A 107858-nucleotide genomic window follows, 5' to 3' on the forward strand; every position below is an offset into this window, starting at 1 on the left:
GGGCGGGCAGCGGGGCCGGCTCCGGAGCCAGGCTGCCGGGGCTCGCAAAGGGCAGCTCTGCCACTCGCTGACCAAGTGGCTGTGGACGAGCCGCTCAGCCTCTTTGTACCTCAGTTTCCCCACCCGTGCCTGGGGACGACAGCAGGACTTGCTTTGAAGGTTAAATAAAACAATCCACAGGAAGAGGCTTGGCACAGAGTACGTGCTCAGAAGATGGTTGTGGTGGTTCTCACGAGTGTGTTCGCTATTTTTATTCTCAGTGGCGGCTGTCTCTGCGGCCAGCCTGTCGAAGCCCCAGCCCCAGCTCTGCTCGCCCTCCCAGCCCCGGCTGCTCCCTGGGTACCAGCCGCTGCCCCTCAGCCTGGCCACCCCCGCCCCCTCTGCACAGAGTGGCCTGTGCTCCAGTCTAGCTGGCCTCGTGTTGCTTTAGGAATGTTCCCCGCACAATGCCGACTCCGTGCCGTCACCCCACGCCCCCCATGCAGACCCTGTCTCCCAGCCCCCTGCCCCATGCGGACACCCGATGGCTCAGTGACCGCTTCTTCCTCGGAAGAGCCACAGAGGAAGTGTCTCTCCCACTCTGACCCCACGCAGAGTGCACCCTCACTTCTATTGGGGGGATGGGAGCCCCCATTTGAGTTCCCCAGTTTAGGTTTAGCCTAGCCTTGTGCAAGGCTCCCCAGACCTTGGGGTGGTCCCTATTCTAATTAGGGCGCTATGGGGTCATGGAAACTTCCAGCCCCTCTCCTGGGCGGTGCCGGGGAGCAGTGACCCAGGCCGTGGTGGGGGCGGGGTGGGCAGCCCAGTGCAGCAGGGCCTTGCCTGGGACCTCCCTTTTCACCCCCAGTCTGGGCCTGGCTTCTTAGACCCTGCCAAGGGCTACTCAGCAGAGGATGTGGCCAGCCATGGTGACAGGGGTCTGGTGGTTCCCGGAAACGGTCCCAGGCTTGTGGCCCTGAGCCCCATTGGGGTCCAGACTCTGGGATGCGACCACTTCCTGGAAATGCTCCACCGGATGTGGGGGCAGGGATGAGTGAATTTTACTGTGTGTAAATGTACTTCAATAAAACCAACTTAGAAATGATCGAATGCAGAGAAACCGAAAAATCCAGCATCAGCGAGGATTAATCCTTCAAGTGCTTCTCAACGACTGATGACAACGCTGGAGAAGTTGGGCCGCGGACAGAATTGCACAGCGTGAGCACAGAGCTCGATCTAATGGACATTAATTGAACCCTGCGTCCAGCCAAATTGTTCTCAAGCACTTACGGAGCATTTTTAAAAAATTAATTGCATGCTAGCTTTGAAAGCAAGCTCCCCAAAAGTGCAACAGTAGATACGGTACAGAGAGCACTTTTTTTTTAACCTCAGTGCAATGAAGTTAGGCAGCAATAACAAAAATACAATGAAAACCCCCCTGTATGCTTAGAAATTCGTCACGGGGATAAGCGGACCGACCAAAGGCACAGGAAAGAGAGTCTGGGAGCAGGCGGAGGCGTCTTTGCCCTGGGCAGCTTGCACACCAGCGGGCGGGCAGGAGGGACCCTGGGGGACGTGGAGCGGGTCAAGCTGCTCGTGGACGAGGCACAGCGGGTGCAGCTGAGCCGCTGCTTCCCCGTGTCTTCAGGGCCCAGGCCGTGAGAGCGCAGCGCGGTGGGTGTGAACAAACTTGGGTGCAAAACTGCCGCGCGTCACTGTTAATTTTTGTATCACATTAGGGCTCCAACACCCTCCACCCTCCGCACCAGCAGGACACACACTCGGCTTGTCGTCCGTGCAGGAGGCCCGTGCGTTAAATGACAATCTGAGAGGCTTATGTTTCTTCTGGAAGGAATCGGGGGGCAAGGCCTGTGGCTCAGCTGCGGCCCCTCCTGGTCAACTGCGGCCATCCTCGTGGTCAAGCCCATGGGGTCTCTCATGCTGGCTTCCGCCCTGTCCCTCCTCAGGCTTCCCGGTGTGGGGGGAAGCTTTGCCTGAGGCATCTCAGACCTTCCTTCCAGTAGTCCCCAACGGTGGGAACCTCCTGGCTTCATTTGCTCAGCCCAGATACCCGGGATGCAGAAACACAAACCTTCCCGGAGCCGGAGCCGGAGCCTGGAGCCTATGGGTTGGGTATTTCCTTATGGGGGGGGGTGTTGAATCAGGGTGAGGGGTGTTAGGTCAGGGTGGGGGGTGTTAGGTCAGGGTGGGGGGTGTAACCCCGCCCGACAGGAAGGTTTCTTATGAGAAGGGACTTCTAGCTGAGACCTCATGCTGAAGAGGGTGGGACGCGGGAATGGGGAAGGTGAGAAGTGTTTGGGGCAGAGGCTTGAGGTTGGGGTGTGAAGGAGACAGAGAGAGAGTGTGAGGGAGAGGGAGAGAGAGAGAGAGCGAGCAAGTTAGTGGGCTTGGTGGGCAGGATGGCGGTGGAAGGGGTAAGCAAGGGGCCAGCAGGGTGAGTAGGGATGGAGGGAGGGCCGCTGGGCTCTGAGAGGTGTTAGGAGGTGGGTCCTCCATGGGGTGGAATGCCTGGCTGGAGGTCAGGTGGAGGGGGGGGTCATCAAAGCTGACACTGGGGGTCCTGGGTAGTTGGGGTGGCCTGTCTCTAACTCGGGTGGGGAGCCCAAGAAGGAAGGACAAGTGGCGGGTGTGTCGGTTTTACGTAATTGTTTACTTTAAACATTAAAAAGAGTGTGAGCCATGGAGAACGCACACAGGATATACACACAGTTCGACGGCAATTATACAGCGAACCCCCACATCACCGCCACCCAGAAGCCCCCAGGTGCCCACCCTCCGTTCCCCGCCTCCCCGCACTGGAGAGGGAAACTCCCCGACATTTAGAGCAGCTGCTTCCTCACTTTTGACAGTTTTGCCACCCGAATCTGCACGGCTACACGACAGAGTTCTGGTTATGCCTGTCTGGGGAGACGGTACAATGTAACGACAGAACCCGCCTTCTTTCAACTCACCATTGTTTGCGGGAGCCACCTGGGTTGTCGCATGCAGACATGGTGATTCTGTGTCCACTGCTCTGTGCCGTTCCAGCAGGGGCCAGGCCGCAGGCTGTGAGCCCACTCTCCTGCGATGGCATCAGGGACATTCTGCAGGCTGGGCTGCCGCTGTAAGCAGGGCTGCAGGGGCACTCTCATGCGTAGGTTTTGGTGCGTATGCCCGTGGCTTTCTCTAAGCGCCATATCTGGGAGCAGAATTTCTGGGCTACAGGTTGTCGGCAGCTTCAGCTTTACTGGATGTTGCCAGTTTTCTGAGGCAGTTGGACAGAGCTGGAGTCCCACCCACCCTGGGTGACCGTTTGTTCCCGTGACTCCCCGGTTCCACACTGGGCACGGCTGACTCTTGGTCATCTGTGGAGTGTGCTGCGGTACCTCCTTGTCACGTTTGTAAGTCGTGTTTCCCAGGCAATTGGTGAGCTAGAGCCGCTCTTCGTGTATGTATATTGGCCAGCTGGATTTCCTCTTTTATCTATTTATTTTTTGAAAGTGCCTATTCACATCTTTTGCCTGTTTTCTATTGGGCTGTTTCTCTTTGTGACAGATGCCTCTGGTGCCAGTGTCACTCTGATTTCAGCCACCGTGTGGTGGAGAGCCAGGTTCCCAATGTCAAAGAGCCTGGCCTTCCACTTTCTCCCCCGGGTCTCCTCCAACACTGTGGAGGGTCGGCGGTGGAAAGGCAGGTTCTCCAGCTTTCTGACCTTCGTAGCAGCAACTCTGAAGCCCCTCAGAGGTGCTGGAGAAGACCCCCTGCCTTCCACAGCAACCTTGATGATGCCCTTCTATTGGGGTGTCTGCTTAAGTGTCCCATTGTCCCCACCACTCGCCACTGCCTCTGGCAGTTTCTTCTAGATACGCCGCCACTCCAGCGCTCATCCCAGGCTGCCTGCTCATCTTTTCCTTACTGGTTTGTAGCGGACACTCACACATTCTGGGTACTATGCTCTTGTCTATTGTATTGCTGTACATATATTCTCTCCCTCAGTGGTTTGGGGGTTTTTTTTCCTCCTCACTTTTTCCCCCGTCCACTTTTGATAAACAGAAATTCTTCCGTTTCATTTATTCACACTGATTTAACTTTTTCTTCACAGCTAGTGATTTTGTGTTTATGAAACCCTCCCCTGCTTCAAAGTCAGGAAGACATCTGTCTACATTGTTGTCCCAAAGTTTTACAGCTTCTCACGGTGAGACATTGTCATTCACCTGCAAGTGATTTTCATGAATAGCGTGTGCCAGGGTCAGATTCTGTTTTTCCGACACGGACACCCAGCCGTCCCAGCCCCGCCTACTGAGCAGGCAGCTCTTTCCGTAAGGCTCAGAAACGCCACCTTGGTCACCAGCCGGGAGGCCACATACGGGTGGGACCGTTGGTGGCTGCTGCAGTCTGCCTCTGCCCATCCCGATTGAGTTTTAGAATTTCCCCCTGAGTTTTGCACATTTCTGGTTGGATTTATTTCTAGTTACGTGACGTATTTTGAAGCAGTGTCAAGGGTGGTTGTAATAGTTATCCATTCGCATGTAACGAGTCCCGCTCCAAACTTAGTGTCGAGAACAACAAACATTTTCCCCTCTCCAGTTTCTGTGGGTTGGGCACCGAGCCGGGCAGCACCAGCCGAAGGTCTTTCGTGGGATTGCAGTCAAGTTCACGGCTAGAGCTGTGGTCTCACCTGGAGGTTTGACTTGTGGAGGAGACTCAGGGGGCTGCCTCATGACATGGCAGCCAGCTTCCCCAGGGGGGGAGGGTGCAGGGGAGCTGAGGGGGACAGAGCATGCAAGATGGAAGCCATAGTTGTTTAATAACCTGATATCGGAAATGACGCCATACGCTTTCTGCCATATCCTACTCATTAGAAATGAGGTACTAACTGCAGCCCACGCAAGGGGAGGGGACCACATAAGGTCGTGGCTACCAGGACGTGGGGGCATTTGGGACCAGCTTAGAGGACTTTTTCAATGATTTAAAAAATATTTTATTGTCTAATGGTGGCTACTGTATAGTATTGTATAATGATGTTTTAATATTGATCTTTGTATCCAACCTTAGTAAACTCGCATGAATTCTAATAGTTTATCTGTACATCTTTTTATGAACTCATATCATCTGAGACTGATGAAGTTTTGGTTTTTCTTTCCACTTCTTGTGTATGTTATTTCTCCTCCTTTCCTCACTGTGCAGGCTAGGTTTTACATGACAATATTGAACAGCTGTAGTCAAAGCCTACTTCCTTATCTCACTATCAGTTTCAAAGGGAAAGTTTTTTTTGACAGTTTTGCCTGAAAATACATTTGCTATACGTTTTTTTGTTTTTGTTTTCTCAAAACACACCCTTGGTGTGGCAACCCGGGCCTGGAGGGGGGGACTTTCAGGGCCCCCAGGGGACACCGCAGCAGCAGCTGGGAGGCAGGGTGTGAGAGGGTGGGCTCCGAGCAGGTGGGCTGTCGGCTGGACCAGCGCTGCGCCCCTCTCTCTGGGTTGCAGGAGGTCTCCGGGAGGCCCGCCCCAGCCAGCGCCTTGGCCAATGGGAATGCGGTCCTTCTAGGGAGCAGCCCGCGGAGAGCCTCTGGGTGCACCTGGAGCGAGCCCTCCGGGCCCACCGCCCCTTCCGGGCCACGCAGCACGCCGCTCCCACACAGCGTGAGCCCGGGGAGTCTGTGTTCACCTTCTATGGCTCGTCCAGCCTGAAACATCTTGCTGGGCAGGGGCTAGTTTTCCCTCCCCAGCATCTGGATGGACCACGGTGTATGTATCCGTTCATCTGTCGCTTCCAGGATTTGGTGACAATGAATGAAGTTGCTATAAACCCTCCCTGACTTTTGATAAGCTGCTGCCTCCCTTACAGCCGAAGTTCAACGAGGGGTTAAAACTTCATCCACCTGTTTCCTTTACTCCTGCAGAAAAGGACCGGATCCCGGGATTTTTCTCCAAAAGATAAAGAAAAGGGAGGAGGGAAAGTAAAAACAAAGGATGACATTAAGAGCCCGGCCAGAAAGACTGGGCAGGTGTCATTAAGGTCACAGACCTCTACACAGGAACAGCATCAGGGGTCACCTGCGTGTGCCCAGCCTACTCCCAGGAGCACTGTAACAAGCACCAGGTTTTCTCCAGCTGGACTCGGAGGTGCAGCGTGCGGGAGGGACTTGCCCCGCTGTTGCTGGAGGGAGCAGAAGGAAAGCAGGAGAAGGGAAACCGGCGGCTTCTAGGAGCACAGCTCAGCCCTGGCCGAGAGCCAAGCCCAGAAAGTGGAGCTTGGTCCTGCAGTGAACCTCGGGGAACTGAACTCAGCCCAGAGCTGGGACACGGACTCGCTGCTCCCAGAATCTCCAGAGAGGCACCAAGATTTCCACCGCGGCAGAGAGCCAGCTGCGCCGGCGTCCTGGGCCCGGCCGACCTACCGAACGGGGGAGGTGACAGATGGATGGGCTTCCTCTGATGGCGCTGCGTTGTGGTCATTCCCGGGGCCGCAGAAGAAAACGAAAGTGTGTGTGGGAAGCAAACAGAGTTGTACCCACTCAGAACACAAAACGAGGCAGGCCCTTTATCAGATGGAGGGAGTTCCTTCCTAGTTCTAGTTTGCCGAGTGTTTTCTTTCTTGAATCGTGGGTGAATATTGAATTTTGATGAGCATCTATTTTGTGTATATTTGGATGGTCATTAGGATCTTTGCCCTTGATCTATTAATGTTGTGAATTACATTGTTTTTTTTCTAATGTTACATCTACCTTACAAAAGACAATTTTGATTTCTGTTGCTTTTCTTAATTGTATGTCTGCTTTCTGTTTCATTAATTTATGCTATTATATTTACAATATTTTGCCTTATTTTTTTAAAGATTTTTTTTATTTATAGAGAGGGAAGGGAGGGGGAGAGAGAGAGAGAGAGAGAGAGAGAGAGAGAGAGAGAGAGAGAGAGAGAAACATCAATATGCGGTTGCTGGGGGTCATGGCCTGCAACCCATGCATGTACCCTGACTGGGAATTGAACCTGCAACACTTTGGTTTGCACCCGCGCTCAATCCACTGAGCTATGCCAGCCAGGGCCTTTGCCTTATTTTTTTAGGTTTAATTTACTCTTCTTTCTCTACCTTCTTGAGACGGATGTTTACCTAATGAAGGTTAAGTCCTTATTCGTTCCTAACATATGTTATATATTTCCTCACATGTATTACTTTAGAAAAATTGACTACTGGTTTTGAACGGTGCTATTTTCAGTATTGTTCTGTTAGAAATTTAAAATTTTTATTTTTTATTGACTTGGGAGAGAAAAAGAGAGAAAGGGAGATGCTGATTTGCTGTCCCACTTATTTTTGTACTCAGTGGTCGCTTCCTGTCTGTGCCCTGCTGGGAGGTCCATCATGCAGCCCTGGAGTATCGGGCACGACACCCCACCCGACTGAGCTACCCGGCCAGGGTGAAATATTTTTATTTTTTAGTTGCGATTTCTTCTTTGACCCACATTATTAAAAAAGAGTGTCTTTAAATTTTTCAAAATATATGGAGATTTCCTAATTATAAAATTATCTTAAGCCCTGGCTGGCATAGCTCAGTGGATTGAGCGCAGGCTGCGAACCAAAGCATCGCAGGTTCGATTCCCAGTCAGGGCACATGCCTGGGTTGCAGGCCACAGCCCCCAGCGACCACACATTGATGTTTCTCTCTCCCTCTTTCTCCCTTCCTTCCCTCTCTAAAAATAAATAAATAAAATCTAAAAAAAAGAATATGAAGGAACCACTGCATCAGTCCTGACACCCCCAATACTTTTTAAAAAATTATCTCAATGATTTAAATCCCTTGAAATGAGTTGAGATTTGTTTTACTGCTCAGAATATAGGCCGTATCAATGACTGTCTGGATATACTCGAAATGTGTATGTGCAGGGTTTTGTGTACGTTCATTAATGTGTCTAGTTCATTAACTGCGTCTTTCAAATCTGCTATGTCCTTGTGTCCATTCTCTGTGCAATTGAAAAAGGTATCTTAAAATCTCCTATTGTAACTCTTGACTTACCTATTTTTCCATGTACTCCTAGTAAATTTGTTTTGTATATTTTCATCTTATGTTATTAAGTACGTACAAATTTAATTTTATGTCATCCTAGTCCAATTAACTTTTATCCAGATCTTTACCTCTGGCAATGCCTCTTGCCTGAAATCGTACTTTGTCTTTTAGGAGTAGAGGTACATCGGTTTCTTTTTTTACAACGATTTAACGTTATTACTTGAAACTTTCCTCTATTCTTATGTTTTAGATGTGTCTGTTCATTTTCAAACGGCATACCCCCTCCCCTTCACACATCTGAAATCCTTTGCCTTTGAACTAGACAGAGCGTTTAGTCCAGTTACAGTTGATGTAAATGTACGTGTGGGTAAATTAAAGGTAACGTGTATCTACTGCCAACATTTAGAGTGAAATCTTACTTTATGCCACTTACCTTACTCATTTTCATCTTTTGCTCTTCTTCCCGAGCTTGAAAAAAAATTGGTTGCATGTATTTTATCATTTAATTTTATTCCCTTAACTAGTTTGAAGTGATAGACTTTGTCTCTCCTCACTGACTGCAGGAGCTGAGAAGCTTTTTCTGCAAAGGGCCAGATGGGAAATATTTTTAGCTTTTTTGCACCAGTCGGTCGCACATTCTTTGTTTGAAGTTTTATAAACTTTTTGGTATGTAGACACCATTCTTGGCTTGCAGGCCATGCAAAAGCAGACCACGAGCTGGATTCGGGTCACGGTCAAAGTGTCCTGACCCTTGTTTCATTGCTCACCGTGAACATTATAACACACACACTAAATTTACCAGAGTCTGAGATTAACCAAGACCCTCGCCCTTCCTCTGGATAACACTTTGCTATTAGAACATTTTGGTTCTACGGTATTTACTTCTACCTCCCAATTTATGTGTTATGTATGTTGTCTGGTATTTTCATTACATTTTAAAATCTGCTAGACTTTATTGTTGCTGTCTTATACAGTTCATGTTTTATACATTGTCCTATATACTTACCACTTTACCTACTCTCTGTTCTTTATTGTTGTTGTTGTTTTTTTTTGTATCTTTAGCCTTCCGCCTAGATAATTTTCCTACGGCCTCCAGTACATGTTTTAGAACTTTCTTCAGTGAGAGCCTGCTGGTGATGAGCTCTCTCGGTTTCTGTTTGCCAGCAAAAAAAAGTCTTTGTTTTGTCTTCCTTCTTGAAAGATATTTGAGCTGACTATAGATTAGAGGTTGGCAGTTGTTTCATTTCAGAAGATTAAATATTTTATTGGACTGTTCTCTGGTTTCCATTCTGGCTATTGAGAATGATCTGTAAGTCTAATTACCATTTCTTCCTTTCTTTTTCTTAATAAAAAATATTTATTTGTTTATTTTTATAGAGAGGGGAAGGGAAGGAGAAAGAGGGAGAAAAACATCAATGTGCTACTGCCTCTCACACGCCCCTGCTGGGGATCTGGCTGGAAACCCAGGCATGTGCTCTGACTGGGAATCGAACCTGTGACCCTTTGGTTTATAGGCTGGCACTTAGTTCACGGAGTCACACCAACAAGGCTAATTGCCATTCATTTCAAAGTGAATTTTCCCTCTGGTTGGTTTTAATATTTTCTCATTGTTTTTATCTTTCTGTTAAGGTTCAATTTCTTTGTATATTTTCTGGTTGGGCCACTTGAGTCAGAGGATGGGTATCTTGCATCAGTCCTGGAAAATACTCAAAGTACTCAGCCACTGTCTCTGGATATTTCCTCTGACCCATTCATTCTCTTTCCTTGGGATTCTGATCAAATAGACGTTAGATTTTTCTCTCACTAATCCTCCATGTTTCCTACACTCTTATCTTCATTTTCTGTCTTTCTGTCCTTATGCAGTACATTCTGGATAATTTATTCGGATCTATCTTCAAGTTTGCTAGTTTTCTCTTCTACTCTGTCTAGTCTGCTGGTAAATGTGTCCACTGCATTTCTATTTTCATTGACCTTTGTTTGAATTTCCAAAAGTCTTCTTTGGTTCTCTTTAACATATGCATGCTACTTTTTACAGTTTGCTGCTCCCTGCAGATATTTTCAGGTTGTTGCTCACTTTTTAAAAAAGATAGTTATTTTCATCTCTTTATCTGATCCTTATAATATTTACAACAACCATGGATCTGCCCTGCTGGTTCCGGCTTACATCCCCCCCTTGTCCTTGTGTACTTCGTCGTTGTCTTTGACCTTGTGATGGTCATTGACCTTGAAAAATTATCTGTGGGGCTTCCCCCAATGTCTGGAACGAACGTGGCTCCCTTCGGCCTTGCATTTGTTTCTGACAGGCAGTTGGGACACTTACAGGTGGAAACGTTTCAGGCTACTGTGCTAGCGGTGGCAGAGTGCATAAGTAATAGTCTGTGGCCACCAGTTCTCAGAACGGCTTTCTTCCACTTCCTCTTCCCCTTTGCTCCTGCTCTTCCCTGTCCCAAATCACCTTCCGGGGCCCCAGGGAGGGGCATGACTCAGTTCTGGTTTGAGGTGGGGGTCCCGGTCTACGTGGAGAGGTGTTGCTCCTCTCCTGCCTTGACTGGCGCTTGGCCTTCGCTTCCATCCTGCTCACCCTGAACGCCCCCTAACCGAAGGCCAAGTGCGTGGCATCTGCAAACACACTAATACAGAAGTGGCTTCGGTGGTTCTGTCATTTTGCTGACATCCCTGGTTCATGTTTTTTTCTTTGAACGTGGCCTGCTATTTCTCCATGATAACTTAAACTCTTCAGTCCCTTAAAACATTTCACTCAGTCCTGGCTGGCGTAGCTCAGTGGATTGAGCGTGGGCTGCAAACCAAAGTGTTGCAGGTTCAATTCCCAGTCAGGGCACATGCCTGGGTTGCAGGCCACAGCCCCCAGCAACTGCACATTGATGTTTCTCTCTCTCTTTTTCTCCCTCCCTTCCCTCTCTAAAAATAAATAAATACAATCTTTAAAAACCCCATTTCTCTCAGCATTCTAAGCTGTGTCCCATGGGAAAAGCAAGTCTGCCGTCACCGGCGATGAGTGTCTCGAGGTCAGTTTTAGATTCACGGAGTCTGAGGGCCCCTAAGGGGACGCATCCGTCAAGGGGCCACAGCATGTGGAGTTGCATAAAAGAAAAGTGTTTTTGTAATGCCCGTTTCTGTACGTGTCCAACCGGCAACTTGTCACCACTTGGGTGTCACCGTTTCTAGGAACCCGTGTTCTCTGAGGTGATGTGAGCAGAAGCAAATCAGATGTGACGGGCAGGGCCCAGAAGGATCAGAGGACTTCCTTCCCCTGGGGAGGCAGATAAGTGGACCCCAACTCCTCAACTACAGGCACGCCTCTCAGGGACTTCTCCTATGCTCGCCTGGCTCCACACAGCTACCCCAAGAGCCTCCTTCCTCTTCCTCCCTGGCTGGTTTATGGCATGGGGGCATGTGGGGGGCTGGTTAAGAGCAAAGACTCTGAAGCCGGCCTGGCTGGGTGGAAATCCTGGCTTCCTCATGCGGGAGTTATGCAACCCCAGGGAAGTGACCTCACCTCTCCCAGCCTCAGCTTCCAGATCTGCAGTAGTGAGGGGTGATCATAATTGTACATTGTACCTCACAGAGTTGGTAGGAAAATCGGGTTAATCATTGTCAGGCCCTTAAGAGAATGCCTGGTATATAAATAAAATCTGCTTTAAAAAAAATGGGATTGTAGTCCTGGCTGGTGTTGCTCAGTGGATTGAGTGCTGGCCTGTGAACCAAAGGGTCACGGGTTCGATGCCCAGTCAGGGCACATGCCTGGGTTGCAGGGCAGGTTCCCAGTAGGGGGCGCTCAAGAGGCAACCACACATGGATGTTTCTTTCCCTCTCTTTCTCCCTCCCTCCCTCTCTCTCTAAAAATAAATAAATGAAATCTTTTTTTAAAAAGGGATTGCAAAACTGCCTCAAGCTCCCCTCCAAGTCAACTGAATGAATGGACACAATATTACTGCCATGCTCAGTCCTCTCACCTAGGGCGCCCCCTTCATTTTATAGACAAGAAACAGATTCAGAGAGGGTGGAGAGTCAGCCAAGGCCGCCCAGCAGGCTGCTGGCTCCCTCGCCTGGAGAGCGGCACTCGGGGGTTCTAGTCCCAGCCCTGCCACCACCGAGCAGCAGTGTGACCGTGGCCTGGTCTGTTTCCTCTCAGGACCTTGGTTTCCCCATTGGTAAACCCAGAGGAAGGGCCCGTCATCCCTCTCTCTGCCTCCAGCTCCATCCGACCTTCGTGGGTGGGCGTGTTACAGCCAAATGCCAAGGTCTGTATTGGGAGGTTCAGGGGTTGTGGTTGCTGAGTTTTCCCCCAACTGGTTAGTTGGTTGAAGCTGCCTACAGAACCCACAAGCTTGAGAACTGCGGGGCCCCAGACCAATTGCCTTCACACCTATATCTCTAACAAGGGTGTCACCCAATAGTGGGCTCGGGTGAGCAACTTCTCACGGCAAGCGACAGCGCCGGGAGACAACTTCCTGCTGGCCTCTGTCCTGCCTTCCCTGAGCTGAGGCTGGTGCTGGCCTCCAAGTCTGTGCTTGAAGCCAGTCCCTGCCCTGTTCTGGGCCTCGATCCCCCATCAGTGAAAAGGGGTGGGGAACACCGTGCAGAAGTCTCAAAGGCCCCACCTGCCCTACCTACGCATCAGGCCAATCAGTGTGTGATGGTCCCTCCCAGTGTGTGGCCCGGACCGCCACCTCCCCCACTGCAGGGGACAGGCAGCACTGAGTGTTAGCACGGGAACCCCGGCCCCAACCTCATACGGTGTGTCCTCTCTGAGCCTCCGTCCTTCTTCCTTGAGTACACAGGGCTGGGGTTACGTGAGCTAACCCACCCACGGCCTGGCGCAGTGCAAGCTCTCAGTAATGCAAAAGGTAATCCCCGCCCGCCAAGGCCCCCTCCCTGCCCCCGTCAGGCCTGAGGGGCTGGAGTCAGCTGCCAGGCCCTTCCTGGTCCCTGGTATCCACGTCCAGGGGGGAAGCCTTGGGTGTGGCGGTTTCAGAACCGGTGCCACGGTTCCTCCTCTGTGGCCAGGGCTCCCACATGCCCAAATCCCACAGGGCCTGCCTCCAAGTCGAGCCCCAAATCCGTTATCATTCAGTCAGGGCCGCCAGCCTGCAGGCAGTGAATTGCTCCTATTAGCACGACAGGAAGGTTTTAATGAGCAATTAATTCACTGGTGACTGTAGAGCCACTTCCTTCAGCATGGACTGATTTTATTAACTGCTCTGTCACCCGGGCAAAGGCTGCCGTCTCCAAGATTGGCACCCTCCATGACCCCCCGGGGATTCAAAGGTGACCGGCCAGCTGTCACTTACAGAGAGCGAGACCGTGCCTAGCGCTGACGTTTGCAAACCGCACCTCGCTCAGGCCTTACAATAAGGGACTGTTATTCTGCCTGTTTTACAGGTGGCGAAGTTGAGGCTCAGAACGGTTGTTTTCTTCCCCCAGGACCCAGAACTAAGTACAGATGGGTCCCAGTCTGCCTGACTCCAAAGGCATGTTCCCCTGGGTGGCCCTCCCAGATACTCCTGTTTTCTTTCATGGATGGAAGGCCCCAGGACCTGTGAGCTGAGAGGCTGTTGCAGGAACAGGGAGTGTGGACCCAGGTCTGTTCCCAAAGCAACTCCAGCGCTTAGGTGATGAAGGAGGCCCCCAGCCCCTCAGACGGGAGGGGGCTGGCTTGTCTGCCCCGCTCCCCCAGCCCCCCCAGATGCTCTCCAGCCCCTGAAGGCACAAGCCTCCATCTTCAAGTTCTGGATCCTTCCTTGGCTGCTCACTTACCTCTTTTGCACCCGGGGTTCTCCCCATGAGGCAGTATCAGTGTGACCTTAGATGACCCAGGGGGAGTGATTTTTAATTTTTGTCTCGTGAATAGCCTTTCGTTAATGAGGGCATGTGACCCTGGCTGCTTAACACAGGGATATTACCTTTTCTTTGGAAAGCAATCACTTTGCATCCCACTTAAAAAGATCCATAGATCTGAAAAGAACCTACGAGGCAAATATTTGGCAGATTTGATTTGTAGACTTGGAGGAAAACGTGAGAACGAACTTGCCTGGCTGAAGGTGGGGAGACCTGGCCTGGGGTACCCGCTCTGTTTTCACCGAACAGGCCCAGGGAGGTGGCTGGGAGCCCCAAGAGAGAAGTCCTTCTCTGGAGGGGAAGTCGGCCTTCCTTCCCAGCCAGCGGGCTCACGCTGCAGCTGGGCGGCTTGCTCCTCGGAATGTGTTATCAGCGCTTTACACGCACACGGCTTAAAAAGAATTACGGTTGCCTGGGCCGGGAGTGGAGGGGAGGTTGACAGCAAAGGGGCCCCGAGGAACTTTCTGGGGAGATGGAAACGTTGTATATCTTGATTGGGGTGTCTGTTACACAAGGTACCCATTTGTCCAGTCATTGACCTGTGCATACTTAAACGATGGAAATTGTATTGTAAGTATAGAAAGTTAATTTGAAAGCCAAACCAGCCCTGGCTGGTGTGGCTCAGTGGACTGAGCACTGGCCTGCGAACCAAAGGGTCGGGGGTTCGAATCCTAGTTGGGGCACAGGCCTAGATTGCAGGCAGGGTCCTCACTAGGGGGCAAGAGGCAGGCACACATTGATGTTTGTTTCTCTCCCTCTCTCCCTTCCTTCCCTCTGTCTAAAAATAAATAAAATATTAAAAAATGAAAACAAAACCAAAGCCGAAGCCACAAATACTGTATTTATGTCAGGAGCCACTCCGATTCATCGTCAGTCCTGAGTTCTGAGACCTGCCCTTTGCTGCCCTATAGCACACGCTGCTTCCCGTCTAGAAGTCACTTCAGCTGTTCCCAGAGTCAACATTTACAGTTCTGCCGTGTGCCAGCCGCAGGAAGCCTGCTTACGGTGGCAGGGAGTTCCTTTTGGCAAAGGGACATCACGAGTCACCAAGGAAACGACCGGTTAATCAGCACCTGTGGTTGGGGCAATTGGCTCTCCCTTTAGGAGGAAGTACAATCGGACCCTCCCTCCCACCCTACACACACAGGTGAGCACTCCAGGGGGCTTCGAGGTGGGTGGGCTAAGTGTCAAACAGAACCATGAAAGTATCACAGGAAAATAACAGGGGGATTTTTTTTATAAATGCCAACTAGGGAAGTCTCCGTCTACGAAAGCCAAAATTCATAAAGGAATGCAACCTTTGACGATATAATAATGTAAAGCTTCCTATGACCAGACACACCAAGAATGTCTTCTAAAAAGCATGTCACAGACCACCAGAAAACACTGCCTCCTGTGTATTAAACAATTAAGGACATCCGTATGAAAAGAGGTCCTATAAATCAGTAAGAAAATGCAATGAATCAGTGACAAAAAGCCAAATTTAACACGGGCGAAGGACTTAAACACTTATTTCACACACGAAGAAACAAAAACGCACCAGGAAGTTAGGAGAAGGTGTCTGGTCTCCTCCCCCATCACAAACGGGCACGTGGCCACGGACACCGCCCCTCTGTGGGTTAGCAAGGGTTAGAACTCAGCAGTAGGGATACGAGAAGATGGGCACCTTCGAGCAGTCCTGGAGGGAAGCTGAACTGGTACCACTTTTTAAGGAGGGCCTTTCAGCAGCACCTATAAAAGCGTGAATTACATGAGCTCTGACCCAGCGACCCCCCTCTTAGGGATAGCCTTCAGAAATGGGCCACACGGGTGCCCCAGGGTTTACACGAATTGCTGAGAAGCGTGCTATACTAAAAAATGGAACCTGCCTGCATTCCCTTCCGCAGGAGGTTCTGGGTAAATAAATATTCCACTCGTGCAGTGGAGTTCTTGCATCGGTGGGAACGAGACGGAACTCTGTGTACGGATCTGGAACAATAGTCACGGCATCTCGGCAAGAAGAAAGAAAGCAAGTAGCACAAACTGTGTGTAGCCACATAACCCCGTTTCTGTAAAACAATTGCTTGCGTGAGTTACAGGCAAACATAAATAATTATGTCTCACACGAATACAAGCCAGCACCGTGGAGTGATGATTATTCCCATTCTGTAGACGAAGAAACTGAGGCCAGGGTGGTTAAGTAACCGGCCCCAGGCGGCACAGCTCGTCAGTTGCCGAGCGAGGGTTTGAACCCCAGCAGCCTGACTCGGCAGCGGGGACACTGGACCTTATTTTGGCTTCTTAGGCCCCAGAATACTTCTGTTAACAGTGGTGGCCTCTCCAAACAACACTGGAGAGGCCGGAGTCACTTTTTAATAAATAGATATTAATAAACCTGAACCGCTAAAGAGGACTTATCAAAAGGCCCAGCTTCCTGCCCACGGCCCCCCGGGAGGCCGGCCCTGTAACTGCTGCCGCTGGCGTCGGGCGTCCTCGGGGCGATAAATAACACCCTTCGCTGCTGTTTCCTGGTGTGCTAACCTCGGGCATTCTCTACTGCCTGCTGCAAGCTCTGGAAAAAGGAAAAATCGGCTTAGCTTTTTTTTTTTTCTTTTCCTGTTATGGTGCTTTCGCCGCTCTGCCTCTAGGCTGGGTGCTGGGCTGGGCACTTGACTGCTTTGTTGCTACATCAAGGCCCACTGAGGCGCAGGGTCCGAAGGAGACTTGCCCAAGGTCACTGCGGGGAGGAGGGAGGGGGATCGGACTCCTCTCTGTGTGTCTCCGGGGACGGGTTGTTTTCGTGACACCCTGTGGCCCACCTCTCTCACTCTGGTGAGGCTCAGCAGAGCCGGGTGGGGTGGCCCTGGCTGGCGGCCAGCAGGAGGCCGGCCCCGGGGCTCCTGCTGCTGGGAGGTGGTGGCTGTTTGTGGAGCTGCTGGGGCAGCAGCCCTCATGGTATTTGGCCATCGGAGGTCTTCATTCCCCACCACTGACCAGCCCGGATTTGACCCTTTGGGGTCTCTGCCTTCCATATCACTGCCCCCACATACCCGACTCCTCCAGGGGAGAGGCTGAGCCACTGACTGAGGCCGGGGGAGAGTTGGGTGCCTGACACCCAAACCCCCTGGGGAGAAAGCCCCACCCTCTGCGTTTCCTAACCCTGGAGTCACCTAGTGGGAGAAGCTTGGAAACAAATTGCCAACGGTGGGCGCCATCCCAGACCCATCGAACCAGAAACTGCGGGGGAGGCCACACGTCTCCATGGAGAGGAGCCCAGAGAGGACAGTGACTTGCTGGCGGTCACACAGCGCCGGTGGGAGGAGCACACGGGGGCCTGGGCCTGAAGGGGTGCTTGGTGTGCTGGGGGCAGGCTGAGGGGGGGCAGTGAGGAAACCTCGGGCTGGGCGGCTGTGGGGAGAGGGGGAGGGGCAGGCTTGCAGAGGGAATGGTGTGTGGGGGAGGCGGCAGAGCTGTGGCCCCGCGTGTGGGTTGTGGGGAGGGCCATCCTGGCAGGGCCTAGCATGATAAAGGCAGGAGGGGAGGGGCAGGGGCAGCCCTGCAGGGGTCCACATGGACGGGGCTCCAGCCCAGCCCCCTCCCCAGTCACTTACTCCTCAGCAAGAGCCGAGTGTGGGTGGGCGGACTGCACCCTTTCAGGGGTGTGGGTGGGTGAAGAGTGGGAGGGCAGAGCTCTGAGGGAAGGCATGGAGGAGGTGGCAGACATGTCAGGGGTGCCGGCGGGAGTGGGGGCAACATGGCAATATAGCCCCAAACCCAGGGCAGCCCCTGCCCTGAACCAGAGCTTAGCAGGCTCTGCACCCCCAGTCCTGACTGCAAGTGGCTTCGTGGACCCCTCCTTCTGACTCACAGCAGATGGGGGCATCACGTGAGCAAGCCTGGCAGCTGGGGTCCAGGACCCCAGGGAACAGGCAGATGGTGGGGTGGGGACAGGGGGCAGGCAGGGTTGGCACAGAGGGGCCTCTCCAAGAGGGTCCTGGACCCCTTGGGCATGGGGGTACCCATGTCTGGGCTCAGCCTCTCCAGGCTTGCCCTCTGCCTGTCTGGCCCTCACTGGGAGCTCCTGAGGTTCCTGGGGAGCCCTGCAGGTGTTGGGGTGCAGCCTGGGCTGCTGGGCAGAGGGGCCATGGGTCAGGGAGCAGCTTGGGACACACAGTTTCTGACCCCTGCTCCGTTCCAGCCTGCCCTGTCACAGGTGGGCTGAGGCTCGCCCCGGGGCCCTCAGACCCCAGACTCTCCCTGGTCCCCTGGGGGCTCGGCCTGGGCCAGAGCCCTGCTTGAGCCCTCAGAGCCTGGGGGGCCCCGGGCTCCATGCTTTGCAGGCTCTGAGGCTGGTGTGCGTGCTGAGCCGCCTTAGAGGCCAGGACCCTGAGGGGCAGGAGGCTCACCTGTGTGTGACCGTTCCTGTTAGTCCTCCCATGATCTCCCTTTCGGTGGATGGATGCCCTTGACCCCCTGACCACACAGCTGCAAAGGGAATTAGGGGGTGATGTCTCTAGTTGGGGGGCTGTGAGCCCAGCTAAAAACCCGAGGTTCTGGTCCTCTGGAAGGAGTGGGTATGGGGGCATACCCAGGGCGTTTGGCCTGAGTCTAGGGGTTGCCGGCTGGAGGCCCGGGGTGGGGTCTGACCCCACACAGGCTTCGACAGCTTCTTAAAGATCTTTAAGTCCACTTGAAAACGGAAGGTCAGGGCACTCTGGGCCCAGATCCCCTCAGGCGACAGTTCGCTGGAGCTGGGTGGTGGCCCCACGATGACCCGTACTCTCCAGTTCAGCCCCACCCTGCTGCCCCCTTTGCCTCCCACCCACCCCCGGCTTCCCCCTCATTCTCACTGGCGTGGCTGGCCTGGCCCCCGTGGGCACTGCGGTTGGTAACTTCTGCTCCCGAACAGCCGTCCGCTTCTGCAGACGAGAGACCGAGGCATGGAGAACAGAAGGGACTTGTCCAAGGTGGCCCAGTGAGCCTGGACCGGAGTTCGGATGCCGGCTCCCTCCTGCAAACTCAGCCTGTGCGCCCTCTGCCACGCCGGTCACCTGAGGGTCAGCCAGGCGCCCATGTTCACACTGCAGCCCCGCCACTTTCCGGGGCCCATGACACCTGCCCTCGGAGCCTCGTTGTTTCGGCCATGACCACGGGACACAGGGTCACAGGAAAACTGAAGTGAGGTGCCGGGTCCTCGACACCCAACAGCAAGCGCCTTGTTAAGTTTTGCACCCCTGGCACGTCCCTCCACCCCCCTGCACGAGATGCACTCATTGTTGGGACACAGCTCGGAGACAAGCTGAAAAGCAGATTGGAAGGGCGTGGCAGCCCCTTCCGTGTGACGGGGCCCACTCTCCTCCCCTGGGGCCGTGGCAGGGGAGCAGCTCTGTGTCAGCCACCGAGGCGGGCCTGCGTCCCACCGGGCTGAGCCGCCCGGGAAATGCAGACACCCTCTCTGAGTCAGGAGCCGTGCCCGCCGCCTCCTGTTTCCTGAGCTGGAGCCCTGGCTCAGGTTTTGGTTCTCAGATGACTGGGCCTGACCTCAGGGCACTGGCTCGGTCTCCTGCCAGCACTTGTGATGCTGCGGCTCCAAGAAATGTCACGCAGCAGGGCCGGCCACAGCGTCCGGGGGCAGCACCCACCTGCACGCCTCCCCGCCACAGCCCTGCACCGGGTTTCACACTCTGTTTATATACATCGCACATAGAGATGTATGGGTTCGGTTTTGTTTTGACTGCACCACTGACCTCAGAACAAACATGGTGGAAATCATTCTAAAGTGGAAAGAAATATCCACAATCCTGCCCACTGACCTTGCTTTCCAACGGTGCCGCTGAACAGCAGGTGGCAGATGGAGAAACAGAAGCAGGGAGCTGTCGGGTCACCTCCTCAAGGTCACACGGCTGGCGTGGGGGAGAGCTGGGACTCGAGCCCACTCCAGCGCCCCATGCGCACCCACGTGCTCCTCACGAGGGCCTCCCCTGTCTGCGCCCCCTGCATCCTTTAGTCTCGACCCAGGGGAACTGAGTCTTACAGCTCATTCGTGCTCTGCAGGGCATTTCCGAGTCACCACGGGGCACCAGCCCTGCCTCACGACAGGGAAACAGACCCTGGGGACATGCGGACACATCACCTCCCTTCCCTGCTTACTGTCACTGAATTCGGTATTTATAAACACTACTTTATTGTGACTGCATGCCCACGGGGGACAGGCGGCCCACTGTCCCACTCTGCCAGGGACTGAGGCACTTCTGGGACCCCGAACTTCCAGTGCTGACGCAGGGACAGCCCCAGGCAAACAGGGATGTTTGGTCGCCCCGGGGGACAGAGCTAGGCTGTGCTTTCTGAGCCCCGTGCTGGTGCCGGGCTCTCCGTCTGTCTGCAGCCCTCGGTCAGGCAGGCCGGCCGGTCTGCGACCAGAGCACCCTCTCCTCAGCAGCCGGGTAGAGGAGATCCGGCTTTGGGGGCTCCTCAGGGAAGGTGTGCAGGACGCCAACCCAACTTCCCTGGTCTGAGCTGGCGGGAAGGTCAGCCGGGGACGTGGGGTGTGGGGTGGAGAGGGGGACGAGGCCCATCGCGTGTTCAAGCCGCTCACACTGGCCCTGGGGAGCTGGCTGGGTTGTTCCGTACAGCCGCCGTGTGAAACAGTGCTTTCGGAATGGAATCACATGCACTTTAAATTATGTTAAACGTGGCGACTACTCGCACTATATTACTTTCTAATTATCACATCCCACTCGGCTTTCCTCTGTTGTTGTGGGTTGGATTATGCGACCTCCTCCCAATTCATACACTGAAGTCCTGACCTTCAGCGCCTTGGGACGTGACCTTCCCTGGGGACGGGGTCTTTGCAGAGGTAATCAAGTTAAGAGGAGCTCATTACGGTGCGCCCTAATCCAATATGACTGGTGTCCCTCTCCAAGGGGACATTTGGATGCAGGCGCGCACAGGGAGAATGGGATGGAAAGAGGACAGCAGACGTCCGGGTGTCACAGGTCGCCAGCAAACCACCGGAAGATTGAAAAGAGGTATGGAACAGATTCTCTCTCACAGCCCTCAGACAGAGTCAATCATGCTGAGACCTTGACCTTGGACGTCCAGCCTCCAGAACCATGAGAGTATAATACTCTGTGTGAAAGCCCCCAGCCCGAGGTCCTTCGCTGCAGCGGCCCCAGCAAACGCATCAGCTCTGACCTCGGGGTTGCTAAGGTCTGTCGTATATCGGCGCAGTGGGAGCGCCATCGGATGGCGAGCCGGGGCACATCTCTTCCCAACTCCCCGTTCAGCAGCTGCACCTTGAACCTGGCCATGGTGGGAGGAGGCACACCACGGAAATCTGCAAATGCTACCAATCAGGCATTGTTTTTATTGTTCTGTTGGTCGTCTAGATAGACGTAAGGAAGTGGTGGAAAAATACTAAGTAATCCCATTCAACCCAGTGGGTCATATCCGCGGTAGTTACATCATGAATAGCACACAAAAAAAAACCACACACACCAAAAAAACAACGGAAAACTATTGTCCCATTCAGGACTGTGTTCAAAAGCTCTCATCTGAGTCAGCGAGGATTCCAGTATTTGAGATCTGGCATCCAATTCAGCCAAAGATCACTCACGTCACTGAGAACCAGTGAAGTTCCAACGTGTGCCGTTGCCATTTTCCAGGCTCGTCTCACCCGTCCGTGTGAATGGGAGGAGCCGTCACTGTCCCTGTCCGCACGGTACTCACAGGGCCCACTGTTGGCATGTAGCAGCTCGCTGCTGGTGAGGGCTGGGGCGGCCAGCTCTGGCCTGTGCTGGACCGAGGAGCTCAAGCCTGCAGAGTGTTGACCGGTGGATGGACAGACAGACTGCCTGGTGGGTGGGTGGATGCCCACTTCCCAGCTCTGTGGGAACCAGCTCCTGTGGGTGGACCAGAGTGTCTCCCCACTGGAGGGGGTAGGAGGCTGGCCCGCTCTCTGCCGTGGGGGACTCCTGCAGGACTCCTGCCCGGCGACCTCTGTCGAGGGGACCCTGTGGTGGGAACCGCTGATTTCCTGCCCGGTCTGGCCTGTGCTGCAGGAGAGGCGGCCTCACGCGGCCTTGGCCAATAGCCATGCACCCCAGCCGCCTGTGTCTTCCACACCCCGAGCTCAGTCCCCTCTCTGAGCCTTTGTGCAATGCTGTTCCTTCTGCCTGCTGCACTGTGCCCCAGGCAAGCGTGTTCCAAGTCTGGCTGCTCCTCATCCATCAGGATCTTGTTGCAAACGCTGCCTCCTCCGAGAAGGCTTCCCTGATTATGTGGCTAAGTAAGGCAGGTTCTCTCTTGCGAGCCATTCTCACCCCTTCAGTTTTTGGTTTGCTGTCTTCGTGGCCCTTACGTTGTATGTAATGATTTGTCTTCATACTTATTGAATTACTTGATTAATTAATTATTGCATCGATGTCTGCTTTTGTCCCCCACCCTATCAAGCTATAAGCCCCCTGAAGGCAGGGGTGGTAACCGTGTCGCGGAGCCCAGTGTGAGGCCTGGCCCTTCTCGGGTTTGTTGAGTCAGTCAGTGAAGCACGTTTACTGAGAAGCTGCATAACCAAGACATAAAGCATGGTCCCCCGGAGGTGGGTTCAGGTCCTGCCTCCGGCACTCACTGGCCACGCGCTCTGGGACAGGCTACTAAGCCTCTTTGGGCCTCAGTGTCCTTGTCTGCAAGGATAGCACCGCTTCACGGGGTTGCCATGGGGATGAAATGAAATCTACAGAGTTTAAGGGGAGGGCTTCTGACGCAATGAGGCGCCCAGGAGACTTAACAATTGTACTAATTGTATTTGTGGGTGAAGAGCTGCAGGACCTTTGAGGTTCAGAGGTTCAGAGGCGGATGTCCAACAGGGGAGGATGGGGTAACTCCAGGAGGGCTTCTTGGAAGACAAGGCGTTCGAACTGGGCTACCAGTGGGGGTGGCTGGGTTCTCTAGGTAGAGACGGGGGTGGGGAGAGCAGGAGAGAGGGAGGCACTCCTGACCCCCGTATGCGACCCTGGGTGGGAGGCCCATCCGGCCCGTCCTGGGCTGTGACTGACGCTCTCAGTGCCTCTCCTTGTTCCAGGCCCGCTGTCTCCTGCCCCCGGTTTGCACCCCTTTTCTGTGCCCGCGTCTGGTTGCTGAACAGGCAGTGCCGACTCAGAGGAGGCGGGAGAATCGGCTGAACATGCCCCCAGAGGAGGTCAGTCGCCCCGATCCCAGCCCTGGAAGAACTCGATCCACTCGACCCGGGGCGAACCTGGAGGGCACCCCCGGGACGGTCCCAGGCCGGCTCCCACAGTGTCACGACATGCCGAGGATGTGGCCTGATGCCACTGACTCACATGGATGTGGGCAAGCCACACGGACTCCCTGGGTCGCCCTCCTCGTCTGTACATGGGGAGAGGCAGGCCTCCGGGTTGCTGGTACGTGAAACGAGGCCTTCGGTCGGCACGGCACCCTTCAGAGTGGTTCCCTGCCCCCCCACCCTGCGGTCCATTTGAAAACATGGCGGGATGGGCCCTCTTCTTATCCCCCTTGCACAGACGGGGACTCTGAGGCTCCGAGAAGGGCCCTGACCCGCTCTGTACCACTCGCCAGGGAGGGGCAGGCCCAGGACCGGAGCCGGGTCCCCCGACCCGCACGCAGGGTGCAGACAGAGGACCAGGGGCAGACGGAGCCTAGAAGGTGAGTACGACCGAGTGTGCAGAGGATGGAGAACGAGCTCACGCTGGAGAGCAGGGTGACAGCCTCAGCTGTCTCTCCTCCTCTTTTCTAAAGAGGGGAAGCCCGTCCCAGCACCTCGAGGATGGGGGGGCTGACCTTAGGGAGCTCCAGAGCTGTGGGTGTGGACACCACATCTGGCCAGGGAGATCACCTTCTTCCAGACGTGGCCCAGATGAAGGAAGGTTTGCTGATTGTTGCTTAGCATTCCCCACCCTTCCCAACACAGCACCCTCCCCGCCACACACACACACACACACACACACACACACACACATTACAGAGTGGCTCCCACCCTGGCCGGGTGGCTCAGTTGGTTGGAGCATTGTCTGTACACCAAAAGGTTATGGGTTCAATTCCCGGTCAGGGCACATACCTAGGTTGTGGGTTCAATTCCCAGTGGGGATGTGCTGGAGGCGGCCAGTCTCTCTCCCTCTCTCCCTCCCTCAAATCAATCATCAAGTTCTCCGGGGAGGACTAAAACCAGAAGTGCTCCTGCCTCACAGGGTGTACCGAGGAGTCCTGGATGAGGGGGCTTAGAGACCAAGCTCCCCGCCCCACAAATGCCCCTCAGACGCCTGCCCTAGCAGGGCACTTCCCTGCCCTGCCCCACACCTCCTTTTGCCTCTGAGAGGCACGCAGGGCAAAGGCATATGTGTCTTAATGTAACAGCTAGCCCGAGGCGCAGAGGCGCAGCAACCCTCCTGGTGCGCCCAGCAAGGGAGGGTTTGCAGCCCCACCCCTGCGCCTGGCTCCGCAGGGCTCCATGATCGCATCACATGCCGGGCGCCCTGAGGGAGGAAAGGGGCGGGGTGGAGGGATGGAGTGTGGGTGTCGGGAGCCGGGTAGTCACCAGTGGGTCACTGGGACTCCCCCGGTGTCCTTATCAGGGTGGGCAGCCTCTCTGGGTCATGAGCGCAGCTCTCAGGGCCCTGGGGAAACTCCGGGGCTTGGGGAGGAAGAGGCTGGCTTCTCAGACACCTCTCTCTGGGCACCCCCTCCCCTGTGCACAGCCTGTGGGGGCGGGGGACACAGCATCCTGCAGCCCAGGGCAGAGCGGAGGCAGTGTCAGCAGTCGGAAATTCGCTGGGAGGAAGGGGTACAGAGGTGGTGTGGGGATTAGGAACGCCAGGGGCTCTGGGCCGGCCTCCACGTGCGGGTCGGACCTGTGGCCAGCGGCAGGCCCACCCTCAGGACCGGAGCACTCCGATCCCTCCCCAGGGCTGTGTCCACCTTTGCTCCCACCTGCCCATCTGTCCATCTGTCCTTCCTTCACCTCCTTGGTCTCATCTCTACCGCAACTCCATTCGCCTAGACCCACCTCCTCCTCGCTCCTGAAACACACCGAGCACCCGCCCACCACAGGGCCTTTGCACGCGACACCCCCGCTACCTGGAATTGTCCTACTCCAGATACTGCAAGTCTACCTCCCTTGCCACGTTCAGTCTGTGCTCAGGGTCACTCCACCGTTCTTCCCCTCCCCCTGCTTTATGTCACTCCTAGTTCTTCCCACTGGGTATATTTAGCATTTATTTGCATATTAATGTATTAGCTATCTCCTCCCAGCTCTAAGAGGGCAGAGTTGCTTGTGCTTTGTCCTCTGCTGTGTTCCCAGTGTGTAGGACAGTACCTGGCATACAGCAGACCCTCGAGAAACACCTGCTACATGCATGGCTGAATTCATCCACTTGTCTGTCCGTCCGTCCATCCATCCTCCATTCCTTCCTCCTACATTTTCTCCTTAACCCACCAGTCACCTGGAATGTCCCCTCACCGGGCCCTGAGCTGGGCTTGGGTTCGGCGACCCGGCAGGGCACGCAGATAAGGAAGCCATGATGGGGACACTGGGGGACGGGTCCCAAGTGAGAGGAACCTGGGGGGCTTCCGGAGACACATGGGGGCGGGGGACATTTCCCAGAGCACCCAGAGACTCAGTGCCTCGCTGGGGCCCGCCCCTGCCCAATGGCTTCTAGCGAGAAGCAGTGGCTCAGCTCTCAGTGTGGGGGACACCGGGGGTGGGGGCAGGAAACAGAAGCCCCCTGGGGGCGTGGGAGCCTGGCTAGGTGAGAGCTTTGGAAAGCTCCCTCCGGAGAAGTGCTGGTTTGTCGGGGGCCTGAAGGGTGGAGCTGGGGATGGCCAGGCGGGGCTGGGGGCCGGTAGTCCAGGAGGAGGCTGGCCAGCATCTCCATGGAGCCTCTTGGGTGGGGCAGAGGCTGCCTCAACCTCTACCTTTTGTACCCCCCCCACCTCCAATACCCGAAGCAGCTGCCCCCATCCCTTTCCGTCCCTGCCCCCACCCTGTGTCTCAGTTCTTGCTTTGTGTCCTGCAGGAGGCTGGGTGTCCGGAGAGCAGCCTCCTCATTCCCGGCCCCGTTCCTCACTCCCCTGAGCCCCACACCTCCAGCCTCCAGCCATCTGCGGGCTGTTGCCTTGCTTTTCTTGCAGGCAGGTCAGCCTGGGCCCAGACTTCAGGTGGGGCCTGAGCTCAGGGAGCAGGCAGGAGGGAACTCGCAGAGTTGCTAATTACACATGAGGAGCGGCACCCCCCCCAATTGCCCTGGGGTGCTACCGAGGCTAAGAGACATCCAGTCTCTGGTGACCGCCCCCCACACGCAGGCTCATCCAGGATCCAGGGATGGGCCCATAGCCCATGTGTCCCTGAGTGGAGGTTCCAAAGCTCTTGGAGGGCTAAGGTGGGGGGTGAGGGGTGCTCAGCACCCAAAGGGCCAGAGCAGCCAGCTCCTGCATGGAAACCCAGGAATGAGAGAGGGAGGTGGCAGCCGTGGCTGTGGGGCCAGCCGGAAATGGTGCAAGACAAGCGGGCGGAGCCTCACCTGTAACCGCGTACCCAGACAAGTTCAGACTGGGAGCCGGGAGCCCAGGAGGAGGTGGGAGGGGAGGAGGCAGCGTCTGCCGTCAACACACAAAGGTAAGAAGGTGCTCTTCTGGGCGGGGACGGGGGGGAAGAAAGGTCAACGGGGTGTGACTTCCCAGTGTGCCCTGCTTGACCTCTGCTGGCCCCAGGTCTAGTTCAATGTCTTGAAGCCGCATGTGAGGCCTAGCCCTGAGCCTGCTCAGGGTTCTCGGCTCGTGTGGGGGCCCTGGCTGTCCTAGGCTTGCTCCCTGTTGCTCCGAGTGTGAGCTGGGCATGTCCACGTGGTGCCCAGGGAAGCTGGCGGGGTGCGGGGTATGCTCCCAGTGCCTGGATGAGGGGTTCCAGATGTCGAAGGCCAAGGGGAGGCTGTGCGCCCTGGTGCTTGGATGGGGAGGCAGAGCCTGTGCCTGCTGGGGCCCACGCTTTGCCTGACCCCCTGTACCCGGACCTGCTGGGATCCCACGGGAAACCGGTTTGGGAGCAGGTTGGCCTGGGTTGTTTAACTTTGGACAAGGAGGAGGAAGGCAGCCTTGCGGTCAGCTCAGTGGAGGGGCGGTGTCCAGGCCTGCGGGGGAGCCTGCCCCGTCTGGCCAGCCCAGGGCGCTTTGGCCTCGCCCCAGCCCCTCTCCCAATAGCACAGCCTTTCCTGTCCTGGCTGTGAGAGGCAGGAGGCGCAAGCCAGGCTGTGTCCCGATGCACCGCTCGTGCTCTCTGGGACAGGCCACTGCGACGAGACTCCTGAACAGTGGCTAAGGACACGTCAGGACGGGGCGGGGGGGCCTTGGTGGAGGAGAGGGCTCGGCCCCACTAGTGCCTCCCAGGGGCCCCAGGGCCAGGCCTTGCTTTCCGGGGCTGCCTCCTCACCAGGCACAGGGGAGGCGGGCAGGGGCAGGGGTCTGTGAAGCAGCAGTCCCCCAACCTCAGCCCCTGCCTTCCCCCGCTGCCCCCACCCCTGCAAACCCAGTTTCCTGGCCCCCCGTGTCAGCCAGACAGAGGTGGGTGGCTGGAGTCGGTGGGGCCCTGGCACCCGGCCAGCTCCGCCCCTACAACCTGGCTCCCTGGGGTGTATGGGCAGAACGCCCCCACCCACGTTCCCTCTGTTAATTAGGCCACCCCTGCTAATGAGCAGCTATCATTCTTTCTCCATTACGTCTCCTGAGCCATCTGCGCCCCAGCACTTAGCGGGAGACCCGGGGGCGCCCCGGCTGCCGGGCGAGAGGCACGGCAGAGGGAGGCACTCCTGGGTGGCATCCCGGGGTGTGGCTGGGTGCTCCACGGGCTCTCCGCAGAGCTCACCCAACTCCGACTCTTCATTTACTGAAAGGGGAGAGGTGGCCGGCCTGGTTTTCATGTAGGGACACGGAGGTGCCCTCTTCATGACTCCCTAGGGGGTCCCCTGCAGGCCACACCTTAGCACAGTTCGGTGCTGGGCACCCGTCAGCATGTGTGCAGGGGCAGGGATGGGGCACTTGGGGGGTCAAAGTCAAGATCCTGGGCCCCATGGACCCTGTGGCAGTGGAGTGAGATGGCACATTGTCACCCTCAAGACAAAGCGAGGGCTGCCCTCTCCGAATCCGCCGTGCTGCCTTGTGGGGACTCCCTGCACCTCTCTGGGCCTTGTGTGCCTCCCTTGGCGTGGGAGTGACCGTGCCTCGCTGCCCGACCACAGGCTCCTGGACCAAGCCTTGGGCTGCTCCCCAAACCTCCCGGGGCAGGGCCGACCGAGGGAGCCCCCGAGACAGGCACAACGGTGGGGACACCAGCAGCAGCAAGGATGGCCCGTCTGGGACCTCAGGCCTGGGTGGCGCCTCTGGAGGAGATAGAAGCCTGGTCCACTCTCTGTGTTGGGGGAATTCGCATTTAAAAGACACCCTGGGAAAGCAGCAGGGCCTTAATTGGCCCACCAGGCAGGCATGACACCGTTTTACACCTGTGTGGGGGTGGGGGGCGCTGAGGTGCAGGCAGCTCAGAGCTGGGAAATGGGATGCCAGGTCCCATGCTGTGTTGTTTTAGGGGCTTGGGGGAAATGCTGCGGAGAGTCCAGGTGGGGCAGGGAACAGTTAGGAGCCTCCCATCGCCGGGTCTCCTTTGGGCCTCAGCAAAGTGCCACTGCCACTGTCACACCCCGAGGAGGGACTGCACTTCTGGCTGCAGAGGCTGAGCCCACCCAGCTCCAAACCCCTGAGATGCAAGGGTGGGCTGACACGCATGGATGGCTAGGGCCTCACCTGAGCACCTGGGCCTCTGGCTGCATGGCCCCGCCCCAGCTGCCTGTGGCAAGGGCGGTCCAGGCTGACCGGCATGGGACAGGGAAAGAGCTTCTAGCCCACCTTTGGTGGGCCCGTCCTTGCCCTGGTCTCAGGAACTTCGGAAGGCTGGGAGGCAGGAATGTGGCCACAGCGACCTTCCAGGCCTGTTCTGGCTGGATCCAACCCTCCTGCCAAGTGCATGTGGGGGCCGGGCCCGGGGTCAGACATTCCGTCATGTGTAGGAAGAGAGGGCGGCTGCCCCGTTTACCCTCTATCTCGGGCAGCTGGGCACCCAGGCGTGCCCGCCTCCGGGGGAGGTCCGCAGGGCCGGCCCTGGGAGGCCCAGCCAGCCCGAACTCTATCTGAGGACCTGCGTTCCAAAGTACTCCCTCCCGCAGGACAGGAGCAGGGCGACTGTAGCAGGGGTGATGTCTGTCTGCCTTCCTGTCTGGGCTGGGCCCAAGGTCACTGCTTATTGGCAAGTGCTCAAGATGCCAAGTGGTCAAGGAACCAAGAAGGGGGAGGGAACCGGCCCCAAAGTCAGGTCCTGGCTCGCATCCTGTGTGACCTTGCACCGGCCCCCCTCCTTCTCTGAGCCTCAGTCTGCTTCTCCGGCACCTGACGGGGTGTGGGAGAAAGCACCAAGTCCTTTGCCTTCCACACCGTCCGTGCTCAACAGGGGCAGGTGGGCTCCGGGTCCGCCACCTGCTGGGGACAGAAGTTGACACGGGAGCCTGACTGGCATCAGGGAGTGACTGGCTCTTCCTCACAGGCTCTGGAAACCTGATCCAGGTAAATGTGGGCAGGGCCCCTGCCTGGGCTCCACCCCAGAGGCAGCCAATGAGGTTGAGTCTGTTCTGGGAGCTCCAAATAAGGTCTCAGAGAGCTGGCGTGGACCTGGGCCTTTCATGTGCCGTTGCTGTGGGAGGGGGAGCGGAGCGGCAGCAGCCTCCGGTCCCCCAAGCTTAGGCCTGAGCCGCCATTAGCCGAGTGCTATTCTAATGGCCGACGATCCCTCCTGCTCTCCTCGCTTCTTGGATTTGTCAGGCGCCCTGCCTCGTCTCCAGCTGGGGGACGAGCAGGGAGTAGGGGAGGCAGGCCTAGGGCACAGGGCACACAGCTTCCTTTGTGACTGTGGCTGAGTCACATGGGCAATGCCAGCCCCTGGGCCCTGGGGCGGGTGTGATGGGAGATGGCGTTATCGTGGGGCTGCGGCTGCCCCCACGCCTGCGGCCAGGAAGCTTTCCCACGGGAATGCATGGGGAGGCGGCTGGGAGCACTGGCTGAAAAGCATGTTGTCTGGATCCCAGGACCTGGGTTCAAGTGCGGGCTCTGCTGAAGATGTGTTGTGAAGCTCTGGGAAGGGTCTCTCCGAGCCTCAGTTTCCACCTCTGCGAAATGGGAACAACCCTCACTGTTCTGCAGAAGGGATACTGGACACGAAAGGGCTGTGTGCACTGTGGCTGTTCGGCAGTTGTATTGACTTTAGTTCTTTTTTAAAAGACTTTATTTATTTATTCTTAGACAGAGGGGAAGGGAGGGAGAAAGAGAAGGAGAGAAACATCAATGTGTGGTTGCCCCTCGTGCGCCCCCTACTGGGAACCTGGCCCCGTAACCCAGGCATGTGCCTCGACTGGGAATCGAACCGGTGACCCTTTTGTTGGCAGGCCAGCATCCAATCCACTGAGCCACACCAGCCAGGGCTGTGCTGACTTTATTATAATCATAATTGTAACCAAACAAGAACAGAGATTTGGCTGCGTGTTGCCACAAAAGCCACACGTGCGAGACAGGTGCTAGTGCCAAAGGAAGCAGGTTTTATTCAGGTGCTATGCAGCCTGGGAGGATGGGGGAGTCCTGTCTCAGAGCCAGTCTCCTCTTTCTGCCCTGGAAAAAGCCCAGCCGTCCTCAGAAAGACCAAGACCAAAGCCAGTGTCCAGAGGTCCTGCTCCGTTTTGGAGTACAGTCCTCGGGAGCCTGAAGACAGCTGTGGTGGTCTTAGGCCCCGTCCAGGCAGCTGCGCTTGCCCCCCAGCGGCCACCCTCTCAGGCTCCCTCCCGGATCCTGCGTGTGGAGCCCACACGGCCATGGGCCACGCGGCTGCTGGAGCCTCACGGTCACACGCTCATCACCAGGCGGGCAAGAGAAAGTGAGAGAAGCTGCCCCCTGGAGACCAAGGGTCACATGGGTGCTGAGGCCATGGGCCGCGGCGCTAAGGCACCATGCAAATCCTGAGCCAGAGAGCTTCTCTGTTCCCCTGGGACTATCTTAGCTTGGGTGTGGGACGGACTAGGTGCTTTCTCAAGATGACGAATCAACTCCCCAAACTTCCGTGCGTGTTGAGTGGGTCCACCTCCCAACCAGTCCCCTCCTTCCCCACGCTAGACTGACTGACAGGTCTCTGTGGACCAGCTCCTTCCCCTGTGCCATTTTGACTTCTGTGGCCCATGTGCCTGCCTTCCCCTGGAACCACCCCCAACCTGGTACTGGAGTGGGGTAGAGTTTTTTCCTCTGTCCAATGGTCTCACTAGCTGTTCGTTCGCTCCGTGTGAGAACCTGCCACCATCTCGGCCACTGGGAGAGACTCCCTGGCACTCCGAAAGGCTGCTTTACGGTCACATGATCACGTCCGCTCAACGTTAGTGGCGCATCACCGCTGTGTGCCAGGTGTGGTGCTCAGTGACGCACCAGGCCACTCAGCTTGCAAGCCTGGACTTGAACGTTCTTGTCCAATAAAAACTCACCTCCAGACAGGCAGGGGTGGCCCATGACCCTTCCCACAGGTGGCACAGCTCTGCGCTGTTTACAAGGCTGGCTCACCCTCCCGCTGGAGCCTTAGAGACAGGGAAAGGTGAGGCCTCCGGCAACAAAGCCGTGTCCTCCCACTGGCCGGGGCCTCTGTCCCAGTGGGCACCACGGATGTCCCTTTCTCTTACCCATTTCTCTGGCCCTGGGGTCCTGGCATGCTCCCAGACCTCCCACCTCCCCGGTGGTTCCATTTCTATCACATTTGCAGGCCGCTCTGAACCGTCAAACCCTCACAGACACATCGGGGGTGCTCATCTGGGCCTGGGCCAGGAGCTTTACATGCGTGTCCTCCTTTATCATTACTGGTGGCGCTGTTACGGTCCCCACTTGAGTCACCCAGCTGGCAGAGCCAGGAGTCGGAGCCACTTGACCCGAGTCCAGAGTAAGCGCGGCCCCCTCTCTTCCACCCTCAAAAAGAGAAGTCCTTCTGGACTCCCCACCTTGTCTCTGGCCACTGTTACCTCCAGCAACGCACATCAATGTTTCTCGCCCTCTCTTTCTCCCTCCCTTTCCCGCTCTCTAAAAATAAATAAATAAAATCTGTAAAAAAAAAAAAAAAAAGAAAGAAAGAAAAGGCCCAGCCAGGGCTGGGGTCAAACCCTGGCCCTGTCCCTGCAGGGCACGGCGAGCCCCTCCCCCCTCTGTGCCTCTGTCCCCGTCCCCTGAAGCGGGGTAGTGACTGTCCTGAGAACCGGAGGAGGCGATGACTATGAAGAGCCCAGAAGGACCTAGGAGGTTCGAGCCCACGCATCAGGAGGCCGGGCCACATACCAGCTGTGTGACCTTGGCTGCTCGACCTTGGCTGCGTTACTTTGTTTCTGCCGTACCAGTGGGACCCCCGCCACAGCACGGGGAGGGTGAGATCAGAGTGACCCACGTGAAACAGACGGTCGTTCTCGGTGTCCCTGTGGACTCGGCGGCTGCCCTCGGGCCCGTCAGGAGGACTAATGGTAGGCAGTGTTGTGATTAATAATAATTTATTTGGATCCTCTCCTTTGACTCCCGAAGCCTTCTGGGAGCTCCGTGGTGCCAGTAACTGGCTCGCTGCTGTCACCCTGATGTGAGTCAGGCTTGGAGCTGAGGCCCTTTCCCCACCCTCACCCGGAGTCTGGCACAGCACCCAGCACATAGTAGGTCTCTGAGAAGCCTGATGGTGAAAGGGCAGCCAGAGCTGGGCCAGCCAACCACTGCCCTGGCCAGGCGGCCTCAGAGGCCTGGCCAGGCCTCTCCTGTGTGGCCAGGGTGGCAGCTGACTCCAGGTCTCCGTGTCCCTTGCTTGGGCAGCCAGCCCGGCAGGACCCTGCCGTGTGCAGAGAGTGGCGCCTCCAACTCTGCATCTGTGCCCTGCTGGCCAGCACGCTCTGGTCGGGGGCGGGGGCGGGGGGTGTGGCTGGGGGTAGCTGCCCTGCACGCCTGGGGCCCAGGGAACAGCTGAGGCCGCCCCACCCAGCAGGTGGCCGAGCCCTGAAGGGCAGACCTTGGGGAAACTGAGGCTTGGAGGTGGTGACTTGCCCCCTGATATGTGAGGGACTCCCCATCCTTTCCTGGAGAACTCCCTTTTGCCCCCTTGTTTCTGGGCCCCCCACGGTGGGCCGGCCCCTCCGGCCCTGATAACGGTGTGTCCGCTGTGGCCTTAGGAGGGAGCGGCAGACCAAGGGCCCTCCCCTCAGTGGGCATGAGCCGCAGTCTGGACAGCCCGCTGGGCAGCTTTATGGCAGTTCTTCCTCCTTGCCACCTGGTTTATGCAGGCAGGTGAGGGGTATCCCCACCTGCAACAACCCTGCCCCCCCCCAGGCTGCCTACGAAGTTCCATGCAGGCTGCCTCAGGCGGCTTCCCTCTTTCAGGGAAGGGACCCGCAGTGCCCCGAGCCCCAGCCCGCATTGTGTGCGGGCCCCACCCTGGAGGCTGGAGGCCGGGGCAGGCTGCGTTTGTGAGTGACCGGGACAGCCAGCGAGCAGCCCATCCCAACTTCCCCACTTCTAGCTGTGTGACCTCAGGCCAGTGAACCCCCTTCTCTGAGCTTCCTTTCTCTGTCTTGTGCTCCGCCTCCCTCATTACCACATTCACAGCAAATATTTTTTGAGGGCTCATCCAGCAGCTGGCGCTGGTCTGAGCGACACGTCAACCCCCGCCCCCCGCCCCGCCCCCCACACACACACTGTCTTGGGCATGACGTAGTCTGAAATGTAGTGAATGGTCAGTCGGAGTAATCACCATGGTCGTTGTTGTTGTTCCCATCGCTCACCCTCGTGATGGTGTGAAATCCTTGTGGCACCTGCCACTTGGCAACCATTGGTCCCTGTTGTAAAGATGGGGGGGAGGGCAGGGCCGCTGGGAGCCATGAAAAGCTTCCCGCCTCCCGGGACCTCAGCGGTGGGAGTGAGCTGCCGACAGGGGCGGGGGACCAGAAAGGGGATGGGGGCGTCAGCCCATGTCCAAACTTCTCTCTGAGCTTTTGTAGGCACCAGGGATGGTTCTTCACCTGGGCCTCAGTTTCCTCTTTGGCCTAGCAGATGGACTAAAGGATGCCTTTTCAAGAAGCGCTTGTGGTCTCAGAACCCAGAACCTGAGTCTCGGGATGTTGGAACTGTGTGTGCTTGGGGAGCACTGCGCTGGGCCCCGTTGCTGGGAGGCCTGGGGCTCAGGGGTGGGGGGGCTCATGGTCAGGTAGCCAGTTGTGTAGGACTGGCTGGCTGCATGCCAGGCGCGTGGTTCCCCTCCCCCCGTGCCTTCCGCTCCGCTGGGCAGGTCAGCCCCGGCTCCCGTCTGCTGCCAAGGAGGTTGGACTCTTTCAGGAAAGGGCAGTTGTGTCCTGGGCTTGGGGGTGGGGGCAGCATCAAAGTGGCCTGTTGCCGTAGCAACCCTGCGGGAACTTTGGGGAGAACAGCCCTGGGGCAGGGGCAGACGGAGAATGAGGAGGCAGCCCCAGTCTGTCCGGGAAGCCTGGCACCTGCCCGCCTGAGGGACGGGTAAGGCTGAGGTGCCCCCTTGTTCACTGCTGAGTCACAGGCATCCCTCAGGGTCGCCGCATCAGCCCTCAGCCCTGCCCCCTCTCAGCCTCCCTCTGAGAGTCTGTGACTCACTCACGGTCCGTCATCCCTAGCAGGGCTGAGGAGGAGGGAGGAGCCCATCTGGGACAGGAGGAGGCATCCCCCCCCCCCCAAGCCCCAGCGCTTCCCTGGGCTCCTCCTCCTCAGCACTGGCTGCCCGCCTGCCCAGCCCGCCCTGCCCCGTGCAGGAGAGAGGCTGGGCAACCGCCACACGCACGCGAAGGAAGGAACGGGAATGAAGGAACGGCTCCCAGCAGGACCGCGGCAGGCAGGTTAAGCCTCAGAGGTGGACCTTGAAAGGCAGTTCAGCTGCCTGACCCTACTTGGGACCCTCTGCCTGGCACCAGGTACCAGATCAAGGAGGGAGGAGGGATGGTGGGTGTGTGGCAGACAGAGGGGTGGTGGCACGGTGCGGAATTGGGAGGTCTTGGTACCCAGCTGGGAGCCAGCTCGGGGGAGGGTTGTCGCGCTCCCTGGAGCTGGGGGTAGACGAAGAGGGAGACAGAGCGGTGGAAAGGCAGGCGGAGCTCTCAGAAGCGCTGGTCCGTGGTGAGCTGGGGCATCTGAGGCTTACTGGGCACAGCCAGCGGGGACTGCTCCCTGGGGCTGAGACTGCCGTTCACGCCGCTCATGGACGGGAGGACCAAGGCTCTGAGAGGGCAGGTGCTCTCCTGCGGTCACACTGGCAAGTCCGGGGACGGAGCTGGGGTCCAGCCTCAGGGAGGAGAGGCTGCCGCAGGGGGCAGGGCACCCAGCGCTGGAGGGCTGGGGCTGGGGCTGGGTCCTCAAGGGAGCCGAGGGCAGTCTGGCTCTTCCTCACATGGGCGTCCTTGGGGAGGAGGTGGCCCTGGCTGTGTGGTTTGAATTCCGGGGACCAGGGGAAGACGGATGGGGAAGCCGAGGCTGAGGGCTGGAGAGTGCGACTCCCACTAACCACCGGGCCCCAGGGCTCCCGCCTGCTGGGCACTGATAGGGCCTCCCCCCACTCCACCCCCGCCCCGGGGGGCTCCCCTGTCCCACAGCGGGGAAACTGCTGGTTCCTGTCCTTCCCGCCTCCCCCACCAACCTCCTTCCTGTGGCACTGAGCTGGGGTCTCCCAGTGCCCCACAGGGGAGGGCTGGTGCCCATTTTCCTGAGGGGGGTTGCAGGGCCCCTCTCACTGCTTCCCACCCCCCCTACTCCCACCCCGCCTGGAGCAGCCCTGGACTGGGTGGTGTGGGGGGGGGGCAGGTGTGTGGAAATAGCCTTTGTGGCTCCAGAGGGCCAAGGAAGTTATACATGTAAACGTTTATTGAATACCTACTGTGTGTCAGCTACTGTCCTAGGGGTGAGGGACAGGGTAGTGAATGAGATAAACAATGTGTCTTAGAACTCGTGGTCCAGACGCACAGCCAAGCCCTCAACACGCCCCTCGCCACCCTGCGGGTACCCTGAGGGCAGAGGCGGGCTCCTTGGGCTGGAGACTGAGTGAGAAGGAGTGTCTTCAGTGCGTGAGAGCCACCAGCTGCTGAGTTGGTTCCCAGAGCCGAGGCCGGGGTCTCCGCCAGTGAGGGGGTGAGGGTCTAGGGCTGGGATCCGCTCCTGGGGCCGGATCTGCCCCCCACCCCCCATCCCTTTGCTGCAGGGACTCAGGTACAGACCCACGCTGGTCTCGGCAGCACCTCGGCCACCTTACCTCCCCCCCCCCTCCACCACCGGGCTGCAGCTGAGAGCGTCAGGTCATGCAGGACACCTTTGCAGCTGAGGTCCATGAGGGAGGCCACACCTGCAGCTGGACGGCCTTTCGAGGTCCATCTGCAAGGCCGACCTGCCTGCCGGGGGCCTGCAGGGTGGGTGTGCAGGGAGGGAGCTGCGTGCAGGCTGGGCTCCGCGGGCAAGCAGGCAGGTGGGTGTGGTCTCCCAGGCAGCCTTCGCTGTTGTTGCCCGGGGCCACTGGGCAGGGGCCAGGACTGTGTTGGGGACACAGACAAACAAGACAGTTAGGATCCGAGGCTGAGGAGTGAGATGAGCTCCTTGGTGGAGGAGGACTGGGGCGCACCTGCCTGCGGCATTCCCCAGGCAGAGAACATCTAGGCTGGGCGACAGGGGGGAGGGTTGAAGTTTGTGTGCGAGGGTGGGGGTGGGCGTTCCTGGCAGGGGAAGCTGTGGGAAAAGGTTTGGGAATGGTGAGAGCCCCGGGGCATGGGGTGGGGATGGCAAGGAGAGCGGGCAGGCAGGCATGGGTCATTTCATGGGGCCAGAGTTCCAGTTTGGCAGGTTCCAGTCTGCTCCTGCGGGGAGGGGGGGGGGAGTAGGGGGAAGGGACGGTAGGACACCTTGGGCAGGATGGGGAGGGCAGCGCTGGTGGTGTGGGGCCCCGGCTGGTGCTGGAGGGACCTCGTGTGGGTGGTGGGAGCTGTGCCCATTTCAGGGATGTGGGTGGGCTTCTACTTGGCAGGGGCAAAGAGCCAAGGGCAGAGGTGGTGGGGGCACGAGAGCAATGTGGCAACAAAGCCCCAGACCCTGGGGCTACCCCACCCCAGACCTTCAGCAGGCTCTGCACCCTCAACCCCAACCAAGGGTGGCTCCGTGGACCCCTCCTTCTGACTCACAGCAGATGGGGGCATCACGTGAGCAAGCCTGGCAGCTGGGGGACCAGGACCTCAGGGAACAGGCAGATGGCGGGGCCGGGGGTGTGTAGGCAGGGTTGGCACAGAAGGGCCTCTCAGAGGGGGTGGGGCAGGGGCCTGGCTGGGCTCAGCCTATCCAGGCTTGTGTTTTGCCTGTCTGGTCCTCAAGCCCCACAGGGAGCTCCTGAGGTTCCTGGAGAGCCCTGCAGGTGTTGGGGTGCAGCCTGGGCTGCTGGGCAGAGGGGCCATGGGTCAGGGAGCAGCTTGGGACACACAGTTTCTGACCCCTGCTCCGTTCCAGCCTGCCCTGTCACAGGTGGGCTGAGGCTCGCCCCGGGGCCCTCAAACCTCAGACTCTCCCTGGTCCCCTGGGGGCTCGGCCTGGGCCAGAGCCCTGCTTGAGCCCTCAGAGCCTGGGGGGCCCCGGGCTCCGTGCTTTGCAGGCTCTGAGGCTGGTGTGCGTGCTGAGCCCCCTTAGAGGCCAGGACCCTGAGGGGCAGGAGGCTCACCTGTGTGTGACCGTTCGTGTTTAGGGCTCTCGTCCACCCAGCTCTCCTGCCCCTCGGTGGGGAGGTGCTCCTCAGCTGGCCCGGCCATGTGCTGGGTGCCCCTGTCTCAAACCCCGTCCCCACTGATGCCCAAATCCTGCGGGACCCACAGAGAGAGAGCAGGGCCACTTGCCCGGACAGAACCCTGCCTCTGCTCCTCTCTGGCCGTGGGAGCTGGGGTGTCTGCCTCAGCTTCCTCGTCTGGAAAAAGGGGGTAACGATAGTGTCTCTCTGGGGGTCGTGGTGGGCAGGGAAGCGCCTGGAGCAGCCCCTGCCTCGTGCAAATGTCAGTCTCACCATGATCTCCCCATTGGGCAGATGGGAGCACCGAGGCCCAGGAACATCTTGTAATGGCCTGGGGGTCGTAGTCCCGCCTCCCCCAGGAGAGCTGCGGCCACCTGGGCTCCGGGAAGAGCCCTGCCCCCTACCCCCAGCCTCACTTGTGCCTTGGCGGGGAGGCCTGCGGAGGGTGGCGCATCTGCTCCTGGGCCGACACCAGCAGCTCAGGCCGGCGGTGGGGAGCTTGGCAGCTCCAGGCTGGCAGAGACCAAAGCCGAAGCCTGGAGGAGCTGGCAGCGCTTCTGGGAACCGGGGGACAGGCCCCTGCGTTGGGACAGCCCCTCTGCGCTGTGTCCTGAAGCCGGCCCGGCTCCTGTCCCTAGATGGCTGGAGGTTCTAATGGCTAATGGCTCCAGTGTGGCTGCCCAGGCTCAGGGCCACCTAACCGAACCCCAAACGAGCCACAGTGAGACTAGAGCTGCCTCTGCTGTCTCTCTGTCCCTTCCCTCCCTTACCGCTCTAGGCTCTCGGGGTAAGCGGGGGCTCGTAGCCTGCTGCCCAAGGCCCCAGCCTCCTGGACCTCGATGTCCCCACCCACACACAGGGGTGGACTTGGCCCACTGTGCACCTCCGAGAGGCCTTCCCAGACTGCAGCCGCAGGCTTTGTCTTCGGGGCCGTGGGCCGGATGAGTTAGAACAAGCTCAAACCCTTGAAAAGTGACCTTGAGTAAGCAAGCAGCTTGAGACCTGGAAGCGTTACTATGCAGGCGGTAACACTGCAGGGACCTGAATCTCCACTATCCAAACGAGCCCCTTGCAGGGATTAGCTGTGACAGCCGCACGCGGGGCAGGGGGGCCTTCTCCAGCTGTCCCAGACCTCGGCTCCCTCACCGCCCGGCTCAGCTGTTTCCCTGGGAGAGGCAGCGCAAGGTGCGGCAGCCCTGGGGCCGCGAGGTACCGTCCCAGCCCCGTCAGCCATGCCAGTACGGACGGCGGTATCTCGTGAGGCACCTCTCGGTGCCTCGTTTTCCCCAGGGATCTCCAGTGCTCAGCACGGTGCCTGGCACACTGTGGTGACGCTGTCATGGCCACCGTCCTGGGCCCGCCCCAAGCCCTTCTGCTGGAGAGCAGCAGGGAGTCTGTCCTGGAGCCGTGACCCTGACCTCCCGTGGTGTCGCCGGGAAAGGCATCAGAGAACCTGCTGCCACGGGCTCCCTCTCCCATCGGGGTTCTGATCTGCTGGCCCGAGCTGCTGTCCGAGGCCGGGACTCCCTTCTCTTCCCTGGGACCCAAGGCCAGACCGGCCTGGCCACCGGCCTGGGCCTGCAGGGGAGGCCTGAGTTCAAGTTGGCCTGGTTTCCCAGGACGGCCCTCTGCGGTCACCTCTCCGCTGGGCTCCGTTCCCTTGGCCCCTGGGGCTCCTTCTTTGGTGTCTGGCCAAGTCTGGCCCTCAGGGTGCGGCTCTGTGGCTGGCACCCTGTGTCCCTGACCCTAGGGCAGGGGAGACAACTGCCCAGACCCACCTGCCTTGTGGGTGACAAATGCAAGGGGGTGAACCCCAGGGGCTGGCCGTGCTTGGGGCTGCTGAGTCATGCTGGGCCTGGTGCCCTCTGGCCCCTGCTTCCCCAGCTGTGTCACCATCTGGGCATGCGTCAAACCCTCGGGCAGCTCAGAACCCAGCGCCCTACCCCTGCTGTGTGCGGCTCCACTGCCAACAAAGCCCCTCACTCAGGCCCCCGGCTGTTAGTCCCCAGAGACTTACATTTTTATCCTTATTTCACAGAGGAGGAAGCAGGTGCCAGGTCCTCAAGCCAGTCAGAGGTGCCGGGGGCCCGAATCCAGGTCCCCTGCTTTCGAGCCTGGATTTTTCCCCATGACACCACGGACGGCGCTCCTGGTTGGGGCAGAGCAGGTAGACACCTGCAGGATCTGAGTTTGACAGGGAAGTTAGGGAGCTTGGGCATCGTGTGGGTTCTTCACAGCCCTTTCCAGCCCTGAGCTTCTCTGGTCCTGGGGGTGAGCGGCACCCAATGCCCGCCTTCCCGGGGATTGAGTCCCTGGTGGCACACCGGTCCCTCCAGCAGCACCAGGCGGAATTTGTGGGCAGGCGGAGCTTGCATCTCGAAACCCTCTCAGAGCCTCGCCGGCCACCGTGCCGGACTTCCACCACGAGCGCCGCCCGGCTGCATCTCCGGGGGCTCCGACAAGCCGGCTAATGGCTCAGAGAGCTGGATGAGAAGCACAGAGGGAGAGGGGCTCAGGGGAATGGGACCGGAGTGAGGGAGGGGTGGAGAACGGGAGACACCCTAAATCAATGGGGAGCTGGTGCTGCCCCTTACTTTCTGTGACCCAGTAGGCCTGCACCTGGGTAGGGGTGCCCCTAACCTTGAGGCCCTTACCCCTCCCGCCCACAGTGCACATGATATTGCCTTGAGAGAGCCCTGGCAGTGGGCAGGGCCGGAAGGAATCCTCCTGTGGTTTTCTCAAAGCTGTACTTATCCTGTGTCCGTGACCATGCCTGCCGCACCCGCCTGGGCTCTGCCACCCAGGCACACGCCCCAAACCAGCTGGGCAGCGTCTGCTCTCAGGCTCCCTGGTGAGAGTCGAGCAAGCCCCGGCCTCGGTGCCTGAACTGGGTAGAGGGAGCCCGGGTGCAGCACGCATCACTGGCCGTGATGGTAGGGGGAGGGGACAGCAGTGCCTCCCCACAGAGGCACTGCCACAGGTGCCAGCACCCCCCGGAGTCCTGCCTCTGCCCTGCCTGGCAGTGGGCTTGGGGAACCAGAGTGAGCAGCTGCAGTAACTACCGTCCAGGCAGAATGGGAACGTAGGGGTGAGGGGACCTGGCCCCTGGTCCTGGGCCTCTTGGACCTGCGTTGTCCACCGCCCTGAGGACAGAGAGAAGTTGGCGAGCAGTCGTGCGGCCCCCAGCCTGTCACCGGACATGAAAGGAGCCTCATCCTTTGCCCCCCACCACCACTCTGGTCAGCGGTCTCGTGGGTGCGAAGTGAGTGCCGTCAGCCTCTTTGGCAGAGACGTGGCTCCAGGCAGCAGAGAGCCGCGAGCTCTTGTGGGCATTGCTGCTGTCACAAGAGCCGAGCAGCTGTGGGTGGGACCCAGGATGCTGCGCCTCTCTCTGTGTGTGCAGGGCTGCAGTTTGCAAGCACCAAGTGTGTGCGAAAGGCTGGGGGGCCCCATCTGCGCCCCCTCCCCGGCTCCCCTGAACCGCGGCCCCCCTGCCGGCTCCCTTGAAGCACAGGATCTTTTGATCCCACTGCGATGGCGACGGCCTTCTCTGGCCCGGCAGGCCCTGGAGTCTCTTCCAGGACAAGGTTCTACCGAGAACAGCAACTCCTTTCTTTGCTTTCTCTTCCGCTTCCCCCGGGGGCCAAAAATAGTGCCTGAATGGGACACAGCTCTGGGCCAGCAGCGAGACAATAGCCGCCTCCTGACCGACAGAGGCAGGCCTCCTGGCTCCGGTCCATCGTCCATCGGTGGAGGCGGAGGTGTGGGGGTGCGGGGGAGGGGGTGTGTGGGCACTCTGACCCTTGCTGTCTTTCCCATGACCTCTGCCAGAAATCACCCCAGATCCCCGCCATTCCCTTGGAGTGTGATGGCCAAGGCATTTCCCCACTTGTTCCGGGAAGTGCTCGTAGCTGCGTGGCTGAGACCCTGGGCTCTGAGCCCCCCTGAGCAGCCCACCCCGTCTCCCCACCGGCTGCTGGTCTGGAGCTGGAGGCCTCGGTGAAGGTGCCCACCCCTGTCCCCTTCGGTGCCCTGTCTGACCCCCGGAAGCCACCCCACGGCTCTGATGTCCTTTTCCCTTTGACTCAGTGGGATTTTCTAGAGGCCCCTGGGGAGGAAGTGAGCTCCCTGTCACGGAGGTGATCAAACAGTCTACATGCGCACCGGATAGGGGCCAGGATTAGTCAAGCATCAGACCAGCCTTGGTCTCGACATCTTCAAATCTCGGAGGGGACATTGGTTTGGATTCCAGGCCCCTCTCTTCCCAGCGAGGTGGCCTTGAGGAAATCGCATTACCTGCCCAACCCTCTATTTCCTCATCTGGACGGTGGGTTCAACGGAGCTGGCTTCTCGGAGTGCTGGGAATGAACCCCCAAAGTGCTCACTGGAGTGGCTGGCACACAGATGGGGTTTCAGAGGCTCGGCCCCTGTCCTCCTGTGGTATTGACTCTGGGACACATAGAGGAGGGTCTGATGCACTCTTGGACCCTGGGGAGCTCTGCAAAAAACCAGAGGGATTCCCCAGAGCCAGGGTTCACTCAGAAGGAAGATGCCAGGTGGGCTGTGGCAATCTGGGAAGGCTTCCTGGAGGAAGGGGCTCCTTAAGACGCTTCCAGGGTAGTATGGCACATTCTGCATGCATGGCAGCCCATGATGGGAGTTAAAGAAGTGTCCATCCTGGGCTGAGGTCAGGGCCGCAGGCTGGCAGCCTCTAGAGGAAAATGCAGCTGACAATAACCACTTTTGGTCACAGGGTTAGCCCCCTCCCCCGCCCCCCCCTGCTGGGTTCTGAAAAGGTTTGGGTTTAAAGTCAATGCCGACAAACTTAGATGGGCAAGTGCTCTCCAAAAACTACTGTCCTGAACACTGCCCTTCCTCCTGACAGCTCCCAGCCTGGCCCGGCCAGCATCCGAGTCACGGGCACTTGGGTAGGAGACAAGTTAGGGGGCCTCAGCTGTGTTGGGTCGGAGCCTGGCAGTGACGTAGTTCCTGAAGCTGCCAATGGTTGCCAGGGGAACGGTTGCCAGGGGCTGCTGTCACCTGCGCCCCTTCTCCCGCGCGCTGGCGCTGGCTGGCGGGCTGGCGGCTTGTAGCCTATCTTCCCTGGCTACCCCCTTTGTTTGAAGCTCTGTGAGAGTAAGGGGGCAGGGGCTGAGGTGGCTGGGCTTCCAAGTCCCCCTCTGGCCTCCTGAACTGGGAGAAACTCACCCAGCGCCCCAGCAGCCTCGGCCTGCGCGCAAGGTGCATTGAAGCTCTTTCTGCATTTTCAGTCCCCTTGATTCCACAGAGGAGGAGCCCAGGTATACCTCCCCGGCAACCCTCCTCCCCTCCTGCCTCCTGGGCCTGCTTCTCCCTCCTCCCCCTCTTTCCTCTTCCTTCTTCACCCCTGCCCTCCTTCTTTCCCCCTCTGTCTTTCTCCTCTCCCCTCTCTTCCCCACATCCCTCCATTCCCCCCCATTCCGTCCCCTTCCCTCCTCCTCCGCCTTTGTCCTCTTCCCTCTATTCCCCCTGCATCCCCATCCCCCCCCCTTCTCCCCAACACTGACAGTGTGGCCGATGGATGGGGGTGGGGTGGGGGAGAGGCTGGGATGGCTGAAGGACCCCCGGGGGGGTTATAAACCCTACTTTTAGGGGAATTGGTTTATTAGACAGCTTTAAGAAGAGCAAGGAAGTGGTTTGGGGTAAGGAAGGTCCTCACACCTTTCCCCGCGGTCACACCCCAGCTACAGATGATTTCCGTCCTTGAGGCACACCCCCATGGTCAGAGACAAGGGTCCAGGACCTGCAGGGGACAGGACGGAGGAGTGGAGCGGGGATGGGGTCACCTGGGGGTCCTGGCCGTCCCTAGGACCGGGGCCCTGGGGGGTATTCAGCGAACCCCAAGGAAACACATTTTTTGGAGCATTTTTTACCCTGGGTTGTGAAGCGACGCTCTTCACAGTCAGGTCGGGTCCAGGGGAACAGGCAGCAAAACCAAGGGCGTGAGTTCGGGAGCCCGGGTCTGGGGTCACATCTCATCGCCGCCTCCCACTAGCTGTGGGACCTCCAGCAGGTAACTTGACCTTCTGGGGCCCTACTGGGGCCTCAGTTTTCCGTATTTACTAAATGGGTACAATGGTACTTGTCTCATAAGGTTTGGGGAGAATTAAGTGTGTTAGCTTGCGTACAATGCTTAGAATCTAGTGTTGCCTTTTTGAAGAGCTTAGTTCACGTCATCTATGTTCCTGGAGGTAGTGAGCACCCCGCCCATGGGGTGTGCAAACAGCAGCGGACCTGCAGAGGCTGTGCCGTGCACTCACTGAGCTCGGATGGGATCTTGACCTGCCCGTCCCTGGTGGGGACAGTGTACTAGGACTTGGGTCTTGAGCCGCAGCCCAGTCCATGCCTCCTGCCAGGGACCAGCGACCTAGAAGAAAAGAAAAAAATGGAGGGGTGCTGGCCGACCTTGGGAACACCAAGGGTCCGGGACTCCAAGGGCAGGTGCTCGGCCGGGGCCAGGGCAGCCGAACGAATGGCAGCCTCCAGAAAGCCAGCAGGGAGGCCGTGGCCGGCCCTGTGGGCCTGGCGGGGGCACAATGGGGAAGGGGAAACTCAGCCAGACGGCTGAGGTCCGACTGTGGTTTGCCTGAAAGGGGAGTCTGGCCGGGAGGGGGCGGGGAGACGACCGGCCCCGCCAGCCCTGGCTGCCAGCTGGGAGGTAAGCCGGGCCCTTCGCTGTGAGCCTGTGGCTTACAGCGGGGCAGGCCGAGCACGGGGGTCAGAGTCCCTGACTCAGCAGAGGCCCAGGCAGGGACACTCGGCTGCACAGCCAGTTCTGGACTTTGTGTGTCTCACTCCCGCGCCACCCGAGCTGGGGGCTGGGCCTTCCCCTGGCAGGTGCCAACAGGACAGGTGTGTGCCGTGGGGTCTTGGGGTATAGCCTCGGCGGCTCCTCAGGGGCAGGGCTGGGACAGACTGGGCTGTGGGCTGCAGGCTGGCCAGGAGCACGGCGCCGACAGGGGCCGGCACCGAGTCCCTGGGCTTCATGTGAAAAACCCCAGTGCCTGAGCCCCACCCCAGGCTGGGCCGGATCTGGGACCCCTCCTAACCCCACCTCCTCCTCCTCCTTTAGGGTCTAAGTCTCCTCAACCCACATAAAATGCTAAGAGGCTTCGATTCTCAGCTCCTGAAAGCTCTTGCAATCCTCACTCTCTCTCTCTCTCTCTCTTTTCTTTCTCTCTCTCTCTGCCCCACATTCTAAGTGTCTCGGCGTCTTGAGGCAGGGCCGAGGGCCCAGCTGGCTGTGGTCAGCTTTAATGGAACAGCCAACCTGGGGACAGGCTGGCAGTGCCCTTTCCTCAAGAGCGGGTGGTGCCGGCTGCAGGGAGGCGGCATGGGGGCCGAGAGTACCCCGGGCTCCCTCCTGGGACCTCCTGCCTGGAAGTGTCAGGGATGCCCTGGGGACTATCGCAGCCTAAATGGCTCCTGCAGCCCATCTCTAATGGCCTCTGGGACAGCTCAGAGGGGAGGGAGGGGCTGGAGACCGGGAGCAGGGATGCCGACAGGCTTTAAGTCTGAGCAGTGTCAAGCTTTCTAAGAGCTTACTTTCGTGCTGGTAACTGTTGCTCGTGCAAAAAAAAGAGGATGCGCTACAACATTGGACCAGGATGCTAAGGGCAGCCACGCTCTGCGGATCTTGGTCCTGCAGGACTTATCAGAGCCTTTGATGTGCTAACATAATGCAAAGCCAAGCTGGGCCTCCAGCCCTCGTCTAACTCGTCTAATTCGAGGGAAGCGGTCCTCCTTAGAAAGTGCCCGGGCAAGGTCCCTCATGGTCAAGTCCCAGAGGAGGGAAGGAACTCCGGAGACCAGAGTGGCTAAAACCATGGGCTTTAAGGTTGGACGGATTTGGGCTTGAGTCCTGGCTTGGTGCTTATTGGCTGGGAGATCTTGGGCATCGCTCCGCCTCTTCGGACTTCAGTTTCCTTATCTTTCCACTAGGGATGGAATAGCTTTTGCTTCACGGAGCGATGGTGAAGACTGCATGACAATTCGTGCAAGTGCTTCGCACGACACCCAGCACGAACTGGGCACTCGCCCGGTGGGAGCTGTCCCCCCCTTCTCTCTGGGATCCCTGGCTCCTTCTCACGGGTGGATTTCAGATGAGGATGTGGAAGGCGCAGGCTCAGGGCACCCGGACCTGCACGGACCTGTCGCAGGGCTGGCATCCCCGTGTGTGCAGAGGCTTGGAGGCAGGAACGCCGAAGCCCAGGCTCGTGTCTGGTTGGCCGCCCATATGTTTGCCTCTCTGCAGTCCCTTAAGCAAACGCTCCGGTCCCGAGAGAGCAGACCACAGGGTGGGCGGCTCTGGGTGACTGGGTCCTTCCACGCAGGCTGGGAGCCTCCCCCTTCTCCCCTTCCTGGGCCCCCACAGGGCCAGGGCCCCGGCCCATCTGGGCACCCAGAGGGAGGCAGGGCCGCGGCAGGACAGCCCACCAGCAGATCTGGGGCAAGAATGTGGGACTCGCCCTGGGCAGTGAGTGAGCAAGGCTTTGGCATCTCCAGTCTCTGGGGGGAAGCCGCTTGCTTCATTTTATTTTCCTGTATTGTAGGAAAATTCCTGAAACCTGAAGTCACCCCGCCTCCCCCGGCAGTGCCAGCTCCCTCTTCCTGGGGGGTGCTCTGTGCAGTCACCTAGCTTGGGCCTCAGTCACCGCACTTTTGAGCAGGAAGAGGGGCAGGAGAGAGGCTCGGTGTTGGCGAGCTGTGGCCCCCGGAGCCCTGCGCTGGGGGGGTGGTAGCGGGGGGCTGTGCTGGGACGGAGGCGTGGCCCCCAGTCCCACAGAGGTTGCCTCCTGCGACTTGCTGGGCACAGGTGTTTCTAAGTAAGATTGACTTTTATAAAACAGTTTGGAAGCCGCGGGTGGAAGGTCCTCTTGGCGCCGCTCCCCACCCCTCAAGGAGGAAACACCTGTGAGGGTGGCCCACCCTGTCCCGATCTAACTGCCACCCCCAGCTGGCCCCGGAGGCTCATCCGAGCAGCCCCTCTGATCTCCTCCTCAGAGCCAGCCTGCCCGCCCCCCAGGCTTCTTTCTCTTTGTCCTCGGTGCTGCCCTGCATCCTCACATGCACATGGGCATGCACAGGCACGGGCACACACATGCACAGGCATGCACGGGCACATACATATTTGGGCACACATGTATGGTTATACACACGGGCACACACATGGGTGTACACACACGGGCACATACATGCACGGGCACATTCACACTCACATACATACTTGCATACTTACACTCTCAAGGTTTCCTCCTCGCCCTCCCCCACCCCTCTCCCTGTTCCTCTCCTGGGACAAGCCCTTGCTTCCTAAGGCCCTCTGCCCAGGGTTCAAGGGGGATGGCCAGCTGCTTGATACTCCCCCCGCCCGCCCCCGCCCCAGGAGCAGCTGAGGACCAGGCCTGGGGCAGGAAAGCTCAGCTGGGTCTTGTCCCTCTGTCCCTCCCCACAGAGGAGTAAGACCAGGCTCATACCCAAAGACCCACTGGGGGTCCTCTCCCCGGGGCCCCTTCTCACCACCCACACCCTCCTTCTGCCAGCTGTCTTTGGGAGGGAGGCCTCTTCTAGGTTCCAGAAAGCACGACACATCGTCCCCAGGTTGAGAAGAGGTTCTGCCTGGATGCAGGCTGCCTCCCCCCCGCCCCCCCCACCCCCCCGTCCCAGCCCCGCCGTGTCTCCGCTGAGCCATCGGGGGTGAGGCCCACCCCTCTCTGACTCTCTCTGTCAAAGAGGCTGCTGGTTTTCCCCAGGCTTGTCACCCAGTGGTCCCCAAGCCTGTGGAGTGTCGGTCCAGGGGACGCTTGTTAAAGCCAGCGCCGCATGCCCACCCCAGACGTGCTGTGGCCTGCCCTCAGTGTGCGGGGCTGTGAAAGTGCACTCCAATAATTCAGAAGTTAACTCTGGTGGGGGCTGGGGGGTCAGGTAGGGCTTCAAGGCGGGGGGTGTATCTTAAGTGACTTGTCCCAGGGATTGGGAAGGCATTCCAGGCAAAGGGACATGAGGCAGTGGGGCGTGGCCCACCATGAGAATGGGGGACCAGGCCCTGGGGCATCTTCCTGCCCAGGAAGGGTTAACCCCAGAGCCACCCAGGTCCTGTCCACTCAACTTCCACCTCCGTCCTCTACGGAAATGGGTTTTCCAGGAGCCTGGACCGGGCTAGCGGTGACACGTGGCTGGACACGGTTGACAGAGGAAGTGACTCAGGCCCCCGGGGGAGAAAGTGAGGTGCGGGTCTCCTGCCCGTTGCCCCCTCTGCCACCGGCAGGATGGTAGGGCTGGGCCTGAGCTGAAGCCAGAGCCCCTTCCCCTGGGCCCAGTCGAGTCTGGATCCTTGGGGACCCTGTGAGTGGCCCCCATTGTGTGGAGTTGGGTCGGACTGTTCTGTTCTCGCCGTGTGTTTACGGAAAGCCTGATGTCAAGGGCAGCTGCCCTGGAAGGGGAGTGGGGGGGCCCCCCTGGGCGCTCGGCCCCCAAACCCTCTCTCCCAGGCTGGAACTGTCTGCACAGCCTGTGCTGTCCCCCCCTGATTTTCTCTCCTTTTTGGGGGGGTCTCCCAAGCCAGGGGAGCGTGCCCCTCGGGGAGCTTTGGGAGCACCAGGTCTGCAAGGCGCTCTCCAGAGTGAGACCCAGTCTGCGCCTTGACCCCACAGCAGCAGGGGTCACGGAACAATAGCCCTTCCCTCGCCTCGGGGTCCTCATCTGTGAGTCGGCAGAGCGGCAGGACCGGCCGCGGGGCGGCAGTGTGGAGGGCACTGCTGCTGTGGCTGTCGTGGCGAGAATCCCCCTCGCAGCCCCTCCCGGCTCTGGCCGGTGCTGTGCGAGGGTCCACGGGCACTGGCCTGGGGCCCGTGGTTGTCTCTAAGGGTGTCTGGTGGCTGAGGTCTGTCCTGCTCTGTGGGTCCACGGTTCCAGAGACCAGGGACAAGGTTCTGGCCACACGGTCTGTGTGGAGGTTCACGCATGGGGTTCAGTCTTCAGAGCACAGCGCTGCTCATTCCTGGCCGAGCCAGGTGGGGGCACCTGGGGTGGAGAGCAGGGCATTCTTCGGCCCTGCTGGAGGTGCTGGGGGTGCTGGCGGGGGTGTCACCTCCATCACGGAGACTGACTGTGCCCTCGGGGGAGGGGTGCCACGTGGGGTGGGGCCGGGCAAAGTGCCGAGTGCCCAAGCAGGACAGTACCCTCCCCCCGCCCCGCCTGGGTTGGAATCTCCTCCCAGTCCCCAGTCTGCTCCCTGGTCCCTCGGAGGGTTCCGCGGACAGCCCCAGGTCCGGATGGACGGCGAGGAGAGGGAACTTTTCTGGGTGGGGTGTCCGTCTTCCCATCGCACTCCCGGAAAGGAAGTTTCATGCTGTAAGAATTTCCCGGCAAGGTGCTAGGGAGGCTGAGCTGGCGTGGAGGCCACAAGGGCAGGGCATGGAGGGGGGTGGGGTGGGGGAAGCAGGGAGGACCTGCAAGGGGTCTGGGGGTTGAATCAGGGGCAGGCGTGGGCTGGTCAGAAAGTGTACAGAGATATTTAACTGTCAGAGGGGGCACCTGCTGCATACATGGCCCTGTTCTCAGTCCTGTGTGGGTATCAGTTCATTTAATTCTCCGAACGACCCTTGACGTGGGCTTGACTGTTAGTCCTATTTACAGATGAGGAAAGTGAGACCCAGAGAAGGTGAGGAACTGGCCCGAGGACACACAGCAGTGACTAGGGGACCTGGGATTTGAACCCATGTACTCTGACTCTAGAGTCTACTCTACTAAAGGTAGACTAAAGGAAGCCAGGCAGTCCCTCCCCGTCAAAGCCCAAGAATGTCCATGGGGACAGAGTCGACCACCTTGGAGCCGCTGCTCGAACAGCCAGGATAGGGTGGGGATGAGCCAGGAAGTGTCAGGGCCGTGCAGTTAGTCCCTCCCTTGTCTGTGTTTGAGTTCCTTTCACAGCGCCCCGTAGTGGTGTAGCCTCTCTTGTGCTCCTCCAGTGACGGGGAGCTCACTCTCTGTCTCTGTCTTTTGCTCTCAAAGGCCAACCCAGGAGGGCGGCTGCGAAGGAGAATCCTACCCTTTCCTGAGATCTCATCTACTGACAGTGGCAACTCACTTGGGAGGTCACTGTGCCCCAGAGATACGTACCTCCCAGCCAGCTCCATCCTCGCTTCCTGTGTGATGTCAGGGCGTTATTGGCCCTCTCTAGCCTCAGATGTAAAAGCCAGATTTTCAGAGTGGTCCGTGAACTACAAGTTCACAAGCGTAGAGCAGTGGTCACCGCAAGGCGGGGCAGGATGCCTGGAAGAGGTGACATTTGGACTGGAAGTCAGAGGCAGACAGCACCAAATAGGCAGAAAGGAGAAGGAAGGATGGGGTGTAGGGAGACATATTTTTGTCCTGGATGCTGAGCTTCCTTCTTCTGGTCTGGGGCGGCAGAGGCAGTTTTAAAAGGAGCCAAACATGCTCAGAGGCCATGGTGTAAAACTTTAAAAATTGCCACCTCGGAAGCAGTGGCCGTTCCCTAAAACACTTTCATATCCTCCTTCTAAGATGTCCTGTGAGCAGATGCCATCAGGGCAGGCCAGGGAAACCCACTGACCAGTGATTGGACTTACGAGGCCTAAGAAATTAGGGTTCCATTGCATGTGGTGGGACACCCAAAACTGGCTCCAGGGCAGCTCAACGAAGGCCCAGCCGGGGCGGGAAACAATGACCTCCTGCTTGGGCCACCCCTACCTTTAACACTATCCTCAAATAGCCTGCTCCAAAGCCACCTCTTCCTGGAAGCCCTCCTTGGTTTCTCCCAAACTCAGACTCCTTGTGTGCCTCTAGGCTGCCAAGCTTCCCTTCGTCTGGCTTGTGGCAGATGACTGTATCTGTCACCACAACCATATGCAGCTCCCCACAGAATGAGCGTAACTGTCTGTGTCTGTCGCCACCCAGCTTGGTCACAGGGCCAGGTGGCAGTGGGGAAGACCAGGCCACCCTGGCATCTTTCTATGAGTGCCAGGCACACAGGTTCCCTGCCAGGCACTGCAGCTCTGACCAGGCAGGAAAGGTTCCTGGCCTCCATAGTGATCTTGGGCAAGTCATTGACCTTGGGAACCTCAGCACAGTGCACTTCACAGGGTTGGAGCCAGGGTGACTATTGGCTGGAAGGTGGCCCAAGCACTGGCTGGGAGGCAGTCGGTGCTCTACTAATAGAGGCCATAGTAGGTCAGAAGTTCCCCGTCTACACCCGGGTGGAGGTGGAGGTGGGGGTAGCTGGGACCCCTGCTACTTAGGCGGTAAGGTGAGTGTCTCCTGGCCAGATCGGGACATCCCACCGCAGTTCCAGCTGCCCTAAGCCCCAGGCAACTGGCTCCCCTTAGTGGTCATCATGGGAAGCGCCCTTTGTCTCCAACCCCTATAGAGGGCGCTATGGGCAAGCTGATCGTTAACTCTTCTTCCTCCACACGTTCACCCACCCGGCCTTGGTCCAGCAATCTCCCTGCACCAGGCCCTGCCCACAGAGATGGATAAGGAGGGCGCCCCCTGGCTGGCTGAGGGGGGAACGCACCACCGTGCCCTTCCCTGGGAGGCTAACAGAGGGGGCCCTGGCCAGTAGTGGGAACTAAAGGAGGCCAGGACTCCCTGCAGAGGGACCTGCGGAAGGCTTCCTGGAGGAGGTGTCCTCTGAGCTACGTCTCAGGGATGGTGATGGTGAGGTTCCGAGGGAGAGCTCTGAGAGCCCCCTTTCCCCTGTGGCTCCTCCAGGCCTGGAGCAGGCACAGTGGCTCCAGGTGGCACTGTGGAGCCTTCCCCACCCGATTCTACCTAAGATTAACCTGTCACTGCGGGTCCCGAGGGAGGTACAATGATCGACCCCATTTTCCGTGACTTATACAGGGACATGTGGCAAGCCAGAGGTGGAGCCAGGAATTGAACGTGGCCAGAAGCTGCAGTCTCCGAAACCACACAGAGCGGACCCCAATATCCAGAGACTGTTCTCACACTTGCCTCCCCCTCTGCAGGGCTGACCCCGCTGACCCGCACTCCTGGCGTCTTTCAGGCAGTGACTTCACAGAGTGACCGCTAAGGAGGAAGATGGCTGCCCCGGAGCTGGTGCAGATGGCACTGCTCCTGCTGGCTATGCTCCTCAGGCTTCAAGGTAGGCTTCCCTGGCGCTGTTGGGACTCACGTTCCCGTGCCTCGTCTCTGGGACAACTGTGGGACACCCACTCGCCCCTTTGGGCAGGCACAGGCCTGCAGACGCAGTGTGGCAGGTGGATGTGGGACCCTGGAGAAAAGAGAAAGGCGCCTTCTTTTTCCCCGGCGGACGTAGTCCCCCGGCGCTCGGGGTGGGGTGGGGCACACGGGCAGGGTTTCGGCCCCGCTCACCTCTGAAGCCAGAGCACCGCGCGCAGTGCGCAGCCTGCGGAACGGTCTGCGGTGGGCGTGGCCTCATTAAACACTGTTGCTATCGGGGAATGTTTTGCCTTTGACGTTATTATTAATTGTGAGTTTGTTCTTCTTCATAATTTGAACCCAGGAATTTTTGACCGGGGCAGGCTCAGGGTTTTGTAGACCCTCTGAGAACAGGCCTTTGAAATGTGTGCGGGTCCCAGGCACTGGGCATTTGTGTTCTGGGCCCAGGGCCTGCCCCCTCCCGTGGCTTCTCCCCCAGAGTGCCACCTGCGGGTCTCTGCCTCCGCAGGTGTCCTTGGTGCAGGCTTCCGGGAAGACTTCCGTTTCTGCGGCCAGCGGAACCAGACGCATCGGAGCAGCCTCCACTATTATCGGTCGACAGAGCTGCGCATCTCCATCGAGAACTCCGAGGCGGCCCTCACAGTCCACGCCCCCTTCCCTGCAGCCTCCCCGGCTTCCAGAGCCTTCCCGGGCCCCAGGGGCCTCTACCATTTCTGCCTCTACTGGAACCGCCACGCTGGGAAATTGCACCTTCGCTACGGCAAGAATGACTTCTTGCTGAGTGACCGAGCCTCTGACCTCCTGTGCTTCGGGAACCAGCAAGAGAGCCTGGCCCCGGGCCCCCCGATGCTTGCCACCTCGGTCAGGTCCTGGTGGAGCCCCCAGAACACCAGCCTGCCCAGCGCTGCCGGCTTCACCTTCTCCTTCCACAGTAAGCCAGGCAGGAGGAAGGGCTTGGGCAAAGGCCCTGAGGCAGGGAAGGCACGGGTCTGAAGGTCTGCTCGCTCTCGGAGCTTGGGCTCTGGTCACAGGCAGTGGGGAGCCATTGAAGGTGTCTGAGGGAGGGGAGCGTGTGATCCAAGGCATGCTTCAGCAGGCAAGTTGGGAGGGTTGGGGGGGAGGGTGGAAGGGGCAAAGTCCTCTCCAGAGGCTGCAGGAAAGTCCGGGTGCAGGGAGATAGGGTCTGAGCAGGGTGGGAACGGAGAGAATGGGAAGAAGGGACTGGCTGCCAGGAGCCTGAGGAAAAACTCTGCTTTATCAGCAGCAGCAGCAGCATCATCATCATCATCATCATCGTAGCTGGTTGGTCCCATTTCACAGAAGGGCAAACTGAGGCACAGAGAGGCACAGAGTTGCACAGTTAGTAAGCGAGGGAGCCGAGATGGGAACCCAGCAGCTGATTGGCAGGGGGTGGGGTGGGGAAGAGCCAGAGAGGTCAAAGTTCAGGAACGCAGTGAGGCTGACTCTGAGGGACCGCGTGTTCTGCCCGGGACTTGACAGGTGTGATCAGGGGCAGGGAGGGGAGGGTGGCAAGCAGGAGCTGGAGGTGGTATTGGAGAGGGGTGTGGTCTAGGATTTCCCTGGTTCTGTTGCTTCCAGGCAGCTCCAGTTTGGGGCGGGAGATCCCCCGAGGGGGTAGGGGGTGGGGGCCCAGCACTTCAAATATGTCAGCAGCCCCAGGGCCACGAAAGTGCTGGGGGTGGCAGGAGCGGGCCGGCTCCTGGCCCAGGTGCTGTCCGGGGCAGCAGACAGGGCCGGGCAGTCAGTGAGGTACCTCACCCCCAGCCTGGGATTCGGCCCCAGCCTTGGAGGGTCTGAGAACGAATTCAGGCCTGGCTGCCAATCAACATCCTGAAGAGCAGATCTAGCCTGGTCTTACTGGGCCTGTAGCGAGGTTTTTAAACAAAAACATGAGCCAAAGGTTTCAAAGCACCTAAAACTCAGGCTTTCGCCTTATAAATTCAGATGTGGCCACCCAGGGCCTGCCTTTCCTCGGGGCCCCCACTCCCCAACATGCACCCATCCCTGCCTGCCTGCCTCACGGAGTCCCATCGGACTGCTGCAGACACCCACGTTTGCAGCCCTGGGGTGCGGGAACCCAGGCAGAGGGCCTGGAACCTGGGGTCAGGGAGGCTGGGGAGCACATGAGCTGCCCCCAGGCCCTCTTGAAGGAAGTCTGGCTGGGCCAGGGCCCAGGATGGCACCCCCCAACCCCCACTTCAGAAGGGCACCTGGGAGGGTGTGTCCCGTGTCACCCTGCTGGGGCTGCAATTGCTGGAGGTTCCATGTGACAGAGTCCCTGGCTGGCTGGCCGCATCGCTGAGTGACTTTGGGGAGTGCACCCCACCTGGAGGAGCCTCAGTCTCCTCTTCTGTAAAATGGGAACCAGTATCACAGAGTCGGGGAAGGACTGAGAGGCTCGTGAGTGTGGCACGGACCTCAGCCAAGGGCCTCGGGTGGGTCTGCCTGTGCCCCCAGGTCCTCCCCAGACGGCCTCCCACAACGCCTCTTCAGTGGACATGTGCGAGCTGAAACAGGACCTCCAGCAGCTCAGCCAGCTTCTGAAGTCTCCCCGGAAGGGTTCCAGGATGCCCTCGGCCACCCAGGCTGGCCAGTGAGTGTGGCTGTCAGTGTGGGGGTGGGGGGGGCCGGGGAGAGGCATCCCCCAGGCTTGGATACGGCCTGGGGACCAGGAGCGGGGAGGGGCCGAGGTGGAGGCTGTCCCTGGGGCTGGCACCATCTTCTGGTCTTTCTGTCTCATCCCGGTGGGGTCAGGGTACAGCCTGCCGGCCAAGCCCCACAGCCGCCCGGGTCAGTACAGACCACTGTCTCTCCTGCGGGCCCCTGACAGCACGCCCCAGCCCTCTCCCCAGCAGTAAAGGAGAAAGGATGGGCCCATATTACAGCTCAGCAGACTGCGGCCCAGAGATGGTTAGGGCAGGCCCACGGACGCCACAGAGCGGGTGGGTCCGGGCAGAACTGGACCCAGCAGGGCCCCCGCCCCGCCCCCTCCCTTCCTGTTTGCTGGGGTGTTCCCGCTTCCTCCCTCCCTCCCGCCGGTGTTCTCTCTGTCCCACGTTGTTGTTCCCTCCTGCCCCCTCTCCTCTCTCCCCCGACCCTCTTTCCCGTCTCGTCTCTCCATCATCCTCTTTCCGGTGCATCTGCCCCAGTCCCCTCTTGCCCCTGGCTTCCCGCTCGCGGCCCGGATCCCCTTCCCAGCAGCCACCCACCCTCTCTTCCCCCCGCCAGGCGGCTGCAGAGCCTAGAGTCGAAGCTGACCTCCCTGAGGTTCACGGGGGACGCCATGTCCTTCAAGGAAGACCGGGTCAACGCCACCGTGTGGAAGCTCGAGCCCACAGCTGGCCTCCAGGACCTGCGCATCCACTCCGGGCAGGAGGTCGGGGCTCAGGATCGGGCCGGCTGGGGCAGGAAGCAGATGTGGAGGCTGGGAGCACCCCCTCCCTGGCCTCCCGGGGCCAGATGTGTGCTGACCAGGAAGGAGCCAGGCCCAAAGAGCAGCCTCAGTCTGTGGCACTGAGGATCCTTCCTGGCACAGTGACGGGGACAGAGGTGGGGGGACCTGCTCGCTGCACTAGGGGCTCATATGTGACACACCCATGTGAACAGGCGACCAACCCCCAAATGCCTGTGCATGCACCCCAGTCTTGAGACTGCCTCTTGCGTGGGCGTGGTGAGCTGGGGGCTGCCTGCGTCCCGCTGCACCAGGAGGCTGCAGGCAGAGTTGGCCCCGGAAGCCCAGACCACAGGGTACCACGTGGTTTTCCCAGGCCTGTTGGCCGCCGGGGCCCTGGGCTCTAACCACACAGCTCCCCAGCTAATGCTGGTGCCAATTGAAGGAGGGGGCGAGGAGGGCTTCCTGAAAGAGGTGTGCTTAGAGATGGCAGCATCCAGGAAGGTGTGGGGGGTGGGGGGCTGGGGGCGTCTCTGGCTGAGCCCTAATGGCACCCTGGTCTGCAGGAGGAACAGAGTGAGGTTCTGGAGTACTCGGTGCTGCTGCCCCGAGAGCTCTTCCAGAAGACCAAAGGCCGGAGGGAAGAGGCTGCAAAGAGACTCCTCCTGGTGGACTTCAGCAGTCAGGCCCTGTTCCAGGTATGGGGCCCTTGTCCTGGGGTCTCCCCCACCCCCGGGAAAGGCAGTGTCTGTCTGACGGAAAAACAGAAGGAAGGCATGGAGCCCAGCCCCCACCTCCAGGAGTCAGAGCCTTTCTGTGTAAAGTCAGAAAAGGGCTTAATGGTATTGTTCTCACTACAGTGTAAATGACTATATGTGCAATAACAGTTTCTAGAGGGAGACCCGGCATCTCAGCGACAGGAGCGTAGAGAGCCTGGGGGACTTCTGGGCTTTTCTTCTCAGCCCTGAGCCCCATCCCTCTTCTCTCCCCTCACCCCATATGTCTAGGACAAGAATTCTAGCCAAGTCTTGGGCGAGAAGGTCTTGGGTATTGTTGTGCCGAAGACCAAAGTAGCCAATCTCTCAGAGCCCGTGGTGCTCACCTTCCAGCACCAGCCACAGCCGGTGAGTGTGAGCAAACCAACCAAGGAGATGATGGTCCCCTTATGGCCAGGCTTCCCTTGCGCACCCCTGTCTTCTGAATCCCTGGACTTGAACAAAACGACAGAGTAGCCGAGGGCACCAGCCAGTCGGGTCCAAATGGGGTGGTGGCTGGACACCGACTCCCTCGGTCCAGCCCGTGAGGGGGTGGCCTGTAATGGGATCTCCTCTGCCTTCTCGTCCCTGCAGAAGAACATGACTCTGCAATGTGTATTCTGGGTTGAAGATCCGGCATGTGAGTGTGGAGGGATCCCTGCGTCGGGCAGGCACCTGGAGGAGAAAGGGGTCCTGGAGGGTGGGAGACATGGGGTTAATCAGGGAGGGCTTCCTGAAGAAAGGCAGGCTTTGAAGAGGGAGCGATGGCAGACGAGGGAGCTGCCAGATGGAGCAAAGGCTCAGTAGGGTGATACAGTCATGCATTTGGGGGTACAGCGGGGTCCCGGGGGCTGGGCTTGACAGAGCCCCATGCTGTCTCCTCCTCAGTGAGTAGCCCAGGAAGCTGGAGCAGTGCCGGGTGTGAGACTGTCAGGAGAGAGACGCAGACGTCCTGCCTCTGCAACCACCTGACCTACTTCGCAGTTCTGATGGTGAGTGGTCCCCCTGCCTGCGGCCACACCGCAGGCCGAGTCCTTGCTGTGTGCCGGCCACTTCTCAGACGGCATGTCCTCCCTTCTTCACAAGCCCCGCCCATGATGGCTCCTGCTGTTGTCCCAGCTCGCAGACAATGAAACTGAGGCTCAGAGAGGTTAAGCGATTTACCCAAAGTCACGCAGCTAATAAGTAAAAGCCCTTGCTGTGTGTTGCCAAGTTTTGGTGCGTGATAACAATGCAGATTCCTGGCCCTAACCTGGAATTCTGATTCCACAGGTGGGGGTGGGGCCAGGAGTGTGTTTCTAATGAGCCCTCGAGGGGGTCCCAGGGCCTTGAGGTGGGCGTCAGTGCCCCCGAGGCCTCAGAAGCTTTGTATCCCAGGCTCATGGTTCCAGAATCTTAGGCCCAGCACCTGAGGGGCCACAGTGGCCGTCAGCTCTCTCTGGGGGTGGGCACTTCCTCCCCCCACAGAAAACTCAGTCCCGTGTTGAATGTCGTGGAAAAATAGCCAGCGCCAGGACACGGGAGGGCTATCCGGTGAGGGTTCTCGGCCTGTGTGGGTCAGGCGCCCCCTCGAGGATGCGGTGAGAGCGACAGAGCCCTCCAGAGGAAGGCACTCGTGGGCTGCCTGGTTCTCAGAGGTGGTTCGCAGACCCCCGAGGCCCACCCAGGGACCACAGGTTCGCCCCGCATCTGGGGGACCCTGGGGCCAGCCCTGACCTGTCTCGTGGACCCAGGTGGCCTCCGTGGAGGTGGACGCCGTGCACAAGCACTACCTGACCCTCCTCTCTTACGTGGGCTGCGTCATCTCCGCCCTGGCCTGCGTCTTCGCCATCGCCACCTACCTCTGCTCCAGGTAGGACCCGGGAGGGAGGGGTGGGCGGGGGGGGGGGGCCCCACCATGGGGACCTGCTTGCCCTGGAGACTGGCCCTCGGACCGGGGTGGGTGTGTGGTTGTGGGAGCCGTGGGAACTGGTCCCTGGGGGCCGCATTTCCTCCTCAGGTCTGCGGTGTTGGGGCAACAGCATCTGCCAATTTTATTAACTGCCCACACTGCAAATGGGGAGAATTGACACGAGCATCTAGATTTCTGCCTTCCAGTAATCAGATGCGATACCACGAGGGGCACGTTTGATATGATGATAATAATGATACTAGTTAACGCATCAAGCTTCCCACGTGCCACGCACTGCTCTAGGTGCTTTCCATGCATGCACTCGGTTCATCCTCTCCAGGGCCCTATGCAAGAGGGCTCAGAGGGGGTGAGTGACTTGCCTGAGGTCACACAGCAGGAAAGTGGCAGAGGCAGCCTTGAGCCCGGGTGAGCAGCCTCCAGGTCCCCAAGGCCTCAGTCACTGGAGCTGAATGGCAGCCCTCCCCTTTTGGCAGAAGGGGAGACCCCCTTAGTTCTGTGGGATGCGGCCAGGACATTCACTGCCTCAACCGGGAGGTGGGGCGGGTGGAGCCGTGGGCATGTGCGTACATGAGCGGTGGGTCATGTGTGCCCACAGCTGTGCATGTGGTGGGGCCGGAGTCGCTGGTGGGGAGGGACAGCCAGCAAGCTCAGTGGAGGGCGGAGGGCAGGGCCACAAGCCCCCAACGCCTACCCATTGTCATCAAAGCACCCAAGGACACAGGGACAGGAACCCTTAGGGACTCAGCTCTCCCCTCTGACTTTGGGAGCCTCTGGTTGATTGTAGTGGCTGATTTGTCTGTTGTGCTCTGTCTGGCTAAAGCTGCTGTTAGATGCACATACAGTGCCCGAGCCTGTGGGTGCTGGGCACATAGTAGGTGCACAGGGACAAGTGGAGTGGGGAACAGCCTGGCTGCAGCCATAGGAATGTGTGTGTGTGTGTAGCCTGGGAAGGCTGCCTGGAGGAGGAGGAACAGTATCCCCCTACCTCCCCACACTGGTCACAGGATACCCCTTCCCCCTTGCCCCCGCACCCCCCTACAGGAGGAAGACTCGGGATTACACCATCAAGGTGCACATGAACCTGCTGCTGGCCGTCTTCCTGCTGGACGTGAGCTTCCTGCTCAGCGAGCCGGTGGCGCTGACGGGCTCCGAGGCTGGCTGCCGGGCCAGCGCCATCTTCCTGCACTTCTCCCTGCTCGCCTGCCTCTCCTGGATGGGCCTGGAGGGCTACAACCTGTACCGCCTGGTGGTTGAGGTCTTCGGCACCTATGTCCCCGGCTACCTGCTCAAGCTGAGCATCGTGGGCTGGGGTAAGTTGGTGGAGGCTGTGGGCAGGGCCCCCAGAGCTGTGCTTTTCCGCCTCCCTCTCTCACTGCTTCCTTCACCCCTCCCCTGGCCTCAGGGGGTCTTTACCGCAGCTGGGTCGAGGGCGGTGAGGCCGAGAGCCCTGCCCCCAGCAAACACTCACAGGTTCTGGGTATCACTCACCCGCTTTACCAGGGAAGTAAGTTTGCAGGCAGCGACCACGCACAGGTGCACAGGTTGTGTGCTGCTCGAAGGCACTCAGTCCCCGGATGAGGGGGCTGTCACACAGTCTTCCCCTCACTTAACGCCCCCGGGCTGGCAGTGGCCCTGCCTGTGGATCCCCCTGAACCTCGGGTGACAGAGTCGGTGTCTCCGGCATTTGCTCTCAGCCAGTGACGACCCAATTCACGTACAGCCCAGACCTGCCTTCCATCAGATTGGAGGACCCAGGGCACACACCACGAGCCCTGTGGACATTGCGTGGGCCCACCAACCTCCACGCGTCTCCGGCCCAGCGTGCTGCTTCTCCTGGGTTTCCCCTTCTCGTTTCCCTCCTGTGACTTACGTGAAAGTCCCCCAGAGGTGGCTCCCTGCCCAGACCCAGGTGTTTGGTGGTGGGACAACCCCTCGGGGAGCTCTCGTCTCCCTTCCATGGACAAGGTCAAGGCCCAGTGCAGACATCCCCTGGGGCCAGAACTCTGGATCTCCCCTTTGAACTGTCCCCCACCCCACCAACGTCCTGTTTGCTTCTCCCATTTTCCTTGTGACATCCAGCCCCTCAGCAGGGACCTGAGGGTCCTTTCTCCCAAAGGCCCCCTGGAGGGTGAGGGGGCAGGGATGAGGTCAGGAGAGATGGGCTTCCTCTGTGGAAAACCCAGACTGGAGTGGGGAAGAGGCGGACCCACCCCAGGTGGACTGGGTGGGCTCCAGAGCACAGGCTGAGAAAAGGTCCTGCCAGAGGGCAGGGGAGGGCCGGGGAGGGTGTGACCCTCGAAGGGCGGGAGGTGGAGCTCCACGCTTTGCTGTCCCCAGGCTTCCCGCTCTTCCTGGTGACGCTGGTGGCCCTGGTGGACATAAACAACTATGGCTCCATCATCCTGTCCGTGCACAAGACCCCGGAGAGTGTCATCTACCCTTCCATGTGAGTGGCTGGGCGGTGGGGGCAGGAACTTGGGCCTCGCTGGGCTTCGCCTTTGTACCATCGGTATTATTACTTGCTTAATAGTTTTCTTTAAATCGTCTAACGCGGTCATTTAAATATATGTGTAAAAACTATCGTATCAACTACAACTGGGAAACAAGTGTCATTGTCAGAAACAGCGAGTGATCATCAAAATAGACGCAGCGGCCAGGCCCCCCCTTTGACCACAGAGGAGGAGTGCAGGGGCACGGAGAAGAGGGGGACTTGGGGCGGAAAGCAGGGCCCCCCGAGCCTCCGTGCACCGGCCCGCATGCCCTGAGCCGCCCTTCTCTGAGCACCCGCCCCCCTGGTCTGCAGGTGCTGGATCCGCGACTCCCTGGTCAGCCACATCACCAACCTGGGCCTCTTCAGCCTGGTGTTCCTGTTCAACACGGCCATGCTGGCCACCATGGTGGTGCAGATCCTGCGGCTGCGGCCGCACACCCAAAAGTGGCCGCACGTGCTCACCCTGCTGGGCCTCAGCCTGGTCCTCGGCCTGCCCTGGGCCTTGATCTTCTTCTCCTTCGCTTCCGGCACCTTCCAGCTGGTTGTCCTCTACTTCTTCAGCATCGTCACCTCCTTCCAAGGTAGGCGTGGGGAAGACCCTAGCCCTGTCTGGCCAAGCTGCCCGTACCTGGAGCACAGGGCAGCAGAGTAGATGACCCGGGCCACCGGGAGGCACCCCTTTCCTGGGCCTCAGCTTTCCCACTCATAAGCGGGGGGCTTCCAGGCCATGGTGGACGGGTCTGTATGGAGTACCACTCTGGGCAGCCCTGTGCTCAGTCAGCCCTGGGGCTACCACCGTGAACTGGCTGGATGGCAGCCTCGTTCACCTCCAGCAGGGGAGGCTGTGTGACAAGCACCAGGCAGCCATCAAAGCGGGTCTTGCAGAGCAGGGAGCAGCGGTGATGGACAGGCTGGGCTGGGCGGGGGCGCTCTGGGGAGGGTGGCCACGGTGACTTCTGTGTTGGAGACATTTGAAGACAGCAGGAGGACCCGGCCAGGGAGAGATCAAGGGCTCCGTGACTCAGGCGTGTTCCTCAGACCAGCAGCATCAGCGCAGAGGTTGTTGGAAGTGCGGACTCTGCCCCTGCCCAGACCGCACTCAGAACCCACATCACAGCAGATGCCCAGGGCGCTGCCGGGCACGCTGCGGGCTGCAGGCTGGGGACACCCGCTCTGGGGCTGGGGGAGGAGCGCTCCAGGCAGCAGCAGACAGAGAGCAAAGGCCCCGAGGCCGGGACTGCGTGCAGCAGGGAGGCTGAGCAGGGCTACAGGGCAGTGAGCGGGGGGCAGAGCAGGCGAAGAATGTGAGCGGGCAGGAGCAGAGCGTCTAACTTGAGGACAGAAGAGTCTTCCTGCTGTGCCTGCAGCCCTGCACCACCGCCCCCCACGTTTCACACACACGTGTGCACGCGCATGCACACGCACACCTCTGTCCTCGGAAGGACTCGGGCAGGAAGATAGGGAAGGCGTGGCCAGGCCTAGGGCCACACAGGGGCTGTGAGGCTGGCCTTCTGCACAGGGTCCCCACGGATTGAGCGTTGGGGGTGGGGGGCCAGCCTCTCTTTCTCACCTGTGACGTAGAGGCGGCTCTGGCAGGATTATAAATGATGCCCACTGACCCCCCCACACACACACATTTGCTGGGACGTCACATCGTCGTGTGAGGACAGGAGAGGAGTGAGGCTGAGTGAGGAAGCAGACAGGCTCTGGGCCTGACCACTGCCCTTGGATTCCTGGCTCGGCCGAGTCCCTGACTCGGGAGGGCCCGCCCTGGGCCTCAGTTTCCTCGTTTGCAACACGAATGGTGTTGAGGAGGCCTGGCCTTACAGGAATGTAAGACGACAGATTAAGAGGGTGCACAGCCAATTGCACAGGGCCGGCATGTCGCAGGTGCCCCCAGGCACCGTGGGAACCTGTGCCCAAAGGAGCGCAGGGGGCCGATCTGAGTCCAGGTGACTCTGGGGGAGGAGTCTGGGGGCGGGGGCGGGGCCGGGGTGCTGCCGCCAGCCTGCTGAGCTCCGTGTCCCTCTCACCCACAGGCCTCCTCATCTTCCTCTGGTACTGGTCCATGCGGCTGCAGGCCCAGGGCGGGCCCTCCCCTCTGAGGAGCAGCTCAGACGGCACCAAGCTGCCCATCACCTCGGGCAGCACCTCGTCCAGCTGCATCTAGGCCAGCGGCCGTCCACCCAGTGTGAGGGAGCAGAGACTCGGGCTCTCCTCACCGCCGCCCTCGGCCCCTGCCACTGGGCCTGGCTGTTGGCCGCTCGGCCGGAGACTTGAGAAGGCAGGCCCCAGGGCCTCAGAGGGCTGGAGCTGTTGCTATGGCAGCCGGACTCCTAGGCTGGGCCTCATGCATTGATTGGGCTGTGGACCGCTCAGCTCTTAGGCTCAGCTCACAAGGGGCTCTGGAGTGGTGGGACCACGTTCCTGGCCATCCGAACCTGGGGCTGAAGGCCAGTCTTAACTCACCAGCACTGGGCTTAGCCCTGGTGGCTGGGGGCTGGGAGCCCGCAGTCCCCAGAGTCTGGTCACGGACCCTGGAGACCTGGTAGCACCCCTGGTCCTGCGCCCCCATCCGGGACAGAAATGTGCCACCGCTATTCTGATTCCGGCGACCACCACGAGCGTACTTTGCAGCCCCCGTCATTTTAACCAAGGGTGGCACCCAGGGCAAAAGGGGCTGGGGCCGAGCTTCAGACCCCTGGAGAAGGAGAGCCCACCCCCCATCCCCAGCACACAGCAGCAGCTGCCCTACCTCTGAGCCCAGCTCACCCCTTCCTCTCCCCTCCCCTTTCCCAGCCTGGGGTCGCCAATTCCAATGGTGTATTTTGGGTCATGGTCCCCAAGAGCCACCTGGTGCCTGCTGTAAACCTTTATCTACTGCAAGGGCCTCTGCTGGCCCCTGACTCAGGCTTAGTATGTGTATGCTCTGGGCTGGGCTCCTTTGTCCATCTGGGCCTCTCTATAAGCTGTACCACCCCTGCTCACCACTGCCAAGCCCACGCCTCGCAGGGGACCTCAGCCTCTCCCATAGGCCTCTGGCGGCAAGAACTGTGGAGCGTAGCAGACTGTGTTTTCCCACCGCCACGCTCTGAAGACTGAGACATTTCTCCCCTGGCCTGCAGCCCGTCACAGTGAGTTCTGCTGAACGCAGAGGGCCAGGCCTGCCACTCCCACTGAGAACTTTCAGTCTAGTGTATGAGGCATGTGCAAGACAGGACCTCCTGGAGCTGTGGCCATTGGGTTGGGGGAGCCAGCTTCCCAGCTGGAAATCCCGGAAGACTTCCTGCAGGAAGCCGCATTTGATCTAGACCTCAGCCTTAAACATGGGGAGGATTTTCTTTTTAATGATTAATTCTTTTGTCTTTGGTATTAAAAACAAGTGCGTGTTCCCTGTAGAGAATTTGGAAACTGTAGAAGAGTGTAAAGAAGAAAATAAAAATCAGCTGTTGTCATCACCAAACTAATGTAACTGTTTTGGAGCATTGCCTTCTGAGTTTTCTTCTCCGCGTCTGTGAAGGGTCACTAATTAGGAAACGTGAATGACAGAAGAGGACCATGTGTGGGGAAAAAAACCTACTGCTGGAAACTTTATCAGGACAAGGGGGAAAATTAAGGGCATCTTGGTGTCGGTGTTGGGGAGGCAGTGGGGAGCGGTGGGGTCTGCGGTCCACCGGAAACGGCGCACCCGCACTGCAGGAGCAGCTGTGACTCACCTGCAGCTGGTCACCACCTGCCTTGCAAGGGTGAGGGCCCGTGTGGCCAGACCGCCTGCCTTTGATGAGAAACGAGAAATGCAGATTGTGCTGGTGTCACATTCCTTGATTTTAACACTGGATCATCCCCCCAACTTCGCTGGCCCAAGAAATCCCACTCAATGGCCGAACTCAGCTCTTGGCTGGGCAGGTGACGCGTGTAACCAGCTTCTCGCCCGTGTGAGGTAGGTGGGCTGCGGGAAGGAAATGACCGAACTCTTCCCCCAACACAGCCTTCAGCCTTGTCGGGCCAAATCTCCCCTCCCTAACCGGTGACACGGGCGAGGCAGACCGCATACACTTCTGTCCGCCTTGAGCTGCATGAGCGGACATGTTTGGTCACTGCTGTTTGTGTCCGGGTCTACAGGGCCAGTGCAGGCCCCCACGGTGCACACTGGCGCTTTCACCCCCCAGGGTCTCCTTCCCCTGCTCCCGCTGCCCCAGGGAGCCTGGCCGGGGAGGGGGCATGGGTCTCTGGAACTGGGGCGATGGGTGCAAAGCCACCTTGGCAGCCAACAGCAGACTGGCAGTGCCCCCAGATGGGTGTGAATGTGGAGGCTTTGGGGACCTGTGCCCAGCCTTCCTCCCAACCCCTCTTCCACTCTGGCCTCTTCCGCTGGCCTCTGCCTCCACCTCCCTCCAGCTCCTGAGGGCCGAGGGCAGCTAGCCAGATGACAGCAGCTCCCCTCTCACAGACTCTTGGTCTCCCCAGAGGGCCTCCCGGGGCCCTGGCATTTGGCTGGAACTGAGAGGGGCACCTCCCCCCACCCCCAGAGGGAAGAGAGTGACCCAGCCCCCCACCCAGGGACATAGTGCCCTCTTCAAATCAATTCTCTTGAAGAACTCAAAGAACTCTCTGGAACATCTAGTTTCTGTTTCCAAGGCCAGCTCAGATAGTGGAGAGGAGGGTCCTGGGTTGCATTTCTCGTGACAGGCACTAGATGTGCCACCTGACAGCACTGTGGCTGTCCTTGACCTTGGTGGCTCTTTATCATGCGCTCCCCTGGGCTCTGGGGCTTCAGACAATGGGCCACTGTTCCCTCCAGGACATGACCAGCTTTGTGTCTAGAAGTACCCCTTTGGGGTGGGGACCAGGTCGGAGCAGCGGGAGGAGTGAATGAATGCTGGAGGGTGGGGTCCGTGCAGAGGACGGGAGGCCCTGCCCCTGGAGACAGGCCCCCCGGGAGTCCCTCAGGCAAGCCGGGTGGGAGGTGGCTGACGGGGAAGCTACAGTCTGTTTGTGATGGGATTCAAGGGTCTCAGGGCCCTGCAAATGGCTCCAGGTTAGCCCACAAAGCCTAGAAAAGGTGGCCCTCCCTGACCCTCCGTTGCCACATGTCCTGTCTTCCCAGGGATGCGGAACACTCTGGGACTCTGGCCTCCCTCTCGGGGCTGGGTGTCAGGTCAGGTCTGCAGTAGTGGGCTTAGCAGTTGACGATTCACGGAGCGCCTGTCCACCATCCAGGGTGTGGGGGTCGGGGAGGCCGGCGGGCTGCTGGGTGGGGAGGAGGGGCAGGCTCCATGGTTCCCGCCTGTCACTTTCAGCCTTCCCTGCAGAGGCCCGTGCTGGGTTCCTGCCTGCCACCCACACCCATGAGTGACCCCGACATTTCCTCCCCAGCCTTCCTGCGGCCCCGACCGACCCAGCAGGGGACTGAGCACTGTCCAGACGCTGTGTGGGAAGAAGTGCAAACAGAGGCCGGTCAGGGCTGGGTGGGTCCGCATTAGGCCCCCGAAGCAGAGCAGGTCTCGCTCCGGCTCTGCGAGCTGGAGGGGGTCACGGGTGACATACACCTTCTCGGCAAGGGGTGCCCTTTGCTCCTGACCAGAGCGGCGGTGGAACCCTGCCAAGGGCCCTGGCCCTGTCCACGGCTTCCTCGGGGCCGCGGGAGCCGGATTCTAAGCGGCCAGGCCCTCCCTCCGCTCACGCCGCACTCCATGAGTGTTTGCTGCCCCCACTTCCTGCCTGGGCCGCCGCGGCAACGATTTCACAAACGGTCACCCTGAAAGGATGGTGATGATAGTGGCCATGCAAACTGACGGGGCGGTTCCACAGGCGACCTCCCACGGGCTCCTCGCGTACTTCGTGAGAGGCTGGGAGCCACGGACGTCAGGGAAGTTCCTCCAGCCAGGACAGACGTCGGCCCGGGGCCTGCCCGACCCCCAGAGCTCATACTCTGGCCCCGTCCCCCTCCCATCCTGCCTCTTGCGTTCTCCAGCCTGGGAGGACAGGGACAGGGCCCCTGGATTCGAGCCTGGCCTTGTTCAAACCACAGGGGTGAGCAAGGGGCCGCGAACGTCATCCACGTCTTCACCACCGTCACCCCTCTAGCCGGGCGGCGTGCCCCCCGTGGAATGCGTCTGCTCACAGTCTGACCCGGCCCTGGGAGGTGGCCCAGGGCAGCCTGCTTTCCAGAGGAGGAAGCAGGTTCAGAGGGGCCCCCACTCATGGGAGGAAGGTCTGAGTGAGGCGTGCCTGACCCCAAAGCCTGTGCTCGTGGCCACTGCCCAGAGGTCCGCCCCCGCGCACTGTACAGAGGCCCCTGGGGCTGGAGAGCCCCAGCCCCACGGCACCCTTCCGGGTGGGGCCCTAGAGCGGCGTCCCCGGGTGGGTCCCCACCTCCCGCCAAGTCCCACTCCCTCTGCAGGGGCCACAAGATGGGGTGAGGCGGGAGAACAGCCCAGTCCCCGCACCTTTCACAACCCGCCCGATGGCGCCATGGAGCAGGAAGGGTTACAAAGAGGCCACAGGAAGCTCTGACGTGGCAGCAGAGGGTGGGTACAGGAGGGCCCTGCAGATCCTGGGACCAGAGGACGGCTGTGGTCCCCGGGCTCCCGCCAGTGTGGGCAAGGCTGGGCCAGGATGGGGACCCCCAGGGCCCCGGGGGTCCGGCTCCTCCTGCTCCTCCTGCTCCTCCTGCTCCTCCTGCTCCTGGCCTCAGGTGAGTAACGGTCCCTCATCCCCCACCCCCGGCCAAGCCGGGGAAGCCCAGTAACAGGGACAAGGATGGTGTGGAGCAGGGGTGTCAAACTCATATCCATCAGGGGCCCACTAGCCTCGCAGTTGCCTTCAAAGGGCCGAATGCAGTTTTAGGACTGTGTAAATGTAACTGCTCCTTAACTAGGGGCCAGGAGCCCAGCGCTGCCGCTGGGTAGAAACAAGGTGCCAGGCCGGATCAAACAAGGTGGAGGGCCAGATTCGGCCCACGGGCCTTGTGTTTGCTGCGTGGGCTGTAAAGAGTGGGGGTGTCTGCAGCCTACCCTCCCAGGAGCCCACCCCGAAGGTCTGGGCACCTTCTCTAAGCTTGTCCTTGAGTTTGATGTTAGACTCTGGCCCCTTTGCTTGCCCACACTGCCCTGGAGAGGGAGGGAGTGTGGAAAGCGCTCCCCACTCCCCCACCTGGGCTGTGTCTCCCTGGCAGGCCTGGCTCAGGGACCCAGGGGTGCTCTGGACAAGCTCTTCCCCCGCTGGCCTCTGAGCTGCTGGGGGAAGGGGCTGGGCCACGCCGGAGGCTGAGGCCAGGCAGGGTTTGCAGGGCCCTCCACCGCCCACACCACCCACCAGCTCCCTCTCCCTGTCCCCACAAGGGCCTCTCGGCCTTCAGTCACCCAGGCCGGGAACCAGACTCTCCCGCCTGCTTTGCTCTTGGCCTTACAGCCGTGTGGCTGTTCTCTGGGGGGCAGATGGAGGACCCTAGGCCTTGTCCTGGCTGTGCTCTAGCGCCCGCCCACCTGTCCAGCTCTCATTTACCCTCTTGCTGCTCCGTCATGTCTGCAGTGATCCCTTCGGGGGGGGGGGGGGCGTGCTCCCTGCTCACTGCTGTCGTCTCAGCGCCTCGCCAGCTCCTCAGTGAGCGGCCCGTGTGCCTGTCCCCCCTGTGTCTGTTCACACGGGGCCGTGTGGCTTTGGGAGCACGGACTCACCGGTCTGGGCGTCAAAGAAGTCTCTTCTTTTCAAATATTGGGAGACTCAGTGAAGTGCTAAATTTAGCTCCTGGCTTAAAAAAAAAAGGTGAAAAATGACAGCGCTGTCCTTCTGGTGGCTGGGGAGGTGCCAAGAAGGCCAGCAGGCAATACTTGATGGATTAATCACCTTGATAACCAAGGCTGGCTGTCCCATGGTCTCTCAGGGCATCCCAAGGACGCTGGGCCCTTCACAAAAGCTGGAATCCGCTGCCTGGGCCTCTGAGGCCGCCCCGAGTGGCCAGGTGTACCCTGCGGCGATGCGGGGGGTCTGTCTGGTTCAGGCAAAGCGCCAGCCTTGGAATAATGTGAGGAGCCTTGGGAGACTTATATCTAGGGTCAGACTCCTTCCTTCGTGGGTATTTATGGGTTAGTCACCCATTTGCCCATTCATTCATTCATTCATTCATTCAGCTCTGGTGGTGCCCTCTGCGGGGCCAGGCTCTGCGCTGGTGCAGCACGTGGTCCCTGCCCTCGATGGGCTCACAGTCTGGCAGTGACCCGGGGGCTCCGGAGGGGTCCAGGCCACGAGGGGGGCCCAGCAGGAAGCAGACGCTCTCTAATAAAGGGGCATTTTACAACGGTGTAGGAAGGGGTCGGGGGACCACGAAGGGGGACACAGGCCAGGGAGGAGGCTGTGCGGGCGGGAGACAGAAGCAGGCCGCTGGTAGAGAGCCATGGGGGGGCTGCAGGGGCAGGAGGAGGGGCAAGTAGCATCCTACCCTCTGACCTCCAGCCTGCCCCCCATCTGAATCTAGACTGAGGTGGCCCTCCGAGGCCAGCCTCTGGGGCACAGGGGACTGGGCAAGGGTGGGGATGGTCTGCAGGGGGGAAGCGGCACCCTCCGAGCACTGGCCTGCGTCAGGGGCTCCCTGTCCGGCCTCCGTGCTTCCCGCGTCTGCCAGAAACCATCACAAACACGGTATTTGGTAACCTTCTCAGCACTAGGTGCCTGTCAACAGCTTCCCAGACGTGACAGCACCAGCGCTGACCGCCGGCCGGGAGGGAAGCTGTGTCCACACCCCTTGGCCGGTCGCCCCTCCAGCTGCCCCCGCCTCCTCCCCTTCCTTTCCCTGCCTGCCCCCCGTCCCCTCTTCCTTCTTTCTCTTCTCCTCTCTTTCCCTTCCCTTTTCATTTAAAAGGCAAATGTGGATCAAATTATATGTACGCTCATCTACCACATGTTTTTCTCCGTTAAACGATGTACTGTGAGTATCTTCATAACCTAACAGAAATGTAAAGTTCCTTCATAAGCTACTTATGGTACATGGATCTCTAGCTGGTCATTATAAAACCCCACCCTAAAATGTTATTTTTCACTGCACATTTACTCTAACTTGGAGCTGCCATTCTCTTTACCATGTATTTTATTTTTGTCTTTAAAATGAACTATTTTTTGTTGTTGTTGTGAGAGGAATATCGTGTGGGATTCAAGAGAAATATCACACCCTGGAGAAGAGTATAGAAAATGAAAGGCCCGTGTCCCCCGGCTGCCTCAGCCTGGCCCTGCACCCCCCAAAGGTAGCCCCCAGTTGCTCCTGGCCTGCCAGAGGTGAAAGGGTGCAGACTGTTGAGACCCCCCTCACCACGGATAACGGATTCGACAAAGCCGTTCACGCAAACAGACATACCAATGGATGCTCAACCCCCCCCCTTAAATGAACACGAAATTCAGGTTCACCCCCAGACTGGCAAAGACTCGAATGTTTGGCAGCGTCTGGGGTTCTGAGCGCGTGGGTGACAGTCACGCCTGGCCACCGTGGGAGTCAGTGAGAGCCGCCCCCCTTTCAGAAGGACATTCAATGATAGCTAGCAATTCTTAAAAGCACATATTTTGACACAGAAATTCCGATGACAAGAATGTCTTCTGTGACCAGGGTGTAAGCAACGGTGTCCAACAGCCAGAAGGTTCAGCAACAACTCCAAATGTTCACCAGCAGAGGACCAGTTGAGCAAGCGTTTGAACACCCGTGCAAGGGAAGAGTGTGCAAATGTATAAGGAAGGCCGTGCGTCGGTCCGCGCTGGTGTCGGAAGCTCTTCAAGGGTTGTTGTGAAGGGATTCCCTCCGTGTACGTCTGTAAACGATTTCGTACAAACGTGTGCAAAGAAAACCTCGGGAAGGTGGTGCAATAAGCTGTCACCGTTGGTGAACTCCGAAGTGTAACTTGGGACCAGCAGGACTGTTACTTTTCCTTTTGTGTCTTTAGACAGAATTTAATTTTTTTAAATTCAGACTCTGTATGTACTACTCCTGCTCAGAAATAGATAAGTATGGAGACGCCTTCATTCACCCAACGTAAACACATAAAGACACAAATAGTTTTTTGCAAGGAAGTTCTCACCTCCTGGAATAAATACTGCCGGCTCTTTGAGCAGCCGCAGTGAGCTATGTCCTTTATGGCTATGACCTCTGATCGTCCCCCAGACTTGCAAGGAACGCATCATTAGCCCCATTGGGCTGGTGGGAAGACCGAGCCTCAGAGAGCTGCAGTAACTCGCCTGAAGTCACACAGCTCGTCAGCGACCCAAAGCTTCCTCGCCACCCCCCATCCCCGGTGAAAGGGAACTGACCTGGAAGTCACAAAAGCCGGTGTGTAGTCCTGGAGCCATCTCCAGCTAGCTGGTGACCTTGCTTATGTCACTGTGTTCCTGGGGCCTCAGACTACAGTGTTCCCCACCCACCCCAGGAGGTCATGCGAGGGCTGTCATGGGAACGTGGGAGAACGAGGCAAACCGAGACTGTACGTCCAAGAGTTATACCATGAGGCCCCGGTGCAAGGGCTTTGGAAAGTCTGATGTAAAACAACCGCAAAAAAGCCAGGCAGACTCCTTGGAGGAGGTGGTAAAGGGTGCTACCACTAACGTATCAAACCTTTCATCTGCAGAGCCCCATGCCCGAGCCCTTCATATACTCTTTCTCCAAAGCATCCCACTGGCCCTGCAAGATGGAGAGTAGTATCTCCTTTCACCTTGAACCCGAGGCCCAGGGAAGGCATGAGTCCAGCTCAAGTGTACACAGTTAGGGGGACCGGACCGGAGCTGGAATTCCAGCCCACACCACCGGACTCTGGAGCCCCGGCCGCCCCTCCCCACCCAGCCAGTTCACACTCTGCCTCCCTCCCTCAGGTGAGGAGAATTCCACGGGCGCGCCTGCATCCAGCCCCCGCCGCGAGGACTCAAGGAACACCTGCCTGGGGCTCATCAATAGGGGCCGTTACAGAAGCTTCTATCTTCAGGACACCGCCAAGTGCTTCACCAAGTGCGAGCCGTCGAGCAACGAATCCTGTGATCTGGGAAATCTGCAGAGGTAACCAGGCCCTCTGAGCTGGAGCAGGAATCTGGGGTTCCTGCCGGGGTGGGGAGGAGGGTGGGGGTGGACCTGTCAGCCCCCACACCCCCCGGAAACTACTGCTCCCATCTTGTCTTTGCACCACCTGGTTTGACACATTCTCCCCGACCCACCTGGTGAGACCCCTCTGAGCCAGTGGGTGCAGACACAAGCCAGTCCTGTGTCAGCTCGGCACTGGGGGTCGCAGAGGGACAGACACAGGCCCAGATGGTGAGAGCTGCAGTCGCACACATCCTGGTCCCACACATCCTTGCAGTGCTACCGGCCTTTGAGGTGACAGCCACCCAGCGCGTGTAAAGCGAGATCTCACTGTGACATTAACTTGCTTTTCACAATGAACTAATGATGCTGAGCATGCTTTCGTATGCTTCTTAGCCACTTGTGTCTTTTCTTTGGTAAAATAACCATTCGAATCTTTCCCTCCCTTTTTAAAAAAAAAAAAAATTGGCCTGTCTTCTTCTTATTGCGTTTGAAGAACTTGGTATATATGCAAGTTTTTAAAAGTCAGATGACATGATTTGTGACTATTTTCTCCCAGTGTATGTCTTATCTTTTTATTCTCCTAATGATATCTTTTGAAGATCAGCACGTTTAATTTCGATGAAGTTCAATTGAAATTTATATGGGTATTTGATAGCATATCAAATCAGAGAAATTTGATCTAGCCCAAGGTTACAAAGAGTTTCTCCCCATTTTTCTTCCACAAGTAAATGCTTTTAGCTCTTACAATTAGGTTATGCATTTGGAATTTGTTCTTTTGTGTGTGTGCACATAAATGTCTAACTTTATATTGTCATTACTACTATTTTTGCATCTGGATATCGAATTGTTTGGGCACTATTTGTTGAAAAGACTATGCGTTCTCCATTGAGTTGCTTTTGGAGAGGGCATCACACTGAAGAGCTAGGTGGGAGTTCCTGGGATGCCTCCTCCCGAGACAGTAAGCCAGACACAAAACCACACCCCTGCAGAGATTAACGCCACCAGGAGAGACTTGAAAGGCTCAGAGGTGGTGAGACCCACCCCAATCACGTGACTCACCAGAAGTCAGGTGAGCCTTGGAGAATGACCGTGGACCGTCCTGAACTTAATCACGTGGAAGGTCCAATTGCAGCCACAGTCCCAGGTGAATGTGTTTCCTTGAATAAATCAACATGGCCCCTGGCGGTTGGTACGCGGCTCTTACATGGCTGCTACTTTTTTCTCCACACCCATTGTCCAGGACTACCAGAGCTGTCTACTTTCACTTGGCACGGCCCACAGTATTCTGCCACAGTGTTTCCCTGAGACTGTGTCCACCCTCCCCATTGCTGTCATAATACACTTCGCAGAGACCTTACTGACCTTGACGTTCTACGAAGCATCACTAGTCCGCTACACTGACAGCAGCGGGCTGATGTGATGTAGTGAGCAGACAGGGGCAAGGACTCAAGGTGCCTGATGAGGACGTAGGTGAACGAGGGGATGGGAGATAACCCCCACGAGAATTCAGGGGCCCCTCACCTCGCTGAACTTCCTGGGCCTTCAGATGCCTTGAGAATGTCGAGGTACCCCCTCCAGGGTAAAAGACAAGTTGTGGAATGTCACGCCACTTGCCAAGAAGGAAAAAACAGGCACCGGGCGGAAAGACAGGTATGAACAAAAGAGATCGGAGCGGCGGTAGTAACGTCAGACAAGGATGCCGAAATGGGTGTCAGCATTGTAATGAAAAAGCCCTCGGTATACCTATGCTTCCGGCTTTTTAAATATGTTATATCTTGCAGCTAAAATAAGTTTTGAAAGTGCCTTGAAAACCAGATGACAATATCTTTCTCTGAGAAAGTAAATTGGGTTGTTTTATGAGGTCCCCCAAAAATTAAGTGCATGAAGATATATATAATATAATATATAGTATTTATTATATATTATATTATATAGTGAAATACAATTCACTATTTTACTTGGTAACAATGACCGTCACAATACTTGTTTGTTTAGATTTTTCAAAGGTACATAAAAGCTAGACACAATCGAAGGAGCTCAGGCAACGGATTTGGATGAACTGCCCCCACTGTTTCTGGCTTGATGGTGTTCTCATCGCCTGCTCTGCCCAAGCACGTTTGCACATATCTGCATGGCTTACTCTCTATATGGTGCAATATGTTTTTCCTGTGGTTTTTGGGGGGGTTTTCCCCCTTGATAACTGAGCGTTCAAGATGATATCAAAATAAAAGCCTCCCTTTGTCTCCCTGGCAAGCCCTCCACCGCTATTTCTTTCCCACAGCCTTGATCTGGCTGTCTCTGCTTCCCTCCCCGGATTCCCTCTCACTGCTATCTCAGTCCTCCCCCCAGGGCAGCAGATCTGAAGGACCCCAGGTTTAGGTCAAGAAACCTGGCCGGCAGTTAGGTTTCAGTACCACGGAGAGCGCTATGAGCGCGCCTCGCCCGACGCTGTAGCTGAGGCGAGGGAGCTGCGGTAAAATAAATGCCAATTAACTTTTGTGCGCCGTGTGGTTTCCACAACAGCTCCGTTCCCGTAAGCCAGTTTCCCTGCATGTCAGTCTCTCAAGACTGAATTCCCAGTATGCAGTTAGCACTCAAGCAATGTGATGGCACGCTCCCTCACCCGACACAATGATCATCCCACAGTTTAAAACACTCGGAAGGGTTTCTCCCCAAGACATACAAAGACCGACAAGCATATAAAAATCGGCTCGACCTCATTACACATTAGGGAAGCGCACATTAAAACCACAGTGAGATACCACTTTATACCCATTAGGATGGCACCAATTAAAAACATAATGAAAAACAATTGTTGGCAAGTATACAGAGAAACTGAAACAGACATCGCTGGCAGGAAAGTAAAATGGTGCAGCTGCTGTGGAGAACAGCTTGAGGATGCCTCAAGAAGTTAAACATAGAACTACCACATGGCCCAGCGATTTCCCTCCTAGGCATATACCCAGAAGACTGCGACACGAGGCTTCACGGCAAAGCTTGTATGTGCGTGATTGTTTATAGCAGCCCTGTTCACAGCAGCCCGAACCCAGCAATAACCCAAGTGTCCATGAGTGGATCAATGGGCAAACAAAATGTGTTACATCCATACAATGGAATATTATTCATCCATAAAAGGGAATGAAATACTTTTACATGCTACAACATAGATGAACTTTGAAAACATTATGCTAAGTAAAAGAAGCCAGGCAGGAAAAAAAACCCAGATACAATTTATAATTTCATATAATTCCATTGGTATGAAATATGCAGAACAGGCAAGCTTATAGAAACAGAAAGCAGATCAGTGGTTGCCAGAGGCTAGGGGCAGAGGGGAGGGAGTAACTGCTTAATGGGCACAAGGGTTTCCTTTGCGGGGGGGGGGGGGGGGTTGGATTGGGCACTTTAAAGTGGTTAAAATGATCCATTTTATGTTATATGGAGTTGACCACAAAAAGACAAGCGCATGAACTACTCAGAGGAAGTTCTGTCTGGAATCCCTTGGGACAAGCTTGGACTGGTCCCCTGCCACCCCTCTTCTCCTTGGTGACCTCAGGGTCCTTCCTGTGATATTCTGGGTCACCCCCTCCTATCCCAAGGGCCTGATGATCATCGCCCATGATCTCTTACCCCCCGTCACCCGGGCTGGGGCCCAGGTGACTGGGCGGCGCAGCCTGCAGAGCCCGACGTGGCTCCTGACCCCCCGCCTCTTGCAGATACTGGCTGGACTACGAGAACTACCTGGTGGAGGGGAGCCTGGAGAAGACAACGAACTTGTCTTTGCCTTTTCTGAAGGCTGTGGTCAAGAACGTCAGCACCAACATCTCAGGCGACCTGTACTTCTCTCTGACCCCCTCTCAGGTGAAGAGCTGCCCCCACCCCCACCCCCACCTCTGGCCTGCTTTCCCCGGGCACATTTTTCAGAATTCTCAGAGACAGAGGCGTGGTCTGTGCTCGGTGCTTATCAAAACGTGTCCCTTTCGGTAGGGCTCTGCCGCCTGGCTAGTAGCGGGTGCCAGAGAGTGCGTGGATGCGTGGGTCCTGGTAACTGATTATCCAGGTGTCTAGGGCGAGGCATCTGGAAGGTCGCTGAATGGAGCACGAGAAGGCTGAGTTCCGGTGCTCCCAAGAGCAGAAATCCCTGGAGTCTTATCTGTAAAATGAGCCCCGTGGCTTCTTCAAAGCCTGGAGTTGCCGTGAGCTCTTCCACCGGAGGGCGCAAGTGAAGCCATACTGGTGGTCCTGCAAAGGGCCGAATGGGCAGTCTCTGGATTTACGTTTGTCTGGGTTCAAATCCCAGCTCTGGTCCTTACCGGCTAATTGTGACCTTGGGCAAATGACTGAAGTTTTCTTAGTGTCAGTTTCCCGTCTGTAAAGTGATGGTCATGTTGCCCAAGTTCAAGATGATCAGTTGGGGCAAATGAGATAATTCACAGGGCATGCTTGGCACGGCGAGGGGGCAGCCTCCTTCAGGAGTGAAGCGGGGCGTGGAGGGGCCGGCAGCGGGTGGGAGGAACTTCTGGGTCTGTCTGGAGAAGGGGAGGTGGAGGATGGATAGGGCCCGTCTCGGGCCTTTACCATGTACTCCAATTGGCCAAGCCCTCTGTACGGGGTGGGCCCTGGCTCCAGAAACCACATGTCCTTTTGACAAGTGTGCAGACTGGGAAGGAGAAAGCCAGAGTCCTCCGCTCCAACCCTTCACTACCCTGATCCTCTGTCCGTGGGCTGGTCTTGGGGAAGCACCAGGTGGGATCGAGCAGGACCCGGTGGGGTTGGCTCCAGGGAACAGTGAGGCCGGAGAACGAACAAAACAGGCTTTGCATTTGCCGGTGAAAGGTAACTTAACATTTCCAGCATTCTTAGCGTTGGCCTTATTCTTTCCACTTATTCCCGAGTCGGAAGCCAGGCACTATCCCCGTAATACCCTATAGGGTCACAGGGGTGTCAGGACCCTGGCCACATGTGTGCCACACCCGCACTCTCCCCCACACCTGCAAATTGAGTGCGTCCGGGTGTCCTCTCTTCACAGCCCACTTTCAGCCTCGCAGGCGGCCACTCGGGCCCCTGGTTACCTCCATTCTCCATTCTGGGAAAACGGAGGCTCTGTGGGTGCCGGGCCTTGTCCTGGGCTCACGGCCTGGACAGGATGGAGCTCAGGCTGTGCCCCCAGATGGCCTGCCTCTCAGAGCTGAGGTCCTCAGGTGCTGCCCCTCCCCCCGGTGTGCCTCAGTTTCTCTTCCCCATGGGGGAGTGGCAGCACCCGTGTTGGGGGCTGGAGTCCTCGGGTAAGGAAGGAACCACTGGGTCTGTGGTTACAGATCACGGGGCAGGTCCCGGAGGACAAGCGCATGTTCCCTGACAGAGTCCGGCTGCCCAGGAGCCTGTTTGCGTCCCTGCAGGGCAGCAGGTCGCAGGTCCGCTTGGCTGTCTCTGTCCTGGACATCGGGTCGGGGAACCTCTTCAAGGTGAGGAGGAGCTGGATGGCAGCTAAGGACGGCGCTGAGGCTCAGCAGGCCGTGCTTGAACTTGCCGCCCGTGGAGTCTTCCCTGAGGATGGGGACGGCGGAGGGGATGAGTCTCTGGGGATGTTTCCCAAGCAGCCCACACTCATCCCAGACCCCCATCTCTAGGGCCTGTGGACTTCCGACTTAGACTGGTCGCACACACCTGTGCCCTTGGACTTGTATGTGTATCCCGAGTGGGGCCCTGTCCCCGTGGGTCCCTGTGCATGCACAAACATGCATATGCTTTCCCCTTCCTGGTGCACATGTAATGCGTGTGAGCAGGTGTACCCACGCCCTTGCCAAGAACCCCACGTGTGTCCCCAGAGATGTGTATCTGCTCGCATGCAGACATGCGCATGCCTATGTGGCCAGGTACTCACCCCACCCCTGCCCCATGGGCACCCACTACCCTGTAATTGTGGGCTGATTCTTCTTCGGGCCCTGCACCCTCCAGTTAAGAGGGCAGAGGAGGCCCGGAGGCCAGTGAGGGAGACTGTCGGGTCCGCCCTGGTCCAGGCTGAGCAAAAGACCATAGGGAGCGGTGGGCGGGGTGACCCCTTGGTCTCCTGCTCCCCTGGTCTCAGACTTTGCCCTCCAGGCAAGGGCCCCGGGTCCGGGAGGCCCCCAGGAAGCCTCTTCTGCAGCCGGGCCCCCGCCTTTCCCTCCACAGGGCCCCAGGCTCAGCCTGGAGGACGCTGGCAGCGTGCTGAACAACCGCCTGGTGGGCCTGAGCCTGGGCCGCACGCGTGTCACCGGGCTGACGGAGCCTCTGGAGATCACCTTCTCCCACCAGCCGCAGCCTCCCGTGAGTCCCCCCGGCCCCGCCCAGGCCTGGCAGTTACTCAGGGGCAGACGGGAGGGAGACCACCCTGGGGCACGTGAACAGGCGTGCACAGGACTCTGCCCTCCACACCCACCCTCCACACCCACCCAGGAGAAGCCACTAGGGCCACACACACCCTTGTGCCCAGGGACACACGCCCACCTGTGCATACACGCTCACATGCACCCAGGCCCCTCCCACTCACATGCTCACAGAGGTGTGCACTGGGCCCGGCACGCCCACACATGCACGCCCTCGGAAGCACGTATCCCCCCCGCAGACAGGCAGCCCTCCCACCTGCTGCCTGTCACCACACCCACGGCCTCAGGTGCTGACCAAGGGCCATCACGTGGTGTGGCTGCTGTTCCCATGTGACCACAGGGTGGGCCTCGCTCTCTACCCAATGCACATGCGTGCCGAGACCAGGGAAGCACGCTGCCCTCCCGCCTCCCCTCTGTGTGGCTCTCTCCCCTCTCCCAGCCTGCCCTGTCTGCCCCCTGATTCCCATTCTCTGCTTTCAGAACATGACCCTCACCTGCGTATTCTGGGATGTGACTAAAGGTAGGGCCTGGCGGACCTGCTCTGGGTAGGACAGGCGGGAGGGTATGGGCTCCCTTAGGGGTGCAGGGCCCCTCCCCTCTTCCCTCCTCTTCATTCCCTTCCCTTCCCCGCCTCTCTGGTCTCTTCTGCTCCTTTTTTCCTCCCTCCCGTCCCTTACAATCCCCCCACACCCAGGGTCAACGGGAGACTGGTCTTCCGAGGGCTGCTCCACAGATGTCAGAGCCGAGGGGACTGTCTGCCGCTGTGACCACCTGACCTTCTTTGCCCTGCTGCTGGTAACAGCCTACCCCCCCCCCCCCCCCGATCCTAGCAGCTCTGGAGATGCCCAGACTCCTGTCCCGGGGAGGACGGTCCCTGGCAGGGGCCAGGGCCTGGCCTCCAACTGATGGGGTCCTCCTGGGGGGGATCACCCACAGAGGCCAGTCTTGGACAAGGTCACCGTGCAGGCCCTCACAAAAATTTCCCAGGTTGGCTGCGGAGCCTCCATGGTCTTCCTGGCCTTCACCATCATCTTCGCTGCCCTGAGGTGGGTGACACCTCCCTGCTCCCTCCTGTCCTCAGAGGCAGCGGCGGGGCTGGGTCAAAGGCACCCTGGTAGTGCAGGATCGTACTGACAGCCTCTCCAAACCTTAGTTTCCTCATCTGTAACACGCGTTTGGAGGCTGAAATGCATTTGGGCCATTCCCATTACAGCGGCAGAAGCCAGACTCAGATTGGCTTAAACATAATAGGGAAAGCGTGGGTTGAGTAACCGGAAAACCCGAGCCGTGGCGGGAGCCACGGCTCCGTCCCCAGGAATCGGGGTCCCTCCCCTGCTCATAGCTTTGTGCTCTGCTTTGTCATGTGGGGCGGCTTCTCCCCGCCCAGGGGTCCAGGGGGCCCCAGGCATGCCTCTTACGTCTTAGCTAAAGAGCCAGGTCCTGTCCTACACCGAGTCCCAGAATCAAAGTCTTTAAGGTTTTTTTTTTCAATTTTGAAATAATTGTAGACTAACAGGAAGTGGTGAAAACAGTACCCTGAGTCCCATGCTTTCCCCATCCAGCTTTCCCCCAAGATGACATTTTACGTAACTCCAGGATGATAGCAAAACCAGGAAACCGACTTTGGTCCCGGGTCACTGCCTAGAAGACAGGCCTCGTCCGGTTACCATTTTTCACACGCGTGCGTGTGCATTCTGTGCAGCTTTATCCCACCCACACCAGAGTCGTGTTTTACTGGTCTAACCTGGGCCATGATCCCCTGCGGGACTGACCGCACAGGTCACCGTGGTCTCGGGACCGACCACCCTGATTGGCCGGGCCAGGTCACGTGCCTGCTCTCGGATCCCAGCTAACCAAGAGCCAGCTCCAGGGCCAAGGGGCGGTAGACAGCCTGGGTTAAGGGGTGTTCAGAGACAGCCTCCCCAGAAGGAAGGGCCCAAGCAGAGATCTGAAGACCAAGTAGGGAACACAGCTGAGAGTGGAGGGAAGAGAAAGGGCAAAGTGTGGGAGGCGTGGAAAAGCAGGATGCATTCAGGGAATCACAAGGTGTGCAGCTTGGCTGAAGCGCCGAGGGGAGGGCTGAGGCCGGCAGGGTCTGAGGCGCCGTGAGAGGGCTCCTGGGCCAGGGGTGGGACACGGGGGGTGGGACACGGGGGGTGGGTGGAGAGGCCCAGGGAGGCTGTGGCCTCCCACTGGCCCTTCTGCCCCCAGATTCTGTCGCAAGAGGTTCGAGTCAGAAGATGCTCTCAAGATCCACGCGGCCCTGAGCGTTAGCCTGTTCCTCCTGAACCTCACCTTCTTCATCAATCTGGATCATGGCCCGAAGTTGTCCCTTGCCCCCTGCGGGGCCCTGGGGGCCATCTCCCACTTCTTCCTGCTCTGCGTCTTCACCTGGATGGGCCTGGAAGCCTTCCACCTCTACCTGCTCATCATCAGAGTCTTTAACACCTATTTCGGGCACTACTTCCTAAAGCTGAGCCTAGCGGGCTGGGGTAGGTGTCGCCTGGGTGGGCAGAGGGGATGGTTGGCCCTGAAGGGGCAGGGAGAGGAGCAGCCCAGGGGAGAGTGGAGGCTCCGTCTCTCAGACGGGCTCGGGGTCTGCAGGATGGGCAGCCAGAGGGGGTTTTGGAGGAGGCCACGTCACAGGAGCCCCAGCAATGCCATGGCTCCTCCTCCCACCCAGGCCTGCCAGCCCTGATGGTCATCGGCACCGGGAGTGCCAGCAGCTACGGCCGCTACACCATCCGAGACCAGGAGAACAGGTCCACGCTGGAGCTGTGAGTGGCGGCGGTGGCAGCGGGAGTGGTGTCAGGGCCCTGGCTGCACATACCGAGGGAGGTGGGGAGAGGCGGGAGCCCTGGGCGGAGAGACGGAGTAGGGTAAGGCGAAGGACCCTCAGATCCAGCTAGTTCATGGCCCACAGGGGGAAACCGAGGCCTGGGGGGTGGGGAATGCAGGGAGCGAGGGGTCCCGAGAAGCAGGAGACGGTACAGGACCAGGGGGCAGGATGCCTTGCTCTGGCCTGGCCCTCCACCGGCCCATGTGGAGGCATTTTGGGACACATGTTTTAACGTGTATCCAACCCTTAACCTGCCGTGCTGGGCTCTCACCTGGATGGCAGCCCCCACCTGCCCCCTCGGCCAGGCGCCCTTGTGCAGGGCATAACCTGCCCAACGTTCCCAGCAGCCCCGATCCTACTGGCTCTGCCTCTGAGTTGTTCTGAGACACTGGGCAAGCCCGTCCTCCCCCTGGGCCTCAGTCTCCTCATCTGTACAATGGGGTGGGGGTGAGGTGGGCTGATAGACTTGCTCTTTTGCGCCTTTCACCCCTGCAGTGCGGAGGGCAGGGGGCAGAGCTGAGCCTCTCCCAGGTGCCTGTCCCAGGCCCATGGCTCTGTGCTTCAGAGGCACTGGTGGGGCCTTCGTCCTGTCCCCTGGGCCCTGAAGGGGGGGTGGGTGGTCACAGGGTTCCAGTAGGTAGTAACAAAGTGCACGTGGTGGCCTGGGTGGGGCCTGCAGTCGACTGGCAGTCACACACCCACCTAATGGGCAGCGGCCAGGCGTATGGTTTTATGAGAGAAGCAGAAAGATGTTTACGCCAACGGTCCTACTTTTTAAAGGATGATCATTCATTCAGTCTTCGTACGACATAACGTGGTGCAAACAAAACATGTGGTTGGGGCCAAGTGGACCCTTTTGCCCCCGCTGGTCTGGAGAGACGGCAGGCTGGAGCCGCTTAAGAGCCCCTCCCCTGGGGAGCGGGGGACGGAGGGGTGGAGGCGGGGAAAGGAAGGCGTCTCCCTGGTCCCTGAGGGTCGGCCGGGGAGACTGCCAAGGGCTTGCTGGTGAGTGGGTACCCAGCCCAGTCCCAGGGACCGCCCACCTCCACCAGGTGCTGGTTCAGCAACGAAACTGCTCTCTACATCACCGTCCACGGCTACTTCCTTGTCACCTACCTCTTCAACGCCGTGGTCCTGAGCCTGGTGGCCTGGAAGATCTTCACTCTGCCTGGCACCACGGCGGGCAAGGAGAAGCGGCAGAAGTGCAAGGGAGTCCTCACCTTGCTGGGCCTCTCCAGCCTGGTGGGCATGACGTGGGGGCTGGCCATCCTCACACCCCTGGGCCTGTCCACCGTCTACGTCTTTGCACTGTTCAACTCCTTCCAAGGTGAGGCTGCCGGCCCGGGGGGGGGGAGGAGGGCTGCCTCGTCGGCACCAGGAGGGCTGGGAGGTGGGGAGGGAGTGGTTTGCGAGAAACGGGGTTCCACTTGGGCCAGCCCAAATGGAGGGCACTGGTTTTAAACACCCAGGGCTCTCCCAGAAACCCCCAGGGCGGGAAGGCTGGCTGATGTCACGGGAGCTGGCGCCGGGCTCAGGAAAAGCCACCCAAACCGAAGCAAATACTTTCTCCGTCTTTCGTCTCTGGAGCCACATGTGGCCTCTCACTTTCTTCTCTCCGTGGAAACGCCTCCATCCTTCTCTCTCCACTGGCCCGTTCCTACCCATGGTCCCCCACTGGCTGCCCACGGTGGTCGCCTCAACCCGCCATGACCTTCCAAGTCTAGTGACTGTGGTCTGATTCTGTCTCTTCCACATTCTTAGGAAAATCAAGGGTCCGATGGGGCCATCTTAGTCAGGTGTCCATCTCTGGTCCAACCAGCACTGACCAGGAGGCTGCGGTCATGTGAAGTGATGGCCCCATGACATGGACAGAGTCTCCAAGGTGTTGTGGAGGCCGGAAGGAAGTGATTAGTGGAGGAAATGATTGATACATCTGCTTCCTGCCCCCACAGGGTCCTTCCCCCGATATCCCAGCAAAGGGGCAGGTGGCCCCGGGTTCCCAGCATGCACCTCTCCTGTTTGGCCTGCATACCCCCCTTTTACGCACACGGCTCAGAGAAGCCTCACAGCCTGCCCCCCGAGGCTTTGGTCCACCGTCTCATCTCGTGCAGGGGACCCCCATGTCCTGGGCCCAGCAGGTGCACGCCCACAAAAACCGGCCTGGCTCCCAGAGCCTCATGAAACGGTGTGGCATCGAGGCTGGGAGCACTGGGGACAGGCAGGCCTGGGTTCAAATCCAGGCTCCACCTGTGACCCCAGCAAGTCCCTCCTCGGCTCCTCAGACCCAGTCATCTGCCCCGTTGGGGTCACCCCACACGAATCTCCCCAGATTTCATGATCAATAGCTGAGATAATGATGCACGTGGGGAACATGAGAGGCCTTCAGTGTGTGCAAACTGATTTTCCCATAAGTTCTTGAACGTTGACAGTGGGGCTCTGTCTCCTCCGGGCAACTGCCGGCCAGGCTGCCCGGCCCCCTGTCGGCCTCCCGGGCTCAGCCACCGCCTCTCCTCCCTGCAGGTGTCTTCATCTTCTGCTGGATCATCGTGCTGTACCTGCCGCGGCAGAGCGCCGGGACCTCTTCTGGCACTGCCCAAGCCGAGCAGACCCACACCGTGTCCCACGAGTAGGGGGCCGGCCCTGTGCTCTGGACTCAGCTCCCGCCCACCTGTGACCTTGGACGGCTCCCTGCCTCCCTCTGGGCCTCAGTTTCCACATCAGACAAAGTGGAAGGGGGCGGGATGGGGACCAGGTGGGACCAGGTAGGACCACGTGACCTCAAAGGTCACATGCAGATTCATCTCTGGTCTGAAAGTCCTCAAATCTGGGACCACAGGCATCCAAAGTTCCTATAATCCTGGGACCCAGCCAGCACAGAGTGACACCCTCACCCCTTCCACTACGCCCCCACCCCCCTCCTAGCAAAGCAGCCTGTCTCTGCCATCGCCCACCTTCTGGCGTCAGTAAGGGCCTGAGTCCAACCAGAGGCGCTTGTCGTTGGCCCAGCCCCTCAAAGGAGCCCCAGCCTCTCCCTCGCACCCTCTCATCACTGTCACTGCCTCCCTCACCCTCCCCACCCTCCCCCTGCCTCTAGGGAGAGTCCTCCCCTCAGGCCCTGGGATGGTTGTGAACTGGAGGTTTGTCTGAGGGGTTGGTCCTCCCAGCTTGCCTGCCCTGAGCTCAGTCTGCCTCCCCATTTGGGGAGCTGCCAGCCCTCCAGGTGTCCGGGACACTGAATTTCAGAGGATGCCACTTAGTGGGTGGGATGGCTCCTGTTCCCATTTGGACTGCCATGTGGGTGGCTTGAGCTCTGGTCTGTTGTCATGGTGGGCCAGGGGTCCAGGGCTATGTGGACCTGGGGGCCGAGGGGCTGGGCTGAGCAGGGGGAGAGAGAGAGAGAGAGGCCACTCCTCCCTTGGAATCTGAGTGCCCATGGAGCAGGCACTGCGGCGGCCTCGCTCCCCCGTTCAGCCCAGCCCTGGCGGGTTCGGGGCCCTCAATAAATATCTGCTGGCCAATCAGGTGGATGTGCGAGTTTGGCACCCGCCCCACGGGGCCCCGAGCCAGGGGAGTGTCTCAGGCCGGGCGCCGCCTCCAGCGGCTGGACCTCTGCTGTGTCATACCCACGTGCCGGTTTCCTCTGTAGGAAACGAAAAGAGAGACAGAGATCACAGAGATAGAGGAAGAGATGCCGCGATGAGCGATACAGCGAGGGAGGGCCTACAGGCAAGCTGACACAGAGGGAGGGGGCGGAGGCAGAAGGACGGCAGCCCCCTCCCCAAGCCCACCCTGACCCAGGGGGCAGCACACTGGCCTTGGCCCCCCTCCCTGCGCCCACCCTCAGGTTCGTGTTCCCAGCCTAGCCTGTATTTACGAACCATCAGGGGACTCCCTCCCCCGCCTGACCACCCCCCTCTCCAGTGGGCTTTGGAGAAGGTCAAGTACCTCCTACAGGTGACAAGTTGTTATTATTAGACCCTCCCCACAGCCCTGCTGTTGGTCTGCTACCCCCCAGACTCTGCCCACCCCCCACGTGGACGGGACCAGCAAGCAGACGAAAGGCAGGAAAGCCGCTGCGCACTAGAAGGGAAACCCCAGGGAGGGGACGTTACTTCGGTTGAGCCACATCGTTAGGTTTTGTGCCTTCTACTCGGTGGCTTTGGAGGCTTATCTTCACAGGCCCATGTTTCTCACGCCGAAGGTCTCTGCTTCCCTTCCCCGAAGTCTCAGCGTTGCCAACCCGCGCCCAGGAGGAACAGAGTCTACCTGGCCCGGGCCCAAGTCCTCGCTCTGCCGCTCAGGGGCTGTGGGACCCTGGGCACGTCACTGCACCGCTCCAAGCCTCAGTTTCCCCGTCTGTCAAACTGAGATCAAGTCCTTGCCTCGTCCTGAGAGCGTTAAGGGAGGTGACGGAAGTCAAGTGCCGGGTCACCTGATGCCGCAGGGAGCTAGCTGGCTTCCCAAGACCCCCCCCCCCCCTTCCTTGGCTTAAACAAACACCAGGGGGAGCCCTTGGGTAAAGCACGACCCTCTGCAACCTGCAGTGACCTAGGAGGCGTGTGAAGGTCAAAGCTCCCTTTCTGATTCCTTCCCAAGCTCTGCTGGGTGGCGCAGCCCTCTGGGGGATGATGAGGCCCGGTGGCCCTGAGAGGCCGAGCGACCTGACCTGCACGAGGCTGGTCTGCGAGCTGGGGCGACGCTAGGGCTGGGGCATCCCAGGGTTGCTGATGCCTCCTCCTCCAGGAGCATTCCCCGGGTTCAAGGATTATCACCCCGCCCCCAACCCCCTGAGCCCCTGGGCCGTGGTTTCCCAGACACGCGCAGAGGGAACCCCAAGCCCAGGTGAGCCGGGTTTCCTGGTGCAGAGGGAGAAGGTGTGGGGAGCGATGGCTCTGCCGCCCAGGGCCAGGCAGGGGCAGGGGGTGGTCCCTTGTTGCCGGGGTCACTGCAAAAGCGGCTCCAAGTGCCACGCTGAACGCATGCTGAGGCCAGGCAGGGCCATGGTAAAAGTGCACCCGAAAGCCCAGCACGAATGAGCAGGGGTCCCCGGTCACTGGACCGTCACCATAGCAACCCAGGAGGCAGGCAGCCTGCCTGGTCCAAATTCTACCCCTGCGCCTGCATTGGACCAGTTCCCCACCCACTGGACTCGTGAAGGTGGGGTGGCAGTGGCTGCCCCACAGGGCGGACGACGGAGTAAAGGAGGCCCAGCCGAGAGGGCGGCCCAGCATCCGGGTCACCGAGTCCGGCGGGAATGCGGCTGACCCCAGCTTTTCCCTGGCCGTCACCTTCACCTTGTCAAGCTGCAGTGGCCATCAGTGTGCTGCAGGGCGGGTCCCCCCTACCCCCACCCCCACCATGGCTCCCCGGTTCTTTCTGTTGTACCCCAATTTCTTCACGCCTAGTACTTTTTATTACAATATAACATATACACAGGAAATGAGGAGGCCTCCCTGCTCTGAGCTCTCAGATGGATAACAATATCAAAAGATTTAAGTTCTCCACCAATTAATCAAAGAATACAATGCGATTTGAATAAACACTCCAAATGATTCTTTAAGACTTTCCAAAAATTGTTCTAAAATTTATATGGAGGCATATAGGCCTCAAATAGCTAAGTCAACCGTAATGAGAAAGTGGGCATCACCAAGAGAGTGGGCATCACCAAGAAGGACGTATGGTCTGAGGGTGGTGTCGGAAAACTATTTCCAATGCAGTTTACCCCCAACCCTCCACAGAGCCACGCTGTGACTTTTGTGGGTCCCTTTGTCCAAAAACAAAGCAGCAAAAACTGTATTTTGCAACTACATGAGGGCAAAGATGACTATAATCCAGTGCGGGCTCATAATTGTGTATTCATTGGCAGTATATTCATTGTTTTCTTCTGAAGTTAAAAGTTATTAAAATGAAACACTTCGTGGGCCGCTAACATAATGGGGAAATTTCCAGTGTCCTGAATCGGAGGCCCGGTCTGGATTAGAACCCGGGACTCAGGCAGCCTGGCTCGGTCTGCCATGATGGGCCACCACTCCAGGGCCCACACTGGTTCCCGCCTGTCCTGATGAAGGCCACTTTGACTGTGCCTGGGGCACGGGCAGTGGTGTCCTGGGACGTGTTTAACAACTAGCCAGCTTTGCAACAGCTGATTGTCACGCTTTCAGGAAGGGTGGTGAGCCAGCTGACAAGCACCGCCACTGTTAAAAATTAAATTATGGAAATGCAGCCCAGGTCTTCTGGGCCCAGACATGGGTGGTAGTGGAAGACTACATTTCCCAGAAGCCTCCCCTCCCAGGACAGGCCCTCAGCTTCCGAAAGCTGTTACTATGGAGACAGACTAACAGATTATACAGGCTATCCTCAGAGGGGTGAGCAGGGGTTAGGGGACTGGGGAGGCCTGGAGCCGGCCTGGCAGGGAGAGGGTGCTGGTGGTAAGGGGGCGTCTTCTTCCTGGGGACTTTCAGCCCTGCCCTTTCTGGGGAAGCTTTCACTGGGTGTATGTGTGTGTTGAGGCGGAAGAGGTTGCTTCTGGGGAGGAGGGTGCAGAAAATGGCTTGTTGGGGTGGGGAAGGCCTCTGGGTCTCTGGGCCCCTGGGCAAAGTTCAGGAAACTTCCAGACCAGACTGCCCCCTTCAAACTGCACTACAGCTGCCAAGGCAGCCCGATGTGGGGAAGGAAGTATGGCAGGTTCTGGTCCAGCTCCACCCCTGAGGACAGGGTTCTGCGGCCTTGGGCTCAGGGCCATCTCGGTGCCGGCCCCAGTGTAAGGCGCCTGCTGCCCACTGACGCCCTGGCCCTCTCCCCGCCCTCCTTCTCTCTTTACTCTCCATCCCCACCCCTCACATCCTTCTGAGATATCCCATCTCACGAGGCCCTTAAGTGCATGGGGTTCAGACATAGTCGGGTGCAAACCCCAGGCCTGCTACTTACTAGCTCTGTGACCTTAGGCAGTGAGCGCACTTAATCTCTTTAGGCCTCAGTGTTTCCAACTGCAGAGTGGGCTTCCTAATAGCATCTGCCTCCCAGTCGCTGGAGGAGAAATGAGAGGATGTCTGTAACCCCTTAGCTAGCACAGCGCCTGGGACACGGCGGGAGCTCAGCAAACCAGAAGCACCTGTCATTGCCCTCCCTGAGCTCATCATCTCTGCACCCAGGCAGCAGACAGGTGGGTCTGGTCGCCGGGCTGCGTTGCTGGGCTGGTGGGCACAGTGGGAGGTTCACCTGCAGGGAACCAGGGTCTGGAACAAGCCTGCTGCTGGACACGGGGCCACTGACCTTCGGAAAATCGACACATGTGCTCAGCCCCTCCTGAGGAGTCCTACCGAACGTCAGAATCGAACGGAAAACATCTGTCTCTCCTTCCATATTACAGAAGGGGAAACTGAGGTCCAGAAAGGCGTAGGAAGGGGCGGAGCCCGGTTTTCGCCCTAGCCAGGCTGGTGGTCAGTGAGGTGCCTCTCCCAGAGGCCCAGGTGGCCCAGGCAGGGGCTGGATCAGAGGGGCGGGGCCCAGCCTTTGCCTCCAGGTCCTGGTTGCCCTCTTGGCCTTGGTCACCCCAGGGGGCATTAACCCACCTGGGGAGGCCCCGTGCTTTTCTCCCCAGTTCCTCCCCACCACCTCCCCACCGCCACATCCTACGCCTTGGGTCAGTTTTCCTCCCCTTTGGACCTTTGCCCTGTTTGTCGTCTAAAAAAAAAAAGTATTTGAGGCAGGGCCATGGGGACTTGAGCTGGGAGGCAGGAGGCTGGGGGAGCAGCTGAGACAGACGGTGTAACAGGAACCTGCTTAAACAAGCAGGGGCTGGGTTTCCTCGGACGGACGGATGCTGGGAAGTCTGAGGGTGGTACTCAAGGCCTCCCCGTTTCCTCACCCTGCCATCCTTAGACAGCTTTGGTCCCCACGAGTGGTTACCCCATGGTCATGCACTGGCGGCCCCAGCCCCTGCTTTATGCCCCGCCCCCCTGTCCCAGCCAGGAAGGGGAGAAGGGTGAAGTGTCCGTGCCAGCTGGGCTCATCGCTTTAACGTGGGACAACTGAGACTCACATCTCAGCAGCCAAAACGGTATTCGAATCACAGGGCTAACTCTAGCTGCAAGGGAGGCTGGGAAGCTGAGTGTTTCGAACCAGGCACATGGCTGCCCCCAATGCAATGGGATTCTTTTTACGGGAGCCTGGAGCTCTGGGTAGGCGAGTAGCAGTCCACCTCAGGGGGGCTTGGCTCTGTGAGCACGGCAAGGGTTTCCCCAGGGTGCGTGAGCACATATGGCATCTCGGTGAGGCTCCCGATGACCTCATCCTGAGGGATGACGTAGGGCTTGGCCAGGAGAATATGCACACACCTGCCCCTCATCCAGGGGCCTTGGTGGCAGCCCTGCTTTTGCCCCCTCTGTGCCTCAGTTCCGATTATGGTGATGTTACCTTTTCGGGGGTCATATTCCATATCACCACCTTGCTATTATGAATAATTTTCTTTTACTCAATTCACTTACTGGGGTTGATGAACATGCTTAAATAGGAAACTTCATAATACTGCAGTAATCTCTGCAGCGTTAGTATCATTTGCCATAAAGAGAAGATACGGTCTGAATAAACAGACAAGAAGGCAAGCAATGCCCGTAAGTTTGGGCCACCCTCCCCCGCCCTGACATTGGTTCTCAGCCTGTGGCCTGCTTGTCTGTGTGTTACAGGGAGATCGGTGAGTGCTAGAAAGGTGTTACTTACAGACGCGCCAGCACCAAGCAGAGACTCTTTCCTCGGTGGAAAGGAAGTTTAAGGGAGATGTGCTCCTCCCCTCTGTGGCCTAAACCACAGAAAACCACCACCCAGTGACACCGGTGGTCTTGGTGGTCCCTTCCTGGTTGGAAGACGGCCGTGCTGAATGCGTTTCTCCCTCCTGCAGAGGCTCCATCTCGCAGCAGCCAGAGGCACGCCAGGATGGAGGTCCTGAAGGAGGAAGAAGAGGGGAAAGAGGCAGCCAAGCAGGAGGCCGCGGCTGAGGCTGTGGCTGAGCCCGCGGCTGAGCCCTTGGAGGAAGGAGAGATGATGCAGCCACAGGAGGTGGGGAGGAGGGGAACCATCATGACGCAGGAGATGCTCAGAGATCTGGAGAAGAAGCTGTTGGGTATTGAGATCACCGTCCCGGAGAAGCCCTCGTGAGTGTTGGGATGAGGACTTCAGGTACAGAAGCCCCGGAGAGGGCCAGAACAGGGCTGAGCGAAGCAGGAGCCAGGCGGGATGATGGCACCAGGCGGGGAGGCAGGATGGAGGCATAGAGAGAGGCCATTAAGAGCGAGGGCTCTGCTCAGGCCCTGGCTGTTGTGGCTCAGTGGATTGAGCATCGGCCTGAGAACCAAAGGGTCACTGGTTCAATTCCCAGTCAGGACACATGCCTAGGTTATGGGCCAGGTCCCCAGTAGGGGGTGAATGAGAAGCAGCCACACATTGATGTTTCTCTCCCTCTCTTTCTCCTTCCCTTCCCCTCTCTAAAAAAAAAAAAAAAAAAGATTGAATCCCTGTTTCTGTTTATTTTAAACCTTTTTTTTTTTTTTCAAAGAATGAGGGCTCTGTTTTCAGACCACCTGGGTCAAATCCCCACTCTGCTGTGTGACTCTGGGCAAATCACTCAACCTCTCTGTGCCTCAGTTCCCTCATCTGTTTAAAAGGGCAGATGCTAATAACGACACTTCCCTCCTAAGGTAGTTGTAAGGACAGAGCCCCTGGTGGCTAAGGTGGATCAAGGGCTCCCTGCATGCAGGCCTAGCCTCACACAGTCTAATTATTGCCACCCCTCTTACGGGCACAGGATCATTACCAAGGACACCATCGACATCTCCAAGCTGCCCTGTTCCTACCAAAGCAACACGCCCGAGGAAGAGCACCTGCTGGAAGTGGCAGACAATTTCTCTCGCCAGTACAGCCACCTGTGCCCGGACCGCGTGCCCCTCTTCCTGTACCCGCTGAATGAGTGCGAAGTGCCGGTAAGGCCGGGTCGTGGAGGGCCAGGCAGGGGGGTTCGGTGGCAGAGGGTGGAGGGAGCCCTGTCCTGGGCCAGAATCTATACGTAGGAAAGAGAAAAGACATGAGGCAAAATGACGAGATGGGCCCCAGGACCCAAGCCCTGGACTCCTTCCTTCCAGCCCTGGGACCTAGGGTGCCTCCCTGAGTCTCTCTGGGCCTCAGTTTCCCCATCTGAAGATGGAATGGCAGAGGTTGAATCCAAAGGCTGTACAAGGGCCACCCGGGGGGCTGGCAGAGACTGGCGGATGGCTTTATTTGGCCCACACGGTGCTTTCTAGCCTACGTGTTAGAAAGCTCAGTGGTTCCCACGCAGATCCCTACTGCCCTCTCTTCTCACCCGGTAACCCCAGGCCCGCATTCCCCAGGCCTGCAGCAGGCAGCAGGGCGGGTACCGGGGCTACCCCTCCGGTGGGGCCTCATGAGATCCGGTGCTGGCAGGGCCTTCCTTGGAGGCCCGGCCCCCAGGCCCCAGGTGGCAGAGCAGCCCCTGGAGGGCCCTAGTAGCCGAGGTCCCCAGCATGGGGTGGTGGCTCAGAGCCGGACAGACGCAGCTCCGGTGCTGATTGTGAGCCTGAGCCCATCCGTGCACTCCCTGGAGCCTCAGTTTCCTCCTCTGTCCACGGGACCGGCCTCACAGGGTTGGGGTGATGCCAGGTCTGGGGGGGCACTCAGGGGGGCAGCGGTGATGCCGGGGAGGCACTGACTGGGCACCTGGGGACAGTGCAGCTTCTTCGGCATCTGGGCTGGAAGGGCTTCGGGGAACACCTTCCTCCAGCTCCCGAGGCACCAGGGAGGAGCCCGAAGCCCAGAGGGGCCGAGAGAGCACCCCCTGACCCCCAGCCAGAGGTCTCTGGCTTCCGGGGAATGCCATGCGCTCGGTCTCTCCCCCGCAGAAATTCGTGAGCACCACCATCCGGCCCACGCTGATGCCCTACCCCGAGCTCTACAACTGGGACGGCTGCGCCCAGTTCGTCTCAGACTTCCTCTCCATGGAGCCCCTGCCCGACCCTCTCAAGCCGGTAAGTGCCCATCCGGCCGCATCCCTAGGGCCGCGCCGCCGCGGAGGATGGGGAGCCAGGCTCGTCTGGAGAAAGAGGCCCCGCCCACCAGTCTCTTCAGAGAGGGTGGGGGCACAGGCCCAGAGGGAGGCCGACACACAGCAGCACACCCGGTCTTCTGGCTCCCACCTCTCTGCCTGCTCCGCCTCCTTCTGCCTCCAGAGTCTTCCTCTCACGACTGCGGGACGTGGGGGAAGGAGAGAGCGGGCTTCTGACCAGCTCAATCGGCTCCTCGTTGATCAAAGAGGGAGGGAGGGAGGGAGAAAAGGATAGGTCTGTAGGGAAGGGTGGGGGCGGGGAGGAGGTGAGGGGAACTTTGGGGTAAAATCACAGAATTGCCCACCAGAGAGGGTCAGGCCACAGGCTTCCACAGTCCACGGGGTCTCCCCATCGGGAAGCCCACAGTCCCTAAACATCGTGGGCAGATGTGGGCAGCTCTTTCTGCACACTCGGGGTCCGTGGTTTTCCTCCCATTCTTAGCAGGCTCCCCTCACCCCGACCGAGGCGAGCAGCCCCGTTGGGGTCCAGCCTGTGTGGGCGCTAGCGCCCCGCCCTTGCACGTGGGGAGGACAGGCCAGGGGCAGCAGGCCCCATGGCGCTGACCACCCGCCATGGCCAGCCCTCGCACCTGTACTCGTCCACCACGGTGCTCGCCTACCAGAAGGGCAACTGCTTCGACTTCAGCACGCTGCTCTGCTCCTTGCTCATCGGCTCCGGCTACGACGCCTACTGCGTCAACGGCTACGGCTCGCAGGACCTGTGCCTCATGGACCTGACCCGGGAGCCCTGCCCGCTCACCGTGAAGCCCAAGGAGGTAGGCGGGGCTCCACAGGCGCCGCCCTCACGGCGGCTCCACCCCCTGCCCCTGCCGCTCTGTCACCACGGAGTTGGGAGTTCGTATTTCCAAGCGCTGGTGATTTCTCTGACCGCGGCATCTCAACACACGTGGCCCAGGTGCCCACCGGGGCTGTCTCTCCCCCCCTTGCTGTAACTCGGTTTCAGCTCCTGCATGCCCCACGGGGTAAATTTTGTGAATGCCACAAGGTTTGCACCTTAGGTCAAACTCACCCTGCAAATTCACTTTGCACATTTGATAAAAATCCACCCAACTGTTTTCGTCTGAGGAAGAAACAGACGCAAGGACAGACATTTAGTTCTGTCATTCCCCCCTCCCAGGTGAAAAGGCTCCTTTTTAACAGCACACACAGAGACACACACAAGTCACCCACCCTTCAGCAGGTGGTGGGCGTGTTCCTCTCTGTTGACCGGGACGCCATAATGGCCAGAGGCTGCTGGGAGCACGAGAAACGCCCTTAAGTGAATTTCGTTTTAGGAGCCATGAAAGCATCTCTTTGCCTTTGGAAGAGAGCCACAGTACAGGCAGGAGATGCTTCTCGTGGGCTGGGTTGGCTCCAAAACTTGGCGATCAGGGCCAAATGCATGCGGGCGTCTGCAGGTCAGGGCCGGGGACCCAGGTGCCTGGGCACCCAGCACGACCACGGCACCCATGTTGCCCCTGGGCGAGACCTGGGGGCCCCGGGTGGCGCTCTGGTGGGGGGAGGCACCCGGGGAGAGCCCTGCTGTCTCAGGCCCACCTCCTCAAGGACGACAGAATCTTCCGTCATCGCTCTTGGCTCCAAAGGCCTGTGAGCTTGCACTGGGGCCTCTTTTCTCAGCCGAACTTTTAATTATTAAAAGGATACCGACACTGACAAAGACGGAGAACTCTACAGTGTATACGCCGCTGGCGTGTCCCCTGACTTGGTTGTCCCTCACAATGACGCTGTGCTGTGAGCATGGCCTAGGGGTTCTCCACGTTTGCCAGGGTCCCACGGCTGGTGAGTGGAGACCCAGGGACTGGCGCGTGGTCAGCGACTCTAAACCTCGGACATCTGCTGCTTCTCCCTCCTCACTGGCCCCAGCGCACTTCTGCAGCCTCCGCAGCGGTTTCCCTGGCTTTTTTCTCTTGCCACCAAGTGTGCTTGCTCTCTCTCTCTCTCTCTCTCTCTCTCACACACACACACACACACATGCACACACACACTTTCACCTCCTTCTTTCCTTGCCCAGCAAACTCTTACTTTACATCAACATACACACCCCCCCAATGCCAAAATCTGGATGATCTGACTCCCAACGATTTACCCCAGTCTCGGGGCCTTGGCCAGTGTGGGCAGTGGGGGTGACGAGAAAAGCACAGCCCCTGGGCACCGGCCCTGGTGGGCACCCCCCTCCATAGGCATTTCCCTGTCTTTATTCTCAGCACAAGCCCAGGAGAAGGTGCTAATTAGCATCGTTCCAATTTTCAGATGACCCCGAGGTTGGGGAGCAGGAGGGCTTGCCCAAGGTCAGGGGGCCAGACAGCCTCAGGCTCCAGGGGGCGAAGCCGGATCTCTGGGCCTGAGGGGCGGGGGGTGGTTTGTGACCGCTGGTCTTCTCCTCCCCTCGGGTGACAGGCGCTCTGGGAGAAGGAGGAGGCGCCACCCAAGAAGTACGCCGTCAGACCCCCCCGGGACCTGACCAGCAGGTTTGAGCAGGAGCAGGAGAGGAAGAGGCAGGAGAAGATCAAGGCTGAGGAGGAGAGGCGGCAGAGGGAGGAAGAGGAGCGCCTGCAGGTGGGCCCACCGCCCGTGGCCCTCAGCCCTCAATGACCCCGGAGCTCAGCTCTCGAGGAGGGGTTTGGAGGGACGGGAAAGAGACACAGGTCGTGGAAGAAATGTGTGTTGGACCCCCAAGTCCAAATCATCTCCTCCGCCTCTCAACCGTGCCCACCCCTGCCTGGCCAGGTGGGAGCCGCCCACCGGTGGTCAGCTAGCTTCTGGTGATAGATTCTCAGGTCAGAGCTCTGCTGCCTGGGGCAGCTCCTGTGGGGCAGTTCTGGTGGCCTCCTCATCCCGGACTCTGTCACTGAAGCCCTGCCCACACACGCTCTCCCACCCGTCCTCCCCACTGTCCTCCCAGCTCCTCTTCCAGCACCCATCCTCTCAGCCCTCCACCCATCCATCCCCCACCCATCCATCCCCCCATCCATTTTCCTGCCCATCTATCCTCCCACCATCCATCTTCCCATCCATCAGTCCATCCAGCCATCCATCTCCTCAATCCATCCATCCTCCGCCCATCCATCCCCCATCCATCCATCCCCCCACCTATCCATCAATCTACCCATCCATCAATCCATCCATCCTCCCACCCATCCTCCCATCTATCCATCCTCCCACCACCCATCCATCCATCTCTCCTACCCAGCCACACTCTCCCTTTTACTCTCTTTCCCTCCCTCCCTTCTTTTCGTTCCTTCTGTGTGGTATTTACTGAGCATCTCCTCTGGTTCCGGCACTGGGGATACAATAGACATGACACAGTCGCCCTTCTCCCCGAGGGAGGCAGGCAAGGAGGCCATATGGTGTCCCATTGCGTTTCCTTGGATAAAATCTCACCCAGACCAACCAAATCCCAGCTACCTGAGAGCTCCAGAGGGCCCAGTTAATAAAGCCCCAACCAAGCCCATCCCTTCCATTTTACTGATAAGAAAACAGGCTCAGAGGTGGGGTGATTTCTCCGGGTCACGCAGCCGGCCAATGACAGACCCATTCAGGTCTGAACAGGAACTCAGCTCTCCTGCCCCTTCCCCAGCCCCAGGGAGCTGCTTGGGCACCTGGCTCCCCGCTTCCCACCCATGTGGCCCACAGTCACCCGCCTTTTCTGCACAGGAGGTGGACAGCACGGGCACCGACCCCCTGCACGGCCTGCGGGTGCACTCCTGGGTGCTGGTGCTGTCGGGGAAGCGCGAGGTGCCCGAGAGCTTTTTCATCGACCCGTTCACGGCCCGCAGCTACAGCCCCCAGGACGAGCACTTCCTGGGCATCGAGAGCCTCTGGAACCACAAGAACTACTGGATCAACATGCAGGACTGCTGGAACTGCTGCAAGGTGCGGAGCCGGGCCTGCGTGGGTGTGGCGGTCACAGCGGGGGACGGCGACCACGCTGTGGGGACAGGTGGCCCCCAGGCCATGGGGGTGTCGGACTTTCCCCTTAGCCAAGTCTCCACTGCCCACTCCTTTGCCCATGAAACCAAACCCATTCCAACGTGACTATTGTCTCTCTTTCGACTTATGTATCCTGGAAGGTGTGGATGCTGAGTTTGCATGAAACACTCTTTAAAAACGTTGTAGTGAAATGCAACCTACGTGGCAGCGAAGTGCACGAGTCCTAAGCGTACCGCCCCGTGGACTTCCAGGAATGCAGGCGTGCAAACTCAGAGCCACTTACATAAGTTGAAAGTACATGCGCACCTTTGCGGGAAGGTCCGAACTGGGCACGGGGTGACTTTCGGGGCATGTGGCAGTGCTCTGTTTCTCGGTCTGGGCGCAGGACACCAAGGTGTGTCCAGTTTACAGAGGCTCACTGAGCCGTCTGCAGACCCATGGAGAGACAGGCTCCAGGCAGCTCCGAGTCCTGTGCCCTTTCGTTTTTTTCCCAAGCTCCTCCGTTTCCAGCCAGGCCAGCTTCCCCAAGGCACGCCCCAGGCCCTTTGGCCCCTCTTCCAAGGTGGCCCTGTCCAAGGCACTGCTGTTGCCACCATGGGAGACAGGCAGGGTTGACTCAGGTGCGCTCTGGTGCGAGTCTCTTCACGTGCAAATCAGATGTCCTGAGGTGGAGAAATGTCTGCTTTCCTGGCAGGAGGGACACCCCTGCCCTACCCCCCGGGGCCTCCCTTAGCCTCCGAGCCCAGGGTTGCTCCGCCCTCTCCGACCTCACAGGGTGGTGGGAAATGACAGTAGGTGCTCACAACGGTCAGTCCCCGGCCATTGAAAACACGGGAGCCAGTGTCACCCTTGTTTTACAGAAAGAACATGTCCCACACCACACAGAGGGGACAGAGCCGAGACTGTCCTGCCCCAGGGCCCAGGCTCATGTGCCCTCGGAGGAGTCATGGCTGTGGAGAGGCTCTGACAGTCCTCCGCTGCCCCCTTTCCAGGCCAGAGAGCCTGTCTCCTGCCTCCGTCCACAGCCCGCTTTGGACTAAGGCCAGGCAGAGGGCCTTGACCTCGGGGGCAGCAGAGGTCACGAGATGGGAGGGTGGCCTGGGGGGAGTGTGAGGCCAGAGGGGCGGTACTCTGTCACCAAGTGAGGGCGTGGAGAAAGGGCCCGTGACTCCGGCAGTCACTGTGACTGCCACGTGGGCAGGGAAGCGGCGGCTCTGGTCCTTTGCGGAAACCTGAAAGGGCATGAAGGGCAGGGAGCAGCGACGAGGCCCCACACGGAGACAGCGAGGCCCCCCACGCACCCAGGACGCGGTGCTGTCTGCTCAGTTGTGCTCCTCCTACAGAAACAGACACTGAAGCACAAGGCGCCCCAGCTGCTGCTTAGCTACTTACAGAAGTGGCAGAACGGGGGACGTGATTGACAGAAACACCAAATCTGTGCAGTCTGGTTCCTCTCCACTAGGCCTGGGCCATCTGCAGTGACTGTCACAACCAGGCGCGGTCCTGTCTCCCCCTCCCTTCCACCCCACACCCTCCCCTCTCCCCCCACCTCCCGCTGGAGCAGAGAGACTCGCAGGAGCCCTCCAGGACCCAGACACGACAGTGAGGACTAGGACAGGCCGGCTTTGGGGCAGCTTCGTGTTGAATCCTCCTGTAGGCAGCTGTCCTGAGGCCTTTGCCCCCTCTGGGACACTGACTCTGGGGACAGCGTGACACCCCGAGGAGGTAGACTGGGAGATGGGGTGCTCCCTGCCTGCTGGGAGCTACCTGGCAGGTGAGCCTGGGCTCAGGTGGGCTGGATGGCGAGAGGACCCGTGCCAAAGAACAGAAACCCACCTGCCTCCTCCGCACTCTCCCCCCATCCCCACCCAGTTCCCTTCTCCCTGGCGTGAACCAACACCTCGAAGGGGCCTTTTCTCAACTTGCCAGCTCTGCCTCCCATAAAATCTCTCTGGCTTGCACTTGCACTTGCACTTGCTCTACACATGGCCCGGCACAACCCTAGACCATGCAGGATGGCCCTGCGTCCAGACCTATCCCGGGCTGCAGTTTCCGAGCCTTCCACAGAGGGCGACCGTGGGGCATCTTCCCGGGGAGACTGAGCCACAGAAAGGGCGTTCATTCTAGCCCCACCTGGGGGCCTTGGGGTCCCTGTTGAAATGAGGAGGGTGGGTGGGCGTGGACACACAGAGGCCACCCGTCTGACCCAGGGCCCAGGGCCCTTCTCCACCCCGGAAGCAGCTGCGTCCTGCCGCCCTACGGGGCAGGGGTGAGGTGTGGTGGCCGTGGGGTGCACTCAGTTGAGCCTCTCCCCCATCAGGACTTAATCTTTGATCTGGGAGACCCCGTGAAGTGGGAGTACCTGCTTCTGGGGACCGACAAGCCTCGCCTGTCCTTGGTTGATGAAGAAGACGACACCCTGAGCGAAGACTATGACATAGAAAATCTGGTGAGTCTCATCCGCCTGCGGAGCTGCACACCCCGTCTTGCCTCTGGCCGGCCTGACAAACGTCCCCGCTGGCATGCACGTGTATGGGAGGGGACAGTCCCAGTGGAGTGGTTGCAGGTTCCTCAAAGCGGAGGGAGCAGGACTGTGTCCACATTTTATAAACGGGCAAGCTGAGGCCCGGAGAAGTCGAACGACCAGCCTGGAACCCCCAACAACGGGTCGGGGAGGTGGGGCTGGGACTTACATTCAGGATCCTGCCCCGTTCCCCCTGTCCTATCCAGAGAGTGTGCCCCTTGGAGCAGGTGCTGCGACCCTCTCTCCAGGCCCGGGGAGCCGCGGAGCTGGTCATCCCCCATTTCCAGGCCTTCCTGCACGGCCACCGTGATCTCCTCCGAGTGCTTCTGGGCCTTTCCTGTGCCTCCCCTCTGCCCTTCCAGCGGTCACTGACCGGGGGCCTTCCCCAGGCCGGCAGCATCTCTCCTCTGGCCTCCTGGTCTTCCAGGCAGGTCTGCAGGAAGCCCTGGGGCCCAGAGGCCGCAGGCATCGGCTATGACGCCTTGCGCACACGTCCTAATCACGGGGAGCTCCAGCGTCACCATCTGTGTGTGTGGCAGCGGAGTGGAGCCCGTCCCCGTTAGGCATGTCCAGTTGCTGGCGCTGCCCCAATGAAGTACCGCAGGCGGCAGGGCTCGAACAACAGAAACAAGTTTTCACACAGTGCTGGAGGCTGGGAGTTCGAGGCCAGGGTGTCGGCAGGGCTGGTTTCTCCGGAGGCCTCTCCCCTCGGCTCATAGGTGGCTGTCATCTCCCCGTGTCCTCACCTGGTCACCTGCTGCATGTCCTCATCCTAAAGTCCTCCTCTTACAGGACACCAGTGGTACTGGAGTGGGGCCCCCCCGAATGACCCCATTTTAACGGAATTGCCTCTTTACGGATCCGTTCTCCAAATATTCTCACATTCTGAGGTCCTGGGGGTTAGCTCATGGGAATGTGGGGAGACGCAGTTCAGCCCATAACAATAGGTAACACTCACATGGACCTTCCTAAGTGCGGGTAGGTGGGTGCTTAACCTGGATTAACTTGTCTAAATCTTCACGACCACCGGGTGAGGCGGAGACTAGTATCATCATCCATGATTATTATCGTCCTGCTTTACAGAGGGAAAGACTTCCGCCCAGAGGGGCGGAGTAACTTAGCCAGAGCTATAAGGAATGACAGAGCTGGCATTGGAGGCCGGGGTTTGGCCGTCCGGCTCCGTGGTCTGGGTTCTCAGTGGCGACCCTGTCCTGCCTGCCGGGACTGCCTGAGGACAAGGGTGGTGTGATGTGCCTGCCTGGAAATTGTGTTTAGTGTTTTCAGTGTCCTCCGCCTTGGCTACTATAGACAGTGACTCTCAGTGCACAGGCGCCCCCTGCTGGCCACAAAGGCCTGACTAGAAATGCAGGGGGCAGAGGTCTGAGCAGTAACCGTGTATGTCTTGGGTCATTCCAGGCCAGGGCAGAACTGCCCGTGACTTCTGGCTCTCTGGAGAGCTCACAAGCCACCCCAGCTTGGCCTTGGTTTGGGGTGGTGGGGGAGAGTGTCAAGACAGAGGCTCTGCCTGTAGCTTCTGACCAGAACCAGCCCAGCCCACGCCCACCTCTCCCGACAGGGCAAGGAGGACGAGGATAAGTGCTTCGACATGCCGCACTCGTGGGTGGAGCAGCTGGAGATCTCCCCGGAAGGCACGCACCCACCTGTCCTGTTCACCCCCTGCCCCAGGCCCTCGGTCCCTGGGCCGCTCTGAGGCAGCAGTGAGGCCGGGCTGCCCTCAGAGGCCGTCCTGGCCCCTCGCTCTCACCCCTCCTCGCCCTTCCTCCCCGCCACACACACTCGGCTCTGCTGTCGAGGGCCTGACACCAGTCTGGCCTGCAGGAGGGAGCTCCGTTAACTCAGGCGGGACGATGGTGGAGTGTGGGAGGTGATGGAGGACAGAGGACCAGGACACGGTCATCCCCCTCCCTGGCCCTGCCCTTCCAGGAGGAGGCCGGACACAGCACCCAGGTGGCGCAGGGGAGGGGACAGGCCTGACCAGGGAAGGGCAGGCAGACAAAGCAGAAGGACAGGGATGCTCGTGCCCCGTGCCAACGTCTGCTGGCTGCTGAGTGTTCTGTCTGGGACTGCTAGACCCACAGGAGCAGCATCAGCCGTAGGCTATTCCAGCAGAGCGGGAAGGGCCAGAAAAGGGGTAATGAGGACCGGGGGGAGGAGCACCCAGCCCAGCCCAGCCCCAGGCTGGGGGCTATGGGATGGGTGGGGAGCAAGGGCTCCCAGGAGGAGGGGTCATCTGAGCTGAGCTGTGAAGCACCAGAAGAAGTCAGGTTAGGGCAGGAGGCGTGGCCTGGCAACGAGGGTGTGGAATGCCAGGGTGCAGGGCTTCTGGTCTGGCTCAAATCTGAGAGGTCCTCCCCGGCAGGAGCCACCGCTGTTGCCCGTTGTCCTCTGTCCCCCTGGAGCGGGCTTGGGGCCTTTGGGAGCTCAGCAGTCAGCTCCGTGGGCAGTGGCCAAGCAAGTGGCTTAGCGGGGTTGGCCTCCCCTCCCCTCGTCTGGGGAGGCCCCTCACCCCAGCCCACTCCGTGTCTGCAGTGTTCGAGACCCGCTGCCCAAACGGGAAGAAGGTGATACAGTACAAGAAGGCCAAGCTGGAAAAGTGGGCCCCATACCTCAACAGCAACGGCCTCGTGTGCTGCCTCAGCACCTACAAGGACCCAGAGTGTAAGGGGGGCAGCCCAGGAGTGGGGAGCCGGTCCCCCAACAGGCTGTGTGACGTTGGGCAGGTCCCTGATGCTCCTCTGGTGTGAGTGTGGGCCCTGCTGGGCCCTGTGTGCTGGGAACGGTAGGACAGAGGCCGGGGCAGCCGGCCCCACTGCAGCCAGCCCCACGGCAGCCAGCCCCTGCCCACCCCGCAGGCACCAAGATCTTGGAGGTGAAGGAGTGGTACCAGAATCGGGAAGACATGCTGGAATTGAGGCACATAAACAAGGACACAGGCCTGATCGTCGACTACTTCAAGCCGGGCCACCCCCAGGCTCTGCGTGGTGAGTGGATCCCACCACTGGGTCAGCGAGGGGCCCCAGTGGCGCCTGACACACCCCTTAGCACAGCCTCCGTGTGGCTGGCGCGTGGTGGGAAGAACCAGCATCCGGGTACCAACAGGGTTCTCCAGGTGGCGAGCAAGAGAAACCACCCTGCCTCCCCGTGCAAACCAGATGTGAGGTCTCAGGGAGCTCAGAAAACACAAAGGAACCTGACAAGTGACCCTTGAGGAAAGTGAGAGCCGGGGCCACCTGCCAGTTCTGTGGGTGGGGTCACACAGCGGGGGCCACCTGTACAGAGAGGTCAAGATGCTGAGCAATAACACCAACAAATGCCTGCACAAGGGCAGCACAGAGGGCAGAGGGTGTGGGAGTCGTGGACATGACTTGGAGCCCTGGGAAGGGCGGGAAGCCCATGTCTTAGGAAAGCATCAACAGCCGTCACCAAGGAGTCACCAAAGGAAACGTAGGGTCTATGTACGATCTTAAAAAAATAGTCAAGAAAGGTCAACTGCACTTGATGGTTGAAATAAAAATAAATAAAACTGGATTGCTGAGGGACCATGAGGGTCTTACCACCCTCATGTCATCAAAGATGCAGACAGTTCTGCGGGGAGTGAGCCAGAGGCTGCCCAGCTGCTGGTGGCAGCAGAGCACATGCGCACAACTTCTCAGGAGGGTGGCTGGGCGAAATAATCAACGCCAGCCTTCAAGTATTTCTGCTGTGACCAGCAGTTCAACGGCTGAGAATTTGTCCTCAGCAAATCATTCTTCCCCTCCTGGGCAAGAATTGTTTTTAAATGCGTGACATGTAGGTGTTCATCAAGGCGTTGTTTTTAATCAGAAAAAGGCTGGACACAGCGTAACTACCCAGTGGCAGGGGCGTGGCTTCAGACCTGAGGCGCATCTATGAACCTTCTCTCAGGGGTCTGGGGCCAGGGCTCACGGGGCTGACCCAGCTGCCTCCCGCCCCGCCCCCCGCCCGGTCCACCGCAGTGCACTCCTACACGTCCATGCAACCTGAGATGGACCGCGTCATGGAGTTCTACAAGACGGTCCGTGTGGACGGCCTGATACGGCGGGAGGAGACGCCCAAGACCATGACGGAATACTATGAAAGACGGCCCGACTTCCTCTCCTACCGCCATGTCAACTTTGGGCCCAGGGTCAAGAAGATAACTATGAACAGCACAGAATCAAATCCCCGGACCGTGCTGGTAAGCACCTACTGGGCCCCGGAGACAGGGTGCCCGCCGGCTCCGGAAGGCCGGTTACCTGGGATGCGGACAGCCCGACTGTGGAACAGCGTCTTTCCCAAACCCCCTTTCCCATCGGCGCCCTCGGCCTCTAGGTCAGGGAGGTATTATTTCCTTACTGTTATAAAAAGTGTATGCTCAAATTAAACATCGAGAGTATGTGGGGAAATATAACTATAGGGAAAATATAAAATATAGAGAGAAAAACAGAAAAAGAAAAAATGTAACAAGTATCTCAGAATGGCATCTCTCAGATATGACCACAAAATACCATAAAGATTTGGTTTTAAGAGTCTCTTCTAACTTAATTGAAACACGCACGTAGGTGGAATCCTTGTATCACCCACTTAACCTTAAATTGTGCATTTTTTCTTCATATCATTGTAAATTATTTGACAACTGAGTTTTATGGCTGCATACAAAAAAAAAGCTCTTTCTAGCATTAAGGGATATCTAGTGATAAAGAAGGCTGCCTGGAGAGGTAGTAAGCTCCCTGTTTCTGGAGGTGAGCAAGCGGAGTCTCGCGGAGGGAGCTAGAGAAGAAATGGGCACCGCTCAGGGCTGGAGTGGCTTAGCGCTGAGAACCGCTGTCTGGCTAGGAGAGGCTGCTCCACATGCACCCCCAAATGACTCTAGATCCCAGTGTCCCTGAGCGTCCCTGGCTCCCGCCCTCGGGGTCCACGCAGAGACTCTCTTTCCCACCGCCCATCCTATGCACGCTCTGACCTCGCCCCCAGAAAATCACAGAGCGGTTCTTCCGCAACCCCGCGAAGCCCGCGGACGAGGACGTGGCGGAGCGCGTGTTTCTGATCATGGAGGAGCGCATCCAGCTGCGCTACCACTGCCGCGAGAACCACATCACGGCCTCCAAGCGCGAGTTCCTGCGGCGCACCGAGGTGGACAGCAAGGGCAACAAGATCATCATGACGCCAGACATGTGTAGCAGCTTTGAGGTGGGCGGTGGCGGGCGGGGGCAGGCGGGGTGGGTGAGGGGAAGGAACTGGGGCCCTGTGCCCTATCCAGCAGCGTGGGAGGGCTGCGGTGGAAACTCCGGGTTCCCAGCCTGCAAGTTCATCTCTGCCCCCATGGGAAAGTCAAGAGCTCCCATCCGGAGACCCTTCTCCTTGCAGCTCTTTTGAGAACCCTCCCCTTTCCACCAGGAAATTCAGCCCCGCCCGCAGGCCAGGCCAAGAGACTACTCTGCATTGCTCTTACCCACGGAGTCCGGGGCAGAGCAGACCTCACACCCCCAGACCAACACTGGGGAGACGATCCTCTCACCCACCGCCAGGGGGCTGGCTTTCCTGGTTCAAATCCTTGCTCTCCCAGCACATCCTTTTAAGTCTCTAGTTTCTCTTCTTACATGTGTTTTTATAGATGAGGAAACTGAGGCCCAGAGAGGTTAAGCAACTTGCTTAGGGTCACACAGCTGGAAAATGGCAGGAGGAGATTTCAGCCCAAGAGGGCTGGCCCCAGAGCCTGTCCCCGCTGGCAGCCCCCGCTGCCTCTCTGTGTCCCTGTCATTGCTGCCCCAGGTGGAGCCCTCGGAGCACACCAAGAAGCTTCTCTACCAGTACGAGACGATGATGCAGCTGAAGAAGGAGGAGAAGTTGTGCAGACATCAGGCCTGGGAGTCGGAGCTGGAGGTGGGGTCCCGTGGGAGCGTGCGCAGGGAGGGGGTGGCAGGGGTGGGGCGGGTGCCTTAACTGTGCCCGCCCCCACTTCCCAATTCAGGTGCTGGAGATCCTGAAGCTTCGAGAGGAAGAGGAGGAGGCGCACACGCTGACCATCTCCATCTACGACACGAAGCGCAACGAGAAGAGCAAGGAGTACCGGGAGGCCAGGGTGGGCCTCGCTCCCTGCCCCAGGCCCCGGCCTTGGCGGGGGAAGATGATCAGGGATTCTGCCGGGAAGGCCTCCAGAGGGGAGGACGTCACTGATGCTGTCGTGGTTGCCCTTGCCGCTGAGCTGACCACGTCTACGTGTCACCCCAGAGAGCACTCGGGAGCCAGGCCAGGCTCCGCCCCCCCCCCCCGCCCCGCCCCCAGGGGCTGTGGCCAAGCCACGGCCTCTACTTCACTGGGAAAGGATGGAAGTCGTGCACCCACCTCCCGCTGCGGCCGCAGAAAGCCACCTCCTGACTTCTCCATCCCCTGCAGCGCAGGGCATTCGGGTTACACCCTCGGGGTGCCAGGCCCAGCTTGGTTTCGACACCAGCTTCTAAATCTCCTTCATCAAGTGAGGAGGGATTTCTAAAAATAGTTTGAGGTTGGAGAAGCAGGACAGGGCATCAGATGACTGGTTCTCAGACTTCTGGGGACAGACATCAGCCCCACATCCCCAACGCCCCTGGCCCGGGTCTGCCCCCACAGCACACGGCTCCAGGGTGAAGGAGGAAAAGGGACAGACTGACTGGCCGCTTCTGATTTAACATCATTCATAACAACCGTATATTGCCATTTACTGAGCAAGCACCTACTGGGCGTTAGGTGTGTGCTGAGGCTCAGGTAGCGAGACATCAGTTCATGTAAGACAGAGTTGGCCATCACCAATAACCACAGGCACCAGAGAGCCCACAGGCCCCCCACCCCCCACCCCGAGACCTTAGTCCCAGAGGCACCGAGCACAGGGAGCTGGATTTGAGGCCCGGTCTTGTGAGGTCACATGTTGATGCAGAGCTGGCCAGGAGGTCTCTGCAGCCCCTACTGGTCCAGGTGACCGCCACCCCCACCTCTACAGGAGCGCGTCATGCACGAGGAGCATTTGCAGCAGGTGGAGGCCCAGCTGGACTACCTGGCCCCGTTCCTGGCACAGCTGCCCCCGGGAGAAAAGCTGACACGCTGGCAAGCCGTTCACGTCAAGGAGGAGTGCCTCAGTGACTTCAAGCAGAGGCTCATTGACAAAGCCAACCTTATCCAGGCCCGTTTCGAGAAGGTACAGCCAGGGCCCAGGCAGAGGACCTTGGCATCCTCATCTTGAACGTGGGCCCCGGCCTGGTTGCCCATCATGCCACAGACTTGTGAGGGACTAATTGCTTGGAGTTTCCAAATGACCAAGTTGTCCTTACTTATTCTTGTTCATTGGGCAGAAGAGTGGATAAAGGGTTGGGATGGATGGGTGAGCAGTGGATGAATGGGTGGGTGGTGGACAGATAGGAGGATGGATGGATGGGTAGACGGAGGCATGGGTAAATGAATGAATGGACCACTAGTTGAATAGATGGGTGGAAGGATGGATGGGATGACGGATAGGTAGATGAATGAATGAATGGATGGATAGGTAGGTGTATGAATGGATGGATGGTGCATTGTTACAACTCCTAGTCCTTGATGCACTTCTGTTGGTCGAAAGTACACCACGCAGTTCCCATGGTGGTGTGGGGGTGGCGGGTGTGTACAATGACCTTCGTTTGGCAGACAAAAAATTCCAAGCTCTGAAAATGTAATTTGTTCAGAGCCACAAGGCTGTGTCAGCCTTGAACTCTGCTCTGACCTCACGGGCATGATATCCCTCTAAATACAACTCCAGTGGCTCCCACTCAAGACACTTTTTGGCCATGCCTCTGTTCCTTTGGCATCTGTGGGTTGAGGTAGCAGAGGCAACCCTCATCGGCTGTCTGGCGACCAGGGGGGCTCAGCCTACAGCCTGAGTGAGGGTCAGCACTCATCAAACCTCTTGCTCTCTCCTCCCCGTGCCCGCAGGAGACCCAGGAGCTGCAGAAGAAGCAGCAGTGGTACCAGGAGAACCAGGTGACCTTGACGGCCGAGGACGAAGACTTGTACTTGAGTTATTGCTCTCAGGCCATGTTCCGCATCCGCATCCTGGAACAGCGGCTCAATCGGTGAGGAGGCAGGGGAGCCCAAGGGGACCGGGCAGGAGAACCAGCTCTGTCACCCCTCACCACCTCTCCCTCCCTCCCTCTGATTCTAGACACAAGGAGATGGCCCCCCTGAAGTACATGGCTCTGGAGGAAAAGCTCTGCAAGGACCCACGCCTGGCAGAGCTCCTGAAATCCTTTGTCTGAGGCCCATCCGGGGCCTCAGCCTAAGCTCCCAGATAAAGAGAACTCCCCCACAGCCCAGTCCCTGTGTTTCAGAAGCCCGGCCTCACCGCCACGCCGCCCATGCAGCCCGGCTCATTCCTGCTTCTTGTGATTTTCCTGTAAATAAACATACTTCGATTTGCAATTTACATCTCGTGTTTCCTAAGCTCCAGCACCAGCCTTTCCTTCCCTTCTTTATCTGTAGTCTAGGACCACCCCCCTCCACCCACATTGGCGGCCTTCCTCGTTGATTTCCAGTCTCTACCCCCACTGCAGTGCTGAGCCCTTGCAGCAGCTGGGCAGATAGTCTCAAGAATCATCTAGCCTAAAACATCAATAATACTGAGGTGGAGAAACCCTGTGCAGGCCCCGTGGAAACATAACCACGTGGTTGGATTTCTCAAAAATAGTACCAAAGCTTCCAGTACAAGTATGTACTACGTGATCCCATTTCTACAATGAACAACAACAAAAGGCAAAATTCATTGATGGTCTCAGAAGTCAGGAAGGGTGGTCACTCTTGGGGATGAGGGTTAGCAAACAGAGGGGTGCACCAAGGGGACTTCTGGGGTGTTGGTAATGCTCTTCTTGACCCAAATGTGTTCAGATCATGAAAATTCATCCACCGCGCGTACGCTTGCAGTAAATGGGGTTGTATATTAATATACTTCAGTATAAAATGTTTCAAAATGGAGATCATGATCTAATCAAGCTTTAACTTCCATTTAAGAAGAAATTCAGGGGAAAGGAATCAGGTGAATGACACAAGGAAAAAAGTCAGACAAAAGTATAAGGTGGGACAATCTACAAGGTAAACGGCCCAATCTCTTTAAAAGATCAATGTCATTTAAAAAAAAAATCGGGAAGACCAAAATAGATTGAGCTTAAAAGAGCCAAGTGTGCTGAATCTTGATTGTTTCCTAATTAGGAAAAAAATTATTAAAAATATTTGGGGGGATGATTACAAAAATCTGGACTGGAAAAGAGTTGTCAGTTTTCTTGGATGTGGTGATACAATGGTTATGTAGCACAAGAGATTGACTTTTAAGTTACATGCTCAATAGTATTTAGTGCCAGGGTGAAATGTCTTGATATCTACAGCTCTCAAATGGTTCGGAAAACACACACACGAATATGGCAAAAAGCAAGAGTTGGAATCCACATGGTAACTTTCTTGGTCACATTATTAAAGTATGTTACATCATTATAGCATTCTTTCAAGTTTCCTCTATGAAGTGTTCATATAAAC

The 107858-nt window shown here is 58.7% G+C and overlaps 4 protein-coding genes across 7 annotated transcripts in view; all 4 read left to right on the forward strand.

The window, feature by feature from the left end:
- The window catches only part of ADGRG5 (adhesion G protein-coupled receptor G5), a gene marked incomplete at its 5' end in the record, with an annotated part of 11231 nt that extends 11002 nt beyond the window's left edge, over positions 1 to 229 (forward strand). The window contains one exon of the mRNA XM_036013562.1: positions 1 to 229. This exon is cut by the window's left edge and continues 1463 nt beyond it.
- A 26153-nt stretch (positions 230 to 26382) lies between these two features.
- Positions 26383 to 63945, forward strand: ADGRG1 (adhesion G protein-coupled receptor G1). 3 transcript variants are annotated; one of them, XM_036011886.1, is made up of 14 exons: positions 26383 to 26469; positions 51729 to 51865; positions 52412 to 52834; positions 54382 to 54517; positions 55153 to 55300; positions 55882 to 56013; positions 56323 to 56439; positions 56665 to 56710; positions 56959 to 57062; positions 57804 to 57922; positions 59024 to 59292; positions 60320 to 60428; positions 60786 to 61054; positions 62513 to 63945. In XM_036011886.1, the coding sequence occupies exons 2-14, from the start codon at positions 51802 to 51804 to the stop codon at positions 62641 to 62643; spliced, it is 2067 nt and encodes a 688-aa protein (XP_035867779.1). In that variant the 5' UTR covers positions 26383 to 26469; positions 51729 to 51801; the 3' UTR covers positions 62644 to 63945. The 3 variants fall into 3 exon arrangements, with proteins under 3 accessions (XP_035867779.1, XP_028357765.1, XP_028357769.1); XM_028501964.2 differs by lacking the exon at positions 26383 to 26469 and adding an exon at positions 34555 to 34870; XM_028501968.2 differs by lacking the exon at positions 26383 to 26469 and adding an exon at positions 34669 to 34870 and having other exon boundaries at positions 51767 to 51865.
- A 2593-nt stretch (positions 63946 to 66538) lies between these two features.
- ADGRG3 (adhesion G protein-coupled receptor G3) lies at positions 66539 to 86322 on the forward strand. Its single transcript, XM_028502088.2, is given in 13 exon segments — positions 66539 to 67044; positions 67047 to 67170; positions 71319 to 71499; positions 75237 to 75381; positions 76839 to 76985; positions 77695 to 77829; positions 78369 to 78408; positions 78583 to 78683; positions 78825 to 78934; positions 80100 to 80380; positions 80572 to 80665; positions 81780 to 82054; positions 83248 to 86322. Coding segments are annotated over 13 exon segments (1848 nt in total). The 5' UTR covers positions 66539 to 66939; the 3' UTR covers positions 83358 to 86322.
- A 728-nt stretch (positions 86323 to 87050) lies between these two features.
- Positions 87051 to 106751, forward strand: DRC7 (dynein regulatory complex subunit 7). Of its 2 annotated transcripts, none has more exons than XM_036011887.1 (18): positions 87051 to 87092; positions 89624 to 89876; positions 90527 to 90701; positions 91635 to 91760; positions 92419 to 92613; positions 94256 to 94414; positions 95513 to 95731; positions 98109 to 98237; positions 99889 to 99961; positions 100863 to 100991; positions 101186 to 101314; positions 102308 to 102528; positions 103305 to 103520; positions 104103 to 104213; positions 104302 to 104412; positions 105307 to 105501; positions 106269 to 106408; positions 106498 to 106751. In XM_036011887.1, exons 2-18 carry the CDS (start codon positions 89659 to 89661, stop codon positions 106589 to 106591), a joined length of 2640 nt encoding a protein of 879 aa, XP_035867780.1. In that variant the 5' UTR covers positions 87051 to 87092; positions 89624 to 89658; the 3' UTR covers positions 106592 to 106751. The 2 variants fall into 2 exon arrangements, with proteins under 2 accessions (XP_035867780.1, XP_035867781.1); XM_036011888.1 differs by lacking the exon at positions 87051 to 87092 and adding an exon at positions 87339 to 87487.
- Positions 106752 to 107858: the final 1107 nt, after the last annotated feature.

The sequence above is a fragment of the Phyllostomus discolor genome, chromosome 12 (genome assembly GCF_004126475.2).
Source record: "Phyllostomus discolor isolate MPI-MPIP mPhyDis1 chromosome 12, mPhyDis1.pri.v3, whole genome shotgun sequence".
In the NCBI taxonomy this organism is placed as follows: Eukaryota; Metazoa; Chordata; class Mammalia; order Chiroptera; family Phyllostomidae; genus Phyllostomus; species Phyllostomus discolor.

Excerpts from the sequence above, each read along its gene's own strand:
- DRC7 (XM_036011887.1), top strand. The coding sequence starts at position 89,659 with ATGGAGGTCCTGAAGGAGGAAGAAGAGGGGAAAGAGGCAGCCAAGCAG. Across the intron at positions 92,614-94,255 it reads TCACCGTGAAGCCCAAGGAG|GCGCTCTGGGAGAAGGAGGA; the intron begins GTAGGCGGGGCT and ends CTCGGGTGACAG. Across the intron at positions 94,415-95,512 it reads AGGAAGAGGAGCGCCTGCAG|GAGGTGGACAGCACGGGCAC; the intron begins GTGGGCCCACCG and ends TTTTCTGCACAG.
- ADGRG1 (XM_036011886.1), top strand. The coding sequence starts at position 51,802 with ATGGCTGCCCCGGAGCTGGTGCAGATGGCACTGCTCCTGCTGGCTATG. Across the intron at positions 51,866-52,411 it reads TATGCTCCTCAGGCTTCAAG|GTGTCCTTGGTGCAGGCTTC; the intron begins GTAGGCTTCCCT and ends CTGCCTCCGCAG. Across the intron at positions 54,518-55,152 it reads TCGGCCACCCAGGCTGGCCA|GCGGCTGCAGAGCCTAGAGT; the intron begins GTGAGTGTGGCT and ends TCCCCCCGCCAG.